The 143,634-nt window shown below is 41.5% G+C and overlaps 6 protein-coding genes and 1 long non-coding RNA gene across 20 annotated transcripts; 3 read left to right on the top strand and 4 right to left on the bottom strand.

Moving 5' to 3' along the window:
* The first annotated feature begins 3,606 nt into the window (after window positions 1-3,606).
* On the top strand, window positions 3,607-21,883 carry gja5a (gap junction protein, alpha 5a). Of its 5 annotated transcripts, XM_080902692.1 has the most exons (4): window positions 3,607-3,687; window positions 12,826-12,887; window positions 13,366-13,575; window positions 19,543-21,883. In XM_080902692.1, the coding sequence occupies exon 4, from the start codon at window positions 19,643-19,645 to the stop codon at window positions 20,792-20,794; it is 1,152 nt and encodes a 383-aa protein (XP_080758818.1). In that variant the 5' UTR covers window positions 3,607-3,687; window positions 12,826-12,887; window positions 13,366-13,575; window positions 19,543-19,642; the 3' UTR covers window positions 20,795-21,883. The 5 variants fall into 5 exon arrangements, with proteins under 5 accessions (XP_080758818.1, XP_080758817.1, XP_080758821.1 ...); XM_080902691.1 differs by having other exon boundaries at window positions 12,826-13,575; XM_080902695.1 differs by lacking the exon at window positions 3,607-3,687 and having other exon boundaries at window positions 10,945-13,575; window positions 19,603-21,883.
* A 2,081-nt stretch (window positions 21,884-23,964) lies between these two features.
* On the top strand, window positions 23,965-29,842 carry acp6 (acid phosphatase 6, lysophosphatidic). 6 transcript variants are annotated; one of them, XM_080902686.1, is made up of 12 exons: window positions 23,965-24,045; window positions 24,469-24,538; window positions 24,944-25,169; window positions 25,257-25,385; window positions 25,940-26,070; window positions 26,249-26,328; window positions 26,433-26,520; window positions 26,693-26,825; window positions 27,258-27,358; window positions 27,435-27,563; window positions 27,640-27,805; window positions 27,904-29,842. In XM_080902686.1, exons 3-12 carry the CDS (start codon window positions 24,951-24,953, stop codon window positions 28,036-28,038), a joined length of 1,311 nt encoding a protein of 436 aa, XP_080758812.1. In that variant the 5' UTR covers window positions 23,965-24,045; window positions 24,469-24,538; window positions 24,944-24,950; the 3' UTR covers window positions 28,039-29,842. The 6 variants fall into 6 exon arrangements, with proteins under 6 accessions (XP_080758812.1, XP_080758810.1, XP_080758811.1 ...); XM_080902684.1 differs by having other exon boundaries at window positions 23,968-24,045; window positions 24,469-24,529; XM_080902685.1 differs by having other exon boundaries at window positions 23,970-24,045; window positions 24,469-24,529; window positions 27,471-27,563.
* A 406-nt stretch (window positions 29,843-30,248) lies between these two features.
* Window positions 30,249-58,816, bottom strand: bcl9 (BCL9 transcription coactivator). Of its 3 annotated transcripts, none has more exons than XM_080902585.1 (10): window positions 58,631-58,816; window positions 56,532-56,698; window positions 40,250-40,706; window positions 37,302-37,606; window positions 37,014-37,121; window positions 36,684-36,870; window positions 35,972-36,068; window positions 33,679-35,842; window positions 32,898-33,170; window positions 30,249-32,789 (listed from the first exon to the last, which is right to left on the bottom strand). In XM_080902585.1, exons 3-10 carry the CDS (start codon window positions 40,534-40,536, stop codon window positions 31,747-31,749), a joined length of 4,464 nt encoding a protein of 1,487 aa, XP_080758711.1. In that variant the 5' UTR covers window positions 40,537-40,706; window positions 56,532-56,698; window positions 58,631-58,816; the 3' UTR covers window positions 30,249-31,746. The 3 variants fall into 3 exon arrangements, with proteins under 3 accessions (XP_080758711.1, XP_080758712.1, XP_080758713.1); XM_080902586.1 differs by lacking the exon at window positions 58,631-58,816 and adding an exon at window positions 58,249-58,584; XM_080902587.1 differs by lacking the exon at window positions 58,631-58,816 and adding an exon at window positions 57,594-57,726.
* Window positions 58,817-79,054: 20,238 nt separating this feature from the next.
* LOC308410126 (uncharacterized protein) lies at window positions 79,055-90,907 on the bottom strand. The gene is made up of 7 exons (XM_080903266.1): window positions 89,579-90,907; window positions 89,123-89,190; window positions 88,598-88,826; window positions 82,524-84,511; window positions 82,100-82,318; window positions 80,335-80,475; window positions 79,055-80,092 (listed from the first exon to the last, which is right to left on the bottom strand). Exons 1-6 carry the CDS (start codon window positions 89,922-89,924, stop codon window positions 80,371-80,373), a joined length of 2,955 nt encoding a protein of 984 aa, XP_080759392.1. The 5' UTR covers window positions 89,925-90,907; the 3' UTR covers window positions 79,055-80,092; window positions 80,335-80,370.
* Window positions 90,908-95,749: 4,842 nt separating this feature from the next.
* On the bottom strand, window positions 95,750-109,139 carry chaf1b (chromatin assembly factor 1, subunit B). The gene is made up of 14 exons (XM_080902584.1): window positions 109,065-109,139; window positions 108,548-108,703; window positions 106,432-106,564; window positions 106,159-106,279; window positions 105,886-105,989; window positions 105,703-105,799; window positions 103,954-104,038; window positions 103,536-103,629; window positions 103,369-103,438; window positions 103,180-103,271; window positions 102,924-103,083; window positions 101,145-101,681; window positions 98,615-98,703; window positions 95,750-96,530 (listed from the first exon to the last, which is right to left on the bottom strand). Exons 2-14 carry the CDS (start codon window positions 108,671-108,673, stop codon window positions 96,436-96,438), a joined length of 1,803 nt encoding a protein of 600 aa, XP_080758710.1. The 5' UTR covers window positions 108,674-108,703; window positions 109,065-109,139; the 3' UTR covers window positions 95,750-96,435.
* Window positions 109,140-113,144: 4,005 nt separating this feature from the next.
* LOC308410586 lies at window positions 113,145-116,485 on the top strand. Of its 3 annotated transcripts, none has more exons than XR_013974204.1 (3): window positions 113,145-113,391; window positions 114,959-115,114; window positions 115,533-116,484. It is a non-coding gene; the product is annotated as an uncharacterized lncRNA (long non-coding RNA). The 3 variants fall into 3 exon arrangements; XR_013974202.1 differs by having other exon boundaries at window positions 113,356-113,482; window positions 115,533-116,485; XR_013974203.1 differs by lacking the exon at window positions 113,145-113,391 and adding an exon at window positions 114,192-114,282 and having other exon boundaries at window positions 115,533-116,485.
* A 7,386-nt stretch (window positions 116,486-123,871) lies between these two features.
* Window positions 123,872-143,256, bottom strand: morc3a (MORC family CW-type zinc finger 3a). Its single transcript, XM_080902263.1, has 18 exons — window positions 143,201-143,256; window positions 136,546-136,618; window positions 135,958-136,090; window positions 134,693-134,919; window positions 133,478-133,634; window positions 132,696-132,843; window positions 130,693-130,827; window positions 130,480-130,599; window positions 130,283-130,380; window positions 130,060-130,167; window positions 129,841-129,969; window positions 129,303-129,377; window positions 129,159-129,198; window positions 127,869-127,980; window positions 127,692-127,788; window positions 126,514-127,606; window positions 125,502-125,692; window positions 123,872-125,395 (listed from the first exon to the last, which is right to left on the bottom strand). The coding sequence occupies exons 1-18, from the start codon at window positions 143,237-143,239 to the stop codon at window positions 125,245-125,247; spliced, it is 3,126 nt and encodes a 1,041-aa protein (XP_080758389.1). The 5' UTR covers window positions 143,240-143,256; the 3' UTR covers window positions 123,872-125,244.
* Between the last annotated feature and the right edge of the window lie 378 nt (window positions 143,257-143,634).

The raw sequence follows: 143,634 nt of genomic DNA, 5'->3' as shown, positions 1-143,634 counted from the left end.
AGGCCCTACATGTGTCGCATTTGGTCGCGAGCCACAGCATTGTGTGTTTCAGGGCTGAGTTCTTGCGCCCAGCTGGAAATGAGTTCTACCATTGTGTTTTGGGAAGTCATATTTGTTGAATTTGGACCAACCCTCTGACCTTCATGTGTTCAGTTGGTCACACGGGCATTAGTCTCATGGGACAGGGTCATTTAGAGCCTGGAAGTGCATAACCAGGCCCGCAGAACACACTTTACTACAGGAAATGGCAGACAAAAAAACTCATATGCATTAAATTCTGTTTGCTGAGAAAGTAAAATGTGTCATGACAAAGCCAGTAGTAGTGCTGACAAATTAAAGTTTGTTCACTGGTAAATATTTTTTACCGGTTATTGTGTGACATTTTGTTGGAAAAGAGAGCAGTGTGTTTAAACGGTGAGAAGATTGGACTGTTTGGACTAACTACCTGCATTTGTGTTTAAGGCTTCCCCTTCCGTGTCCTGTTAAGACTAGCAAACACCATCCTCCTGTGTCTGGTTGTTCAGTGGGCCACCGATATCAGATCCCAACTTGTTTGCAGTCTGATAATAGTGTTTTAATTTCTGAGTGTTTTTTGGCAAAGTTTGATAAACTCTCACCAACTTCATCTGGCATTTTCAGCAGTCTGCTACAGTCTTTTTGTAAGAAAGGGATTTTGTGACTGCTTTCTACTCATTCGGTAATTCAGCATAGCATCTGTCAATGTCTTTATGACGATATGAGGACTGAAAAATTGAAAACACAGTTGAAATAAGAAGTTGTCATTCATATAGCTTTAAAAATGTGGAAGACATGGCTAAAGAGATAAAAACGGGAACCCAGAATGACTTCTGACTGCTATAAATGAAGTAGCATGGTGGCTGCGGTGTAGGAGGTGGTTAGGTGGATTACTTCCTGGTCAAGCTTTACATGATTGAACAGGAGCAACCACAGCTGTATCCTAAATGCCTCAATACATGCGAATTAAATGTTTTATACAAACTGGCAGGGATTTCAACCGCATCATTCACCTCCAAAGACCCAGAATGAACAAGAGTTCATTCAGTAGATAAATTAACTGTGAGATCAGAAGATTCCAGCTTGAATAAGTCATTCTTAAACTGTTGACACTTTCCCTGAGCTTGAGTCAGAGGATATTAGATGTAAAAGTCACAGACAACCTGGGAACTGCAACTGCAACTGGGGGGGGGGGGGGGGGGGTTTACAGATTTTCAGGCTTTCAGCCCTGCATGAGGAAATGAGCCATCCTGAGAGCTTGACTGAGTCCGCCCCTAGAAGAGAGAGTGACAGAGAGAGACTGGGTGAGATACAAGGCATGAATTGTTCTCACCATTGAATAAAGAAGGGGCAGCTTCCGCTCTAGCAACACCAGGCACTATGGAAGCGGAGAATCGGTGCGCATACAATGGAGATGGGGTAAGGAGAGGGGAGGGCAGACAGGAGGTGTGAATGGAGGAAGGATGTAAGTCCTGTGCCCGACTAGATGTAAGAACCTGGATGAGAAAGATGCATTTTAGGACGACCACTCAGGAGAAAACTCCTTGACTTTTGTGCACATATCACTTGTTGCACTGACTTTCTCACAACCTGAATACAACCTTTCCAGAATGATGCATTCCTTGGGACATGTATTAATATATTATTCATATACATTAATTCTATTGCTCTGGGACACAGAGCCACTGTGGGTCAGGTGTGTAGAGACTTGAGTAAATATGATTATTTTTATAAAATAAACAAGCTGACATCTTCTGACCTTTGTGAAACTTTATTGGCTTTTTAAAAAAAAACAGCTTGAGAACAAGTGCACGAGAGAGATTTAAGTGTCTGGCCGAGTGTAACAATTATGTTATTACAATTAGTGTGGCCGATCCTTAAAATATTATCTCATATTCTCTCATATTGTTTTGATGAAAATCAAAGATTACCAAGTAGCAAAAATACTGACAGCCATTACAAAAAGGACATAAAGTCTCTCATAGGGTTGTAGACGAAAGAGCCAGGTGCTCAAAATAAATAAAGTACCCAGTACCAGCAAGGTGGCCTTAAAGTGGTTAACAATAGTTCTTGTGCATTTAGTAATACAAAGAAACATGTGTAGATAACTGTTTATGTATCTTTATGTTTATGTATCTGAGCCAGCTTAATTGTTCTTTACGTAGAAGATGAGTCTGCTGTGATCATAAAGAAATGGTCATGGTCAGCAACAATACTGTGGTATTTAAACGATGCTAAGTTGGTAGTAAGTGCCAGGAAAATCATTGATACAAAGTAGGTAAGGTACTTTGCTTAGCATCTTGGAGCAACTGTGACCACATAATTTCCTCTGGGATTAATATAAATTACTCTGATTCTGACTGATAAGGACTGATTCATGCTTTCATGTCGCTTTTTTTTTTTTATTCTGACCCAACCATTGAAACATTGCAGGAGAAATTGACACTCATCAGACCAGGCAATCCATTTCCAATATCTAAGATAAATTGTGATGACTCCATGGAAACTATAGCTTCAGTTTCCTGGTCTTAGCTGACCGGATTGACATCCGTGGTCTTCTGCTGTGGATCCAAGGTTCACTTCTTCATACCTTAGTTGCAATGAGTGTTTATATTTCAGGTATACCGTTGTCTTCCTAACAGCTCAAAGCAGCCTGACTGTTCTTCTCTGAACTCTGGAATCAACAGGGCAATTTTTCCCAAAGAACTGCTGCTCAGTGAATATTTTCTCTTTTTTCAAACCAGTCTCTGTAAACCCTAGAGATGTCTGTGCAGGAAAATCAGCAGCAAATCAGCAGTTTCTGAAATACTCAGACCTGGCTGTCTGGCACCAAAAAACCATGCAACGTTCAAGGTCACCTAACTCACCTTTCTTCCATGTTCATACGTTTTAAATGTTTCCATATGTTTTCTGGTAACTTTGCCTGACTGCTGAGGGTTATTGGTTTCAACAGCCACATGTGCTGAGAGTCAGCAGAACGAAAAGGAAAAAAATGCTGTCATCTGTGAAACCAAAACAATACCATGAAAGGTGTTAAAAGATGATATAATACTTGGGAGAATTCCGATTCAGAGTGTTAATATGAGCAACGCCTTTCATTGAGAGATCATTTATACTTATATTGATTACAACATGTTTAAGATTTAAAAGCCATTTTTAGCGTTTGATATAAAAAAAAAAATATCACCCTGTGCAGCTAAGCACACTTGCCTCTGCCTGGGAATCAACAAGGTGTTTTGAAACCTGCAAGGAAACAAAACAAAAGGAGGATGAAAGCTATGATTTTTTGAGAAAGTGCCAAAAGGGTGACTAAGGTTCTGAGAAATGCAGAGTAAGAATGAACCTGTGGGCATGCATATCACTCAGGGCAGGAAGAGCAGTCTCAAGGACTGGACGTGACTTTATAAGAGAGTAACACCCTCTGTCTCTCTATCAGGGAAATCCAGGCCAGACCCAGGATGACTTCATGCTCAGATCCTCTCAGTGAGCCAACCACCCAACACAATGTTATCTGCAGATAGAACTGGACACGCGGTCAGCCATCTACTGGCAGCCACCACCGAGGTGTTCTCACATATGCTACACTGGCAATGATTTATAACTTGATCGTGTTTCTTCGAATGCATCTGGGACACTTTAAGAATGAGCAGGAAGCCATAAAACATAGCCACGGTAAAGTGTCTAAGACAGAAAATACACAACAACAATTCATGAACATACTTAAATTGTTAAATCAGCTGTAAAAGTGCCTCTTGCTTGTTATTTATTTGATTTAAAATAGTTCCACTCAGGGGTCCATCAGGCAGAAAGAAGCAGTCCTAAACTGCTTTTTTGTTGCCCTTGCCTGGTGGCTGCATGTTGCACTTCTGCTGGATCTGACCAACAAAGCTGTTCTTTCATTCACTGTTTGTTTTTAGGGTTATATAGGAGGCATACTTAAACACACCCCGTGTCTGTCTTCAGCCATCATACAAACTGAAAACATATGGGCTAAATTTGTTCACACACACACACATGCATACACACAGTACCCATCTGTCCTCATGTCTCAGTTAGTTAGTCGTCTTGGGTGAGGGGTCACACAGATATCCCTCTTCCTGCATTTGTTAGGCTCCTTCTCCACGGCTGCACACTGGGATGCTGTAATTCTACCTTGGTGGCGAAAATATGGCATTAAGTCCATGTTTCCTTCGGCTCTTTCCATATCTTGATAACCTTGTTCTTAGGAGGGTGGAGAAGGAACTGACAAGGCCCTCTGCATGGATTTTGTTTGCTTTCATTTCGACATTCAAACATTCAATAATCTTATAAAAGCTTTTGGAATAGAAACACTGATAGCTGACTTTACAGTATGCCTCACTGACGTTTATTTGAGGCCCCTGGGTATTTTTCACTCCATGTAAATATGTTAATATTTGATACAGATGCAGAAAATAATGGCTTTTCTTTAAAATACAGTGGGCTACAGGTCCATTTACTCTCCAGCCTTGTTTTAAAAAGAAAGTGTGCCGCTTGTTTTGACAGCGTGTATTCAAACTGTGCTTATTTTGCCATATGTGGCTGTACAAACCAGTAATTTACCCCCCAGCATCAGCAGCAGAATGTACAGCTGCTAGAGAACATATGGAAAGATTTAGCAGCTAAACCCTGAGCTCTCAGGAGACAGTAGAGATTGAAACAAAATGTCAGACCTACATTTTAACAATCTTTAGTGTTCTTTAATGTTAATAGAAGTTAATCAAATAAGTATTTTAACTTAATAACTAAATATAATATAAATCACACTCTTGTTTGCTAACCTGTTCACCGTATTAACTTGAAAGGGTATAACACAGTCACTGACCACATGGCTACTTATATCTCTTTAACCGCTCAGGAACACAAATATCTAATCAGTTAATGAGTGTATTTAGGTGTGTAGGCATGGTCAACATGCCCTGAAGTTCAAATCGAGCATCAGAATAGGGAAGAAAAGTGATTTAAGTCATTGGTACCAACAACATTTCACGGTTGTTGCTCTGAGTATTTCAAAAACTGCTGAGCTAATGAGAATTTCCTACACAGCCATCTCTAAGGTTTACAGAAAATAGCCCAAAAAAGAGAAAATATCCAGTGAGCAGTAGTTCTCTGGGTAAAAATGCTTAATTCATGACACAGACTCACCAAAACGGAACAACAAAAGACTGGAAAATGTAGAATCGAAGGACTAATCTAATTTCAGCTCATCTCTTGCTAAAGGGTGTTACCACAGCAGGTTGCTTTGCATGTTTGATTTAGCGGTTTTACACCAGAGGACCTTGCTGGCACAACCTAAAATGGAGCTTGTGTCTCCAGCTGAAGTCAAACAGCTGTATGCATCTAAATAATTTAGAGTCAGCTAATAATATTACAGTGTGAAGTTTAAATTCAAACTATTTGTTATTTAATTTATGTGATTTATTTAATCCTCCAAATTTCAAATGTAAAGTGAGGCCTTTGAAAACAACCGTTATCATGTAGTGTTGTTTCTCTGTGGCATGTCACAGATCATGAGCCAAAAAAGGTTTACAGCCCACATCCCACATTCTCTCATTACACCATTGAAAGGATCGCAACTGAACTGTACATAGTAGTCCGTGCCAAAGCCATTGGTATTACTCAACATACTCAGATAGTTCACTTCCTTTATGACTCCTCTACCTGTGCTACTGTTATTATGTGGCTTGACAGTAACACAGGTAAAAATTTAAAACAATTTGTAGCAAAAGCAAAACAAGAAATAAAGACAGAGCGAGTCTTCAGAAGTGTGTTTATGTTTGTAAGTTTGTTGCGCCCCATATGAGAATGTCACAAAATCAGGAGAAAATTCTAATTTCCCAGCGTTGTTCATTTACTTCTTGTATCAACAATGACGGCTTTGTCGTATTAATTATGTGATGCTGCCTCAGATGCACACATTCAGTGTTGCCATAAAAACACAGACTGTGATCAGTGCAACTGTGAACAGAAATAACAGTGGAACGAGGGGGTCCTGGTCCCTTTTCCACCGTTAGGCAATCATTGTAAATGTAATAAAACCATGTTAAAGAGAAGTCCTCACTGTGGTACACATGATGAGGCTGTGAATATGAATATCCAGCCTTTTTGCCATCTGTGCCACAATAAGGATCAAAGTGTTGTTGGTAAGAATAGAGCTGATCTCACTTTGTGGAGACTTATGTGACGTCTAAAATACAACGACTGTGGGCCTCTTGCAATTTCGACCTTGTTGGTTCAAAGCTTTGTCGGCCTATAATGTGCAGACAGCACGGCTAATCACTTAGTGCCTCAACCACATGCTCTGCACGGCTTGTCAACGGAGCGACAGTATTTTAATAATAACCAATAGTTCTCAGTAAAAACGCCAATGAGAAAAGGGTGTGGTCTGTGTTTCCATTGGTCTTGAAACATACTGCCTTGAAAAACTGTGTCACTATCACACTAATAAGGTCTTCTTTTTACTTTACAACAGCTTACGATTGGAAACTCATGGCTTGAGTAACTGTTAAGTCACTTATAAATGAAATATCAATACAGTATCATTGTCATTCGTAGTGTTTTCTCTGTTTTTTTATCTCTCCTTGAGTAGTGTTTTTAAGATAGTGATCATTCTCGCTGGATTTGTGTGTTTTTTATCTGATGTGACATTCCACTGCTATCTTCACATCACCTGGGAACCTGAGTTTCATCTACTATCAGGCTCCTGATGTATATCTAGCTACCACTACTTCATGCCATTCGCATCAATGCTTGACTTCAGTCAAGATTTTGCCCCTTTTTATTCCCTGTAATAATATGAAGCAAGTTTAACATACACAGGATATCTTTCTGCTTTTTGCCGTCACTTATGCTAACATGAGGCTGAGCGATCGTACAATACTTGTTATCTTGACAAGCTAAACTGGAAATTATCATTGTAGGTACAGTCACATGAAAGGGGTGGCGCTAGCAGCGTCTGGTCTCATTTTGCAAGGAAGATAAAGCCATAACATCAGGAAAATATGAAGAGGTTAAACATATAGCCTAATGCATAGCTGATATGAAGATACCAGCCGGGTACTATAGCAATGTAGTCTATATTACCATTATATATACCATCATGCTCCAAGGAAGGCAATCTCTTTCATAAAGGCTGGAGAGAAACCCCAGGTGCACCCACATTTAAACAACCGGCCTCCTCAACACAGCCTCTGATTGGCAGCTACAGGCTGACCTGGGTAAACAACTTAAGTTCCCACAGCACATTGCAAAAACATCCCTCCGGCCAGATATGATCATTATTTCTGAGGCCTCAAAAGAGCTGATCATGCTGGAACTCACAGTGCCCTGGGAAGAGCGGATTGAGGAGGCCAATGAAAGGAAACGTGGAAAGTACCAGGAACTAGTGCAGGAGTGCAGGGGAAGGCGCTGGAAGACTTTCTGTGAGCCCATAGAAGTGGGTTGTAGGGGCCTTGCGGGACGATCACTCTGCAAAGTCCTAGGCCGACTGGGTGTGGCTGGGGCAGCCAAACAGAGGGTCATCCAGGCTGTGAGCGAAGCGGCAGAGATAGCCACTTGGTGGTTGTGGATTAAGAGGGCTGATCCGTGGGTAGCTACTGGTACGCAAGTCGGGGCCTGATCACCCCGGCTGGGTCACCTGGGTGAGGGTGTATGATGTTGTGAGACCCGAAACACCTGATGACCCCAGGATACATCACTGAAGATGCGTACCAGTGCATCCAGGAGATGTGTCTTGTATAATATTGGTGCAGTATTTGAAACACTTTATGAATATTTGAAGACTGGAAAGGGCACACTGTATTAACAAAGTTTAGCCTATTTGAAGGTTGAAAGTGTCCTGACTATATCAGTTAACAGGGTTTCAATGCCCTGACATTTAGACACAGAACAATCAGATGGATTAACAATTAATATTGTTAATCCATTAAATTAATGTTTAGAGGGGTGTAAGACAGTCATAGTTTATTTCACCTGCAGGCCCAGTGAGTTTAAACCATCTAAGAATATACTAAAGATTAAATGTAAAAGCAAAATTCAACCACATACTTAGATTTTGTGCAGATTTGATGTAAGGTCTACTAGAGGTGTAGCATTTTAGGATCATTCATTATGGCATTTTTGCTGTTAACAAAGAAAAAAGAAATAAATCGAGAAATAAAGTCAAGTATCTATATTGATGCTCATCAGGGAAAAACATAGACATGTGCAGACATCCAAAGGATCAGGAATGGTGACTCAGCTGATTGGTAAGTAGGCGGTGACTTCGTACCTGTTAAGGTCAGAGGTCAAATTTATTTATAAAGCACACTTCCAGAAAGATGATGCTTCACAAAGTGCTTAACAATATAAAAATGCCATTAAAAAGAAACAATATATAAACAATAATAACAATATAAAACAATGATAGGATAATAAAAGAATTTAAAAAATAACTAAGACTATTAAATAAGACCAAAATGCTTGGGTCATAGTGTGTTAAAAGCCAGGACATAAAAATATGTCTTCAGAAGTGATTTAAATTGATCAAGTGTTTGTGCACTTGGTCAGGTCTGAGACCTGCCACAGAGAAGGCTCTATCACCACGAGATGTGAGATTAGTCCGTGGGATGGATAGCATTAATTTTGAGCTACACCTCATGACTTTTCCTAGAGCATAAACAGAAAGGAGCTCAGACAGGTAAGAAGAGGCTCAGGCGTGAAGTGACTTAAAAACAAAAAGTAAAAGTTTAAATTGGATCCTGTAGTAGACAGGCAGCCAGTGTAGGGAGGCTAAAGCTGGAGATATATGATCTCTCCGTTTGGTACCAATGTTAATATGTATTCTGGGAAATCTTCTGCAGACTTAAGGTGTCTGTAGCAACAGGTTACCATGGTGATAAACCCTGATAAGATTTGTTATTCTGAAAACCCACCATTTCCTTAAGCCTGAACTTAGCTGGATAACCCCACTATTCACTGTAGATCACTGTGCTCCCTCAACTACAACTAAAATGAAGTATTGTGTTTTTGTAATGAAAATGTTAAATACGCATATTGCAAATAAGTTATAGTAACAAGTCTAGTAACAACTAAACCCGTGTTAATTACTTGGTTTATAGTGGCAGGATCTGCACCAATCACCAGGATTGAGGAGGACACTGATTCTGGAGCACATGGGACTACGCGAGCTAGACCTTGGGAAATTGGCCACCGTATATATGTCTCTTTGTAACTCAAGAAAGATTATCATTAGCTCATGGGGTTATCTCTAAAGCATGATCTTAGTTAAAACCTGCCAAAAAATTCACTTTGAGCGTATTTTATGTTTTTGTTTTGTTTGTTTTTTTTAATTTAAGACCCAAAATATGTGTAGTGGTTAAGAAAAAACATCTGGAAATATCATAGCTAAATATGCTTATTGGTAGTCAGTGGCATGACTGTGTATTTCAAAAAAATTATCATTGAGCCTCTGTGATCTTCTGGCCCCGTCGGCTGTAAAACCAGACACACTTCTGTGCTGGAAATCCTGACATAACCTTAGGAACATGTTTCACTATTATACTCATAAATAAATAAATACATAAATGAATTAACAACATTACTAAAAACCGCCACTTTCACTGGATGGACTGAGGCAAAGTTGTAAACTGCCCTGTGGGTTGATCATCTGAAATTTTGAATTGTTTCTGGAAGTGACATTCTGGGCCAACACTTGTCTGGGCTTAAGAAAAGAGGGACCCATCCGTTGGTTATGAACTCACAGCTAGAGTCTGTGGTGATATAGGCGTACATACAAGCGCATATAATTATTTTAATTACATTAAACAACCTTGACTTTCCGTGTTGAGAATTTCCTACTGTGGATTACAAATTCCCGTTAGTGGGTGCACATAAGGCTGTGATGACCATTCAGAAGTACATGTCCATCAAGCATGGCTTCCCTTGGACTTGGGTGAGGCAGGGCTGAAATGTGCAGGGGTCAGACTCTCAGGCTATTGGGGAGGGTTATGTTAATGCATCCTGGCAGTGTGGGATTTTTCCATCAAACACTCAAGTACAAATTCTGCATACTACGCTCACTCATAGAAATTCATATAATGCAATCCTCTCCCACTCTTGAGCTCACTGTCACACATACACACATGTTCAGACCTCATCCTGGCACTACTGAGAAGCTCTAAGCGACAAGATTACTTGAAGTCATGGACAGCACTTCTTTGTTACAAATCTCTTCGTGCTGTTATTGGATGTGAATGCTGTTCCGCTTCTAAATCCATCCTGATGTTCAACACAATGGGACCATCAGAGCACATCCTTTAAACTGTGGAAAGCTTCGTAATTAGGAATTAGCAACAACTTTTCCATCCCTTCAAAAAATGGAGTGAAGCTGACTGAAGCCTTTAAGGGGTGTTAGATACTCCATGGGCTTTTGACGAAGGAAATGAAGGGAAAAAAGAGTAAATTATTTAATTAATGACCAGCAACCTTTGAAAAATGAAGAAGGAAAGAAGAAATATTCAGAAACATTACACCCAGACACATTTCTTTAAATTAAGCTTGCATGCAAAGAGTGGGAAAGAACAGACTTATATAAAACTAATGTAAAACATATATATGGCCATACTGTATGTATATGGGTGGGGGTACAGCAGAGGTCATACCTCCTCGGGCCAGAAGTTAATGAGTTTGTTACAAGATCCTTCTTACTTGGTGCTCCTGCTATTTATACTTAAAAAATTTTCCAGTTCCACAGTCAAAGGCACAGTTGTTAAAGAGGAGAATTTAACCATTCATATGACAATTTAGGCCATGAAATTGGCAAGGATAAGAGGCCCAAATCAGTAATTAAGAAGTTATGGGAGTCTTTGAATAGAATAACAAGGTCGATGGAAACTCTTCTGTAAAAGAAAAGTTTGACTTTATGGTAAATAATCCTATTTGCTTTCTTGTCAAGAGCCTAAGTATTAAATGTGAAGGTGCAGTTGACAACCTTTTGACAAATCCTGAAGAGTTAAGAAGGAAAGTCAGGTCACATGGGCCGACAAGTTAAAGAAAAGATAACACAAAAGGTGACATATACAATTTCAGAGATAAAATCAACAATCAAATCACATCAGATCAGAATTATATACAAATTATCTGAGCACTTAGAGGTCCTACTTCTCTTAAACAACATGGCACATGGTGGCACAGTGGTTAGCACTGTTGCCTTACAGCAAGAAGGTCCTGAGTTCGGTTCATCAGCCCGGGGCCTTTTGATGTGGAGTTTGCTTGTTCTCCTTGTGTTTGTGTGGGCTCCTTCCAGGTACTCCTGCTCCCTCCCACAGTTCAATCGCATGCATTTAGTAGGGATAGGTTAATTGGTAACTCTAAATTGCCCATAGGTGCAAATGGTTGTCTGTGTCTATGTGTTAGCCCTGCAACAGACTGGCAACCTGTCCAGGGTGTACCCTAAGAGAGCTGGGATAGGCTCCTGAGACCCTGAAAAGGGTCTTTTGTGCCACATAATCAAATGGATAAATACCCATGTTTATTCTGAATGTGTAAAAAGTAGATACAGTTGCAGACGTTTGATGGGAATACTTTACTGTGGTCTGTGAATAGACATTTTTATTAAGGGTTTTTCTTTGTCCCAGAATCTTGAGACAATTAGACAGAGCATTAAAACCATTTCAAAAAAGGAAGACTGGACTACAATGCTTAAAAAAAAAAAGGTCTGTAAGTTTGTAAGTTAAATCTGCTTTTCTTTCCAGAACCTGGTGTTGTTTAGGAAAAAAAAACAATTTGTACATAATAGTAAACAAAATTTTAGCTTAGTTTTATTGGACACTCATCAGCGCTGAAGACCTCGAGGCCTCAGTATCGCTAAAAAAGACAGTTAGGCAGTGTAATCTGGTGCAAGCCAAATCTTCATTGTTGATATCTGACTTAGAATAATTTCATTTGTAGGCTTTGAAGTATCCTCTTAATTAAATTACCAGTAGAAACTAAAAGTCACAACATTTTTGGTACAGTAGTTGTACCTCTTATAGCTTGAGTTAAAGCTCCGCTCTTCAATATGCTGCATAATCTTTGTGAGAGACTATTATCAAGTAAACGACGACAACTTGATTCAACATAACAAACCCCACAAAAAATTACCTTTAAAACTCTGTATGTAGACCTATTGTAAATTTAACATTAAAATCTTCTCATCAATAACCAAGTTCAGGTAAACCTTGTAAATTGTCCCCAGCAGCTCCTCTCTGTTCCCAGCAAATAACCTCTCGTCTGATTACAGGACCTGTTTAATCTTCATTCCTCCCTGTTGTGGTTATAGGCGTGGGTACGAGGCAGGTTATTTCCTGGCCAGGTGCAGTAACTTCCTGGAAGCCAAGCTAACCAGTCTGGTGTTGCTGTTACATTTTCTATGACGCTAACACTGCATAATGGGTATAGTTCCACATAAAGTACATGTATTTTCCTAAATGACCTAGTATTATTTTTAAAATGAAATGTGAAGTGGTGGGAAACCTGAATGTTTCTGAAAGACGTTAAGGACATGCGAGAAGGGAAGTTATCTGCCTGTGTGTTTTTGCTCTCAATGCTTCATTATAACCGTTGGAATGGCCTCCAGCAAGGAGGAATTAAACCTGAAAGATTCCTGTTATATAATAGAACATGTGTCTGCAGGCAGAGGCCAGTACAGGGGGTCCTCGGCTGACACTCACATTACATTCAGCAAACAGGGAAACAAGGGAAGAGGAGGATGAGCTATTTTGGTTTTGTTTGTGACTCTTTGTTGCAATCCCAAACTTCACCAACTGGTTGCAGGTCTGCGTGACTTTTGAGGAGGGATGAAGGGAAACCTTGAGACGAACAAGTGAACAAAGCAGGTACGGTGTTTTGACCAAAATCTTGATTCTCCTGTGTTTACTGGTTTCCTGAAAACACAACTTAGAGTAAAGTTGTTGGTCGTTGAATTAAAGCTAATCCCATTTTCACTAGATAATTTGGATTTACCTCACCTCATTACAGTTTACATCTCACACTGTGGGAATTTCACCCTGAACACAGAAAACTCAGCAGTAAACCCAAGAGTCGCATGGTAAATAACTGTCTTGAAGTTTACTCTGACAGGAATTGCCATTGATCCCAGACAAACAATTCAACTTCCCCTTCCAGAGAACGCTTCCCAGCAAAAAATAGAGCACCAGGGATGTAAGAATTAAGGGGGAGTGTGGAGAGGAAGAGGAGGAGATGGAGGAGGAGGAAGCGAGAGAGAGAGAGGGAAAGAGAAGGGAGGTCCATGGGGGAAACACTCTCTCGTGATGCCCTGTTTTTTCTTCTCGTGCCCCCTGTGTGGACAAACAGCTCGTGGTGGGAAGACACGACGCTCAGATGCCGGCGTCAAGAGTCATCTTCTGCTGATGTCCACAAGAAGGTGGTCCTACAATCGCGCTGTGGTCATCTACATCTACACCTGCCATCTGTCCGCTAACTTAAGGAAGACTTAGTTCCTCTGAGGGACCATCTCTGCTTGATTGAAAGCAGCTTCTCGAATATCGGCACTAAAGCAGAACGGTGGGTAAGCATAGAAGCCTCTAATAATACTCAATGACATTTCAGTGAAATGATGCAGACCGTCTGGTAAAAAGCTGCGAGCATCTTACTAAAGCAGTCTTTAAGGGAGTGATGATATCTTGAAGAGAGGTACGATGGAGTGAGAGGCCTGGTCTGTGTTAAACCCCCTGTCCTCCCCGGCAGGTACAGCTGTCAACTCTTTTCGTCTCGCTCTTCTTCCCTCGTGGCTTTCATATAAGACAAATATACTCAAACAAAGCACAGTACTGGAGGTAACCTAAAGCACAGAGCCACCAGCAATGCATACCTACTCAATGAAGACTTTAAGAAATCGTCATCCCTGTGCCGTGATAATTCTACTTTAATGCTAGCACAATTTACCCTTACAGTTTCTGTTCTTCTACAGAGAAGTGATAAAAATCAAATTAATGAGTTGCCTGTAGATACCAGTTACTCTTCTGAGTGTTCATAGAGAAATACAGGCGAAAAAAAACAAAAAACTAAAGGACTCTTTTGTTCAAGCAGGCTTGAACAACGGTGGAAGACATTTAAATTCTTTAGTAACAGTGCTACGGAGCACAACTGCTCTATTATAAGCAAGTCTTTCATAATCAAAGAGGCCTCTTAAATACACGGGCGGTATTTAATGTCGTAATGATACAGTTTGGGGCGTTTTTTTCTCCTTTACTTACTATTTAGGGATTTGTTTCAAAGATGAACTGTACATTTCTTTTTAACTTACTCCCCAAAAAGTGCCGTTTTTATGTAGGAAATAAGAACTTTTAGGACTTCATATTTCAAAATAACAGATTTATAACTTCATGTGATGCTCAGTAAAAAAAAAAAAAAAAATCTTACTCTGTGATTTCAGCAGGATATTCAACCTAAATCTGTATCAGTGTTCCTCTGTTTGACATTCAAGCACCAACAGCTGATACATTCACACTTAAAAGTAGCCATTAGCATGTCTTAGTGTGAATCGAGACTCCCTCTGCCATCATAAAAAAAGAGATTTGTTTAAATACCTGCCAGTAAAAGATAAAAGATTACCAGCTCGCTAATCTGAAAGCAGTGCCCTATGCCACGGCTGAATGGTATGTGTATTACTGAGTATATAGACTGTCTTCAAATAAGTAAACACCGAAATAAAAATAGATAAAACTGCTTTTCATGATCAGGAGGTTGTTAGGAGGTTGTTTTGCTCCCTGAAACACCTTGCAGCTTTCTGGCCTGAAGGTTCCAGCGTAATGCCATATGCAGCACAACAATAGATCATAACAGGGCTGTGGGTCTGTGTACAGTAGTGGGTAGATGAAGAGCCAGACAGCCATGTAAGGTAGCAGACAGCACATCGGCCTGCTGGCTTCTGCTGGTGTGACTGATATATGGGAGCCCAGACCCGTGCGGGTCTGTAAGAAGTGGCAACAGGTGACTCACATGAGAGCGAAGAATTCTCGCTCTCGTGCCAAATCAGATCCACTTTGTAGGTCACCCTACACCAATCTAACACCAGCCAGCGTGCCACTATAGCTAAACTTAAACACGCTCATCCTCGATTGTAATCCTGGCATTTCAGGAACAAGTCCCTAACCCAAACAGCTGCTGCAGGACTGGGACTGACTCTGGAGACGTGCTAAAGTTCAAGCATTAGAAAAATAAATACGTGTGTGCATTGTAACTGGGAAAAATAGTACAAGAGAGTAAAAATAACCAAGTGTGAGTGACTTCAACTTGTATATCCTTATCCACTATGCTATTGATATCTAACTGAAATAAGCTCAGAAAACTTGTATGTACTGTTTTTAACACATGGCGGTTCTGTAGTAAAGCTATACTGAGGCTGTCTCATTGAGAGGAACACAACACAACACAACCAAGGTCATAGAGTAAAATAGTGACAAGAGTAAAAAAAAAACTTCAGATAATAAAGTTTTATTGTATGCTATACCTGGTTAGAGGATGTGATAGAGATGAATATCACTACAATATATCATAATTTTTAGATTTAAAATTGAATTAAAAGCATAACAACCCAACTCTGGTTCATGTAAAAACAATTAGGTGCTTAAAACACAATGTGCACCATTAGTGTCTTGCTGTTTATTTAACTTTTTCCTGCAGAAATCTATGCAGCGTTATGGATTGTTTTGTTTTTTCCCAGCACTGATCACATTTCTGACACTAAAAAACCATCTTAGCGCATGCAGCTCATTACAGAGGCTTTATAAATGCATCAGGCCTTATAGCTGCCGATTAAATATCTTCAAATAACGCACATGACCATTTTCTTCCCTAGTTTGGCTATTCAGTTAACAGGGTTTTGTATGCTGGTAACTCCAAAATACAATTAGGCCAAATTTGTCCTTCCGTAGGAAAGAAATGACTTTTCCTGATCTCTTCAGCAAATCCTTTCAGACACGAATAACACGATTGTTCTTAATGCACAACATACGTTTTCCTCCACTGATGGTAGTCTAAACAATGCCCCATCAGAGGGAAGCGAGCCAGGAAAGTGTATAACTCACCACCTTACTGTCTGTGTGCTTGTGATGACAGCGCAGATCAACCAGTGTATCCTGATCCCCTGAGAGCATCCGGAGTCTGTCAAACACGGCTTAGTGCTGAAAGGTGCACATCACTGAAGGAAAGTTTAAATCAACCCTGCCCCCTGTTGTTACCGGGCTGTGGATACACTGCAGGCTGAGGGGGAGTTGGAAAAAGAGTGTGTAGTTTATAAAGCTCATCAGTAAAATATCATCAAAAGGATTTTATTGTCTAAGATTTAGAAACCACAACTGAGGGAATGTGCCTATGTCTCTTTTGTGTTATGACACAAGGTGACTCTGGTGGGCATAAATTTATAGCAATACAAACATAGCTTCGTGTTCCTGTAAGATTTCCCTAGCCTCGGGCCTTGCCACCAGCCTCACTGGTTCTTAAACAAGCTCCACCGCCCTCTGGCACCGCAAGAGGGAGAGAAAACACACAACAATTTTCCTGTTGGTCTACAGTGAGTCACAGCAGCAGCCATCACCTCTCAGTGAAGTAGCTGCTGCTTTTCTCTTAACTTGTCCCAGCTGCCTGACTGATGTTCTGACTGGAAATTACAATAAGGCTGCACACTGTGAGCCCGGTTTGAGTTGACCTTGCAGTGCTGAAACATCATCGTTTTTCCTTCAGTTCGTAGAAAGCTAAGCTTATTGTTTGGTTCATCACAGGATCCCTCCACCACATAAACATTCCTTCTGTGAAGCTCTCTCAGTGCAAACACAGGCACTTCGATCAGCGTCAAAGGAAATAAGTCAGGGATACGTAATGTTGCATTTACGCACTTTGCTATTTTGAATACAACCTAACTAGATTCTCCATTACTCCTCCATTACAATACCACTGAGATTATAAACAGACCTGACAGCTGTGATGGTGCACAGGCAAAGCGCACTGTTCAGAAAAGGGCACAGTGGATCACAGTAAATCCCTGCAGCACAGGTGTGATCGACAACCAGTAGCAGTAAAAGGCACTTTGACAGAAACGGTTCATAGGAGCAGCTCGTCTCTGACCTCCACCCCTTTCACCTTCTGCTCATTTCAATGTCTTGCTCCTGCTGTCCACAGGAAATCATATTGTTTGAGATTGCTTCCTCTGAGAGCAGGAAGAGGTATTCGAGGGAAGGAGACTGTAGCCAAGAAAACAGCCTCACACCACTTGTTCTGAATTCTGCTTTGCCTTCCTTTCTCATCGCTGTGTATGTACACCATGTGCCCAGACTGACGGACTATAAGTCCTTTCTAAAAGAGGCAGTTTACGCAATCAAATCCTGCTTACAAGATATCAGCATCTAAATGGTGCACAGCTTTAGAACCACGGGGGGAACTTTGGCAGCCTTGAAACTAATATTGCATTAAATTAAGAAACTGTGTGAGAGTCTGAATACCACTGTACCATTGTACAAATAGATTAGGGAACAATCAGTCTTCACCTAATCTCCCTTTAAAAAGCAAAACTCATTAAAAACGTGTATCCTCTTAAAGAACATCATTTTACAAAATGACTTGTTCTGGATCTCTTCTATGCTCACGGCTCGAATCTGGGATTCATTTAGAAAATGACACATGCAAACCAGCAAGAGATTGTCACATAGTTTGTCATAGCCCAGGGGGAAATGCATTGTTACCCAGGTTTGCACAGGTTTGTTGTCAGTATCAGCTGATAAGAGCGTGGCTGTTTTAATGTGCGGTCTCCTGGCATTGTGCTGGCTGGATTCTCAGTCACTTCCTCAACTCTGCGGCTGTTTGCGATTTACTTCCAGTAAAGATCGTGAGCTTTTTATCCGTTTAAGGCTCTGGGCCAGCTGCTGTCCAGTTATCCAAGGTGTCAGATGTATGCTGGAAAAATAGCACAGCGCAGTTTTCCTGTGCTGCGCATTGGCTTGTCAGCCTTGGGCTGTGGATGGAGGTTAAAAGTTTCTTTTCCAAAATGTTGTCATACTGGTGTTTTGTTTTCTACCACTCTGTGCTGTAGAGATACGGAGCACAATGCCCTGATTTTCCATCTTATTGCCATATATATACTTCATAGAGACACAGAGGGAGGGGGCGAGACAGATGGTCATGGTCATTTAGACCATATCTCGCTGTCACACATAACCAGAGTCAGTGTTAGCCAGTCGATTCAAAACCTTGCACTGTGGACCAAACAGCTATTTGCTATGGAAACAGCTGCTCGAGGATTTCCTTCAGGAAGAGATGAGAGGTGGTAAGAAATCATATTAACATCCCCTGTGGCTTTTGTAGCTCTCTTTCTCTCTCTCTCTCTTTAGACTTGTGCTTGGTTAACTTTTAGTTTTATGTTCTGGCGTTTTATTGTGAAGCACTTTATCTTGAAAGGTGCTGTATAAATAAAATCTTGCTTACTTACTTTGCTTGTAGGGATTATACTGTATATAATTTCCTTCCATGAAAGTATATTTGGCTTTTGGCTCCTTTAGAGTAATGTCTACATGTTCTGCTACACCACCAAACAGAGCATTAACTTCAAATGCGTGACGCGTTGGAAAAACCTGTTGACCTGTGACCTTCAACCCTTTTTTCTTTCTGAGGTGTTTTAACCGGCTTTTATTTCTTAATTGCGTAGTAAAAGCTAAAAGTAGCTACATGCATATTCAGCCCATAAATGTTAGAAGTCACCACTTGATCCAGTTTGACAGGTTTTCTTAACCCCTCCATGATGGCGGTCATCTGTGTCACCCATAAAGCTGTCTAGTAAACCGCCTTATAGGGTCATTCTCAGCTGAGACTTCCCAGCCTGTCACTGCCATGTTTGGATCTTACCCAGACTCTCAATAATGCTTAAGTCAAGAGATTAGTTTGAAAAAAAAAAAAAGAGAGAGAAGAAGCAGTCTGACTGACACCTCCAGATAGATGGAGACTGGAATCTGAAGGAGGGTTTCATCACAGCAAAGGAGAACAGTGGCCATCTAAGCCATTGCACTGAAATTGTGAGTGGTGTGCCGCGGGGGGAAATGGGAAATGTCCAGTTCAGGCCAGGTCACAGCACTGAAAAAGGGCAAAGTCTTTCTGTGCTGACTCACCCCTTTGATGGAGGTGTGTTTCGCTTTCTGTAATTTAATCTGTTTTAATAATTTGGAACAGGACAAGAGGGAATGTAAACACACATAATCTAATGTTTAATAATAATATTATTATTTTCTTTTACATGGCTACCAAATTTCTTCTCCTCCGTCTGTCTCTCAGGGGAAAAAATGGCTGTTCTCATGTGACAGTATCCAGCCCTAAAGCGATTCACAGGCAGAGAGGCTATTTTTGTGCCACACAATGCCACTCATACACCAGGTCATTCCCATCAGCGGGAATGCAGATGACCTACAGCTGTCACTGATTGTCTGCTTGTATTTCTCTTTTCCCCTTTTCCCCCTCCTCTTCCACTCTATTCATCCTCCACCTCAGAAACTCCCCCTTTCCCCCTCCGGTGCACCCTCTTTTCACCTTCCCCGTTGTTCCTACCAGCTCTTTGTGCTTCAGGTGTGCGCCCAGGCCGTGAGTAGTGATGGGGGACTGGACCCTCCTGGGGAATTTCCTAGAGGAAGTCCAGGAACACTCCACTTCGGTCGGAAAGATTTGGCTCACCATCCTCTTCATCTTTCGTATCCTGGTGCTGGGCACGGCGGCAGAGTCCTCGTGGGGGGACGAGCAGAGCGATTTCCTCTGTGACACCCAGCAACCAGGTTGCACCAATGTGTGCTACGACAGGGCCTTCCCCATCGCACACATCCGCTACTGGGTGCTGCAGATTGTCTTTGTCTCTACGCCCTCCCTCATCTATATGGGCCACGCCATGCACACAGTGCGCAGGGAGGAGAAGCGGCGAAAGAGGGAGCAGGAGGAGAGAGAGGCGAGAGGTGAAGAGGGAGGAGACCTGGAGGGGGAGAAGGAGTACCTCCAGCAGAAGGAGAGCGGAAAGGAGGTGGTTGCTGACGGGAGTGGCAGAGTTCGCCTAAAAGGGGCGCTGCTGCGGACCTACGTCCTGAGCATTTTAATCCGTACAATGATGGAGGTGACTTTCATTGTGGTGCAGTATCTTATCTATGGGGTGTTCCTCGATGCGTTGTACCTATGCAAGGAATTGCCCTGTCCCAATCCGGTTAACTGCTACATGTCACGGCCCACGGAGAAGAATGTCTTCATCGTCTTCATGCTGGTGGTGGCCGGCGTTTCTCTGCTGCTCTCTGTGTTGGAGCTCTACCATCTCGGCTGGAAGAGCATCAAGAGGTGCATACACAAAAAGATGATGCAAAAGAGCAAGCAGAGAGCTGTGACGGTAGCGGTGTCTGCAGCCTTGGAGTCCAACACCTCACCACAACCCTCAGTCTCCTGCACCCCACCTCCTGACTTCAACCAGTGCCTGACAGCCCCCGCCTCCATAAACCGCATGACCTCCATGGCCTCTCATCCCTTCAACACCAGAATGGCGCTGCAGCAGAACTCAGCCAATCTGGCAACTGAGCGACATCGTAGCTGCGACAACCTGGAGGATGATGAAGACTTCCTCAGGATGAGATACAACCAGGTACCAACAGGCCTGCCCAATAACTGCTCGCCATTGCCTCTGCTACACTCAGTGTACTTGAAGGACAAACGGCGCCTGAGCAAGACCAGCGGGACCAGCAGCAGGGCTCGCCAAGATGACCTGGCAGTATAAATTCACAAAGTGTGGTGGATGAGGAAGAGAGGAAGAAGGGCTGGACCTTCGGAAGAAATGTGTGTCTGGGAGATAGATCTCTGTGATGGAGGCATGAGCTGAGGCTAACTATGAACTGTAGCACCAAGGCCTGACACTTGAGCACATGTGATGAGTGGATAATGTGAACTTGACTTGTGTGAGCTTTGTGTCCTAGAGCTCTAAAGAAAAACTGCAAAACAAGCTGTAAAGGAGAATAATGAGAACAGAGTAACAGGTTTGACACCTGACTATTGCACATTAGGAGTAGAGAGTCCTTTCATTTTAAACCAGTTAACTACAGATTAGCTGATTTTTGTCACACACAAATGCAAAAAAAAAAGAAAAAAAGATTTGCAATAAATAGACAAGATCGCAGTATGGTAGAAACTGTGAAGCTCTTCGATAAAGTGCCTTATCAAGCATCAGAAATATCTATTTCCTTATGACATTGTTTTTGTAATTATTTAAAAGCCGTGGTAGAGACTGTCATTTGAACCACTTGTTGACCTGATTGCACTATACCTGCAGGCAAACATAAAAACCTAACTCGGAAATAATAGCACTGCAATCTCAAAGCCTGTCAGTGAAGTCAGTCCTATACTAGTCAGAAGTCTTCTGTGCACAGAAATGAGAGAATGTAGCCTTTTACAGGATTTTCTTTTTGAAGGTCCCTCAAAGAAAAAGCAAGCGGTCCTGCTTGGATGTTGTTATGAATGGATTCAGCCACTAGGTGGCAACAATGCACTAGCGTTTCCCCCTTTCTCTCCCGGAGCCATTGTGTTAAAAGTGTGTTCCTAAGAAGTGTGTGAGTCGGTTGGTGTCTTTGAATGTATTGTTCTTGTAGCACAGTAACTGTACGGGTAGTTCATAACCATGTTGTGAATATACGTCTTTACAAGTGGAAGATGATTTTTTAAAAATATATACATGTATATGTACATAAACATAGCATAATATTTGAAGAACTGTCCATCCTGCTGTACATCCACTGCAGTCTTTGGTTATTTCACACACACATTTATGCAATAACTGTCATCGCAAACCCACAACAAATAAATAAATCATCAGCTGTACAATCTGCTCTGTTGTTCTCAGCGTGTGATTTATTCAGTGCCGTACAACACTTGCCTTTGATTTGTCTGTCGTATGAACATAGAAAGACTTTAGTATATGTAAATATGCACACACTAAACTGTTAGAATTGCACAAGATGAACATTTAGAACAACTACCATTTAAATAACGTGCTCAATGCAGAAATGCTGAAATCAAGACAAAGTGATGCAATTTCCAGATCCGAACAAAGATGAAGAGTCTCCAGCATTTCTGAATCACTGTACCATTGCTGCAGCGACTTTCTGTTTGCCGTCCTCACAAAGGACCTGCAGGAGACAGATTGTGGAAGATGAGCAATGTTTACACAAACAGAGACTGTCTCGCCATTTCTGCCAGGATGCTGAGGTCTGGTATCCAGCTTAATCTGCCACATGCTGAAGCTGAAGTGGAAAATCCTTGTTGCTTTTGTATTATTTTTATTTCTGTGGAACCTCAGAGCTTTCTGAGATTGAGCTTCACAGAGATATTTGTGTATTCTGAGTTAGACCAGGATGGTGATAGCACATTTGCTGCTTAATAAAATGTTTTCCTGTCTTCTTTTCTAAAGGATTCATTTTTAAAAAATAGTTTGAAAATTGTGCAAGAACCAGAATCAGCTTAAAAGGATATAAATGGTCATACATTAAAGAAAGACAAACACGAGACTAAGCATCAAACTAAAATTAATACAAATGTAAAACCTACAAGGAAGTTTATAAGTTACTCTACAGTGAAAACTATTAAGTGTTATATATCTTTTCCAATTGGTGTCCTTTTAAGACCTCTTTCCAAACAAGAGTAAGCTCAAGGAGATTTTGCTTTACTTGAGTTATGATTCAGTAATGATTAAGAGGACTCTGGCAACATGGAAGATGAAGGTCCCTTCAGTGTGACTGGAATTCGTGAGCAAGTCATGCGTTAGGTATCTCTACGTGAATGCGTGACTCACATCTTTTTTTTTAAAAAAGTTAATTCCTGAAAAAAAGTCTTCTTTTTAAAGATCTTATATAAATATAAATGGGGCATGTTTCTTGTTTTTTTTTTCTGCAGCTCTGCTTAAGACTTTTGGAAATTTAATTTAATAGATTTACATGCTGTAGTTAGAAGGAAAAACTGGGGGGAAATTCAGACAAGTATTAATATCTTTTACTAAAATAAAAACAGCTAAACTTGTTGATATAACACACATAGAATAAGTACGTTTGTGCCATAAGACGGCTGAGATCCAGATCAGGGTCAGCCCTCTTCTTTACATTTTCCTTAAGGACCTGAACATTCTTATAATTTTTTCTAAATAGTCTTAAGCAACAAAACTCCAGGCTTTTTTCATTAATTTTCCTGCAACTGACCAAGAAAAAACTCCAGCAAAGCCCTGCCGCAGGACCTGAAGTATGCATCTGGCCCTTTTTTATTCATCTACTGTTCACTGTAGCTTCATCAAAAATGCTCTCAGTGAAAGGGTGACTGTCAAGAAGCTGCTTTTAAGGAAGGGAAACAGAGAGAAGGTGCTGAGGTACGCCAAATTACGCAAGAAGTAGACTGAAAACCTTGTCTCGGGAAGTTCAGGCTGTGCTTTAGAACAAAGGTGGTCATAGCAAATATTGACTTTCAAGCTTGTCTGAACTCCACAAACTCTGTTTTACCGTAATGTACTGCATATCCATTTTTATCTCAAGTTATAATTTTTAAAAAGAATTGTCTTGGGTTGCTCAAGACTTTTGCACAGTAGTGTACATTTGCAATTAAAGATTACAACAACAACAAAAGCCCAGAAAATCCTCGCTTTTGGATAAACAAATTGTCCAAATTCGAATATATTTGATCTATAACTTTATAAAATAGATTAAAGTAACAAATCCTCTTAGTTCGAAATGCAGATACAGTTTCTTCCTGTAGAGGGGAGTAGCGTACTTTGGTGGTGTTCTCCCCTTCAAGTCTCCAAACAAAAACAGAAGAGCGGCAGTACTCCGAGGGGATGTCGGGAAATGTAGTTTAATCTTCACCTCTCTCTCATTTTCTTCTATTCTGAAGCATTATTTGCCGGCCTACAGTTACCGACATGACTTGCGCCTCTGTACTGGTGGAAACTTAGTTGCTGAATGACTGAAGAGAATTTTGTCATCTCCCGGACGCCGTGTATGTTTTAATCGAGGGTAACACTTTATTCTGTATCTGTAGGTAATGCCGTGGCTGTGTGGTAGCAGTGATCTTCCTTGGTGATACTGGCATCGAGGCTGACAGCAGGGACTTTACCCTCTGCTGCACCTCGCTAGTTTAGAGTTCACCTCGGTTAGCTCTGTTTTCGTAACGTGTTTCACTGAGTTCCTGTTGCCTAACCTGTGCCCTGTGCTGTTGAAATGCTAATAATCTGAGTTTTATAGCAGAAGTAGATAGTGTTACAAAAAAATAAATATTTAATGAGGAAAACGTCACATCCTGGGGAGCTCATTGCACCAGTGTTGCACCATCAGAAACCGTCATCTTTTTTTTTAACGTTGATTCTCTACACTCACGCTTCTGTCTGTAGTAACAACTTCCGCTTTACTCAATGTGTTACAGTTGGCCACACCATCATCATCTCTGACATCCCTGACCGTGACAGGAGGTCTAACTGTGCCAGGTAACACAGGTTAGTGAAAAGAGCAGAAGCAGCTGTTAGACTGATTTTAATGGCCTAACAAAGGCTTTTTAAATGTGAGGCTTTTGCTGCTTTTCTTGTCTTGTTTATTTGAAATCCTTTGAGTTTTCACAGTTTTGTATTGAAAGACTGATGAGGATTTGTGACTGCTGATTAACTGATGTTGTTCAAACAGAATGTCCAAATAATTTAGTTTAAAAGAGTTTTAAATGGATGTTTGTATGTTTTCATAGTCTCTTAAAACCATGCACTTGGAAGCTTTAATAGTTTTTAGATCAAATTCAAACTTTCTAATCGATCTCTTATGTAAGGGACACAGACTGTTTCGATCCTGTGCATATGCTTTATCTCACTCTCAGTGGCTCTGTGGTGACAGCTGGTGTCTTTTGTTCACAGCACAGCCATGAAGGGACTTTGGGGCGGAGCGGCTGCGTTAGGGTCGGTGTCCGTGGCGTTTGGCTCGATGCTGTGGTCACAGCAGAAGACTAAACCGGAAAAGGCTGCTACGGGTTCCAACCTTGCTGACACGAACGCTGATTCCCCTTACGAGCTAAAGCTGGTCCAGATCTTGTTCCGGCACGGCGCCCGAACGCCCCTAAAGTCAATACCTGATATTATGGAGGTAAAACTGTCTTCCGTTAAGAGCATGTTTTGTAGAAAATGATGTTTCACACATGAAAAAAACTGCAAATTCTTTTTTTCAACAAAGGCCCAGTGGGTGCCAATGCTTTTGGAGCCACCGCCGCACACCAGCATCGACTATGTAGTGACAGATCTTCAGGGTGGCCCCAGGCCCCCGGCTCCTATAGAAGACAGCTATCGGAAAAACATACTTAGTGTGAGTCATTGTCTTTTTTGTTTTTTTAAATAGGTGTGATGTGGCTGCTGGCTGTCATCTGGCTTAGTTGACTTTGACTCTCACTATGAAAATGATGGAATAAACCTAATAATGCTGCTTTGCTTTTAGTGGTATGACAAAGTTAATGTCTGAACACATTTCTTCTGGGCTTTCCATAGACCTTATGTGTGTAGCACACTTGTTACTCTCCTCAATTCATGTAGTTTTTCTCCATCTAGTGGCTTAAAGGTGCCACTACAGACATCACTGGCCTGAGCTCACTCACTCGCCGCTGAACTGTACGTAGAGCTTCCTATTGACATATCGTGTCCGGTCACAGTGTCCGTGGAGCTGTTACTTTCCTGTGCTGAGAGCTGCTTTGCTAAAGAGGTTTAACTTCACTGGATTTAGCTTAGAAAACTAAATCCCCCAATATGGACTCCGGCCATTCTTGTACCACATCCAGCCCGGATTCCTGCATGTGATCACAGGTGTGTGTCTGCCCGGCCACATCTGTGGGTATATAACCTGATCCTGTTTGTTGTGTTTGGCAGGGTGGCACATTCCCTGGTCAGCTGACCACACTGGGCATGCAGCAGCTGTATGAGTTGGGCAAAAGACTAAGGGGGAGATACATTGAAGAAAGCGATTTCCTTACCTCCACATTTAACCCAGCTGAGGTCTAGTAAGTGGTCCAAATCATAATGAGGAGCAAGGAGAAAAAAAAAACCCTCATATCTGTGCTCTGACATTTTGATAGATTGGGTTTATGAGTGCAAGTACAAAGGATATGAGTTTAAATGCTTTTACTATTTTAGAACTGGGTGCCTTCCATGACCTATTTTTTTCCTCCTTATTTCTAGCGTGCGCTCCACTAATATTGTGAGGACCATTGAGTCTGCCAAGTGCCTGGTTGCAGGGCTCTTCCAGCAAAAACAAAAAGGTAGAGCGGAGATGTGCAGTATGTTACTTATCCCATTTTTCTGTCTCATCTCATCTGTTTATTTAATTTTTCATTTATTTTGCAATTTCCTGTTCTACTTGCAGCAATTGTGCCTATTTTAACATCGGAGGCCGAATCTGAAATCCTGTATCCTAACTATCACGGATGCAAGATGCTTAAAATCCTTTGCGGGTATGAAGAGAGTGTGTTTTCCTAGCAATAGAGTCCCATCAAGCCTAAACCATCCTACTGGAGCCTTGAAATAATGTGCTGTGGAAACATTATGAGCAGAGTTGAGGCGCCTGTGACAGGTTGTCACGGTGTATCTGTGTTTTGTGGCTGACACCGCGTGTGTTCTTTGCAGCCACCGCTGGGCAGAGTCGACCACTCTGCCAGACATCGCGGCAGACCTGCAGAGCATCCAGAGTGAGCTGGGGATTGCTGCTCACCAGAAAGTTGACTTCATCCTCATTAGGGATGACATGGTTGCCAGAGAGGTGACACTGCCACATTGTGATTTATGTGACTTTTTGCCAGCTCTTGCCACAAGCTATCAGAATTACATAGGATTTACTGTAAAGACGTGGCCAGGAAGCCGCAACCTCGCAAGCTGCTCCTTATGTAAGATGAAACTCAGCATCAGAGTTCATTAATCTTCTTGAGATCCAGCCTGATATTAACCCAGATATTAAGATTGACAGCATGTGTCCATGTGTCACAATAGAGGGTGAAATCACATTTAATGAGTAGGAAGCCGCAGTTTTTCTGGAGGGTTCTCACTAGTCAAAGTCAGCGGTGGTGTCGATGTCTATCTGTTGTCATTTAATTCTCACAGACAAATGAAATCAATGCATTTAGCTTCATGCTATTTAAACAGAAATTATACGGAGTTATTTGAAGACTTGCGACTTGTTCCTTTGCATTAACAGACACACGGCCTGCCCTGCCCTCAAGTGCTCGACACCTGGAGGGATAAAGTGGAGCAAAGAGCCGTGGATATGATGTGCCATATCTTCGAGCCCAGCAAGAGGTCAGATTAACCAAAGTCACCAGTCCCAGGGGCTTATCTAAAAGGCCAGATTGAGATTTACCACTTGTGCATTCAGCTTCACAGGCTGCCTTTCTCTTGCTGTCTGTGGCAGAGAGAGCTTGCAGCTGTCTGTGGGACCTCTCCTGCACATGTTGGTGGACAACATCGAGGAGAAACTACAGGGCACCTCATCAGAGCCAAGCAGGTTGGACGCGCATTATTTCACACATAACTGTGGTTGGTCTTCAAATGCTTCACTCTTGAAATGCTCTCTCGAACAGGAAGGTGTTTTTGTACTCCGCACATGACACCACTCTGATTCCTTGTCTCTTGGCTTTGGGGATTTTTGACATGAGATGGCCACCGTATGCCGCTGATCTCACTGTGGAGCTGCACCAGAACCGGAAAACTAATGAGGCCTTTGTTAAAGTGTCATATGTAGGCGAGGTAGGAGCTGAGAATGTGTCGCAGGATGAGCAAAAACAAAAAAAAAATTGCATTTTTTTTTTCTTTCTATAACCTCAAGTTACTTTTTCTTTCTGCAGGATCAACTCATTGGGGGTTGTAGTGCAGTCTACTGCCCCTTGGAGGAGTTCAAACGGGTCCTCTCCACGTACTCGCTGAGCCCTGAAGACTACCACTCGCACTGCAACAGAACCGTAGGCCCGACCGAACCCTGAACCTTGAGCAAGCCTTCGCATCGGCACACCGCTGACAGCCAGCACGCATCATGCCTTTTTAACATCCTCAGTCCTCTCTCCATCCAGCCGGCATCAGTCATTATCATCTCACTGTCAGAGCACGCTGGAGTACAGCCACTTTTGTAGAGCTTTCGGGTTACACCGCTTGCTTTCAGGAGTCAACATCATCTTGTTACCATGGCAATCGCATTAAAGGTGCTATAAATGACATTTTGAAGCACTGAATGGTGCACTAGAGCACTGGCATCTTAAGACCAAAGCAATCACCCCCCCACCCCCTTTCTCTCTGCAATTCATTTACAAACAGAAAGGTTGTGCACACGTGAGCCAACAAAAAGCATCCAGCCCCGACCATCACTCTATGCAAACACAGTAAAAGCCATTAAATGGCTGTGATATGCTGCATGCCCACCCACCATCAGCGGCACTTTTCCCATATTTTTTGTCCTGCATTCAGATTGGATGTGTGTTTTAAAAAAAAAAAAAAAAAACACAGATTTTGTTTGACATCTTAGATGGACTAACAATTGATGGGGTGCTTTTATTGCGCTTGGTAATGTCATAAACTGTAGTAACATTACCTTGACTTCCCCTGCCTCTTCTGTTTGTGCTCTTTGTGGGGGTGGGGCACCATGTGAATACTCTGAACTGCATTCTGTCTCTTTATAAATGCAGGGAGGACAAACATTTTCAAAGGGAGGGACTCATACACTAACGCACAGTGGCTACAAAAACAAAGAACAAAGACACTCATTTTACAACACGCAGGAGGCTTGCAGCTTCGTCCTCTGCTAAGATCATCATCACTCCACTACATCTGTATGAATAGCTTTTTGCTGCTATATGAAAAACCCGATATATAGAACCTTTAAAATTAAGTTAAACGATTAGTTCAATAACAGCTGAGTGCAAAGTGGAAGAGTGTGATAGATGCTTTATATTTGAATGCAAGTTAAGCTTACTGATTAAGGCTGAAGTTATTTTATACTTTCTAATTGTTAACCCCACAATTAGCTTCGTTTTTAAGAATAAACTGGTAACTCACCTGAACAGGAGTAAGGTTTACATTTGTTTGGGATTCTTTATGGTTGCAAGCATTTGCTGCACTGGGAAAATATAAAGCATATGTGAATGCTGCAAAGAAAATCATGTTTTTTGCAACTAGGGGACATCTCAGTCAGTAAAATGTGGTTTGTGTTTTTAATTAACTTAGAAATGAGGCCTTTATGGCACATTGGAATGTATTACATCAGGCTTTAGTCTAGCATTGATATTTATTCATAGGATAAATTTGTTGTTTTTCCTCTTTTTGGGGTGGTGTTTGTTAACATCTCCAACAGCATTCTCAACCTTTCCTTTACACTTTTAAACAACTACTGCAGTTATGCATCACACTGATATATGGACAGGTTTGTATTATGTGGCCTGTGTCTGATTGCTGATTAAATTATTCCATCAAACCAGTTGCGCTCCCAACTGTATTCATCATATACGGTTCGATCATTCTTCAGGGAAGTATAGTTTAATGTACTGGATCAAGTGTTTAGAAAGGTGTGGAGTAGAGACTGTGTTAGAACACTTATTCTGCTACATGTTTTGAATGCAACATTTTGCCTCCTTGTGAGACCACAGTGCAATGCATGCTTGAATCACACGGACCCAAGCGTTGCGCTGTTCCAGAAACACACGTTGTACCTCATCTGTGGGAGGTTCCCATGACCTGCCACTCAAAATGTAAAGATTTATTTTGGTTTGGTGTGACATGAATACAGATTTTAATCAATATGGAGTCTTTTTTTTTCTTCTCCCCCCTGTAAGCTCACATCTTGCGAGAGGCTCTGAACTATTCCCACAGGCCAAATGAAACTTTTAAAATACAGGTTAGAAAAACCTCAAGGCCTCTTCTGAAGCTAATGGAGAAGCATTTGAACGCATCAACAAGCTTGAATCTATTTTAGAAGTGTGGTGTCCTCTGAAAATAGTCTCACTTAGTACCTCCTGATAAAATGTCAGCATATCAACGCTGCTCCTTAATATGACTTGCACTTCTTGTAGCAGAATGTTGGTAAGCTGGTATGAGTATGTACAAGACAAAGACGCGTAACTAGTCCTTGTAAGTGAAATAGTAAAGACTCCTCTGTGGAAACATACACACGTGTGCACACACACACACACTCCATAGACATGTATATAACAAAAGAATATCTTTTATTTGTAGTCCATCACCACAGCCCTGGTAGGCTATTCTGCACCAAAGCCAATGGAGAAACACATGACAAGCTTATACAATAGAGAAAAGAGAAGAAGTCAACTGGATGGTAAGCAGTACGTGTTTACATTTCTGTGTCTCACTCCGGACACCACACCTGCCTTACTAAAAAAAAAAAAAATTTATTTTATCTGTTTAAATTTTTTATACCAGATCTACCTAGCTCTAGTTCTATAATACCTGGCATACCTGCTGCGGCGTACAGCCACTCCTGTCCTATTCTGCTGACCATCGGGAGATTATTGCTGTGGGAATGATCATTACCCAGAGTCAACAAGAGAGTCAAAACAAAACAGGAACACAACAGGAACAAGAAGAACACAGCACATCTGGGTATTAGCAATAGTATTCACGCTGGCGAGCGTAGGAAGTCCTGAAAGTTTTGGAGCACAGAGTCAAATGTCATCTACAACTTGAAATGGACTGGAGATTATCATGGTGCTGCAAAGCTGCCAGGATCATCACACTTAAAATGTGTTTGCTCTCAATGGTAAAAATAGAGAAAGAAGACGCTTTCTGCAGATGGTCCATGTTTGTGCTTTTTTAATAATACTATTATCTTAATGAGGTCATAGTTTGGTTTGTTATACACTGGAGTTACAAAGAAAATTAAAATAGACTAAAATTTGAATAGCCCACCAATGGTAAACAGTACAGTATTTTTAGGGGGACGTTCCTCCCCCAATGAAAGCTTGGTAAGAGGAGTTGAGAGGTCACTGATAGAATGCCTATACATACAGACACATACATACATACCACACAAACGCACATTCAGTCAAGCACGCCAACGCACTCTCACGTATATACTGTACAGATACAGTCAAAACAATGGAGCGAGAGACAAGATGGATTTCCACTAAAGTCTTCACAAAGCACAAATTCTTCTTTCCTTTCTCTTGTTCCATACCACTTTCGCGACAAATTTGTTTTTTTGTTTTGTTTTTTTAATTTCAAAAAAGTAGACATATACTGTAGCATCTCCACGCTGACTTTTAGTTAGGTTTGATTCCTCTTTGATGTCGAAGTCATCTTTACAGTCAGATAATCAAAAAAAACCAAAAACAAACAAACAAAAAAAAAAACAACCCAAAAACCCCCCCACATGAACAGTTTTGCAAAACTGTGTGACCACAACAATCCCATACATTCTGAAGTTCATGAGTCAAAATTAAATGTTCTTGTGGCAAAAAGTACTCCAATGCGGCCCTATCACAGTCTCCGCCGGAATAGTTCACACAGGACATTACCAGGTGACTGGTTATCTCCACTCTGCTCATTTTCTGGGTACGCCATCTCGTTCATATTTTACCTCCTTTACTCGAGTCCATCAGTTTAATGAATACTCTCCAGAGTCCGATATCATTACTCCTTCCTTGTGTATTGTCCAAGAACATTCTAGATACAATGTTTCTGTTGGATTAGAACATTCCAGGGCCCGGACTGAAGCCCATGTCCATGTCACGAGGCCTCATCTGAGCCCCCATCATCATTGTCTGCTGCGGGGGGCCGCCCATGCCCTGCAGTGACATCATCATGTTAGGTGAGCCTCCAGGACCTGGGTGGGCCATTTGTCTCCCCTGGATCATCCCTCCTGGGCCCCCAGGGGACATCATCCGGTGCTGAGGGCCCATCATGCCTTGGCTCATGAATCCCGGTGGCCGCATTGAATTGTGGCCAGGGTTGCCCATTGGCATGTCTTGAGGGCCCATTCCCCCAGGACCAGGTCCCCCTGACATTCCCCCCATCCCCTGCATTGGCATCCCCATCCTTGGTGGGCCGTCGCCCATCATGCTCTGCATGGGAAAGCCAGAAGGGTGTGGCGGTTTCCCCCCGGGGTTGTCTCCTCCACCTCGAGGGTAGTAAGACAGAGTCTGACTGGGCTTCTCTGAAGGGATTATCCTGGACAGGTCAAACTCGGGAATACCAGAAGCTCCCGGCCGCATTACCTCATGAAGGTCTGCGTCACTGAATCCACCTTGCATGTTATTGAACTCTGGCCCACCAGGGGTATTGGGTTTGCACATAACCCCATCAGCCCCTCCCCCATGAGACATATTCCCCATCCGTCCTCCCATAGGTCCTCCCTCTCCCTGGAAACCCATAGGATGGCCAGGGAAGCCTTGGGGACCGGGACCATTGTGCGGAGAGAAAGGGCCTTGCTGGGAAGGTGACTGGGTTAGGGGGTATCCCTGGCCCCGGTGAGGGTAACCCATGCGTCCCTGTGGCATCATTTGAGGGTTGGCCATTCCAGGGTCTTGAGGATTTGGTGGTATCATCATACCATGAGGCATCATGCCTGGGCCCATATTTGGGGCATTGGGAGAGGGCATCTGTGGGGGCATGCCATGTGAGAGAGGCTGGGATCCCATTGGATTCATACCTAGAGGGCTGAGGGCAGGCATAGGTCCAGCATTTCCAGGTCCCATCATACGTGGATTGCCTTGGTGATTCATTGCCATACCTATAAGTCAAAAAGAAATTATTATATACAGAGTATAGCGACTGGTAAAGTAGCTCAAGTTCAGAGAACTGAAATTAAATATTATACAGAAGATATTTCACGTCTTACCATTATTGTTCCCTGACGGCAGGTTAGGGGAGCGAGCTGGCGGTGAGTCATCATCAGAGCTGGCAACAGTCTTTATGGCATCGTGGTAAAGTGGGGTGGAGCTGGGCATTGCAAACTTGGACATGCGTGACATCATGATGGAGAGCGGGTTCTGGGATAGTGTTGGTTCAGGAGGTATGGTGTAAGGGCTACCAGACGGGACATTGCCTGGGAGAGACATGGAGCCAGATGGAGCCCCTGATGAAGGAGGGGCTGAGGGAGGGCCGTTACCACCTAGACGACAACATATGAAGAAACAGAGGACATGACAAAGAAATAATAAAATACAACAGTCGATTTTTTTTGCTTCTTGTGGATTGTTTCACATTAAACTACCACAAGTGACATTCCTTGCAATTTGTGTGCAAATTAAGACTTAGTAAGATAATGTGGCTACTATATTATGTGGCCAGAAGAGGGAGCCACTGGACCATAACCCACCCAACCCCACCCCACAGATGTGTTAATCTGAAAGATCTGATGAACATGGAAGATAGACACATCAGATCCATATCATTTTCAGTTTTTAGGTTGATTCTGTTTCAACAAGTTGAGTCAAATATCTGAAATGTGATCACTGAGACAATAACTGTAACTAAAATTCAACCCAATAATCATTTAAAAAATAAAATCCCAATATTAACTGAATACAACTTCTCTTTTTTCATTGTTTTTATTTAGGAATTTTCTTTTTACAAGAAAAGGGTACAGATAACAACAGAAAAGGAAAAACAATGCATACCTTGCTCCATACTTGGCATCATATTTGGTGAGGTGATACTGAGCGGAGGCTTGCCACCCTGAGGGGGCACTCCAGGACTCTGCATGGGTGGTTTTGGTGAGGAAGCCCATCCTGGAGATGGGTTAGGGAGAGAAGGAGATCTCATATGAACAGGAGAAGCACCTGCTGATCCCATCATGGAGTGAGGAGACTTCATTGGTGCTGAAGTTGGAGGTGCTGGGGGGGCAGCAGGGCCTGTGGAACCGGTGAGCATGCCAGCCAGTTGGGACGGTGTTTGAGGGGACTTAAGATTAGCCGAGGGAGAGCCCATCATGGGGGACTGCACTTGCCTCAGAGGAGGAGACTTAAGTGGATTAACACTGGGAGAGTTCCCACCTCCTGCTTGGACATTCAGATCTGCTGGCTTGCGGCCCCTCTGGCCTTGTGCAGGACCCCCAGCAGAGGGAATATGATTAATACGGCCATTGCCTCCAGTTGGTGTAGATCTGTGCTCTGGACCAAATGCTTGGTCTGCATGTGGACCCCTCATTCCTCCAGCACCCCCAGGGAAGGATCTCCCAGGCCCCATAGGAAAGTCTCCTGGCTGCGTCTGCTCAGGGAATGACCGACCCTGCATGGGCCTGCCTTGTGGACCCATATTTTCCATTGGCCCTCCACCCCCTCTCATTCTCATCATCTCATCAGGGCTCATATTCATGGGGGGATCTCGTAGTTTTGAAGGATGCATATGAGGTCCTGGCCCCGGGCCAGGCCCCATGCCGAACTCAGGTCCCATTTCTCGGCCCCCTATTCCTGGCAGTCTAGAGGAAGGACTCATGGGACCATCGCTGGGCATTCTGGGAAACATACCCATGCCATTACCTGGTTCCATTCCACTTCTTTGGTGTCCCATCATCCTCTGCATGTCCATCATCATCCCAGGAGGAAGACCCTTCTCTCCACCCATTCCTTGGTGAAACATTGCCTCTTGGACTGACTGAGGGTTTGGGAAACGCTCACCACGAGCTCCTGGACCAGCAAACATTGGCCCAGGTCCTCCAGGGAAACGCGCTTCTCCTATACGGGGAGGCAACTCATCAGGCCATCCCATTCCAGGCCTCGGGGGGCCCTCCATCTCGGGATTCATCATACCAGAGAAGCCAGGCATCCTCTGCATATGTGGGGGCATACCCCTGGGGCCAGGACCCATGCTCATGCGCTCTGGATAGTGATCCGGTGGCCCACCGGGTCCTCCCCACATTTCTCCTGGGCCCATCTGATAAGGAGGGGGGGGCCCTCGCATCATGCCACGTGGACCATGGGGGTGCATCATCATATCAGGACCAATTGGCCGGTGTTGCATTTCTTGTTTCTTCCTCTTCTCTTCGTAAAATTCCTGCTGTAGCTTCAGCCACGCCACCTGTTCTGGGGTCATCTGCTCTCCATCTCCACATCCACCTGGGCCTCCCATGTGTGGACCCATTTCATCCTGTGGAAATGGGGGCATGTCCCTGGGACCATGGGGTGGGCCAAAAGGTGGACCTTGTGGACGAGGTCCTACTGGTCCACCTGGTGGGCCTAAACTCTGAGACTGCGCTATCATAGCCTGTAAGGGGCCCTGCTCAGACCTCCGGGGTGGCGCATCAGGACCCCCATCATGGGGTCCACCATGAGATTGTTGAGCTCCAGCTGGCGGGGCATCACGGTCATCAGGGAAAAGCATGCGCTGAATATCTCGCAAGGTCTGCAGAGAGCGCTGCCGATGTTCTATCTGTTCTTGTGACAGACCCTCTGTGTTCACCTCCATGTTCAACAGCTCCTGGGTTAGCTGCTGGTGTTGCTGCTGCTGTTGGGGTGTCAGACCTGTTCCACCAGTTCCTCCACCCTGTCCACTTTCACCTGATGTTGGGGGATTGAGGCCAGCCTCTGGTTGGGTTGCAGGGACCTGGTCAACTGGGGCTGTAGTGTTACTGGGGCTGCTGCTGGGAATATTTTTGGATTCCATGCCTGTAGAGGATGAGCCTTCCTGCGGAAGAACACCAGATTGGCTCCCTTGATTTGAAGGCTGTGGTGGGGCTGGCTCTGACGTGCCAGGTAAGGACGGGTTGGATCCAGGCTGGTGGCTCTGATCTTGGGTGTGGGACGGAGGCTGCTGGGGAGGATTGGAGTCGTTTGCTGCATTGTTCTTTAACACAGAGAAAGAGAAACGGGATTGAGATGTAGCAGTGTCAACATAATCATGTTCATATATATATAAAATTTCATATGCCATGTATATATGTTAGTATTTATTTACTATGAAATGAGTATTTACCAAGAGGAGGTGAGCTATGTCCCTGTTGTTGGAGATGTTTGTAATGTGGAAGACAATGATGTTTTCTATACGGCCACTAATAACCTCTTCAGCTGCCCTGAGGACAAGGAGGCAGACGGTTAGATATCAGTCATCAGACACAATAGTGAGTGTGAGTGTGTGAGACAGTGAGCCACATGACTGAGTCTTAGATGCGACCATGAAGGTAATGCCAAGGTCAGCAGACTAAGAAAAGTATTACACGTGCACACCTTCTATTGGGCATCCACATATTTGATCTCCAACTCCCAAAAGAGAGTGGTAATCTAAGCAAAGCATGTACTCCCACTGAAAAACACATGTGCTTGTGCAGATACACACAAAATATTTAGGCTATAATTGAAAAAGCTGGGTGAAGGACAGGCGAGGAAGCCAAGTGCCTTAGTCCCACATATACAAACAGCTTTAACAGTCACTGATGACAGAAGCACAAAGATACACTCAATGAAAATATCACTGTTAGCAATTCTATTTTAATCGTGTTGCTGCAGATGTAGGTTTTTATTATGTAAAAGAAAAAATGTTTTACTTTCTATAAACTCATTAATATTTAAAACTTGGCTAGATAAACCAACTGTGAACACCAACAATTAAACAGGAATATTCTATTTCTAAGCCAAAAAATATATGACAAATACGAAGTAATAGAAAAGGTAACTTCTGGCTTCCTTACTTGTTAGCTATCCCTGTGCTGAAGACATAAACAAATTTTGAGCCTTGTTTCTGGCCACTAGCAGGCTCTGTTGTGGAGACTTGGCCTCCCAGTGTATTGTGGGAGGGCGTTGAGGAGCGACTGAGTCCGGCATTGGAGGTAGAATGTGTGACAGTGTCCTGGGGATTCACATCGCTGGAGTTTGAGTCTGCAGGGAGAGAACAGGGTATCACCCACGACTTTAAGCACAGATTTATGGGAAATGTAGTTCTACTGAAAACCGCTGTCAAGTCAAGTTGATTAATGGAGGGAATATTATATATGCTTGAATGCACATGTTAACACACTTACTGAAGAATCCTCTGTTATCTTCGTCACTTTCTCCCCCAGAGTACCAGTCAGCTCCACTGTACGGCGCCCTCCTCTCCGTAACACATATCCTCTTCGCCCTGCTACTATCTGTACACACACACACAAAGCCATCAGTGGCCTTAGGTTTATCAGTGTGACTGGCAATGAGGGACTGCAAAGTACATCTTTCAAGATGTCCAATTTGTATTCTCTTGGCAGAGTGTGTAGTATTAGCAAACAACACAGCAGATGATTTGATAATACTGTACTGGCTATGGTGATTCTTACCTGTTTCCTCACTGGTAGGCGTACCACTCTCTGGTTGTTCGGATGACTCTGCAGAGTTGTTCATGCTCCTTTTGGATTTCACCTTGGAGCTTGGGCCGGAGCTTAGGCTCTGGCCGTTTTTAAGCCCCACTCCACCTGCAACATTTTGAGCCCCTTTGGTCTTGGGGTCACAGGGTGAGGGCTGTGATTGGCTGCCCGTACTCCCTGGTTTGCCCTGATTGGGCATTTTAGAGTCACTCTGGGCGGCAGTGGAGGGAGACACGACAGGAGGTGATCGTACCATGGCCTCCGTCTTAGGTTTAGGGCTGAAAAACAATGAATAGATAAGGATACATTTACGCCATGAACTAAAACAGCTACTTTGCCTTGAAATCTGTGAAAAACATCAGATATTTTGGATACAACAAAAGGCCAGGGGCATTTTAGCAGGCTTATCTAATAATCATTTTCTGGAATCAAGAATGAACCAGGTAAATCACAGATAAATGCGGAGGCACCTTGCCATCCATAGGGTCTTTAATCCCACGACACCTAGTCATAACATGTGCCTTTTTCCCCTCCGATATGGTACCCAAGAGGGGTGGCAGAGAGAAAACCAAAGGAAAATGTGAACTTTGTGTTCTTTTAGTCCTCCCCCCCCCCCAAAAAAAAAAAAAAAAACAAAACAACTTGCAACTGCTAAACACAGCATCAGTTTGACAACCAACAGTTGGCATAGATGCCTGTGAACGCAAGATTAAGTTACCGGTATGGGGAATTCAGTGCACACAGATCTCATCTGCAAAGAGACAGGGCACCTACAAATGACTGCTGCTAACCGGCTCTGAGAGCAGTTCAGTTCAGGCAAGCAGGAAACATCCAACTGGCAGAGAACTTCCATACCACACCCTAATATCTTTCTTTCTTCCTCATATACACACACACACACACACACACACACATACAAGTAGCATAACATATGCCAACATGTCCAAAAGGTTCAGCCACAGCTCTGCACACTGTACGTATGTAGAGAGACACACAGCCAGCAGAACAAGAAGGCAAAGCCATAAGTTTGGCAGTCCGTGCAGTCATTTCCAGAGGCTCCAGAACCATGAGTCAGCAGGGAAAACTTCCAAGCCCAGTGTACTCCCTGACCCTGGAAGAGCTCTGGATCACGCATCAAAACCTTAAACTAATAATTCACAAAAAATGATTTTACATTAGCATTACACCTGACCAACACCTAATTTCCACACCATACAGGTAAAGCAAATTGTTCAGGTTTGTACCACCTTCTTGACCTTGCCAACATGCAACTCTTATAGATTTATCAGGTATCGTGTAGACATACTTGCTTACAAGCCTCACTTCAAAATACCGCTACAATTAAAGACATCAAGAGAGTAAGTTCAATTCAGTAAAGAGAAATGAAAATACCAGAGTAGTAATAACCTTAAAAAGCATAAGGATAACATGTTAGCTTTATTTTATTTATTGTTTTTATTTTATTTTACTTTTTTGTTTTTTAATTTTAGATGTGCAAGTGAGATGACTTTATAAACGGCCGAGCCTTCCTCTTTAAGAAGAAAGCCCTGTAGGTAACGTGTGTGCCTCAGGGTCCTTGCAGGGACTGAGTGACTCCGTCTGTCGAGTGTGTAGGAAAAAGTAACATTACAATCATTAAGCCACAGCCACTGGTGAAGCGCAAGCAGACAGAGGTAATTAAGTTAAAGTAATCAGCCAAAAGAGTCTAGATAGGGCCTAGTTTCTGTGTTAACAGCTATCCAAACGCATTTTCTGCCTGCTGCTACAGAAAAGTAAATGATGTCCATGCAAAAAGATTACTTAAGAGTAATTTCTAACTATGGCTAGCTTTTCTAGCCAAACTAGAGAAGAGACACCATTTTAAACTAGGTCTTCCTACCAGGTTTAGGAGCTGGAATAGAAAAAGAAATAACTGTCCTGTCTCCCTGTGCTCCCGTTTTTCTCTTCACTTTGCCTTCATTCCCTCAAATAGTCGTGGCAGACAGTTGTGCCTCGTGTAGCCTGGTTCTACCAAAGGTTTCTTCCTGTTCAAAAGGAGTTTTTCTTTCCCACTGTCACAACATGCTTGCTCATACCGGATCATCTAATCGTTGGAGTTTTCTGAGTACTGTAGGGTCTTTAAATAAACCAGAAGTGAACTGAAATTGAACTGAACTCTGTGCCCACATGCATCAATTAGGAAAAGAGCTGCCCCATTCTTGATGGCTATAAGGGTTTAAACGACATGCTGATTGTAAGCAGCGTAAACAGATCTGACAGCAGGAATATGTTTATTTCTTACATTCAAATACTAGAACAACAGCTCTCTAGAAAGTACAGTACATATGAGCAAAAAGGCCGCCTTAATGTGGCCTTGGTCTTGCTGATTTTTAAAGTTAATATTTCTTATTTCAACTAAATCTAAGCTGGAAAAACAGGCAGAGCTTTTCAATTTGCCCCTTGTTCTTAACTGTTGTTAAAGACCTTGGCTTTTTTTCTTCTTCTTTTTTTCCAATTACGTAAAAAAAAAAAAAAAGAATTGCCGTGGACAGATGTTTCCTCAGTAAAGTTTGATTACATGTTATTGAAGCTAAATAACAAGCTTAAGTGGTTTAGTCATCATTAATAGTCCACCAAACTGTCTAGGAAGGTTGTCTTAACAAAAAAAAAAGGAGAAAAAAAAAAAAAAAAGGGTAGTAGTTTTTCAAACAACCCTTTAAAAAGTTTTATTTCCATGTACTTCCAAAGATTTTCATGCAGTTAAAAATGCTTTGCTGTCCATCATAAACAGTCTGGATTAAACATTATTTTAATCCATAGCTTTAATATATAGCCAGTATAACCTAGATTTCAGTTACACCCACAAAATAGCTGATCATTATTAGAAAGGAAGTATCGCAGGGCAATATCCACAGGTTGTCACATTGTATGAATCCACTCACCTTTGTGTGTTGGTGGACGGGGAGTTCTTTAGCCTATTGGAGTTCATTGATGGAGCTCCCAAGACTACAGAACAGGGTGGAGTGATGAGCTGGTGAGGACTGCCTGTGTGTGTGAGCGGCGCTTTTGCACGCACGTTCCTGGAGCCAGGAACAGGATTCCCAATGTTCGACAGGTTTCCCCGACCGTCCTTGGCCTCTTCTCTCTCTTTCTTTCCTCGTTCCCTCTTGCTGAAATGTGTCGCTGCTGTACCTGCCGCCGCTGGCCTCTCCTCTTGGACCTCCAACATTCTCTCTACGTCCTTGTCTGTGTGGGTGTGCGTGTATGTGTGTAAGTGTATGTGTGTGTGTGGGAAAAGTGTGGAAAAAAATAACAATAGTCCAGAAGGCTTCTCTTGTTCTTGTTCAGTGTGTATTTATGAAATTCCCCCAAGGGGGCTTTCAACGGCCCTTGGGCACACTGTTGAGAGAAAAGAAGGAGAAAAAGGACTGTTAACAAAACTGGAAAAGGTAGACGCCGTCTCAAGAGAGTTCAAAGTGACACTCTACCCAAAGTCTTCTTATTATCAATCTTTGTTATTTCCCCCCCTCTTTTAAAGTTGCTTTGGGCAAAACAGGGCTTAATAAAGTAATTCTGACATTATTCAGTAAGAAAATCGTAGGTCAAATTCATTACCTGACGACTTACACAGACTTCAGTCATTGTTAATTGTAACCTCAGCATGTTTGTTTTTCCCCCAGTGTCTGAAATGTCTGCTTATAGTGCATTTTTTTTTTCGCCCTCAACACACTCAGTGCTTCACACACAGACTTTATATGGGCAGGCCGCCCAGGTATGTTAAGACCCGCCCAAATACATTTAGAGACTGGCTTTAGCTTTATTCCATATCCATCTGAGAGAATGATGCCATCCGCAACGAATGGACAATACCCTTTGCTTTCATTTTTAAAATTCAGACACTGCTAACCCGCTTGCCAGCAGATCAACAGCCTGGTCTCTACTATGACAGCTTTCAACATCATTCAGCTGCTTTCCAAGATTATCGCATCCTGCAAATGGACACATTACATGCGCCGTCTTATACTTAATTTATGGTAGAGACGTTGTGTCTGTTTGCATAGGTATTTGTCTGCAGAGAGGCTCTCCGTAGGCAACCAACTCCAACGTCAAAAGTCCTCAAAAAAAAAAACAACAACAACAACAAAAGCACATAGCTCGACGTGGATGAGTGTATGCATAACCTGAACCCTGACGGCTTGAAGAGTGGGCCACAAACAGGAGCAGCATGAGAAGCTGCAGTGGACGCTTTTCTTTATTTTGAACACTTGGTTTCACTTAAGCAATTTGCAAGTTATAAACCTGCTTTTGTCCACAAGTGATGGACCAACAATAGCACAAGCAAGTAAAAGTAGCCTACAGATCAGTTGTTTGTGGCGTCGCCCCCTAGTGACAGTAAACAGCTACAACATGTATACAGCCATCCACAAAGCTGTCTGTCTGCAATACCACCGCAGAGGCGCCTTGGAGCCCTTAGACTGCAGCTGGTAATGATAATCTTCTTCAACTCTACAGATCTGCTGTGTCCTCAAGGTCTACCGACTGGGGGAGAACCGGTTCATGCGTCTGTATCGAGTGCTTCAGAGCAGACAAAGTCTACCACATCCAGCTGCAGTCCAAAACGGTGAAGGATAAGAGACTCATTACAGAGACGGCGGATTATAATGCTCCGGTAATAATCACCAAGTACTTCACAATTGTATTTGCAGGAAAAAGTTACAAAATAAATAATCTAATAATTTGTTTAAGAAATTGTGCATACACTGTCTTTGGAAGCTCATGGGTGTTCCTACAAACACCCCTCACAAATACAGTCTAAATCTGTAGTGAACTCTGGAAGTACGTACATAATTTCAATCCTCATTGTTCAACATGTGTTAGTTAAAACAACTGACCAATTTAAACAGCTGACAGAACAAAGACTGTAAAAAAAACAGCAGACACAAAACATCAGTCTTCCCCTCCACTAACTCTATAGTTTGATTCAATTTATACATCATCAATATGCAAGATCAATCATCTCAAGGTGCTTGATAATATAAATGCTCCACTATAAGCTGATATGGAGTCTGGTTCAATAGTAACTGATAAAAACTAAGTCACAGCCCAAACGCTGCCACCACTGCTTAGTTTGTCCACCAGAGAGCACCAATATTTATCTGGAAAAAAGAAATCTGTTGATTTACATATAATGATTTTACAATTTAAAAAAAAAAAAAAACACCAGTTAGGTTAGTCATTGATACTTTCTTTATCTTTGGCACATGTGGTAGAGCTGTCGAGCTGGTACTGTGACTCACACCAATCACTGTCTTTTGTGTGTGTTGGTGAGTGAGAGCGAGAACTGCACGAGAATCCTGTTCAAGAGAGCAGCCCAGTCAGTGAGATTACATTGTCATCCTGAAAATATTTAGGAGCTCTTCCAAAACACTCAGCATTGTAACTGGCTCCAGAGTCCCCCTGGGGAGAGGGAGGTGGAATGGTGTTTGGGGGTTGTGTCGCCCCCTTTTCTACTTGTATGGGGGGATGGTGGCAGCACTGGGAAGCAGACAAATACACCGACTCCTGCTACAGCAGCAACACTCATCTCTCACTGGTCACAGAAGAAGAAGTGATTTACAGCAGTCAGGAGCACAGATTACTGCACACAGGCAGACGCTGGCTTCTCAACAGAAACAGAGGCGGCTTGTAGAACCAAATTAAACTGACTAGATTAACCTTTAAATGTAAAAAAAATACTGTAGTGGAGACACTTCAGAGAAATGCTAGGCTCATTATTAAAAATGTAACGAAAGGCAACTTCTTTTACGCATTTTATATTGAAGCACGTGTAATTCTGCAGCTGTGATATACAGCATAAATCAGAAACAAGAGCTTCTGTTAACGCGACAGTCCCCATATAAAAGTTCAGTTAAACTTTGTGTCTGAATAATTACACACTACCAGCTGAACAGGCACGCAGAAAACAGGTTCTGCTGTTAACGTCTTGTTTCTATAATTGGAGCTTGTGCTAGAGCGGAGTCTAACGATGACACTATATCAGATGCTATCGGCTACTGTGTACCGGCCACAAAAACATGCTCAGGGTTCCCCTTCACTTTAACAATGTAAACTGAATTTAACGTCTGTCTCCAAGAGAAATCTAATTGGATGAACCTTCCTGCTCCTAAAAAATTTAAATGTACACTACAAAACCTAATGAGATATTAATAAAGGCTACTCCTAAAGTGGCATCTGATTGTGATTGTTGGTGTTTTTAAACAGGTAAAATGTTTAGGACACCAGTAACAACTAGGACTTTTAGAGGGTGTACCATTTCATTTGTACATTAAAAAGAGCAATGAACGTCAGAAAAAAAAAAAAGCTGACTGACATTTAAAAACACCATTTACTTTGCACAAACTGGGCATGATTGCCAGCTAGGGAAATTTAGGCTCCTCTATTCCCTCTTCACAAGGTGCTGAGGGATGTATACTAAACTCTTTTCAACCATCACAAGCACTTTGCTTAAAGCTCAGTGAACCCTTTAGGAGAAGGTGTCCAGCGCAAGTTAAAAATGTTCGGACCTGGTGGGATCAGGCAGTAGTTGGCCTTGACTGACTCCTTCACTATGGAGCAATACAAAAGGAGGAGAGCCTTGAGAGAAGAGCAAGAAAAAATAAAATAAAATAAAATCACTTAAAATATATATATTTCGTTTGCATTAGTAGATATAGTTTATAATATATCAAAGAACCAGTCTTCTACTTCATTCAACTCCAACTTGCATGTAAAGCCTGGAGGGGCTTCATCTAAATCTAGACCCCAATAACAAGCATATGCGTGTGATGCAAGTCTGTGCGCGTACATGGAAGCAAACAGCAGGAACTGTCAATCATCTGTTCTTTCCAATCGCACGCTAACAAGACACTAATTGGAAAGCTTGCTGACATGATTGTCATAAGGAATACACGGACACACACACACACACACACACATCAGGTGTGTACGTTCCAGCATGTCTCACACACACACATTTAAACAAGAAAGCATCATAGAGGTAATCACAGAGAATTCACTTCCTCCACCTCCAGTAAAGATGCTGAACTGTCTATCACGGCAAACACGAGGAGATGCAGTTCATGCAAGTTAATGGGAAAACAGCATAATGACGCTCCAAAAATGAGCTTTTTGCCTGTGATATAAATATGAAGGGGGCCGAAAATAGTTCAATTCAATTAGATTTGGGCTTTCCGATGCGGGTGGCACTGGAGGACTATTTTATTTTCATGCTTATGTAACAGTCATTGTATGCTGCCTGCTTAGAGAGTAGACCCTTCCAATCTACGTCACCCAAATTCCTCTGAAGGGGAGTGGGAGGCTTTATAGCAATGCAGTATCTACTGGTATACTCCGCTGGTAAGGTGTGGGATCAGCGAGAAGAAAAGAACTATGTTGCTGTCAACATAGTCCACTGGCTGAAAATTTTAAACACAACAAAGATTTATTTTAAAAAAAGAAAAAAAACAACACACACACACACACGCCATCCCTCTTCCCTCATCTCAGCCCTGCTGGTGGCTGTAAAAGGGCCTGCTGATGTTTCAGCCTTATTTATGCAAATCCCATTTTGCAGTTCAGTCACAATGGAGTATTGCTCCCTCTTTCTCACTCTAGCTTCCCTACCCACTCTCCGTCTGTTCACCCTCCATCTCAAGAATTGCTTTTGCCCATTATTTGTTTAGGGGAAATATCAAAAAGCATTATTTCCACCTCTTCTCACAGTTTTCTGTAAGAATATACAAAACACATGGCCATCAGCAACCAACTGTACAATCTGAAAAAGCAGCAGTCAACTCAGAGCAGGAAAAATAAAACAAAATTAAAAAAAACAACGCTCTACATCTCATCACAACAGCTTATACACACACACTTCAATTTAGTGAAATGGTCACATGAATAAAAGCTTATATGCAACAAAATGATTTTTTTTTTAATCTGACAGAGTGGTGAAATAAGGATGTGCCTTATGCCCTTTTCTAATGAAAACACATTTTAAACCTTCCAAATGTTCAAACGATGTTTGATTTCTTCCCTTTGGAGTTAAATATGTAGTGAAAATCTGGATAACTTTGGTAAATGGTAAATGGCTTGTATTTGTATAGCGCTTTACTTAGTCCCTATGGACCCCAAAGCGTTTTACACTACATTCAGTCATTCACCCATTCACACACTGGTGATGGCAAGCTACATTATAGCCACAGCTGCCCTGGGGCGCACTGACAGAAGCGAGGCTGCCGGACACTGGCACCACCGGGCCATCTGACCACCACCAGTAGGCAACGGGTGAAGTGTCTTGCCCAAGGACACAACGACCAAGACTGTCAGAGCTGGGGCTCGAACCGACAACCTTCCGATTACAAGACGAGCTGGCAACTCTTGAGCCACGATCGCCCCTTTGTCAAAGTAAGCCACAGGTGGTGATTACAGGATAGCAGCACTGAATTTCTGTACTTTTACAAAATCTCTCTGAGTCAGTCCTTTAACTTTGTCAGTGTACTGTGTGTGTATAATGGGAACAAAGCATAACACAGTGGTGTCTGTGTCAGATACTGCTACTGTGTGTTTATCAACATGGGCTTGAAATGTTAGACTGGACTATAAAATTTATGATGGCTGCTCTCACTGACTATATTACTTTTTGCTTTAGTTATTTTTTTATGGTTTTCCAATCTACATGCGCTGTACTATACCTTAAATTGCATCTTAGCTTCTTGAAGGACAGGTAAATCTTCTATATCTGTTTGCTCTATTTGTGATATGAATTGAGTTTAATAATAATAATAATGTGTAAGTGTTAGTCCCCATAGGGAAATAGTTCCTCTGCATTTAACCCATTCACCCAGTGAAGCAGTGGGCAGCCACCAATGCAGCGCCCAGGGAGCAGTGTGTAGGGACGGTACCTTGCTCAGGGGTACCTCAGGGTAGCCGTTCAGTGGAGTTGAACCCCCGACCTTCCGATCATGGGGTCACCACTCTACCTACTGAGCTATTCCTGCCCCTACATACTGCCACTACATACTCTAAGCATGAGTATGTAGTGAGTAGTAAGACAGCAGGGCCACAAAGTAAGAATAGTGGCTGTAATGTCACTTAAACAGAAATACTGAGTTACAGCAAGCAAAACTTGCCAATCTGTTGAACTCAAGGACAATGAGTTTTATTATTTATACATTAAACTTGTCATTTGCAATTCTACTTCATTATGAAGCTGCCACCGCTAAAATACTAGCATTTTAGTTTATGTAAAGTTTAATGCAAATCTAAAATGATGACGATGATGTTGATATGCAGCTTTAGCTCAGGTAATAAACAGCACAACCTGCACAAACATTACAGCTACTTTCTGTCTTGAAGAAGTGAGACAAAAAAAAAAAAACAGTAAGAAAAAAAATGAAAGTAAGATAAAGATATCTGTTGGACATTAACAATACCACAGTGTAGGAAACACCTGCATGCTCACCTGTTCAGGTGACTTCCTGAAAGGACTCTGCCAGCATGCCACACCCTGCGTTGTGCTCATTATTTACACTTAGCGAACACAGAATGCAAAGAATCCTGAATGTCACTAAAGATAGAGCTGTGACGCCACTAGACTAACATTTGACATTATGCATGCACTGTGAGAGGCTCAAGGACGCACGCACAAGTATGACCAGGCTTCCTTTCAACTGAAATCAAGTTGTTACAAGAAACTTAAAGTCTTCTGTATTTTCCAAATTGTTGACTGCTCCCAGAGTCCAATATTTACACACCTCCATCTTTCTCCTTTTTTCCTCAGCTCCCTCCATTACTTCCAATATTAGCTTTCCTACTGGTCCTGCATAACAGCTTTCCCAATTCAAACCATCCACAACACATTCTCCTCTGGTCTGCAGACCAGGCCCACCATCCCCTGGGAGGCGACATGTGTGTAATGTCACACTGTGTCATATCATATCGTGGTGACAGAAGCCTCACCGTATCCATCACAGTGATGGAAGTGGCAACGAAAACAGGAGGATGGGAAAGGGGTGTGATACGGTAGTCATTACACAAGCCATTGTCTTCACAGAGAGTGCGGGTGGGTGTCTGTCTCCCAGTCGAGTGCAAGTAGGCAAACACACACACACGCTGACTCACTAGTGGCACATCTGCTGGCGTAGCCTGGGAATGGTGCCATGTGTAGTGGCCAGCTCCGGCAGCAGGACTGGCACTCAGCACTCTGGCCTGCTCTGATCTCCGTCTCACACACTTCACCCCGCACTTCCATCTCTTTCCATCTGCCCTCTGTCTCTGCATCCCTGGCTAAGTGACTGTGCCTTGCTCACACAAAACAAACACACACACACCTTTGTGCTCAATACGAGACAAAGACAACGGGATAACTGGCAAGAACGTGCCTGTACTTCTATGACAAGAAGTGCAAATTAAGGGGGTTGCTAGTATCAAAACCTGACAGTAAGATTTTTAAAAGGTATCATGGTAAAAAGAATCCGACAATATTTCTCACTTATAAAATACAGCACATCTTGGACTTTATAGATGAAACATCAAAGACTGCACAACTTTTGGATCCCAGATAAGACTTGGAACAATAAATCACACTGAAAACATTTATACAAGAATAAAACTGGTTGTAAAACCCTTCGATGTCCATTTGGATCAAACCAATCAGGTCAAACTGTAGCTGAGATTTCTACTGAAGTATACTCTGTTAGCAGGAGAAAGCAGAAAGACGACCAGAGCTGGAAGTGAGCTTGTGAACATCGATGCCTGTGGGTCCAGTTCTTAACCATTATACCTAGAAGCTGGTCACCCTTCTATTAATTCTACTTCATGACTAGCACATCTTAGCATAGTAAGCCATACTAACTCATGACATACCATAATATGAGAGACCTTATTCTGGACCTAAGGAGTTTAATTCTGGGTTGGATGTCTGAATGATTACGTTCACCAATCTGTCCATTTTTTAAGAAGGTCGTAGCCTTGCAGTCAACCCATGCAGTCACAAGGACGACATGCAAACTCCACAATTAAAATGTACATGTATCCCAGTAGATTTGCTTTCAGCTGTGACATCAAAATACATTGTGTTACACTGCAGAGTACAAAGTGATTGAGGCAAAAGAAAACTCCAGCAAAGAAAAGAGGGAAGAAAAAAAATTTAACTGCCTCTCTTTAAGTCTGCTTGTTAGCTGATGGTGCATCATCCTGCCAATTAACTGCTGGTGGTCTCTCTTTGGGTCTGTTAAGGTCAACTGCATTTCAGATCTAGTCCAATTATCTTAAGGTCCATTTAAGACTGCGTATGAATTTTTTCAGATCCCCTCTGGATCCCTTTAGGATCAAAATTTTAAACCCATGAAGACCTCCAGTAGAACTGCTAATTAATGCAAGAGCACTCCTGGAATCAGCAGTCACTGCAGCAAATATGAGCAGTAAACAGTAAGACACATACGCATTTTTCCTCTCTAAATAATGATTTCTCTCATTTCTATCTCAGATATGAATTAACACAGGAACAGCACTCAGTTAGGACAAACTCTGCTGCCCTCTGTGCAGACCCCTTCTTTCCTCCCTTCCCCTGCTCTCTGGTCCGTGACTCCCCTTCCTTCATCCGCACAGTCGCTCCCACACTCGGGCCACATTCCAACCTTGCTCATGCTGGGAGGACGTCTCCCTGTGACTACAAGTATTGTGGGAAATCCCAACGGCCAGGCCTTTCAGCAGCCATGTAGACCACTGAGGTAAAGAGGAAAAGAAATTTGCGTTCCTCACCGGTCAACAAGCTTTTCTTGCAAGCACCTTGTTATTAGTTAAAACGTTTCATTAATCAAACTGCATCAAAATTTTTAAAAGAATATTAAGCAGGAAAGATGACAACACACTATGCAAAACTTCAAGACGTGCTTACGCAAAATATTTTCCATACATTCTTTTCTGTATTTTACAAACCACAGCGCCCACAAGAAACAGGCTTTGCAACCTTTCAAACCACGTAACAAAGCTCAGGCATCTTTACTGACCTGGTATTTCCTAAAGAGAGAAACTACACACAAGCACACGCGCACACACACAAAGAGTATATAATAGATGTTCTATCTTCGTTCTTTTATCGTACAACAAAATTAGCACTCTGGAGAGAATATGAGACAGATTGTGTCCCTGAATTACCCCAGTTTACACTGGTGTGTCATACCCATGGAATTTTAAACACACTGGCTAAGACCTGCCTAATTAAATATACAGTCACAGAGCAATATACACGCACATAACTATACTGGTGCACAGACAAATACCAACATGAGGCAGTACTTAGCTGTCCTAATAATGTCAGAGATCCACTGAGAACTCTGCTTCAAGTTTATGGCATGTGCTGTTCCCATGAGTCAGAGCATGCTCGTGTGCATTTCTGTCTGAGCTTCCTTTAGGTCCCTGCATATAACCATGGAATCGCAGCAATAAGTGATATGTAAAGCCATGCAAAAGCCACGCCCCTGGTGAACTAACTTAAAATGAAATCTTCACATTAATGGTGATGCTTCTTAATCCTGATATCAGATGCATGCTGAGCATCCTGCCTGGTTTCTTTTTATGCGATTTATTCACCAATAACCATTTAAGGCGATGTTTTTTAACTGCCAACATAACTCAAGAAAATACATTTTCAGAATGAAGCTTAGAGTTGTTTTGTTCCTCACATTCATGATCTAAAACTGATTAAGAAACAACACATTCAAGTCCTTTGCTCACAACCACAAGCAGGTGGCTCGAATTACTCGACAGCGGGTTAAAAAAAAAAAAATCAAATACAGATGCACTAAAAGAAGTGCATCTTCAGTAAAGGGCCCTAATACATGTCAAATCATCATCTGTATTGGAAGGTCTCTTGAGATTCCCATCTGAAGCGATGAGCTTATAATACAATAAAACCAGTGTGTGTAATTTGTGCCACATCCAAGACACATGACATTTGTAATTATAGGCAGCAACGTGTGAAAAATCCCCTTTGTCTGCCTCCTATAACAAAGCGCTTACAGTTGCGGTCTAAATATAAAAATAAAAGATTACCTTTAAGTTAGCTGATTTAGATAATTAAGGCGCTAACATCTGATTTTGTCTGCTTGGAAACTACTGTTTATATGCAACAAAACAAAAGCTAATTTTTGCTACTGGTTATAAATGATCTGATTACAATATAAACAGTGGTGACTCCAAATTGAAATTACTCCATTGTGAATAGTCCATGAATCATCTATCTAAAGATCTTGGTCCATTCTAGTTAAAATCAAAGTCTGACTCTTAGTGGGTTAAGATGGTACGATATGCATCTTCTTGTGCCCAATTACGGCCCAATCTAGGTGACACAGGATGAAAATAGGCAGTTGATTTTTCTCACATAATACATACATTTAAAAAAAAAAAAAAAAAAAAAAAAAAAAAAAAAAAAAAAAAAAAAAACTAGCATGTTGACATTTTTCTGGGTGTTTCGTGGCACTTCTGTCTTTCCTGTGTGGTTCATCAATATCAGTACAGAGCGCTGTGCCAGCTGTTGAGTTTTCTCAAAAGTTCAGCTGTGAACAACTGCAGGCATGGCAAAGAAGATGAAGAATGATTTTACCACTTTAGTTTAGGTGGAACTGTGAAATGACCACTAGTCAACCAGTATCATACTGCTTCAACTGCCACAGTGTGTTTGGATTCTTTTCACAGAAAGCATAAAGTATCAGGAAAGACTGCAAGCATGATTGGCTGGGTAGCACCATGTAGTCTGCCATGTTCCTCAGTCACGAAAAGGCAGGATATCATAACTCTATATTCATCTAAACTGACACAGTGACCATTGTGTGGTCTGAACCCTTGTTTATATGCATCACTGTTACCCTCACCCCAAGTGGTGGGACGCGGTACCTACTCAGCTCGACTCATTTTCTACTACAACTGTGTATCACCTAAATGTGCGTGGGGTTGTTTTAGCAACACATCCAAATGTCCTGTGATGTCCTTTGTATGTGGCACAAACAATACAACAATGAACGACGTCGAGCCGATAGCATACCCGCTCAGTCTAGGGCTTTTACTCGGGCCGTGATTTTTGTGCCGCTACTTTCCTCGATGCTGGATTTCAAAAATGACAGTTTTAATTTTTGGGAAGGAGTCACTCTCATGACACCACTGACTGACCAATCGGTGGCACACAGTCTGCTGACATTACATTTTCCGATCAACTCAGCTCACTTGGAACCCCAGCCAAGCAAGTACTAAAAGAGTACATGGTACCAGGTGCTATCACTAACAGAAAACCCGAAAAAACGAGTCAATTCGATTCAAATGCAGCCGTGTAAGTACTAGCAGAAGAGGGCTATTTCTTGCACCTCTTAATTTCTGTAACCTAATATACACACAGCCAGGTTATACACAAGTGTACAGCCGTGACAGCCCTTACTGACATTTCAATTATATAAATAAAGGAGCTCAGAGATTCCCAGATTATACAGAGGAAGATTCTCGAGTAGCTTGAAAAGATAAGACTTCCTGGAGGGGAAAACTGTGATTTATTTGCTTGATTCTTCTGGATTCTTCTCCTCTTATACCTGCGCTAATGCAGGGGGCTTTATTCTGAGCAAGCTTTTCAAATGCAGTGACCATAAGACTCAAGTCCAGTATAAACTACAATTTTTCCATCTTCTTAACCAAATGAGGCTGGTAGGGGGGCTGGAGCCTCTCCCAGCTGTCATATGGCGAGAAGCAGGTTACACCCTGGACAAATCGCCAGTTAATCACAAGGCTAACAAAGAGAGAGAAACAGACAAACATTTTCACTAATCTTCACTCAAACAGCCAATTTAGAGTCACCAGTTAACCTTACATGTGCGTGTTTGGACTTTGGAAGGAAGTTGGAGAGCCCAGGAAAAGCCTACACAAGCACAGGGAGAACATGCGAACTCCAAACCGCCCAGATGCCCGATGGGTTTGAACCCAGGACCTTCCTGGTATGAAGCAGCACAGCTACTGTCATTATATTAATGCTGCTATCCTGTATATATTGTACATACTATTGTTTGAGTACTTACGATTGTTTTTTTTGTACTTTTTATATTTTACATTTATATTTATTATTGAAACTTGCACCAAGGGAGTGGCACTCCAATTTCGTTGTACTCTGTACAATGACAATAAAGGCTATTCTATTCTATTCTAACCCCTGCACAACTCTGTGATTTTTCACTATAAATTATCTATTGACGTTACTGTTAGAAAACAGTCAAAACTAAGCATTAATGAAAAAGCATCATTCTTCAACTGAGAAGCTTACACTTTGGTAGAGTTGGTATTTTTGCTTAAAAATGGACTTAAATTAATGTTTGCTTTACATCAATATATCAACTTAGTTGCAAAACAATTTCCTGGCAAGCATTATGTAGATTAATCACTTCAGCCATATAAACAACATTTAACTCTATGAAGCTCTGTTTATTTCTCACAAACTAATTTAAAACAGTGCATTTTTTTTTTACAAAGCGCTGAAACTATCACTTATCAGAAGCTCAACTAAAGAGAATAAAGGGCTGGAGCACCAGAATCTTCCTCATATTTACAGTGATCGCTTAGTCAAAGAATACTTACCGATGAAGAGTTACCACAGCAGATGAATAAATTGAGATTTCAAATTAAAACTGAGCTCCCTGAATTGTGTTAAAGTTTAAACAAACACTGTTGGGCATCTTATCGGATCACCAAAGATAAAGAAATGAAACAATAAAAAACTCCCAGTTAGTCAACTTCATCACGATACAATGCTTTCTTCTTGTGGCCACCTTGTTATTCGTTAAAGCCATTTTTCACTCATGAAAACGCTGGACGTTATCCAGCGTTTTTACAGTGGGGATGTTGTCCAAAGTTGCACTTTCACAGATGTGGCACACAACAGGTTGTAGTCAGAGTCAAACGTCTCTCACTTCTTGAAATACTTTAAGTGTTTTTGATGAGAACGCCGCCTGAATGAAACATGCAGAAAGCAGGACACAGGATGACCACCTGCTAGCTGTGAATTTACCACACCGTTATCTCACAATCAAGACATCACTCTGACTTTGTACTGGGCCAGCTGGCAGATTACAGACTAAGTAATGTCGGCCCCACTGTGAGTAAGTGTGTGAAATCAGTCCTGGTCATATGGTAAGCTAGGCTAACCCAAAAAAAAGTGTCAGCCTTGTAGCAGGAAAGGCCCTCTGCTTGGTGGCTCACAGTTGAGGTAAATGCAGTTCACAGAGCTCCCCCCCACAACCACCACCACCCAGGTTCCACCTGAAAGCAGCTCTGTTTGCGAGCGCCCTTTCCCTCGTTGTAGAAGAAGCAGCCTGTCTGTGCCATAACTGTCAATCACAGCGAAAAAAACATGAAAGCAGATTGATTGGTACGTTCTGACTCAGCCAGACACGTCCCCGAGGATCTTGTATGGGCAACAATCCCACCACACATCCACACGAGTCCGTGACCTCCTACACTAAAACGATGTGAAACTGCAGCTATTAGAGAAACACATTTATACATTCAGCTGCAGCTGGTAGGAAAGCGGAAAAGACTTATTACTACGGGCTCCATGTTGTGAATTTACATATTTAGGCCTTAACCGTACCCCTTATATTTTATTATTATAGTAATTAATCTTAATATTTCTTATGATGGACCAACTGTGATCAACAGGACGCACACAACCGATGCGCTCGCTTTTGTACAACAGTTTGTAGCAGATTGAGAATTCAGAGATTTTGCAAATTTGAAGTGTGTAATTTTATCCACTGAAAGCACTGATGTCCATGTTTCTACAACAGGATAAAAGTTTTGTATTGTTTTAATACCATCACGTTATTATCCATCCATCAATCTATCTGTGTATCTTCACTCTGTTATTGTCTTCCATTTTATCCCATTTCACCTCCTATTGTTACTGGTTCTAGAAGCCGTGTAACCCAATTTGCAGCAGGAAGATCATCATTTTCCACTTTCTCTCTCTAAATGCCAATTCCGCTGCCTAAACTTCATCACCGATTTCATCAACTGGCTCAATCCGATACAAGCGAACGTTTTTTCCCCCCCAAATAGCACCTTCTGAACCCACTGATTGCGACTAATTGTTGATTTTAATTACACTGACTCTCGTAGAAGAACTGTGTTCACAATTTCATGCCGAGGATGAGAAACATTGTTGCTAGAGATTAAAAAAAGTTGCTGTAGGCATAGATACCTATCAAATGCATTAAGTCCATATTTATATCTACTGAAAGAGAGAGAGAGAAAATATATCAACTGTCCATTATAATTGCCAGAGGAGTGAACGGGCAATATCAGCAGCAAAATACAAATCAATAGCCAAAGAAGTCAAAAGTTTCTTTTAACCTTCATCCGCTTACACCTACTCTCAGAAACATCCTGCAGCGGCAAGCTTATTTTAGTGGTTTTGAGCAATCCTCTACAATCTGAGGAGTTAAAAATTGCTTTCTACATCCATTGAACTAAATAAAAATATATTCTATGAGTTCATAATTTTAGCCTATTATACCATCATATTTCTACAGTTCTGGTGGGAACGATGAATATAACTACGCACCACAGTACTTGACAATCCTGTTTTATAGGAGTTTGGTGATTTTGAAGTGTTTCAATTCCCTTTAAGGGCCACACTGCAGTATATCAAGTACTTAGATTACAGGTCTCTTGCATTGTAGTAATAATTTAACACTGCTAGACTTAAAAAAAAAAAAAAAAGATACACAAAATCTTACAATGCTAAGTTAAGGGCAGAATAATGTTAGTAATACAAGTTAAACGTCAAACTTTATTTTCCCTTCTCCTTGTGGACATCCTACAACCATGAGAGCCATTCATGAAATTAACTGAATTTCTTAATGAACTGTGAATGAATGTCTTTAATGAACTGATCTTTCATTAGTGCAAATAAAAAAAAAGGTCCTACAGAGATGAAATAAACCTTTAAAGCAGTAGAAAAACACACTGAGTCGGGTAGTCTAATCCACTATACGACAAGGGAGGGGACCCCCCCCTCCCCCTTTACCCGCCACACAGTCACAGAGACAAACTGCCTCTCCAACACATCCCTCCACGTCATACACAACACAAGGCTTGCGAGTTTTAATTAGAAAACCCACGAAGCAAACAAATGCACAGAAACATGAGAGTCCAATACTCAGAGGCAAAAATAAATCCTTTGCCGCTTTACATCAATATCCATTTCCCCGCGTCCTTCACCTCGCTGTGGTTTTTGGTTAACACACTTCAGATTAGATAGCAGATAAATAAACAGTGCACACAGCGTTCTCAGGAAGAGCGCCCTGACCGTGTTGTGTCCTCAACATGTGCAGATCAGAGAGCGAGACCAAACACTGCGCTGATAGTCCAATGCACTGCGGCGGTGAGGTCCTTTTCCTCAAGCCGCTACCCCCTGAGCGTCAACAGCAGTCAAACAGGCTGCCTGCTCCGCAATTCAAGGCTCCATCATCAGAAAGCAGGCACCTCCAAAGATAAATGTCAAGAGATAGTGACCGGCGTTGCAAAGTGCCCGCGCCTGACTTGTTATGGTTACATCACAGCAGCGTTAAGCTATCAGTTTATGGCACCAGTGAGTTTTTGACAGCAATTATAGCGTGGAAAAAGCAGAGCTGAAAAACATGCGCCTCGTGCTTCTAGCTCTTCTTATTCCAACATATAATGAACACAAAGGCCTTACGGCTACAGATTGTCCAAAATCACCCCTTTGTTTTAGCTTTTTCAGCAACTCCTGTATAACAGAGTCCATGTCATCTACCAGACAGTAAGCAGAAAAATGTAGATTTCAGACACTTTCAAGCATGTGTGATTTTCCATTATTTCTGACAAGCATCGGGCCACTATCTACATTTTAACACAATGAGGATTTTTTTTTAAGGACAATTCAGAAACTTAAAACAAACTGTTCACTGTAAATACAGTTAGCCATATCGTAAACAGGGAGTGACTTCAGACACTGGCTTTATAATCCTGCCATTACTTGTTTTACTTACTCCTAAGCAATGAAAACAACGAGGAAGCCCATTTACAAGCATTCTGTCACCCTAGAGAGGACAAGGGGAGTGTGTGTGTATAAGAAACTGTGTGATAAAGTGTGTAATAAAAGAAGAGAGAGCCAGAGTTGAGTTGGGTTACCTCAGAAGCCCCCCTGCCCTTTCAGCAGGGCCTCATATGGAGAACCAGGCCTTCAGGTCCCCTGGGCACTGATGTCTGCTCTCCACTCGACTTCTCCCAGTCAGCCACAGAGGCTGTGCAGGAACCTGGCCACCTCACGACAACCTACAGCCACAAGTCATTCACACCTGGAACAGAGGGAAGGGACTTTGCTCAACGGGCAAAACACAAACAAGCAAACGGCAAGAAAAAGCACTCAGTAGCCAGTGTTCACAAGTCCAACATGTAGCAAACACATAAAAAGTGCAAAGCTGAGGTCATTAGGGGCTACAGTGACAGTGTAGGCTCGCATTTTTTAACCCAGACACGTATTTATTCTTCAGTTATCGACCTGTGTGCACATAAGGGATTAGGAGAGCGTCTGTGATACTCTTTTAAGAGCTTCCTCACTTCTGTGCACCAAAAATGCACAGTGGAAAGACAAAAATGCATTTTTTTTTGTAAATCCTTAACTACACAAAGTCCCAATGAAAAGAAGCAGTGATTCTACAAAAAACAAAAAGATGCATGTGAAACAGCTTCAAGACTATGCAATGATGCACATTAATGGCAGACAGCAGTGTTGCCTAGCAATTGAAGAGACCCAGCAAGGTCTGCAGTTCAGTTTCAGCAACTGGTATGTATGCTCCAAAACTGTCCTCAGACTCTGAACCTCCCCCTCCTCACTGCTAACTCAGAGGAACTAACAGCATCTGATCTGAGAAAGGACTGCTACAAAGTGCAAAAGCTGCAGACTTCTCTTGAGGAAAAAGGGGGAAAAAAAAACAAAACAAAGAAAAAACAAGGGAAAAACATTGCATTTAGCAACCTGACGAATGCTTTCAAAATGTTCAGTGAGGCAAAAGAAATCACTTGGTAAGGGAGAACAATATAAGACTTTATTCATCAGCAGTAAATTCCCAGGTGGTGACTGTGTTTTTACTCTGCTTTTATTTCCACACTGTCGGACCTGTGGATTTTTTTTTATCCTCCCTGAAGTTAAACAAGATTAGTAAAATGTAAAAGAGTGATCACATTCGTTACCATGTCTAACTCTTTGTTTTCTTTTTCCAAAGGTAGCACAGCACAATGCCACAAGTTACCCACGAACAGGCCTACTCGAGGAAGTCGTCCTTAAAATATACACAAAGCTACACAAACCTAAAACTGCTAAATAAACGTAAAAGCACGCAGCAACTACAGGGATTAGACTCCCCCCTGAAATCTCAGCGCCTCACTGGACAACTCTTGGCGGACAAAGTAATTCCATGGCGCTTGAAACTCCAGGAACTTTTTTTTCTTTTTCCTAAAAGAAGTTGTTCCTGTTTCGCCAGAGAACTGGGGGGGAAGGGAGGACTTCAGCACTCGCATTCATGGAGCCTCGGCCAGCGCAAACAAAGTCTTCCCCGAAGAGGGAGGCAGTGGACGGCGGCTGAGAGCGAGAACAACGACGTCGCCCACAAGCACACAAAAACCCACGCATATATTCATCCCACGGCTTCGTTTGTTAATGAAAGTACTCAGGCCCGCCTTGGACAAACGTTCATTTTCAAGTTCTGCCCGCTCCGTTAACAATGTAACAATTAAATCGCTCGGCAGATGATAGGGCTGGCCGACACAATCAGCAGACGAGGCCTATAATCTCGTTTCGGATTTATAAATCATACCAAACACGTTTAAAATGAAGAAAATACAATACCAACGGTGTGGAGCTCCCGAAGAATACAAAACATGCATGCTGCATTGTATCCTTTTTTCATTTTCACGAAGCACGGGCGGTCCTCCAGTATAATGGGGTAAAAACCAATATTTCTCCGCGGGTTTTACACCATGCCGAAAACATCGTGAATAATCCGCTTTTGTTGCGCTGGAAAAATCGGCATTTACGGTTCAAAGGGTGCTCACTGTCTGCCAGGCCAGACGCTACGTGGGTTTTGCTAGCCAGCCTTCGGGGACAGAGGCAGAGAAGAACGGATACCAAGTGAGATGTCCCCGGGAGGAGGACCCGCGTGTGCCCGTTGCCAGGAGGCGAGCCGTGGTAGCGATACTTTCCAGCTAGATGTGAAAAGGGGAACACTCACCTGGAATGCTAGCTTAATTTCCCCTTTTTCCTGAGCGACGAATTTACACCGCACAATTATCAAATCACAACATTTTCACGGTAACATTACAAAATAGGAATATGTCTTCCCCCCCCATTCGCCGGAGCTTTCCAGTGGTCCTACTCCATTACATCCCAGTCAAGATTTCCTGTCGTCGCTTCCCACCACCCCCCTGTTACTGCGAGATGGTTTAGTCGAATTCTAAGTAGCAATTCTAGGTCAGGTCTGTGTGCCAGTGAGAATGTTACTGTCGGACAGCCGAGAGAGACCACTGTCCATCTCCATGTGATATGGCAAACACTATAGAAGACATCTGAAAATAGAGAAGAAGGAAAAACACACTAAACTGTTTACGTGGGATTGTTTTGCCGAGTAAACTATAAAAGTAGTTACCTCGAACTTCCCTATATGAAAGAGCGTAGGCGTAGTTACGGAAGAGGATTAGGGCCACTGGAAAAAAATAAACGGGCACGTCTTTTTTTTTCTTTTCCACAATCCTGAGAAAAAAGTCAGAATTCTGACTTTAATCCCGCAAATCTGAGAAAAAAAAAGTCTGAATTCTGATTCTGAGATTAAAATCAGAATTCGGAGGGGAAAAAAGTCGGAGTTCTGGAAAACACAAAAAAAGACGTGCCCGCTTTTTCCCCAGTGGCCCTAATTCTCTTCCATGCGCGGTAGATAAGCATCAAACTTTTGAAACTTTTTCACAGCACATTCTTTCTGTTTTCGTTTTATTCAAAGTTGATACACCCCTCCTACAAAAGACACATGGTGTCAGCAGCTGAAACGGTTAATCGAATCTATATAAAATCAATCAGCAGCTATTTTGTCTAGACATCTTTTGGGGGGGGGGAGTGCAAGTTAACAAGAGCTTGTTGCTTCTGTCCTATGTGAACAGAAAAACTTAAGGCTTTAGGAATTTCGTAGCTTTGTGTTTCTGTCTCTGATATGCTTGAGGAGGATTGTCAAACATAAGGCCCGGGGGCCAGAATCGGCCGGGAAAGACTGCAATTTAGTCCAGTGGATGATTTTGGAAATTGTGGGGGAGGGCATGCGTTTTAGACTCTTAACTGTATTTTAATAGGTTTTACAGCTTTTGGTAATGATAAAGACTTTCCCCATCACCATTCATATTACACCAAAGTAATAAAGTAATTATTATGCAAATAAATGACCGAAACAGTTTTGCTTTTTCACTAGCTACTAAGTAAATTTGAGGTTTTTACAGTGGGCCCATAGTTAAAAAGAGAGCGAGAGAGAAGGGGGAGAGAGAAAGTCTGATGATTAACAAAACCTTTTCACTTTATAATTACAGAACCGTCTGGGCAATGAGCTGCCAGGACTATTTCTACAATTTTACATATTTATTTCTTATCATTTAAGCCCAAAGAGTTGTGCTAACAGATCTTTTTGTTTACCACAGCAGCACTTCTTTATCATATAAGAAAAACTGAGACATACTGTTAAAATTTCACCATTTTTCTAATTATATTACAATATCTGAGAGATCAAAGTGGACTGTAAGTGGAGCCAATTTCCCCAGACATCACTAGTCTAGATCATCTATTTACCTTGATGAAGTTTAGTATTACATTTGTTAAAAAATAAAAATAAAAAATCTTGTTTTATGAATGGGTGCATTTATATTAAACAGCTGTATTTATATTAAAAGGAGAAACTCAGGGTTTTTTTTTTTTAAATCAACATAGTGAAGCCTTTTAGTTCACAAATACCAACAACATGGATCTTAAACTTCCAATTATGCATGCATCTTTTCTTTGACTGCATCCTGTTGGGGAAATGTATTTGAACATCCATACAATTTGCAGCAGAAGCTTTCTTTCATAACATTTAATCCCTAAACCCAAGCTAAAGTTGATAAACATCTAGGTTTATGTCATCATATAGAAGAGGACATATAATATCTTTTAATACCACAGTGTTAAACTCGGTGGTTTTAGAAAACTAATGGTCCAGCACTCCATTAGAGGCACTTGTCACATGGTTGGATAGTTTCACAGACCTTCCCCATCTATACCTTTCCAGCGCTGAAACATTTGGTGGGGGCAGTGTCTGATCATTTTTGTAAGTTTCCTAAAATGTGAAAGTTAGCAGGGTTTCAGTTTCATGTAAAGATACACCCATCCTGCCCTATTAACACACGCACATGAACATCCTGGTTCATGTGTGGATATACACATATACATACACATATACCTGTATAATTGTGCAGTATTAGTTTCAGGTTTACAGCGCTGTGCAAAAGTTTTGTATTGCCCCTCATTTATAGAGCTTTTACCCACCAAGGAGCCAGATTTTCTTGTAATTTTCAAATGTGGTCTTGAGCAATAGTTCTCCAGGCTTTCTAGAGGTCTTTTTTTTTGGGACATTGGCTTTCCTTCCGCACCCATTTTTAGAACCCAAATTGTATCTTTAGGCACTTTGTTTTAAGCCTGTTGCATAAAACAAGTACATACATTTGTACATAATTTGTTCCCATTTCTTTAGCACAAAATAGGCATATTATTTTTGGCATCAAGAAGGTGATTCCCAGAGAGTTATTAGTTGAAAACTTGGCATATATCAGCATGGCATTCAGTGTGTCCTTAAAAAATCTGAGTAAACTGGAAAAATGGAAGACGACAGAAGAAGCAGCAGACATAGAAAATAATATCCAAGAAAAATTACAGCAGATGAACAGTATCTGAAAGTCATGTCCTTAAGAAACAGGAAAAATCCAGTACTGTCTCAGGACCTGAAAGATGCAGTCCCAGCCGAAGGGTGGCTGTTGAGAAGCCATTCTTAAGGAAAAGGATCAAGTATGCCAAATTACACAAGAACTGGACTGAAAACCAGTAGCATCAGGTCCTATGGAGTGATGACTCCAAATCTGAAAAATGTGTTTCTAATTGGGTTTCCTTACAGAAGAGGCCAGAAGAGATACAAGAAGTTGGTTACTGTATATGTATATAGTGCATATATCTATTTACCAAAAGGCTTTGTGGGGGTGTTGATTTGTAAGTCTTAAAACACCTTTAATTTCTTTGTAGTCAATATTTAAAGTCACTATTTAGTTTGACAGCATTTAATCTTCAACACATAATCATTGTCAGTGTTTTTCTCTCCCGGTATGATTTTACTGCATTGACAGTATGCTTGGGATCATTGTCATGCTGAAAAATGAAGCCCCGGCCAATTAGTCTGTCCAGATGATATTGGGCGGTGGATCAAAATTTGATGGTGCTTTTTGATGGTAATTCCATTAATGCTGACAAATCCCCAACACCACTGGCTGAAATATCAGTGTTGTTGGGGATCCTTGTTTTACAGATGACTGTAGACACTTTCTCCTTATCTCCTCTGTACATGATGACGATGACTTGAGCCAAAAGTTAAAAATTTGGATTCATCACTCTATAAGACCTGTTGCTACAGTGTTTTACTCCAATTCTCGTGTAATTTGCTGTACCACAAGCTTTTCTACCTCGAGACTTTTGCACAATGCTGTATGTAGAGATATTTGTCATATTTTGCCCATTACATTAAAATTATTTGAAGATTTTTACCACTGATGGTGCACTTCTGCAAATTTAGTATTTACTAAAAAAAAGACTAATCTAATCACTGTTCTTTTCTCAAACATATTACTACGTTTATCTCTTAACCTGGGGTTGTTCACTAGTTCTCATGATAAGCTAATGGCATTAAAAATAGAGAGATGCTACTTGATAGATAAAATTATGTTGAGCTAAAGTGTACACACACACACACAAAAGCTCTCACACACACACATACACATTCATCATAGAGTGACTATCACAAGCCTCAGAGGAAGAGTGAAACATTAAGGACAAGCGATGTGAGAGTGGTCCTTCTCAATATTTAATCAAGATACATTTCAAATCTAACCCAGATGTATAATCAAGACAACTGGGGATTGAATGAATTGGTGTTTAAGTGCACACATTATTAGCTAGCCTTATGGTGTGTGTGGTTGTGTGCGCAGCCACGTGCGTGTGCATTTGGTTTTCTCTCTTTGCTCAAACTGATTTAGATTCTCAAAGTGAAGATGTTCTTGCAAAGTGGAAGCTTTCCTCTTCAAAAGATGTTTTATGGGTGAGGGCTCAGTTTCTTGTGCATGACGGTATAAGCGTATCGTGTACATGTTAGAAGTGGGCGTGTACTCTGCTTTTAAAAATAAGTGGCATGTCACTAAATTTGAGTTGACACCAGGGACTCCTTTGCTCAAAAGCCTCAAAATATCAAAATACCGGGATAGCAGCTCACTGTAACAGCAGACTTGCTGTCAGTGTTGGGGAGTAACGGAATACATGTACTGGCCTTACATATTTAAAATACAAAATATGAGTAACTGTATTTCATTAGAGCAACTGTTTAAATAGGTCATAATTAAATAAAGTTACTCAGTTGAAATAAATGGATTACACAGCAGTCATTTCCTGTTTCATATGTTAGGCTATCCCCCGCACTAATTTTGATAATTAAACGCATTGCCGGAAACCCAAACAAAACATGCAATAAGAGGCTGTAAATGTAAGCATCCTGTTAATGTTGGTGTACAGTAAATATATTGTCTATTCAGGGAGATTTGGGCTTAACAGCCAATTGGTAGAGAAAAAGAAACAAGAAGTTGCAGGATGTGATTGCTACCTTCATGCAGTTGTAAAAAGCTTGACAATGCATTAAGTAATCCAAAGTATTCAGAATATGTTGCTCACATTGAGTAACTTAACGGAATATGTTACAAACTACATTTTGGGGCATGTATTCTTTTTAAAAGTAACCTTCCCAACACTGAACTTACAGTGCTCAAAAAGATGTTTTGTGCACCATAACTAACCATTTTTTCTGTTGTTTACATTTTAAAAATGTAGAAAATCAGAATTTCCGAAAGCTCAAGCTGAAGCCTCAAAACCCAACAAAAATCAATCGCAGACAAGAGGAGAGAACATCAAATCCTTCCATTTTTGAAAACAGTTCATATGGACTATATCTTTGTGTGTATAAGAAGTAGTTGTTTGGTTTCTACGTTGGCTCTTTCTTTACTTCTTTCCCTGTAGGTACCATATGCCTCTCCACATTAAGCAAACATGGATGTGGAGTGCCAGCTAGATGGAAGCCTTTTACGGCTCTGAATACTGTGCAGAAACATTCTGTAAGAGGGACACAAAAATCACGGGATGAGAGCTGCATATTTGTGACTTTTGACAAGCAAGCCATGGCTACGTCGGACATGTTCATGCATGCTAGCACAGATCAGTGACACACCACAAAGCTGTGTCTCTTCCTGTCTCTCTGTCTCTCTCTCTCACACACAGACACACACACACATAAACACACACCTACACTGCCTCTCTCTGTGGTTCTGTGTGTGACTGTGTAAGCATGTGGGTGTGCAAGTGTGTATGATAAACCCCACTGGTGGAGTAACAGTAGACTGGCAGTATTCCCAGAATGGGTTGCATTAGACATGCACACTAGCAAAGCTCTTCAGGTCGATGTTCTGGCCCTCCAACACTGCAACTCTCTGGCATGACTAACCCAGACTGCTTTGGAAGCGGGAGAAGAAAATCCAGATCTCGTCCTGTGCTACCTTAATAGAAGAGGGGAAAAACTGAATCGCATTTATTCCACTGTGTGTGCACGGCTATCTGCCTGCATGCACAGGCGTGCATGCATCATCTGTGTGTGTTTAAGCAGGACACCAACATTGACTGTTCACTTATCATATTACCATCTGCATTATTTAAAGCTTCGATAAACGCTCTTATGCTGGGGAGACACACAGACAGAAAGGATGAAGTAGTCGGTCAGAGGTGCATTACACTTAATGGATGAAGACAGTAACTGTGACAAATTAACACAAAGAACATTAACAAATCTGTAAAATGGATCGACAGAGAGCAGTGGTTGTGGGAAGAACGGGAGGTTGGGGAATGGCTTTGCCTATCCGCGGGGCTCCTGTGTTGGCTGACAGCAGGAGAAACTGGTTGCATTTGGGTTGGTTCATTAACAGGTTTGGCTGTGAGGCCAAGGAAACTAAGGACTGGATGGCTTATCAAAATACTGAGACAGTGAGCTCACTCACACAGCAGTGAGGTCACTTACCAGAGTGTGGCAGCCTGACCAATCATCAGTCAGCCTATTATCGTGGTATGCAGTGTTGCTATGAGTAACAGAGACAAGCACTGCCTTAGGGATCCCTAATGATGGCTGATGTGCTGAGATGCTACCACTTGGTCTGTTCTCTTTTCCTCACTTCTGCCACCTGTCCATCTCCTCTCCACACACTCTTGCATTTCTCTCTGCTCTTTTCCCGCTTGAACTTGAGGACAGAATTTTTTTTCGAGTCGAACTTTCCATATTTCAGCTCGTTTTCTCCCTTCTGCCCTGCTGTCTGTCCCCCTCCTCCCTGTGTTTACTGTCCCCTGCAGCAGTGTTTTCCAACTCTTCCCCATGGCAGGTTAGTGTAAACAAGCTGGAGGACCGAAACAATGTTAATTAACTGATCATTAACGAGTCGAGGCAGACCCCGGAGATGTAAGCAGTTGCCCACCCACCTGCATCTCACCATTTCACTAACTGGACTGTTAATGACTAATCAGAGGCGAGAGCGATTACATCGCCTCCTAACGAGAAAGATTTATGATTGCGCGAGTCTATTATGCTTACATGGCGGAGGCCTTTACTGTGACGACAAGGAAACAAACTCAGACTGTGCTGCAAGATCAGATCTTATACTTATGTAAAGTGCCGATTTCAAATCCCACATTTCAAATCTTTCAGGTGCTTGTTGTAAATACTTTGCTGACAGTTAGGTTCAGAAGCTGGGGGCTGGATCCAAATGGTGGCTGGATAAATCACTGCTGGGTGGAATTCAAAATATCACTGAGGGCTGGAGCTCATTTACAGTGATGTTGGTTAGAAGTTTAAAATGTCCTAAAGGGTAGAAACAAGTAGTGATCCAAAGGAAACCAGTTAAAGTTAAGCTAAGGTTAAACCCAGTATAGTTAATCAAGAAAGCAAGATTAAGACATGCTAGGCAATTCCACTCAAATATACACAAACAAGACGTAAAAGATTTCAGATGACGACTTAAATGTACCAAAAGTTACTAAAGATGCTGATCAAGTTCCAACGTTATAACCATGTTGATTTTGTAAGAAGTTCAGTGGAAACATATTTCATCTGTTTTCCTTGCACTTGTTTGTAGTAACTAAAGCATTATTAAGTGTAGGAAGGCAGGGCAGGTTTGGTTTAGCACAAAAGAGCAAAGTGACTGGAACCCTGAGACAAACACTGTTGTTAACATATAAAAGAAACTGGGAGTGCCTTTGATGCTTGAAGCTAACCACAGGTGTGACATTAAAAAAAATTTAGTGCTTCATTGACTCAGGGAATGCCGCCTGTGAACACAATCCAGGCAGGAACTGTCTTTGTCAGGACAAAGTAATTGTGTAATTGGAAAAGTAATTTGTTTTTGTGACATGGGACAACAAGAAAAGAGGTTACAAGCCAAGAAGTTCGCAAATACTGCGTAACAGTGCGTTGCATAATCAAATCATGTGTTAATCTGAACTTGAGATTCTCTCTTACAGGTTGAATTCATAAATAGTCTTAGATAAATACCACACCCTCAAAAGGTTGGAACACCACAAGTGTAGGTAAAATGTAAATAAAAAACAGAATTGGGTCATTTGAAAATCTCACAACATATCAGATGTTAAAACTAAGACAGTTTATTTTTTTATGAAAAATATTAGCTCATTTTGAATTTGATGACAGCAACGCATCTCACAAAAGTTGGGATGGGGAAGACAAACGGAAAACTAAACAGTAACACCCTTTTAGGTATAAAAAGGACAGTTTCTCAGAAGTAAAGACTGGCAGGGGTACACCAGTTAAGTACTGCCTCTACAAAGAGGCATATTGTGGAACAATATCTGAATGTTGTTACTGTAAGTAAAACTGTGAAGACTTTGAATATTTCATCATCTACGGTATGCGATACATCACAAGATTACAAGAATTTGGAGGAATCCCTGTGCACAAGCGCCAGGGTGCATAATCTATACTGTGTGCTGGTGATTTTCAGGCCCTTGAGTGGCACTGCATTCAAAACAGTAATGATTCTGTGATAGAAATCACTGCTTAGGCTCATTATCATGTCTGGAATCCCCTGTCTGTGAACATCATACAAAGAAGAAGCTGTATATAAATTCAGATTCAGAAACGCCACGTTCTTCTTTCGGCAAAATCTAATTTTCAAAGTGAAAGTTGAAAGTCTCTTTTGGAAAACATGGGCACAGAATTCTCTAGACTAAACAGAAGAGGGACAATTGAGCTTGTTTTTAGTGCTCAGTTCAAAAGCCTGCATATCCTGATGGTATGGTGGGGTATTGGTACCTATCCAATGTGTACCTATGCACATTTGGAAAGGCACCATTAGTCCTGAAAGATACATACAGGTTTTAGAGTAACACATGCTCCCATCCATGTGACATGGGAGGAAGGCCTTGCATATTTCAGCTCAGTGCTCACAGTTTTACAGACTTTGGATGCTGCACGTTGGTAAACATGGCCGTGTCCCAACTTCTCTGTGACATGATGCTGCCATCAAAGTTCAAATATTAAACTTGCCTTCTTCTTTTTTTCTTACTTCAAAAGGTAAATGGTTTCTAAGTCTAAACATTTGATACGTTTTCTTAGTCCTATTGTGAATAAAACTTAGTTCTGGGTTTTACATATGTTATATGTAAGCATGTACTTTGATATGTTTGTATCTATTTTGTATCTTAAAAAAAGAGGGGACATAAAATCAAATCAATTATGAACACCGTTTTTTTTTTTTTTCTTAATTGGCTACGTAAATGTACTTAGTTATTTAATAGCACGGCTCAGGTCACAAGGGGGGATGGAGGGGTGGCAGATATGGATGGCATTAGTTGTGAATGCGTGCACCAGCTTCCAAACGCCACCCAAACAGACAAACGCCCTGACTCACTGAGCATATTCTCTTTCTCCCTCCTATCTTTGTGTATGAATGCTTACTGAGAGGAAACGATAGATGCAGACATTCCACAACCCATATTCCCCCTCACTCTATCTTGTTGCCATGGGAACCGAAGCAGACGGGAGACAGGTTCATATCGGCCTCCCTCAGGTCTCCAGTCACAGTCTCCTTCTCTCTCTCTCTCTCTCTCTCTCTCTCTCTCTCTTTCTCTCTCCATGTGCTGTCAGAGCCGGCTGCTCCTGTGTGGGCCACTGATACTCGCTGATTAAAGGAAGTTATAATTTGATTTTCTCAGCAGGCGTCGTTTAATAGAGCAGTTTAACTAAAGCTGTGCCATCCCCAGGGCTTATAAAGGAGAGGGAGAGAAAGAAAGAGGGAGATACATATATATAAAGAGAGCAAGGGGGTGAGAGGGGGAGAGAGAGACAGAGAGAGTCATGCTAATCCCAAACACTGAGCAATCACCCCACCACTACACTCTCCCACTCATTCTCTCATTCTAATTCTGTTTGCCTATTTTGCCGTCTGTCTCCCTCTCTCTCCCTCAGTGCCTCTCTGTCTTCCTCTCTCTGTTTCTCTTGCTCTTCCTCTGCCTATTAATCTGTGCTTCCCTCTCCTCTCCTCTCTTCTCCTCTCCCTCCCTCATTCCTTCCTCCCTCCCTTTAGCGAATCAAACATGGGAGGGCTGGCTTCTCTATGTACAGGCTGCCTGTATTACTGGCCCATTGTGATAATAGCGTTTAATTATCCTCTCAGCTAAAATCAGCCCCATCACTCTGCTTCTCTTTCCTTACCCCCGCTTTCCTTCCCACCCCTCCACCCCCTTTCTTCACCACAACCACCCGTCTGTGGTGTGTCTAATACTCGCCCCCCCCTACTACCACCCCCCACCCCTTCTGTGCATCTCTCTCTACCCTGCCGCCACCACCGCTCCCCCGCCCTGTTCTCCAGCTATTTCAGACCCATTTAGCGGGATAAGCATCTTGAGACAGACAGAGGGGTTTTTGCTCTCTTTCAGAGAGAAGCGAGGAGAGGATATGGAGACTGGCATCTTGGTGCCCGCCTCAGAATACCAAACAGGGGCCCGGGCATCTTAATATGCAGTGTGGGACAGAGGCTGAGATCAAAGAGAGGCACAGACAGACAGAGAGATGGGTTGGGGGTAGGTGGGTGGTGGGGGATTCAGAGAGAGGAGGAGAGGGGCAGAGAGAGAGAGAGAGCGAGAGAGAGGTGAGAAAGGGAGGGAGTGAGTCCTCTCATTTCTCCTCATCTTAGCATCCTTTCCTTCACATCATCATTTCTGCTCTGCTCTCCTGCGTCACTCCCCTGACCCTAAGAAAAATCGACAGCTTAATTACCACAGTGTGCAAATCTGCGTGCGTGCCCATGCACTGATGTGTTTTTGTTCTGATGCGAGGATGCTGGGGAGCGTATGTGTACAAATCTTTCTCTGGATTCACTTTCACACATGCACACATTTATATATATATACATATGTGTGTGTGTGTGTGTGTGTGTGTGTGTGTGTGTGTGTGTGTGTGTGTGTGTGTGTGTGTTTGTTTGTATACGGTGGGGGGTTGGATGGCAGGTCTACCTCTGCCACCTACCCAGCCTCTCTATCTCCTCAGTCAATTAAGATCGTGAGTAGCTGTCCCTGAAGCGGTGTAGACAGGCTAAATGAAAAGGCAGTGGATGTGAAATATGAATCATTAGAATACTGCAAGGACAGGCTTGGTGGCGGGGGGGGGATACCGTAAGGGAAAAGGGGAGGGTGGGAGGGTCTGGTGGAGAGATAAGGAGAAAAGGGAATGGAAAAGAAAGGGAGAGGAAGAATGAGAGAGCAGATAATAAAAGATTAACGTCACGCCTCTCAGAGTGGTGGAATTTCAAAACCCTCCAGATCAAATTATTTATCCCTGTCTATAAAGGCAGAGGAAGAAATGGGGGGAGAAAGATCGGGGGGGTAAAAAAAAAAGGAGGGGAACTGGTAGAGAGGAACAGAAGGGAAAAAAGAAGTGAGGAGAGGGAAGTGGAGTAGAATGGAAGAATGGCGCAAAGACCTCTCTCACCCTCTTTGATGATGGAGCTGACAGGGAAACAAATGCTCCGTGTATGTGTGTGTTTGTGTATTGGTTCTAAGACAGAAAAGAAAAGAGGGAGAGACAGAAAGAGAGAAAGAGAGAGAAAGTGCAGGCAGATGTCTGCATTCACTCTGTGGGAGGCTCAAGGCTGTTTGCCGAGGACAGAGAGACAAGAGAGTGAAAGAGAGGAAAAAAGAAAGGAAGATGGAGAGAGACAGAGAGGGTAGGATTAAATGAAACCTGTTTCCTTTTGATTCTTCACTAATTTGCGGCGAGATGAAGAGCACGGAGAACAAACCACCTACGCAGCACAGTGCCACACCAAAACTCACACACAGACACGCACACACGCAAACGCACATCCCTCGCCTAATTCTCAATGGAGTTCAGTCTGACACACAAACGCGCACAGTTACATTCATCTGTAATTCACCGCCTCGCGCCATTCTAACCAACGACATTGACATTTCTCTGCACGGACCGTGTAACCCCTGCTTGACTCCGTTTCTCCTCTATTTTTAATTTTCCACTCATCCCTCTGCTCTCAACTGCATTTTCCACTATCTATTTTTTTCTATTTCCTGAAGTGAAACTATTATAGCTCCGAGAATACCAGCAGACCGTGTTGCTCAGATACACATTGACTAAACACTCGGGCGCGCACACGTGCACGCGCAGGCGCAAAGTCCTTCCTCATTAGCCCTGATTCCCCCTGAGTGACATCTTTAACAAAAGGATGCAGCCTCTGCCGCCATGGCAACAGCCTCCTCCATCTCTATGCGGTGCTTCGGTCTGTTTACATGATGGGATCTCGCTCTTTTCTTTCCTCTCACTCCATCTCTCTATTTCTTTTCTATCTATCTGTCAGCCTCCTGCACTTTTTCACTCCTTTCCCTCTCTTTCTCCCCCCCTGCTTCCCACTCTATTTGTTTCTCTCTTGTTTTGCCTCCCCTCACCATTTCTCCTTCCTCGCATCTCCAGCTCCCCTCTTCTTCTCTCACTTGTCTTGCCTGCTGCCTTGCCGTTCTCTTTACCAGTTTCTGCTCCCCCCCCCCCAACACACACATACACCCGCCACCCACTCCTCTCCCCAAACCCTTAAGGACATTCAGTAGAGACCACCTGCTTGCCAATCAGAAAGTGATATGTGGGTCTATGAGAGAGTGAGAGTAGGGGGGAAAAGAGAAAAAGAAAGAAAAGAGAGTGACATAGATGAGTGTGTGGATGTGATTAAGTGTGTGTGTGTGTGTGTGTGTGTGTGTGTGTGTGTGTGTGTGTGTGTGTGTGTGTGTGTGTGTGTGTGTGTGTGTGTGTGTGTGTGTGTGTGTGTGTGTGTGTGTGTGTGTGTGTGTGTGTGTGTGTGTGAAACAGAGTGTGAGGGGGCTTCCAGGAGACTCTGATATCTAGGCCATGGGAGTCCAAGGCAGCCAGTGTGTCTGGTGTCACAGCAAATCAACTGTCAGCTGTACACCACCTGCCCACCCACACATGCGCGCATGCACACACACACATATACATCCAAAGTCTGAGGAGACTAAGAATAGAACACCCAGAGAGTGTTGCCACTTTTTCCTCCCCTCCTCTCTCTCTCTGCTCTCCTCCTGCCACCATCAGAGGTGTTTTGCAAGTGGCCTCCAACACGATAGGAATCTTTTCTGTCTTACACCTTCTCCCCAGAGCTCAGACCGGCCCTTCTCTCCCACGGTGAAACGAATCACTTCCACTGCTTTCACTTCCTCTCGTTGTCTGTAGGTACACGGTAGCCGTTAAGATCTCCTTTTTAAAAAAATTAATAGAATAAGAAAAAACAGGCAGACAGACGTCATGCACGGCCCACTAGTATCTTCTGCTTTCATAGACCGAGAAGGAGGGAGGGGGAAAGTGGTGAAAACACAGGAGAGATGCTTCTGAGGCGGGATTCGATCCGAGGCCAGCGGGGGTGAATGCGGTTTCACAGGCCTCGACCGCTAAAGCTTCTCCTGGGAGGATTTCCGGGGGCCCATATCCACGTTAATGTGCGCAACCTGCAGATATTAGGATAGATGGAGCGCAGTTGTCTCTGCTGCCTTTTAGCATACTGTTTGCATATCAGCACAAGGAGTGGCTAGGACCTCTGTACCAATGAAGAACACGCAATACATAAAACGGTGTTTGTGTGTAGGCACGTATACAGAGAGAAGTGTGGGTGCTTGCTTAAATGTGGTGTGAGTGTGTTTATGTTGAGTGTGTGTATATGTGTGTGGTATGCTGCTCTCAGTCTGGTCCCTCTGTTTCTCTGCTGTCTGTGGCCTCCTCTTCCCCATGAATACTAATGTGCTTCAAACCCCAGAGATCAACCCTCCTCCCTTTCCCTTCGCTCCCTCCCTCTATCCCTCCCTCCTCTCCCAGTCTCCCTCCCTCCCTCTCTCCATCCCTGCCTTCCTTGGCCACAGTCTTCATTCATTTCTCCACCCCCTTTACCTTTCAACTTTCCCTCTCTTTCATCTATCCTTTTACCCCCCATCTTTTACTCCTCCATAAATGCCCTTACCTGCTTCCTCTTTCCCTGCCTTATTTCCTCATCCCTCCCCTTCTATCCCCCCACCCTTTATATTTACATCTCACACCTTCTTCTTTTCATCATTTCCTCTCCTCAAATCCAAGTGTTTTCTGTCCCCCTTTTTGCCACATATTCACATGGCAAAGTGCTTCTTCTTTTAACATCGCCACCTTCCTTCTCTTACTTTTTTCTCCCCCCACCCCCCTCGTCTCTGCTCCTCTTCTCCTTTCCTGTTCCCTCCTTTCAACACACCTACTTTCGTGCCTTAGTTTCCTCACCCTCATCTTTCCTCCCGACCTCTCCTTCTCTTTCTTTTTCTCTCCTTTTCCCCTCAACCCATGCTTCCTTCTGCCTTGTCCCCTCCTTTACAGTACACCTCCTCAAGAGGACATGTAAATGAGGTCAGCACAGCCGAGTGTATTCATCACATCACTCAGGTGTTTGCGTGGGTGTTTTGCTGGTGCATACGTGCACAAATTAAACATGTAAGCCACTGATTTTGTGTGTGTGTGTGTTCATTAAGAATTGCATGCGCTCCCATCTAAATAAAAAAATTCCTGTCTTAAGCTGCAGTGAACCAAGTGCTCCAATTACATAAACGCCTTCACCCCAATACATTTTGACATCATGAAAATTATTCACGGCCTAATTCATTTAAAATTGCATCCAGTTTCTTGGCCTCTTCCTTTTTTTTCCCTTTTTTTAAACCATGGGCCCTGGAAACAGATGATGAGTGGGGGTGAAGGGATGAGAGGAGCTTTCAGTTCCTTGTGTAACACGGAGGACACAGCTCTGTAGCTTTCTGCTGCTGACTGGACGTTGCCAAACTTTACTGCTTTTCTACACACACACACACACACACACACACACACACACACACACACACACACACACACACACACACACACACACACACACACACACAGAGAGAGATAGAAAGAAGGAGTATGGAAGCAAAAGTGGTGTGCCTACCAACAGCAGACCATGCAATCAGGAGAATGTGAGAAAGCCCAGGAGCAAGGAAAAGTGGGAGAAGAGATAAGGAGGAAAGTACGGGAAGAAAGCAGAGAAAGCCGTTCAAATTTTTTGGGTTCATCATTAAGACTGGAGTCAGTTCCCGGTTTTAGGATAGCCCATTCCTGTTTTGGTCAGCAAATAGCAGAAACGTGTGTGCTTGTGTGTATTCTTCTTCTTCTTTTTGTATGTGTGTGTGTTTGTTTGTTCAGCAGCGGCAGTGGGAATAATGAAGCCAGAGATGAGGAATCCTGCAGGAATTCGTCTCAGTCTGCATTCCTCCTGATGGGAAGCTGAGAGAGCAGTCAGCAGCAGAAAGCAACAGGCTACTGGAGGTTGACCCCCAGTGCATGCACATACACACGCCAACATAATCTTAAGACAATAACATCCTCTACTGGGGAGAAAACACATAACACACTGAAAGAGGCACAGGGACAATTGTGCATGCACAAACCCACCCACAGACGATGTTCGAAACACACAAAAACATAAACAGCACAAACAGGATTCAAGCAGATTGTTAGTAAACAGATTAAACTGGAGAAGCTATCCACGGTGACACACACACACACACACACACACACACACACACACACACACACACACACACACACACACATATGCAACCGCACATAATGTCGGTGTGCCTATATGAACACACACACACAAATCACATTGCATGACCACTTCAGGTTTCATCATCTTTTCCTTTTTTTTTTTTTTCTTTCTTTCTCTTGAGAGCCGGCGATGGGGGGAGCATTCCCTCTCTTTTGTTGCTGCTGGGGAGAGAGAGCACATATCCATACAGAACGCTCTCTCTCCAGCCCCATTCACACCCACACAACTCCCTCCCTCCTTTCTCCAAGCACACGCACATACACACACACACACACACACACATCCAAAAAGATACAACATCAAAGAGCCGACACTGCCGAAGGATTACTTCAGCCACACACTGGCTCCTCAATCCGGGTCTGTTCCTCTGTCCCCCCCCTCCAGCCTGCCAGCACTTGGTACAGTCCAAGCATTCCATGCCAAGTAGCTTTCACACATGGAGGGGAAGCTTGTCTCAAGCAATTGCTGACAAGCTACAAACAAGACAGCCTCCCTTTTCCCCCTCTCTCCTTCGCCTTTTTTTCCTCCCCCCTCTCTCGCGCCCCAACAACTCACGTCTGCTTCGCGCCCCAACCATCCTTACTCCTCACCCCTCTTGCCCTCTCGGTCCCCCCTCCTTTTCTTTCCCCCCCTCTCCTCCTCTAGCTTCTTCTCTTTCCCTCTCTTTCTCTCCCACCTACCCACCTCACTCCCCCCTCTCTCTCTGAGAATGTGGGGGCCCCACTAGCATAAATTGTCAGCTGTTCCTGGGCGTACTCTCCATGGCTCCCTAAACTCACATAAGCCCGCATATGCAGTCGGCGGTGAAGCAAGGGTAACCTAAGTAAGCTCTGTTGGTTATGAGTCTGAAAAAGTACACCCAAGCCCCCGAATAATGCTGCAGTGTGAGGCCACTCAGGAGTTTTATACTATAATAAGCTGCACCGGGAACCGAGGCTAATGGAAGTGCGGGGTCAACGTACTTTTATTCAGCGTCTTTGCTTAATTAACTCCCAAATGCAAAGTGTTGAGTCTCACTCAAAACCACAATTTTTAACCTTATTTGCAGTTTTCGCGGGAATCGCTGTAATGCTCTCCTATTGTGTGTGTGTGTGTGTGTGTGAATAATTAGTTATTGGAAAATTAAGGTAATTGCTATATTTATGAAGTCTTTTCACGAAATAATTACACCGTGCTTATTTTCCCTCTACACTGGGCGATGTCTGAAGGTTTTCAGAGCTCTGCTGGAACCATTTTGCATTGTAGTCTTATTGTTACTGAGCATGCATTGTTATCCACTAGTGTAGGCTGCCATCTAGTGTCGGGTTTGGGTACTGTTTTTTAATGAAGCGCCCAAGTTTCTACTTAAAAAATATTATTATTATTATTTCCCATGGCATTTATGTGAAATATTCCAGCAAATATCCTGTTGATTCACGCAAATGTGTTTTGTGAGTAAAAGACAAGTCTAAAACGTGATGCTTATGCAGAGTGCTTTGTCTGGTTTGATCAGTTGTAATTATTACAGTGAAAATTTCTCTTTCCCCCCTTACATCGTGTCAGCTGCAGGGCAGTTCAAGTTTCAGTGGTTTGCTCAGGAACACCTGTGCAAATGCTTCAAAATGTGCCCTCTGCTGTACTCAAGCTAGGTTGGGAATTGAGAAATGTGAAAAACAATCAGCCTTAATATTTAGGAGAAGGAAGCCCGTAGTGGCAGAGAAGTACAGTGGGGCAAAAAAGTATTTAGTCAGCCACCGATTGTGCAAGTTCCCCCACTTAAAATGATGACAGAGGTCAGTAATTTGCACCAGAGGTACACTTCAACTGTGAGAGACAGAATGTGAAAAAAAAATCCATGAATCCACATGGTAGGATTTGTAAAGAATTTATTCGTAAATCAGGGTGGAAAATAAGTATTTGGTCACATCAAACAAGGAAGATCTCTGGCTCTCACAGACCTGTAACGTCTTCTGTAAGACGCTTTTCTGTCCCCCACTCGTTACCTGTATGAATGGCACCTGTTTGAACTCATCATCTGTATAAAAGACACCTGTCCACAGCCTCAAACAGTCAGACTCCAAACTCCGCCATGGCCAAGACCAAAGAGCTTTCGAAGGACACCAGGAAAAGTATTGTAGACCTGCACCAGACTGGGAAGAGTGAATCTACAATAGGCAAGCAGCTTGGTGTGAAAAAATCAACTGTGGGAGCAATCATCAGAAAATGGAAGACATACAAGACCACTGATAATCTCCCTCGATCTGGGGCTCCACGCAAGATCTCATCCCGTGGGGTCAAAATGATCATGAGAACGGTGAGCAAAGATCCCAGAACCACACGGGGGGACCTGGTGAATGACCTGCAGAGAGCTGGGACCAAAGTAACAAAGGTCACCATCAGTAACACACTACAACGGCAGGGAATCAAATCCCGCAGTGCCAGACGTGTTCCGCTGCTGAAGCCAGTGCATGTCCAGGCCCGTCTGAAGTTTGCCAGAGAGCACATGGATGATACAGCAGAGGATTGGGAGAATGTCATGTGGTCAGATGAAACCAAAGTAGAACTTTTTGGTATAAACTCAACTCGTCGTGTTTGGAGGAAGAAGAATACTGAGTTGCATCCCAAGAACACCATACCTACTGTGAAGCATGGGGGTGGAAACATCATGCTATGGGGCTGTTTTTCTGCCAAGGGGACAGGACGACTGATCCGTGTTAAGGACAGAATGAATGGGGCCATGTATCGTGAGATTTTGAGCCAAAACCTCCTTCCATCAGTGAGAACTTTGAAGATGAAACGAGGCTGGGTCTTCCAACATGACAATGATCCAAAACACACCGCCCGGGCAACAAAGGAGTGGCTCCGTAAGAAGCATTTGAAAGTCCTGGAGTGGCCTACCCAGTCTCCAGACCTCAACCCCATAGAAAATCTGTGGCGGGAGTTGAAAGTCTGTGTTGCTCGGCGACAGCCCCAAAACATCACTGCTCTCGAGAAGATCTGCATGGAGGAATGGGCCAAAATACCAGCTACTGTGTGTGCAAACCTGGTAAAGACCTATAGTAAACGTTTGACCTCTGTTATTGCCAACAAAGGTTATGTTACAAAGTATTGAGTTGTATTTTTGTTATTGACCAAATACTTATTTTCCACCCTGATTTACGAATAAATTCTTTACAAATCCTACCATGTGGATTCATGGATTTTTTTTTTTTCACATTCTGTTTCTCACAGTTGAAGTGTACCTCTGGTGCAAATTACTGACCTCTGTCATCATTTTAGGTGGGGGAACTTGCACAATCGGTGGCTGACTAAATACTTTTTTGCCCCACTGTATGTGAGGGTGGTGCAGGACATGTATGAGGACAGCAAGACAGCAGTGAAGTGATAGATGGGTTCAAGGTGGAGTTGGAATTAGACCATGGATCGGCTCTAAGCTTTTTCTTGTTTGCGGGATGCTGAGTTGTAATGTTCAGATTTACATCATGGATGAGCGGGACTGCTCGGTTTGAGCAATTTGGAGACAAAGTTAGAGAGACAGGGCTTTGGTATGGTAAACATGCTGGACAAAAGGATCCTGAATATGGAGGTGCCAGGCAGGAGGAAAAGAGGAAAGCCACAGAGAAGATTGTGGTTGTAACCATGTCTGTAGACTGTGTTTCAAATGGATGTTGCTAATGAGAATATTCAAATTCTAACAGCTTTACACATTTTCTTGTTTTAGCAGCATAGATGATCTACGTTGGAGCTTGGTGGAGTACAAGCATGTGTGAATCCGCATCTACAAGAGCCTAAACTGGCAGACCAACATAGGAGGTTGTATGCCAAAAAAAGACGGACAAGTTCGGAGATTATTCAGTGTACTTTATGTACGCTGCTGGGGGAGAAGCATCCGAACTGGTGATAGCAGTAGACTGTGTGAAATGATTAGGAAGGCTGGGTCTATAACTGGGCCCAGCTTGGGCACGTTTGAAACTGTGGTGGAGAGGTCACTGAGCAAACTGTTATCCATCCATCCATCTATAATGAATGGCCACCCTCTGCAACATTACGCACAAGAACATCATTTCAGCTGCTTTAACAAATCAATTTTTCAAAATTTCTTTTGAAAAATTTCCAGAGGAAAAAAATCCTATAGAGTCAAATTACTTATAATTTGCAGTATAGTAGTGGAAAAGTACAGACTAATGTAATATATATCACATAATCAAGATCAGTTATCGATGCATATATGCATTCTGAAAACTGTGCAATGTCAGATCTTCTGATTGAAACACTGAGGAGGATCAAAATAACATTTTTTAAAACCCAAATAATTATGAAAATTTTAAGAGAGAGACAGGAAAGCTGGGCCTGGATTTTTCCCCTTTTTAAAAAGTGACACCTACTGTTACACATGGAGACTTATTTATAGCCAAGTCAAAATTTAAAATGAGTGACTCAAACTTCTAAGTGGAACTTTTGTACTTAAATTGAAATGTGGACTTCTGGAGAGTAATCTTTTATCTTTCTCGGTGGTGGAAACAATCCATCCATCCATCCACCTTCATCCGCTTTGTCCGGGGCCGGGTCGCGGGGGCAGCAGCCTAAGCAGCTGCCGGGTGGAAACAAGCTTCCTTAATTATAATTACCAAATATTTACCAAAAGGACTGAAACTAAAATGACAAATTCCAATTAGTACCTTGTAGTTTGAGTGCCTCTGCCAACCAGTTAGGTTGCAGGTTAGATGAAGCTCTGTCCAGAGTCATATGCAGTGAAGAAATATAACCGGTGAGCATAAAAAGTAATAAATTCATTATACAACTAATGTGAAATATGGTCACAATCTCTCCTTGTTTTTGAGTTATTGTGGAACAATGGCAAATGAAATTCCCTCGAGAGATATGAGGAACTATGTCCCTTATGCAAAAATACAGACAAGCACAAAGCTACACCATTTTCTAGATGCTAACTAAATCTTCAACAAAAAAAGTCCCCTTGAATTTTAAGGTCAAGTTTCCTGCTTAGATTTTGGCATGAAACTGTACCAGGTATACAGTTTTGAATCTTTTGTCACCATTTGCACTTACAAAAGCGTATTATATCAGATATATATATATATACTTAAATTGGAATAAAAGGATACAAAAGGCAAAAATTTATTCAGTCTTTACAGATAGCGAGACAGCTCATTTATTTCTAAAATCAATCTGTGAAACATAGACATCTCTGTATGTGCACACATTGCATTTACTCAGTAGAATTTGAAGTAGAACAAGATGAGCATCTTAGCTTGGATTTAAGTGGAGGAAACAATCAATAAAACATCTGTAATGACAGTTGTGTTGATTACTAGTTCAGAAATTCACATTAAAAACGAGACACTTTCCCTTTTCTTTTTTCTTTTTTTTAAAGTGGCAGCCTTAGAAAAGATGAAGGGACGGGTGTGTGTGTGGGGTGGGGGGGGGTGGGGGAGGAGACTACAAATGGCCTGGAAATACACATGCAGCGGTTTCACCACACCCAGCACCCCCCACCCTCGGGTCAAACCACAGGCTCCGGGACTAGGTGAAGATTAGCAGATCAATACAAAAGGAGGGAAAGACTAGTGAAGTCATTTAAAAGTTTTCACACCAAAAGACAAAAGACCCACTGAAACACCTCAAGGAAAGGCTCACTCCTAAATCCCACCTCCACCTTCAAGTATTCCCTTCAGCACTTGCACCACTTCAAGTATTCCCGCTCTGAACTCCAAACCATCGATTTCAGTACTACTTCTTAGGTTTACAACATAAGCTATGATATAAGTGCACTCCAAATGTAATCTATACATAGAAAAATAAAGATGACATTAAGTAGAAGTAATAGTTATAACAATCACTTTATATTTCAATATTGTACACAAAAGTGATGTTAAATCACTTTATAACGTGGCATCACATTCCCCGCCCCCTGAGTGTAATGTTCAAGTTTAAACTTCTGTATGTACGGAAAAGCAAACAGGAACAGCAACCTTGGTTTGGTTATTTAAATAACATTAGCAATCATTGGCAACGGCAATGATTAGAAGCTCGAGTAATTATGCCTTTCCACAGGCCGTTGTGCTTGTGTGTGGTGGATGCATTATGTACACGCTGCAGATCGATCATGTGACTCTGGCCTGTTCCCTGGCGTTGAGACACAGACAGCCATCATCCTGGAAAATAAACACGAGTGTTAAGAAACAGACGAGACACTGAAGAAAAATCAATGCAGGTATTGAGCAGATGATCATACTGAACTGTAAGGATATTGATAGCCCCCCCCTCCGCGAGCAGTGTGAAGAGCAAAGGACAACTAAACATTCATCTTCCCCACTCATCAATCACATCAGGCAGCACTATGAAAGATGACTGACTGATGTGTAGCTCAGTTTTCTAAGGCGTCGCTTCCACTCACCTTAGTCTCAGTGCATGAGCAGGTCCTCCAGCTTCCTCATGAACCAGCAGCAATGCAACTCCGGCATTTATACAACTTGGGGTCATGGGTGCGGATGTGATTCCGTACATTCCTTAGTCGAAAGAACGTCTTACTGCAGAGCTGCAGCAGAGGGGAACAGAAAGTGTTAATAACAAAGAAATAACTGGAAAAGAGCTGCGATGCTGCAATTTAACAAAACTCCCAAGTGCCTCAATGCCACCCAAAAAGCAGGAAAGACTTTGTTAGACAAGAACTACACCTATGGCAACTGAGTCATTGTGGCCACTGCCTTTTTGATACGTTTATGTGCGCATTGCTGGTGACTAGATAACACTTCCACCAAATTTGAGAAAGAAATAGCTCTGAGCTACAAAAAGAATGATCCAACTTCAAAGTGCCTTTATTCCGCAGCCGTTCACTGGTAACAATCGAAACATGCGCTGTTATAAAGAGGAGAATTGTAAGTTTCACGTGTTTGTAGGATTACAGCAGCGGCTACAGTTTCTCCAGACATGCTTTCAGAAGTATGGGATGAGTTAGACTCGCCTCAACTTGACTCAGTTTCAATTACAATCAAGTACCATCGTTAAATCAACCCAGTCAAAAGTCCTGTGATGTCATTTGTACGCAACACGAACACCACAACAAAAGAGGACTTCGAGGCAATGGTATAGCTGCTGCTCGGTCTGTGGGTTTTTGTCAGACTCTGGGACCACAGTGTTGTTCTTTGAGCAGCTCTCTCCCTCGTTGCTGTGTTTGAAAAATGGTGGTTTTGATTTTTGCAAAGAGATGCTATCATGACTCATTGAGTAACGGCACTGGCCAGCCATGGCATGCTCTCTGTTGATGTCACATTTTGGATAGCCTCGAATCACTTGGAACCCCTGAGGAGTATGTACTAAAAAAAAAAAAAAAAAAAAAAAAAAAAAAAAGGGAAGGTACTGTGACCCAATGGAAAACCCTGAAAGCTGTGTTGAGCTGTGCCGAACAGACCTGAGTAGGTACTAGTGTAAAGGCCTAACTGAGCACTTGTGAACATGTCCATTACTTTGATTCTTTTTGACTCACCTTATAGTTCAAGAAAACGCTGTTCAAACCAAAAACTGTAGAAAACTGTTGACCAACCATTTAATTTCTCATCATGGGCATATTTGGTGCTAAAATTACTGTCAGCCTATATAAAGTCATCCATTTTTCTTTTCGTTTGCAATTAAAACTAAAATGAGGTCAAGTAAACTAATATGAAGCCCTGTTTCATCCAGACAGAATGGTTTCATGTTTGTTGTAAGGTTTTTAAGAACAACACTTCTGGTCTCTCAAACTTCGCTACATCTTCTGACCAAAGTCGCCACCAGTGCAAGTTTAAAAATAAAGGCTGTGCTTGGCCTATTAGAAAGAAAGCTAGAAGTAACAGACCTTGTGTTTTTGTCTAAATGCCACATGAAAAAGTATCACCTCAATGCTTTCTAACACCCTGAGCAGAGCAGCAGGAGAAAAAGATCTTAGACACAAGGTAGTACTGTCCCAAAGATGCAGTGAAAGGTCACTAAAGCCCCTTTTCTGTTAGTACCACCTCGGATCGACTTGGCATGGTTCGCCACGGTTTTCGGTGTTTTCCCATTGGGTTATAGTACCCGGTACTTTTTCTTTTAGTATCTGCTCATCTGCGGTTCTAAGTGAGCCGAGCAGGTACTAAAACATGATGTTGTCAGAAAAACTAATATTTGAATTCCTTGGTGCTTACCAGACATGGCCAGTGCTTGCCCTCGATGTGCCTAAGGCGATGCATAATTAGGGCATCACAATCCTTGTAGGAGGCTGAGCACTGCAGACAGGCGTGGGCTGCTTTGGGAACTTTAGGGGCCTGACTACGAGGCCCTCTGAGCTGCTTTAGTCGTGCCCGACGTACAGCATCCAGCATGGCACAGCTCCTACTGCTCAGAGCAAGGAGCTTACCTTGTTGCTAGAGAAAAATAAAATAAAATTATTAGTTAATGAGTTTTATTCACATTTTTAGATAGAAATGATTAAATGCTTTTAAAAGATTAGGCGCCACAGGCGATGCATCAAACAAAGACTGTACAGTTATAAAATTAGATATAAAAGCAAGCATGAGATCATAATCGTCACTATAGTTTGCTACTTAGTATTTTTTTTTTTTTTTTTACCTTTGGCATGGTCCCTGCAGGTTTTGACCTAGCACACCTGGCTAGAGGTAAAGTGTTTCGAGGGTTGGGCCTGGGTCTACGGCCCTTAACTTGGGTCACTTTCCTCTCCTCTCTCTCCCTCTTCACCACCGGCAGGATGGGTGGCCCTCTGGCTCTCAGAGTCCTGTGGGGTAACTCTTCTGCTTCAAATTTCTCTCCAACTTGTGACACAGAGCGTGTTAAGCAGATATCAACACTCTCCTCCTCTTTCTTCAGTCCGGACATGGGCCCCCCTGCTGGCCGGCAGAAGCTAAACAGAAAGCCAGAGTCCAGTAACTTGATGGGGGGCTTGCTCTGGCGTTTACCCAGGTCTGGTGAGGGAGGATCAGGGAAAGCTCCAACTGGCACAGGTTCTGCTGGTTCCTCTTTGATGACTTTATAAAGAGGGTGGTCGTAGATGGACGGTGGAGGTGCTTGCTCTGAAAACTGGAGCCCATCAGGTTTATTTTCCTTCACTTTTGGTCTAGTGTCCATGGTCCCTCTTAGCCCCTGGCTTCCCACCTTTCTTCCCTCTTCTCTGGCATTACACCTCACCTTCTTCGCCTCCTTCGTGGAGCCCCGTCTGAGTTTAGCCTTTGCTGCAGGACGGCTGCTGTTGTATCGCAGTGTTCTGACTGTCTCAACAGTGACCTTATTTCTAGCCTGTATCTTCTGTGAAGGTAAAGATTTGTGGGGTGTGTGGCCGCAGTAATTGTTTGATGAAAATCGGAGACCTGAGAGAGCGTATTCAGCTGGTTCTGATTTGATCCTGACTTTGTTTCTGACTAGCTTTTTATTCGAGCCACGTCGCAGAGGCTGCTGAGAATGAAGGTGGGAACCGTCACCCTTCCTTACGGATTGTCTCAGTTGCCTCCCCCCAAAGGCAACCCTGGATATAGGCTGGAACATGTCAGGTAACACCCCTTTACTTCGCATGCTCCTGTCACTGGGAGGAACACGCTTCCGAGTGGTTTTTGGCCTCTTAGCTGTAATCTTCTCTGTGCTAGCTGCTGCAGCAGGTTTGGTCTTCGCAGGCTTATGGAGGAGGTGAGTGTTAACAGGGTTGCAGAGGGGAAACGCCAGAGTCACATCCCCATATGATAGTCCTGGGGACGGTGAACGGGGTTTCCGGCGCTTGGTGAGTGAATAGTTGTTGGCCTTCAGCTTTCTTAGTCGCTTCTTTTGTCTCCAGCCAATAAGATCTTCTGGTCTGGGGAGGAGAGAAGTCCTTTGTAACCCCAGAACATTCATCAACTTGTACTTTTCCTGTGCTCTGGCATAATCCTCTTCATCCTCGCCAACCTCCTCAACTTCCTGCTTAACCCTCACAGGGCTGCACACCATGCCAGGTCTCAATCTAGAAGAGCAGGAAAGCTGGGAGATGGGATGAGATTTTTTGTTTTTTTGAGAGGTCTCCGACATTGGCAGCAATCTCTGAACCTGCTTGGCAGCTCCAGGAGTGGAGCGGAGCAGACGGGTGTTCGATGGGGATACGGGTGAGTAACTCTGTGACTGTGGGGTAGATGTGGAATTTCGAGGTGTGGAGGCCTTTTTTGAAGAGGGCGATTTAAAGTCCATGAGCTTCATCCTGTGTGAGGGACTTAGAGGGTGGCCGTTTTGGGATTTTGGCATTCTGCGTAAATTGCGGCTGGGACTTCCTTCAAAAGACTCGTCTGATGCATCCAGTGTTAGACTGAAGGCAGCGTTCACATTGTTCTCTAATCCCAAAACCCTTTTCCTTTTGCTTTCCCTCTGGTGGTGATGACGCTCACGGCACGAACCAGCATAGGCTGAGTTTGGATGAAGTTGCTGTTCCTGCTCTTTAATGAGGGCAGAGCAGGCTTCCACTGCAAGCCACATGCCCAGGTGGCGGGCCATGGCAATGACTTCAGGTAGATCCTCACGGCGAACACACAGAGTGGAGGAATAGGAGAAATCCAGCAGAGAGAGAAGGCTGTCCTCACTGAAACCTGGGGGGTTAAAAGGAGCCTTTAATTAGATCACTGGTCAATCAGAGGGTGAGAAGAGGGAGATGAAAGCAATTTGGTGTAAACAGAAGATCAGAGGGAGAGCACTCCAAGAGGGAGCAAAGTGTAAACATGACAGTTGAAACAAGACGACAAATTAACAACTCCTTTAATCATGGACACTTCTGCTCTCATGTAAGAACACACATCAAAGATAAGTAAACGATAACACAGACAACAGCCAAATCCCATTTTAAGGACCAGATTCTCTAAGGCTACGTCCACACGTACACGGGTATTTTTGAAAACGGAGATTTTCCGTTTTAGTTTTAAAAAAAATAATCCTGTCCACACGTAAATGCAGAATGAAGGAAAACGCTGCTAGGAACATGCCAAAGCAACAGGTGGTGATATATTCCTAACCGTGTAGAAATGTTGGCCAATCAGAAGTCTAGAAACCTCGGCGGGAAAAAGTAAACAAAGCTGGGGCATAGAAGCAGAACCGCGTGGTATGTGTGGAGGGACAGTAACTGTGTGTGTATATGTAAGCATTTAAACACTGCAGAGAGTACAATTAACAGTATTGTAGAAATTCATTTCACCGAAACAATAACGTGGCGCACAGTGTGACGTCAAAAAATGCGCACACCTTTGACGCTGCGTTTTCTCCGTTTTTCTCGTCCACACGTAAATGCAAAAACGGAGTTTTCAAAATATCCACCCTGGCCGGAGTTTTTAAAAATCTCTGTTTTCAGTGACCGAAAACGCCGTTTACGTGTGGACGAAAGGTGGAAACGCATAGAAAAATCTGCGTTTTCAAAAATACCCGGGTACGTGTGGACGTAGCCTAAGTCTGAATTTTTAGAGTGATTACGTCTTTACAAAATGCCAAATGTCATCACAAAGACCTCTGAATCAGCTGGATGATATGATTACATCTTAAGTTTCCTTCACACTATTGTTTGAGCAATGATAAGACGTTAATTTTCTTACCTAATGTCAGGAGTTCGCATTATTTGCATTCAGTCTCTTAATAAATGTGTATTCATTAAAATCTGTGTAATAAATCACTCAGAATTATAAATGACTCTACTGTTTGTTCTAACCTGGAATTATTGTCAACAGGGCAATAAAGGGACAATGTTGACTGCAGTTTATTAAGTTTATTACTGACTGGAGCTGCAACATTGTATTTAGCATTTGCTTGAAAGACAGTCAGTGTTCTGATTACTAAATAATGACTGGCGAGCAAAAGTCTGCTGGTACAATCTTCTCAAATGGGTGCATTAATTTTCATGAAAATGAATAAAAAAATCTTTTAGATTTTGGACAATAAGTCATGTAAAAAAAGAGGAAAAATGAACAATGGGAAAGTTGTCTAGAGCACACAAATTATAATGGACATTTTTTAGCATTATCTGATGTTTTAAAGGGAAAAAGAAACATTTAATTTAGTAATGTGGAGATTTATGGATGATGGAAATAAGGGTTGGGCTATCCTAAAATTGAAACAAAATATACAGTCTGCAGCTCGACCATATCACAAGCTAGAAGTATTTACGCCATTTCTTAATGCCAGCATTCAAAAGTGAGGCAAAAATCTGGGAGATGTGACGAGTTCAGACAAACACGCACTTTTCTGAGAGCCTTTCTTGGAAATCATTCATTGTGCTGCAGTCAAAACGGTCTCAGATTGGTAGTTATCCTGTTCATTTATTTAATAGTTAAGTCCAAACCCTAATTATACTTAGTGCTCCATAAACCTGATCATTTGCTGCACGAAGGAGGAGTGAAAGTGCCACAAATTTGTTTTTGGATGCAGCTCCTGTTATGTAACTGCCAATACTCTCAAGCCCCTTCATGCTCACAGTTCTCCCTTTCAAGTATTACTGGGGACAGTTTCAGCAACCATCATTTTGAAATAAGTGGTATAATGGCTAAAACTTAACACTCAAAGGGAACAAGTCTGTTTTCTCTTTTATCTCCAAGCCATCCTTAACAAAAGTACCTTGTTACTTATGCTCACATGAATAGCTTTGAAACACGAGTTTAAGTTTTGTCTCTTAATGGTGGAACAACATTCAGGAATCTCTTAAATTAGACAAATATTTTATCACAGTTGATCTTATACAAGCATGTAGCTTTTGAATTTTTGTATATGTTTATATTAGAGATGGCACGATACCACTTTTTTTATGTCCGATACCGATATCATAAATTTGGATATCGGCCAATACCAATATGAATCCGATATAGTGTGTTTTTTAATAAATAAAACTGTTTTTTTAATATTTTGCTGCATTTTGTATAAGTTCAAACTCAAGTTTAAAAAAAATAAAACACTAAAGCTATTCTCTTATACCTGTATGCAAAACATACACTGCACCCAAAATATTTCATAGTTCAGCAAAACTGATCAATCTAATAAACTTAAACCTAGTCTATCCTCCCAATTCTGGTATTTTAAAGAGTAAGCAACCTAACTAACAGGGTTCCAAACTCCCAGCAAAAAAAAAAAAAAAAAAAAATAGGGAACCACCCCTCACCTTATGATGCTTAATCAACGTAATCAACTTTAATTTGATGCAGTGTGAAAAAAAATGCACAGAAATAAATTATTTTTCAAGAATAATTAAATAGATTCAACATCTTTCTTCAACAGAACTGCAGACTGCACAGATGGTACCTTCCCAAAAGAAAAAGTACTATAGCTTACTAGGGTATATTAGACTTAATAGTTACTATATACAGTAATGGACTTCTATACATTTTACATCAGATTAAAACTTTGGGCGTAAGATTCAGATAATTATTTATTAAAAGCTAGACATTTTAAATGAGAATAAGAAAGAAAAGTATGTCTTTGTGCCCCCTTTTCCCCGTTCATGCCCTATCGGCCCCATTGGCTAAACTTTGCTAGATCCGCCCCTGCACAGTTACCAGCTGTCAGCTATGTAGAAAAAGATCCTGGTTTAGAAAGTAATATTAAATAAATTCTAACAACAGCTTATCAAGCTTAAATGTGCTGCTGTTGTTCAGCTGCTGGTTTCCTCTTTCTGGCGCGAAGTTAACGATAAACAAACAAGAGAGACAGACTCGCGACAGAAAAGCCGATCAGCTGATCATTAATCAGTTTCATCATTGAAGTAGCAGCAAGAAGAGGCAGTCGCTCCATATATCGGTTGTTAAGCTTAACACTGGAATGCTTTACAAACACTCAGAGATGAACTTACACACTTGCTTTACTTCTCTCGGGGATAACTTTCTCGGAGATGAAATGCCGGTTTGGACGCGAGGCTACAAATACTCAACCAGACCGCCGACAGGTCTTGCACGCCACAGCCGCTCTATCACGTGACGCATTTTGCTCCGATGTGCTAAGATTATGAGCCGAGTTACGCCATGACCCAAGTTTTGTGAGGTGCTTTTTTGATATTTAATGGATCGGATTACCTTTTTTAATTCTCTCCGATATCGGATCCAGTAATTTAGGTCAGTATCGGATCGATACCTTATATCGGATCGGTCCATCTCTAGTTTATATATAGTAAAATTTTTTCTTTTTTTTTTTTTTAAACAGTAGTGGACTTTATCTATCCAAAAGGGGCAAGGCAGAGGTTGTTTCAAAAAGTGCTTTTCTATGTAAAGAGAATAGATTAAACATATATAATACACATATAATGTGTACTGTACGCTCACCCCCAACCAGTCAAGGCCCTCTCTAACCTAGTTCCGCAAGAGCGATCTTGTTAAAAGGGAGTCTTTCCTTTCCACTGTCGCCAAGTGCTTGCTCATAGAACGTCATCCGATTTTTTCTCTGTGTGACTGTAGGGTTTTTACCTTAAAGTATACAATGCCTTGAGGCGACTGCTGTTGTGATCTGGTGCTATATTAATTAAATTGAACTAAACAATTTTTCAGGCATTTAGACCAGAAATATTCACACTGAAGTTTTGACACCTGTGGGGGCAGAGTGACTGATGTGAGGAGAAGGATCAGGCTCGGTAAGGTATTTTGGTCTGCCTTCAACCACCTACCCAAAAAAACAGCTCAAGTAGAGAGATGTGGCACCCAGGTGTCCACTCTTACCTGTGAGATCTATGTCTGCCTTCATGCTCGAGTCCATTTCCGTGAAGATCTCCTGAAAGTGATCACTGACGGCTGCCAGGACGGCTCTGTGCGCTAAGAAGGAACGCCCGCTCGTCCGCAGGGTAATGTCACAGAACAGGCCTGCCTCACGCTGACTCCTCAGCTTGCTCAGCATGTCGGAGCTGTGTGACACTACTGTCTTTGTGACACATCCTCTGCCACCCGGCTCCTACGAGGCACAGACAAAAACGAAAAAGACAGATCGAAATACTTTATTATGGGAGTATGCTGTGTGTGTGTGTGTGTGTGTGTGTGTGTGTGTGTGTGTGTGTGTGTGTAAGCACTTCCAGGAGACAAGCGTGAGAGTAAGTGGGAATGAGTTAGAAGGTGTGAATTAAAATGTGTGAGATGCCGAAAAAGAAGGCCGTCTCCATAAAAATGAAGAGGCGCTTAAAGTTTGATGAGAAGAAACAAGGCTCCGGGATAGCGTTTGCTGTCAGTTCATCAACTCCAGTGTACACTCACCTCCGATTTCTTGTTGTGCTGACACTCTGGACAGCTGAGGACAAAGTCTCTGATCTCAAAGTACATCCCTGTGAAGAAAGCAGTTGTTCAAACATCAGAACATGAGGTAACAAAAGACAGGAAAGATTTTGGGCTGGATCGGGCTAATCGTTTTAAAGGTGTCACAACTGTCTCGACACTTGGTAATGCCTCACCAAAAAGAACAGCAAGGGGTGTGATTAACACCTATTGTTCATGTCTGAATAAGTCTCACAACCTTTGACTGATTCAACCACTTGTGCATATGCGAGTCTGTTTCAAGTATCCCTACACTTACAATTGGAATGCTTAAATCTCTGCTAGTGTATAGATAACATCATTAGTAGGCAGTTATAAGATTAATATGCATTTGTAGCAGTCTACACATGACTCGCATGCTTTACCAAGACACTTAGAAGACAAAAGTGATGTTCATACCTTCCCACCAGTAGTTTTCAGCCACACATTTGTACGTCTCTTCCAGTGAGAGGTGGCGTTGGCCCGGTCGCCTTATGTGGAAAGTGGAGATTGCCTCATGTCTTCGGTCCTCATTCAAAACCTCCCGGTAGTTGATGAAGCCCCTTTCCAGTTTCTTTCGATACAGCAGCCCGTCTATCACCTCAAAGTTGGGGGACCACCGTGCGGTGGACCCACGCCCACTCGAGCACCCCGCTGACTCCTTCTGCCGGGATTGCTTTCTATCTCCATCCGACCAGGGCTTGGACGGGCAACACGTCTCTGCGTTTTCGTATTGGGCGTTGGTGTGAGAACAGTCACAAGCCATTTTTTCTTTAAAAAAAATGAGGATTTATTTTCCAATAAAAAGATACAACTTTGTAGTCTCAGAAGGACTACCCCCACCACCACCTTTCTGGATCGCCCTCTTACGAAACTTTACCCAACGACCTGAAACGAAGTCCACGTGGATGAGGCGATAAAGGACGACAGAGGCACGAAAACACGCAGTTGAAAAGTCTGACACAATGTAGTGCACCACACAGAGTAAATTCTCAATAACTAGCGCCTCTCATTGTGGCTTGAAAAGCAGAAGAAAAGTCAGACGGGAATCAGCCGCATTTCCCTGCCCCTGCTTTGTATCCTTGCTGTCAATGAGAGCATCACTTCTCTCTATCCAAACATCCCTAATATGCAATAGTTACACTTCCTCCTTGGGACACGTTTGGTCAAATTTCTTAGCAATTTCTCGGTTTCGACTGTCGGGCAACCAGGTTCTTTTTTAATATCCCTCCAAATGTTGATAATAACCCAGGAGAGTATCGCGCCAACAACGCCAAGCCAAGTGATGTAAAGTCACCACAACGACCGCGTAAACAGGCTTCACCGTCAACCCCTCGCCGGCAGTCCGTCTTCCATCTGTCTCAGAGGTCGGGAGTGGCCTCCGGGGGTGGATGACGGCGGGCAGCCTCACCTCTGGCGTTAACTTGTGATTTCTTTTCGCCAACTCGAGTCGGAAGCAACATGATGACGCAGCTATCAGCTCAGCATCGCGACTTAGACGACCTAAAAGCGAGGCTGGTCGCCCCGACCAGCTCGAAAATGTTGCAATAATCACCGCCGGACCCCTTCAAAAGCGAGCCAACAAGCTCCAGTCAGACACCCGACATAGTTCACCCCCCTTCAGCCGCCACAACGCCGCTCTAGTAGTCAAATAGTCCAATTTTTCAAACTCGTAACCTTCTGTTTGTTGCTAATCAGCAGACTAACCGAGCGAAGGGCTCCCCGCCTTCACACAAAGGCTATTAGCAGAAGCTTTAAAGAGCTTCGCCCGAGCCAATTGCGATTGGCTGCTGCGGCTGTCACTCAAACAGCCAGTTTTCTTCCATTTGCAGTAAGCTAGGTTGTTCGCTCACGATTCCAGTGTACCAGTATTTGCTTCACTTGCTGCAAACACAAGTGAAACACGATATAGCCAGTGTGTCGTATCCATTAACGGAATACACACTGTTTCATGTGGCGACTGTTCAATATTTCCCTCCCCAGAATAAGTTACAGCTACAACAGATTTACTCACATTTCAAAACGTTAGCCACATTTCATCACCTCAGTGTCTGTTACAAATATTGTATCCGCATATTAATTTTGTAAACGTTTGGGTTACATTTCCAGACTTTAATAACATTTAAAAATTAAATAACAATAAAATACATCAACCAGGCCCATGTCCAAAACATGTTTATTACTAAATTTTGATGACAACATCAACAATGACAAGGGCAACAGAAAAAGGCGGCTATTTCCTTAAAAATGTAAATCATAATCATGGAAAGGTGATGAAATAATGTAGATTTTAGGAGAAAAAAAAACAACATCAACTTTTTTCATAAGGCAAAAACTGATGATTAATTCTTTCTTTTTTTAAAAAAAAATAAGGCTGGATTACACTTCTGAAAAGATGTCCACATGCCCTTACCAGATGAATTTACAGTTGGGTCCATAAATTGTTGTGGCAAGTTTTAGTGAACTAGTTTCATCCCTGTACAGTTTGTGCAGACTTACAATTTTAATTCAGCTGGGTTTACAATCAGAATCAGAATCAGAATACTTTATTGATCCCTGGGGGGAAATTATTTTTTTGTTACAGTGCTCCATTATAAACCAACATAAACCAACACTAACAAGACAGACAATACGCTAACTAAGAATAGTACAATATATATATATATATATATATATATATATATATATATATATATATATATATATATATATATATATATATATATATATATATATATATATATATATATATATATATATAAGTCACTCATTAATAAATAGCTGGAAAAGAAAAATGTGTAGTTGTAGCAGTAACCAGTGTGTTAAGTGGATGCGTTGTACAGGGAGATGGCCACAGGCAGGAAAGATTTCCTGTGTCGTTCAGTGGTGCTTTTCGGTAATCTCAGTCTCTCACTGAACGAGCTCCTGTGACTGACCAGCATGTCATGGAGTGGGTGGGAGGTGTTATCCAACATTGTCTTTATCTTGGACAGCATCCGCCTCTCCGACACCACCTTGAGGGAGTCCAGCTCCATCCCCACAACATTACTGGCCTTACGGATTAGTTTATTGAGTCTGTTGGCATCTGCTACCCTCAGCCTGCTCCCCAAGCATGCAACAGCATAGAGGATCGCACTGGCCACAACAGACTCATAGAAAATCCTCAGCATTTTCTGGCAGATGTTGAAGGACCTCAGCCGCCTCAAAAAATAGAGACGACTCTGGCCCTTCCTGTAAAGTGCTGTGGTGTTTTTAGCCCAGTCCAGTTTATTGTCAATGTGTACTCCAAGGTATTTATAGTCCTCCACAATGTCAACACTGACCCCCTGGATTGAAACAGGGGTCAAGTGTTTCCTGGTCTTCCTGAAGTCCACTATCAAGGATTATATCAAGGATTTTGCATTAAATGTTTAGGAATTTTTATACACGTTTTTATGTTTATTTTCAGAGGCCCAAATGGACAAAATAGTAAAGCTTTAAATATAATGATTGTTTTTAATACTTGGATGAAAATAATTTGGAATCACCCTTATGAAGTCTAGAATCATCACCGAATGGTATAAGTTTCTTTTCGTCAGATGCTCTGCCTTCAGTTTAGTCTACAGTACCGGTAACTAGAAATCATGCTCAGATGATTGGTTTGGTCATTGAACAATATGTCCTTTCTTTTACTTTGCGTTGGGTCTTTATCCATTAGCACTGTGAAGCATTTTTCAGTCAGTTTTGCAAAACATGGCTGAATCTGAGCACAGAGTACAGCCCAGTACACTTCAGAATTCACCCTGGCACTTCTATCAGCAGTGACATAATGAGTAAGAACTGCTGACCTGGTTCCACTGACCACTATACACACCCATACCATAGCACTTTCTCACCACGCTCCATACATTTCTCTTCTCGTCAATCTGGTACAGTCTAATCTTGCTGACATCTGTCTAAAGATTTTTTTCCAGCACTCTTTTATATGTTTCTGACAAAGTCTAAACCTAAACTCTCTGTATTTCCATTCATGAAGGCGTCTCTTGATTGTCGACCTTGACAGTGGTATGCCTGAATCCTTGAGAGTCTTCTCGACTTGATTAGATGTTGTGAAAAAATTTTTCCATTCCAGCGAACACATTTTTTTCATTCCACACTTTAGTTCTCTTCTGTGTATTCCAGGACATTTGGTGCTGCTAAGTTAGCCAGTACATTCCTCCTGTTGATTTGGCCACCCCTAAAGGTTTTGCTGTCTCTCCGATAGGTTTATTTTGTTTGTTTAGCCTAATGATGGCCTCCCTCATATGCACTGACATTCCTTTGGGCCTCATGATTAGAATTACAGAGAAAAAAATCAACTTCAGATATTAAATCTTCATTTGGCATGAAATTAATGACGGAACAGCAAGTGTTCAACTACTTTTCAGCCTCTGAAAATGGGAGACTGTGTATAAAAACGACTTTATGAAAACCTCTTGAATTTAAGCTAAGCTGTAAAGTCTGTCATGTCTACTTCTACTCTGGCGAGACGTCTTTGTCCACAGCACATGACTCCACAAAGACATGTCTTTGCTTATATTTTGACAATTTGTAGTTTTGCACTGAGGTTTTACAGACAGAAAATGTTTATTCCAATCATTCAGGTAAAATTTGTACAATATCCGATTATAGAGCCATGCACTGTGAAAACCAGCAGTTGCAAAAATGACCTGCAGATTCCAGTGTTACATTTTGGCTCTTGACATGTTTTGCAGTCTGCTGCTGGGCGGATCTTTCCAAGGTTTGGGTCCCACTTGGCAGTAGTTAGAATTTAAGCCACTTGTTGATGATTTTCTTTACAATGTGCTGCTATTAGCATTACAGGTGAATCTTTAACAAGTACACACAAATTCCACGTTGTCACATACTGTACTCTTTTGTCATTACTCTTTTTGATAAAGACAATCAACCTATTACTGTTACTTTCAATATGGTTGTCAACTTTGGTAAAAAGGCATATTTTTTAAAAACAAAAATAACTAGACTTATTTATAAATTATCTTGGTGTTAAATTCTGAATGTTTGATTGTTTCGATCATGACCTTAAAAGTCAGAAATTACTATGAAGCTTTTTTTATAATGCATATACACTTTTAAAAAAGCTGTCAACATGAGTGCAACATGTCTTGGGTGTTTTAGCCAAATCTCCTGGATGAACTGACCCTCTTTTCTTACCCACTTCTCACGGATCAAAGAAGCTTGATGTTCATGCTGGTTCGGGATTTAAAATGATGCCTACTATTCAGAAGACCGGCGGTTGAGTCCTTAACTATTTTTCCAATCTGTGTTTCTACAAGTGTCTTTGGGCAAGATCCTTAATGCTTAATTGCCCCAGATGTGTTCATGAAAATAAGTCTATTCATGACTAAACTGGGTGAAGAGAGAACATGGAGAAGATGTTAAGTTGACTGGATGGAAAAGCTACACTGACAAAGGATGTTGTGAAGGACGACATGTGACAGGGGGATGCTAAAGACAGGGTGAGACGGAGGGAGATGATCCGCTGTGGCGACCCCTAAGGGAGCAAGAATAAGGAGGACGTCACATTACTGCTGGGAAACTCAGCTTGTGGTTCGGTGTTGGCTAACTAGCTTGTTATTTAGATTAGTTACGTATAAGCTTATACATTAATCAGATTCTTGGCAGGATGGTGGTGCAGTGTTAGCACAGTTCTTCAAGAAAAGTTTGAACCTTCTCATCCAAAGTTCAAAGACATGCGTGTCAGGTTAATTGGTAATTCTGAAGCATTTGTAGGTGTGCATATAAATCAGTGAGTGTCTCTGTGTGGTAGCTTTTCCAGCTACTACCCTGCCTCCCCTAGGCTAATGGTTAAAAAATGGATGGATGGGTGGATGGTTAGACAGCTGAACGAATTGACAGGGTATTCCGGCATTGGATAACTGAGCCAAGGATAAAGGGATTCATGCATGTAAGTAAAAAACATTGAGACACAGGACCACAGGAGCAACATGTCTTCTCACTATGAGATATATGATTCACAAAATATGGCTAACTTCAAAGACCTTTCGTTATTCATATACTGTCATAATAAATATGTCAATGCGCTTATCTGGTGTTTTACATTAGAAATGAAGACAAAAACAGTAAAGTTGGAAACTGACTTCCCTGCTACCAAAAACATAAAACTCCAGAGTAAAACCTCTGAAAATGAACCAGTGGTTCTGCAGTAAAACTGCTTCCTAAAAGGGAAACAATGCCTATAATAGAACATCTGGAATTTTCCAAGTGTGCAATGGGATTTTTTGAATGGATGGCACTAGAGAGACAAACACAAATTTTGGTGCTTCCGTCTACTTTTCAAAGATTGTTGCACTGAAGTACAGCATCATTAATTAATTTAATAGAGCTTGAAGATGATGGTGGGTGAATTTGTAAAGACTGTTGCTTTAGGGTAATGAATGAAGAATTGTTTTTATAACTCAAAAGGTTTATTACTGACAGCACTGATAATGCACAATTTAGACCATGGCAATTTATATCAGTAAACTGACATGTTAACATGAAGGGCACAATAGAAATAACAAATATGGTTAAAATGTTATTAGCAATGCAAAGAAAGGGAGATTAACGTTACAATTTGTTTTTAAAATGTAACTGCCCGCCTTCAAATCACTTTGACCTCACTTCTGTCAGGTAATTAATTACTATTAGGTAAATATTCTTTTTAATTATTTATTATTTAGATACCATGTGATAAACCACCAGAACTTGCACTTTATATCAAACATCTTTTATTAGACAATAAGAAAATGCAAATGCTTAACAACAGAAGTCACCCTATTCAACCAAAGTCTTCAGCATGCTATATAAACTCAAAGCTCACACAAAGTCAAAACCCTTCAAGTGCTTGTTATTGTCTTCTACAGGTTTTCAGTACAGTTTTCTCTTCACAATCATGTTCTGGAGAAGTGAAACAACTTGACTCAAGCTTTTAAATTTCACACAACACAAATATAATACAATTAACTCATTACTTGTTTATCGTATGATACAAAACACCTTTAAAAAAAGAATAAAGGACATAAACTGCAATACAGTCTGCTTTATAACTGAGTACATAAAGTGAAATGTAAAGCTCCAGTCGCTAAGCTCAATATGACACAAAGGCAATGCTATTGCACACAACACTGTGAATTCATGTGGAGCCTCAGTGCTCTTTTGCTGATGCGTCTTCAACTTCCATTCTGCTTTATATACTCTAGTCTTATTTTACAGCACCACACTTTTCTCAGTTTATACTACTCCTTGGTGACGCTGGTCTTTTCTTGGGTGGTCTTGGGTCGTTTAGATTCTGGAGGCTGGCACACTGGATCAGTGGGAGGAGAAGGACGATCTGGTGAAATAAAAAGAAGGTTACACGTCATAGCCTGTTTCTGTGTGATCTTCTGCTGCGTGTACAGTCATGCGATAAGCAACATTTCCCCAGTCCTGTGAAAAAATGTAAGCCCACCTTTACTGTTTGCATAGCAATTAAGAGGCTAAGTAGTAGCCAGGTAATTCCAATCAAATGTACCAAATCATTTTTCAGCAAGTGTGAGCACAAGTTCTAGCAGTTTGCTGGTCTGGAGGATTCAGATATGTGTTAACGCAATGTCACAATCTTCCTCGTGCCGCAGCAAATTCAACTCAAGGTCAGATTGTGCAATGCTCAACAGCTACGTCTCAGACTCATGACAATGCAATTAAAAAAGACTGATTTGGAATGAAACAATGAAAACGAGCCTCTTCTCTCTAAAAAGAACATGATACCTAAAGTTTGATTTGACAATAATGGAGATGTTTGGTGAAAACACAGCATATCAGCGTAAACACCTTTTGCAAACTGTGAACCACAGTGTTCGAGGGGTAATGATTTGGGCTTCTTTGGCACCCCCATGCAGGGCTCGCAAAATCGCTAGCCCGACGTCCCGGGGCTATATGATGGCAGGGCTAGCGATTTTGCGAGCCCTGCCATGATCTGCTACTAGAAAGCAGGACTTCGGCATTAATTCTGGGTTTTCTGCACTGCATGATGTTTTGGGGGGTTTTGTACATTAAACACCATCAGGGCTGAAGGTGCAAGAATAAACAAAAATACGCTGAGAAATAATCTGAACATTAATTAATGAAATACTCAATTATGAGCTCATCAGATTCTCCCATATCTTAATGATAGAGCTGTGAAATTTAAATAACTGTTTAGGGCTCTATAGCACATCATGGTCACCATGGAAACGCGAACCCCATTTGCGACTAAAAACAGACCTGCAATACAAATGCATTTAGGATCGGCGTGTGAATAAAAAGTTTGACATTAAGCACACGCACACTGATACCACAACAGCAGCAGAGATGATGATGATGGCCCAGTTTAATGTGGAGCTAGAGTCTGTTTACACACCGCAAAGAGCAAAGAGGTGGAGCTTCCTTTGAATACTTATTATTGCTCGTTAATAAAAGAAACGCTTCAGTGGAAGATCTATGTCATAATTTACACCTTCCACGCCAATCAAATGGTGTCGACCTAACGTGTAGGCACATTTCTTGGGAGGTTACCTGGAAGGTTACAGTGCAGAGTTAAGTACATTCTGTGTCATGCATATAACCTTTTCATATCTTTCGAAAATTATAGTTCGTTGTAAAAGCAGCCATTTAGCTGACAGCAAAATAATCAGTGTGACTGATCATAACAGCATCAAATGTGAGGCCTTGTGTCTCACATCTAAAGCTTGGCTAAAAGGCTTCGTGCAAAAGGACAAAGATCCTAAGCACAGCTCAAAGGTCCAGTCAGTCGTAACTAACTGCATGACTTTAAGAGAGATATGCATAAATAAATTCCTGAAAACTTCAGTGAACCGAAGCAACATTATAAAGAAGAATGGGCTAAAATGTATCAAACAGACCAAAAGTTTAGCACTGAAGAATTAATATAGCCCTTTCAGGTTTGCTTACTTTGATGTTCACTCCCAAACAAAGTGGCTCACCTAATCAAACTATGCTGCTGGCTTGTTTGCAACCTGTCTGACTGCTTTTGTTTCCTGCTTCTTTGAATGCATCTGTAGCTGTGTCATAGTCAGAGATGTCAGTAAACAATTTAAGCTACAAAAAGACTCAAGGTGAAATAGATCTTCAAAAATATATATATGTTCTAAGCTCTAGTACAAATCCATAACTTGCTACAAGCTTGCTATAAGAGCGTGTACATAAAGAGGTAATCCAACTCAAATATGGTACTGTAATAAAGGCACAATAACATACACTGATTTAAACATAGGATAAGACAAGTTGTTGCTACTATCACTCAGTCTAGGGAGGGCCACAACAATCCCTGGGCTCTTGCCACCTAATAATTGTAAGCATCTCACTCGACTCTCCATTATAAAAGTTGATTATCGTGGAAAGTTCAGCATTAAAAAAGACGGCGAAAACCTTACTAACCGTGTTTGGCCTTTTCCGTGGAGGAGAGAGGGCTGAAAAGTGAGCCAACAGCTGGAGACCGGGGTGCAAGGGGAGTCAAAGATACTCTCCTGCAAACAAAGAGAAAAAAGTAGCAATGCTGAAAAGACCTCAAAGCAACACAACGTGTATTTATCGTCTTTTGTTTTGTTGTTGCCCAACAGTGAAAATTAGTCAAACGTTCCAAGTTACAGATGTGAAAAAGGGGGTACGCAAAAGCATGCACAGGCCTGCTATTGTCTGCCAGCAGTCTGACAGAGTGATTATTATTTTGTAGTCAGTGGGGGGTCCAACGAATCCCTCATACCAGACAGGGCTTTGTTCACACTGCAGGTGCTGGGCACATATTAACCGACAAAAACCTCACACGGCAAATAGAGCTATTTATATTTCTCTTAACTTATTCAAAAGAAGGCATATTATACACTATAAAGAGCACAGTGTTTTCTTACTTTTCACACTCTGAAAACTCAAACTGCATTCAAGGGGGCTAGGAGGGTAGATGTAGTCAATACGAGTCCGGTCAAAGATTTGAATAGATTATATATTTCCATAAATTAGCATACGCTGTAGTTTAGGGCAAACTGCACTCTTCACACGCGTCACGCTGCATCTAAAAAGAAGCTTTAATACTCACAGTGAAGCTTTAAGGCTGCTGCTGCACAAACAACACTTATTATCTCTACATTACATGCTTAATGAATAATTCCACTGTGTTTCTAGATCACTCGAGTGGGTTTCAGCAAGTTTCCCTTTCCTGTAAAATATATTTGAATAATATTCAAAATTGGAGACGCTCATCCTCATAACAGATTTTTAGACACAACTCCTAATAAACTGTGGAACATGGATTTGAAAGACGCTTTTGTTTAAAACTTTACTGTCAAAAAAAAAAAAAAAAAAAACATCCACAAATTATATGTACAAGCATATAAGTTCTTTCTTTAAGGAGGTGTTTTTTGATTTCCTTTTTTCCCCACATACACTTGTGGGACACTTCATTAGGTACACATTGCTAGGACCAACTTGTGCTTTCAGAAAAGGCCTGATACGTGATAGAAGTCACACAGCTGCTGCAGATTTATCAATCATCCGTTCCACCACATACCAAAGGTGCTCAGATTAAACTAAGATCTGTGGACTCTGAAGGCCATTTGAGTAAACTCATGTCAAGTTCAAGAAATTAGTTTGAAAGGATGTGAGCTTTGTGACATGGTGCGTTGTCCTGCTGAAAGCAGCCAATTAGAAGTCACTGTGGTCACAACAGAATGGGCATGGTTAGCATCAGTACTAACCAGGTAGGCTGCAGCATATAAACAATGCTCAGTTGCTCTTAAGGGCCCAAATATGCCAAGAATACAGGCCTCCACATGATTACACCACAAACACCACCTTGAACCAATGATAAAAGACAGGAATGATCGGTGCTTCCATGTTGTTTACAGCAAACAATCCATCCAAATGACTCAAGGCAATGTTTTACCAAACTTCCATTGCTGAATTTTGATCAGCCTGTGTGACCTGTAGCCTCAGTTTCCTGTTCTTAGCAGACAGCAGTGGCACCTGGTGTGGTTTTCTGCTACTGTAGCCCATCCACGTAAGATTCAAGGTGTTGTGTATTCAGAGATGCTTGTCTTGATACCTTGTTTGCACAGAGCTTCTATTTGAGTTACTGTTGCCTTCCATTCAACTTGAAGTAAGCTGGTCATTCTCCACTGATCTCTGACATCAACAACGCAAATTTCACCCAGTTGTTGTGCAGGAAAATCTCAACAGATCAGCAGTTTCTGAAATACTCAAACCAGCCCATTTGGCACAACGACGCCATGTTAAAAACCACTTGAATCCTCTTTCCTCCCCATTCTTATGCTTGGTTTGAGCTTTAGCTGTCACTCTCTTGACTGTGTCTACATGTATAAAAGCAGCAGTTATAAAGTGTCTGTTTATACAAGTACCAATATGTACAAGGCTTCCTGAGAGCCTCAGGGAATACACTGTTGTAAACTCTGTTTCAGACTGTTTTTTTCTACTTTTGAAACTGTATGATGTCATAGATAACCTTAATCCGGTAAAATCAGGCACACGGTTCTGTTTTCACAAAAACTTCTGTTTGTAAGAGGCAGACAGAGGAAAGGTGTCTAAGGACAAACGAGCTAAAACAGCTTGTTTCAGACAAATATGGCTTATTGTGAACTGTGAATAATAATGAAAACCTATTGTCAAAGAGACCAAGTGGAGCTAGAAATGAGTACAATACTTTCCCTTTAAGCAATTAATTTTTTTAAATAAAATAACTATTAAACTTTTATGTTTTTGAAAGTTGAGGGTGTGAAGCACTTTCTTTTTTTAAAGACTGAATGAAACAGCTTTGAATTTCTATTGGCAGCTACACGAGAAAACAACTTGCATACAAAAGAAATAAAAACATACCCGTACTAAGTACACCATTATTTACCCGTTTTACTTTCTGCCACCCTGACAGAATCCCAAAGACAGCTGCTCTAATATTTACCTTGGAGTGGGCCCTTTTGATGTGGCAGCACTCTTAGGTGTTGCGGGCCCAGGAGTATTGGCACTGTTGAGGACTTTTGGTGTGGATGGAGAGAGGGGGGTTACGCGTGGTTGGGGAGTGGAAGGGGCGCTTGTGCTCCCAGATTTTGAGGACTGAGGTGCTGCAGAGGCCGTGGCTTTAGGAGTAGTGGGCTTTCCCCATCCCTCAAGGGTGTTGAGGGTGATCCTGCGGGGCTGAGGTTTGGAGTTGGCACGAGGGGTGCTCTTCTTCTCCTCTGGGGAGGTTAGAGAGGGGGCGTCTTTGCCCTGGTTAGCTTGGGATGTGGCAGGTGGGGCTGGGGGTGACGGCTGGGATATAGGAGATGAGCCTTTGGCCAATGATGCCTTCTTGCCTTTTTTCTCAACACCACTGCTTGGGACAAAGACCTCCAGGGTGGGCGGCTCTTTCAGTGGAGTGCCCAGCTCCCCAGGAGAGAATGACAGGAAGGAGCAGTAACCGTCTGTGGAGGACACAGCCAGGAAGGAACCATCACGGGACCTGCAAGTGATAAACTCTGCTTAATGGTAAAACATTTACAGTTTACCATCCACCTCTCTACTTCATGGGCATAAATCCACACATAAAATATCATTATCAGACTAAGGAATGCTCACAAAGTTACAAGTTTTCAGGTTATTAAATGTAAGACTGACTGTAAGAAATTATTATTATAAGTTCGATCATGTCTTTAGCAACAAATTAACTGATAACTTCATGTTATTTAGAGCTTATGCTGGACTCTAAGTGCAGGCTAAACTGGGTAGTTTGCAGTATTGTGCTGCAGTGGATGAACTGTTTGGTCACTGATAATTTAGCCCATAGATAGCAGCAGAGATGCAGCAAAGGTGGTGGGAGAAGTATAACTTTAAGGAGAAAAATCTTTCAAAATCTTGTTTGTCCATCACATTTGACTAGATATTGATGCACTGAATGTTTTTTTCTTTACTCAACTTTCACTCATCAACACGTACTGTATAAAACTCTGGCTCCTGTTTCTTCCTGTTAAAAGAGTTTTTCCTTCCTACTGTACCTTACAATATAAAGCATCTTCAGGCAAATAACTGAATAACAGGAGTTATTTGAGCCAGTCATGTTCTTTAGTAACACTCGCCAAATTCCACCTTTATGCTAGCTATATTCTGGCTGAGCAATACATGGCTTATGTATCTGATTGAAGCCTGTCGACAAAGCAAGCACATCTACTGGAGCTCATAAGACAAATTAGGCGCATTTCATTTTAAGGCAAATGTTTCACATGGCATTGCTACTCTTTAACCCCTATCTATATTGGCTTCCAAGAGGTGAAAGCTTTCCCTTTATCACGGTGACAAATAAAGGTCTTTTATTCCAATTGCTGCAGCCATCATATAAAAGATGAATTTGGCCTATTACTAGCTGTTCCCTGCTTCTGTCTTCCTCTCTTTTGCTGATTTCTGTGGTTTTGATGGCAATGCCATGAAGTTTTGTACTTTATAACCTCAAAGTGTGTGTTCTGTGAGTACAGATTATCTGCTTTTATGTATTGCTGTGTTGTTTTGTATTTTTAAGACAAAATATTCCTTTAAGAAAATCAGGCTTCACTCAAAACAAGTGAATAATATACAGATTTGGCTGTTTTTAACAAATAAGTAAATACATATTACTTTTTTGTGTGCACATTATCATATCTTCCTGTCATCTTTTGCTTTTGAAAAGTTAAATATAGATACCTGTGCTAAAACGGCTAAAAAGAAAGTTTACCATGTGAGATCACTGAGTGTGTGGTAGTGGATGTTGGACACAAGGCCAAATGGAAGTTTCTGCTGCGTGTCATACAACAGGATTGAATCCTCAGAGGCCACGGCAAACACCATACGGTACGGCAGCTGGAATACGTTGGGAAGAGCCTGGACAGTACCGTCTGCAGGGAAGAAATGGGAATGGGAGTGACACGAAGAACACAACACAAGAAAAGAAAACTAGTCCGAAATAATCAGTCTTGCTTGAATGTCCTTGCCTTCTCCTTTTTTTGTCCTCAGTTCAAAGTAGACAGGGCAGCAGCGCACAGCCAGTGTAGCCTTAGATGGGCACGGCAAGTGAGCAACAGGCCTATAAAACACACAGAAAGATATTTATATACACAGATTATTAAACTTTAACAGACTCTGAATAGGGTGTAAATACAATAACAGTCCACAAAAGATACCTCTTTAGACCCTTCCTGGAAAAGATGTAGGTGGTATTCATGATGTTTTCTCCTATCTCCACGCATCCAGCTGAGGTTTCAAAGAAGCAGACAACAGCGAGGCGAAATTAGAAAAAAAGTGTTGCACTGTTAGAACACAAGATTTCAAAAGCATGCTTTGTGTTTACCGGGAGCAAGCAGGAATGACCCGTCTGGTGTGAATGAGAGACGGCGAAAGAAAGACCTCATGCTGTCATCATGGAACATCCTGTACTGCTTCACCTGAAAAGGCAACAGTTCTAACTCGCTCTGGACAGTTTGGTAGAGCATTTAATTTCTTATATTTGATTTTATAAACTTGTTAAAGAGCAGGTTAAGGAATAAGAATAACACAAGCAGGAAAAACCTCAAAACACCTTTTGCAAAGTTAAGAGAGGTATTGTGGCTCATGCAACTATCAGCTTGGATGAAACACAGATTTCTCAGAATTTCAGATTTATGAGAGACCAGACTGGTGCTAATAAAAATGATTGGAAAGAAGTAACTGAGACATTAGAACCACCTTTAAGACATTGAAGAGAGTTTGTAAAAAGAAGCACGACTGACCTCTCCTTCTGCAAGCGGCCCAGAGCTCATTTTACTGATACTGAAGGCCTTCTTCTTGGTGTGAGTGCTGTACACACGAAGCACCCTGAATGGGAGGAGAAACAAAAATATTCCGAGCATCAGCGTGCTGACACATCAATGCCAGTGCCTACACGACATCAAATACAATCATTTAATAAGGAACAATACTGCACTCATTGCCCACTTTGTTAGTTACACCTGTTCAGTTGTTTGGTAATGCAAAGATCTAACCAGCCAATCACATGACAGCAACTCAGTGCATTTAGGCAAGCAGACGTTGTCAAGTCAACCTGCTGAAGTGAAAACTGAGCTTCATAATAGGGAATAAAGGTGATTTAAGGGACTGATAGGAAGGCAAAAGAAACTTAAATAACCACTTATTACACCTAAGGTAAGCAGAAGAGCATCTCTGAATCCCTCAACCACTGAAGCAGATGGGCTCCAGCAGCAGCAGAACACACAGTGTCACTTCACTCTGCTAAGAACTGGAAACTGAGGCTAAAATCCTCACAGGCTCACCAAAAGTGGACAATAGAAGACTGGGAAAAATGTTGTGTGGTCTGATGAGTATCAATTTGTGCTGCAAATGACAGGGTCAGACTTTGGTGTAAACAACATGAAAGCATGGATCCAACCTGCCTTGCATCAATAGCTCAGGCTGATAGAGGTGTTAAGGTGTGGGGGATATTTTCTTGGCACACTTTGGGCTCGTTAGTACCAGCTGAACATCGTTTAAATGCTATAGCCTACCTGACTATTGTTGCTGACCATGTCCACGGCTTTATGGGCACAGTGTACCCAACAGGATAACGTGTCATGTCACAAAGCTCAAGTAATCTAAAACTGGTTTTCTGATGAAGTCACTGAGTTCACTGTAGTCAAACAGCCTCCACAGTCACCATATCCCAATCTAATAGAGCGCCATTACAATGTAGAGGAAAAGAAGATTCACATAAATGCTATGCAGCCGACAAATCTGCAGCAACTGTGTGCTCACATCATGTCAATAGCTGAGGAATGTTTTAGGCACCTTCTTGAATCTAAGGCTACATCCACACGTACACGGGTATTTTTGAAAACGCAGATTTTTCTATGCGTTTCCACCTTTCGTCCACACGTAAACGGCGTTTTCGGTCACTGAAAACAGAGATTTTTAAAAACTCCGGCCAGGGTGGATATTTTGAAAACTCCGTTTTTGCATTTACCTGTGGACTAGAAAAACGGAGAAAACGCAGCGTCAAAGGTGTGCGCATTTTTTGACGTCACACTGTGCGCCACGTTATTGTTTCGGTGAAATGAATTTCTACAATACTGTTAATTCTACTCTCTGCAGTGTTTAAATGCTTACATATACACACACAGTTACTGTCCCTCCACACATACGACTCGGTTCTGCTTCTATGCCCCAGCTTTGTTTACTTTTTCCCGCCGAGGCTTCTAGACTTCTGATTGGCCAACATTTCTGCACGGTTAGGAATCTAGCGCCACCTGCTGCTTTGGCATGTTCATAGCAGCGTTTTCCTTCATTTCTGCGTTTACGTATGGACGGGATTTTTTTTTAAAACTAAAACGGAAAATCTCAGTTTTCAAAAATACCCGTGTACGTGTGGACGTAGCCTAAGTGATGTAGAATTAAAGCAGTTCTGGTGTTAAAAGAGGATCCACCAGGTGACTTAGTAATGTGTCCCTAATAAAGTCGCCAGTGAGTATAATCCATGTTTGAATCACCTATCACAGCTGAGAGTGGCAATATATTGTCCTTGGGGATCCCAGGTAACCCCCTGCACGTAGCTCTTGTGGTCATTCAAGATAGAAAGCTTCTGTCCTAAAAACACAAACAACAAAATAGACAGAAAGTCAAAAATAACACCAGATAAAAGCATCACAGATAAAATGTATGCACCCACAAACCTTTATTGATGTCCCACATGATAGCTGTGTTATCAACAGATCCAGACACCATGAAGTTTCCATCACGTGTCCAGCAGATGTCATACACATCCTCTATGTGCCCTCTGGAAAGAAATCAGATAGCAAACTCCTTTCTATAACCACATCTCATGGGCATTATAGTTATAAAAGCTTCAACAACCAGAGTGCCACACAAAGTAATTAAACACCATTTATGACTGAGTCTCACTTTGTTGACCTTAGCAAACATTAGCACTTGCTGTTCTAGCGTACCTAAGCGTTTTGACCACAGTCCAGCTCTCCTTGTTTAGCTGAGCATCCTCATCCTCCTGAAACACAGAGGCCTGCTCGAGCTCCTTGGAGTCGTTGAGCTTCCACAGCAGAATTATTGCATCTACATCAAAACGTTAAAATGCCTCTATTATTGTTTCTTAAAAAAACATGTTTCGTTTTGAGAACAAAAACAACAGTTGCTTTTAAATAGAAACACGCATGTTTGCAATGGAGAAAAGGCTGAGAAGCGTCTGTCTACTACGTGGAACATACCATCTCCTCCTGAAGCAAGCAGCTCTCCGTTGGGGCTAAAGCGCACTACGTTGACAGCTTTTGTATGTCTAGCCAGATTAGACAGAAACTCTACCACCGCCTTCCCGTCTGGACCAGCATCCACCCGCCACAGCTGCAAAAACATCATTAGGAAAAGAGATCATTAAAAATTCTCGGTAAATTGTCCGTGCAACATACAGCTCTTCACAAACAATACTCCGTCCACAGATTAATTTTAGTAGGATAAAGGTTACAAAAAAGGGTAAATGTATTAAAAATCTTAATACTTAAATAACTGCTATTAGGTGGATCATCCCTTTAAGGATGTCACATGCCTTGATAATTTAAAACCTTGCTGTACGCAAACATGAAAACATCGCATTGCTTGATGGTGCATCATGACTTAGAGACTGTCACCAGTGTCTGAGAAGGAAAAAACAAAAACAGGACTACTTTTGACTGCTCTGTTAGTCACAAGGGGCCACCACAGTGAGTAGTTCTCCTTATCTGATTTGGCAAAGAGTGTTATACAGGATGCCTTTCCTGATGCAACCCTCCCAGGGATTTGTGCCTCCTCCAGATCTCAGACTAAGGATCTTTGACTTGTTGTGTTAACCAGTATCCTATGGGCCTTAAGAGAGGCATTCTCTAAGGGCTAAAGCGGGCCTGAAAAAGTCTCTGTAAACAAAAGGTCAATAATCACCCTGACAAATGCACAGTGAAACACTTGCTTAAATGTACAGTTGTGGCCAGATTTCTACATACACTCTGGTCCTTCAAAATCCAAGAAACTCTGTGAAGATCTAAGAAGGAGAATTGTAGATGTAGATTGTAGGATTCTGCCTGAGAAAGATGCCCCTGCTCCAAAACTGACACCTTTAAGTTTGACTGAAATGCCCACGTGAACGAGGGCCTTCTGGAGAAGAATTATGGTGAGGTAATGGTGAGGTTTTCACACCCAAGAACACTGTACTAACTTTAAGCACGGTTGTGGCAGCATCATGCTCCAGGGCTGTTTTGTAAGTGGTACTGGTAGATTGCACAAAGTGGATGATGTAGTAAAAGATTCTTATTCTGTTTCCTGTTTTCCTCATTCTCCCTCACATGACCGCAATTTACCTCGTTTCCACTCTTGACTTTCTCAACACTGATTGGTTCTTGATTTTCTTTGTGCCTTAAATAAACTCACCTGGCATACATTGTATAAGGACTGCACTCCCTTTCACTCACTCTTTTCACTCCCACATAGGGCGGCGGCTGAGGTCAGTTTGATTTGTTCTTCTGAGTTTAAACATTTATGTTCAAGTTAATGATTTAAAGTCCAACCTTGTTTTCTCTTTTAGAGTTTAGTAGTCCATGTGTGTCTTCCTTTAAGTTAAAGTGAAATAATCCAGTACATAAGGAAAATCAATGGTTAGGCTGTTTTCTTTGCATTCTGACCAGATTAAACCCATGGTGATAAACTTTACCTTACCTTTGAACCTCCTACCTAACAGATGGAATCTTATAGGAGAATTACCACCAAATTATTCAACTTCACCTCAAATCAGCAGTAAAACAGGTGTTCCAACAGAAGAATGATACCAAACACACATCCATAACTGGTTTTAGAAAGGATAAAGCAAGCAAGCATTAAATTTTAAATTCATACTTGTGTACTAGATTCTTATTTTTCTTAAGTCATTAAAGATGTACGCTGTACAATCATTTCACCCCGGAAAAAGAAAAGTCAGAAGGAATCACTAAAAGCCCAAAATGACCATGACATTCATGATGAGTATATGGAAGATTATAATTACAACTGTACTCTGTCTACCTGCACTGGGACTGTTCAGAAAGTTAACAAAAAAAATTTTCTCCATATTATCTCTGTTTCTGTGTCCTTATTCTTAAGCTAAGTGTTTTTATGACCAATTAATGAAGAAAAAAACAACTGATGGGTACAAATACCTGCGTCTTCTACATCCGTGAGACTCGCTTCTTCCTGCTGCATTTATAGACTAAATCACTGTTTTTTTTTCTTCTTTATTTCACATTTTATTTAATTAAAAACAAAATAAAAATCGTCGACCTCTTACGGAGTTAACCTGATGTTCTGACCGCTGTCTCCACTCACCCTGACTGTGGTGTCCACTCCAGCTGTGGCCAGTCGATGAATGCGTCCATCTGAGCTGTGCTGAAAGTCCAGACTGTACACTGGCTCCTTGTTGTGCCATGCTATCTCACACGTTACCACCTTCATTTCTTTTCAATTTTTATATTCGGCACCGACCTCAAGGGATAAAAACACGGTAAATTCACCACCTAGATCGTTTTCAATCAACTCATATGAACGCATTAGTTAGCAAAACGTACAACAATGGACTCTGAAATACGGATTAGAGAAAACAGTTTGATAAAGCCGCTCATTTGGCTGCACTAACATATAGAGCACAGCTGGCTAACACGTTAGCAGTTAAACTGGCAGGTTAGCTGGACTGGTTTACGGCTAAACACAGTGGACATCATTCCCATTCATGAACATTTGTGTTAAGTTACTGTTAGCTAAGGAGCGTGCCCGTTATAAATGCAGACGAATTACAAATGCTTATTAATCTGAACGAAGATAACTGGAAGTACATGACAGTATTTACCTTCTCTGTTGTCCTGCTCAGTCAGAATTGGTAAATTCCCGCGTTCCAGACTCTCAAAACTTCCGGTCTGCCGTGATTGGACAAAAACACGGAAAGGGCGGGGACAATTGATAGTCTTGACTTTTTGTTTTTTTCCTGACGTAATCCGCAAAGATCTTTGGCCATCCCCTCATTTCTTCATATATTTACTATGTAATAAACACCAGACATGGCGACTTAGTGAAGCGTGCAAACATACGTTGATATACAGAATAAAAAAAAAATTTAAAAAAAGGGGGGGGGGGGGGGTGGAGACTAATCAATTACTGATAGTATAGCATTGTGTGTTTTTCCTACTCAGGTATGTTTTTACTGAATTGACCGTGAATTTGGGACCATTGCCATCATGAAAGTGGATGAAAATCTAATGGTAGTCGTCTCTGTTCATAATTCCATCAGTATTGATGTTGTCAATCTCCAGTACCACTTACCGAAATGTAGCCCTAAACTATGACAGTCTCCACAGTGTTTTACAGGTAATTTTAAACACTCAGTGTTTTTAAGCCTCGCCTTTTGTTTTTACCTTCACTTGGCCAGTTTCCTAAAATGGTTTAGGCACACAAAGCACAGCATGCTGAAATATGACAAGTTCTCTAGTTCATAAAAATACTATGTTCTAGTACTCTGTTCTAGGATGCCCTCTGGACCCAGTGGAGTGAGTGACAGGAGAATGGCGGCTAAGCTGTCATCCCTGTTGGACAACATCTCCCACCCCATGCAAGAGACTCTGACAGCACTGAGCAGCTCCTTCAGTGGGAGACTGCGGCACCCACGGTGTGGGACGGAGAGATTTCGCAGGTCTTTCCTCCCCACTGCTGTCAGACTCCACAACAAAGACTTTTGCAGCTGATCAAACCCTCACACGTGCAATAAGACTGCTATATGTGCAATTCTTGTACAATTCTTCTTCTGACGAAGTTGTACTTTTGTATTTTCTTACTCAGTTGTATATAGCATTTGTATTTCTATTTTATTCTATTGTATATATTATTCTATTCTATTGTATTGTATATAGTATTTTATTTTATTTTATTGCATTCCAGTGTTTTCTAATTTCTTCTACATAACTTTTCACTTTTGCTGTAACAAAACAAATTTCCCACCTGTGGGACTAATAAAGGTCATCTTATCTTATCTTATGCTATGGCTGTCAAACTGTTAAGAAATGGGAAGAGATGCTTTTGTGACAGGGTGCTGGTAATAAACTGCCTGAAGATAAAATCTAAAATTGTTTCTTTGCTAAGTTTTCCATTATCTGTAGACACAACACTGGTTGAATTTGGTAAAAAAAAAAAAAATTGGTCCATTTTTTTTATTATCTTTGAATGATTCAAAGGTCTGTAAGTGGACAGGGTCTAAGGCAGTTTGGTTATGAAAACAATGTCTGTGCGTGATGTCTGTTTATGGCTTAAGGCCTCCACTGAATTGTTTACTGTGCTTCACACAGCCTGATAAGGAGCAGTGGTACAGAGTGAAAATGATGAATTAACGGTGTGAGCCTTATTTCGGAGCGCCACATTGTTGTGAGTGAGATTTAATTGAAGGAGGAACACAATGAAAAAAAGAAAAAAAGGGGCCAGCCCTTGGATTTACGTAAGCATCTCGCGTGTATTTAACACAATTGCCTCAGGCTTTAAAGATCTGTACGAAATTCTGGTTTCCAGTGTGAGAGAAAAAGCCATGCAGTTATTAGAGCTAGGTTAATTGATGATTCTAAATTATCCATGAATGTAAGGGTAAACGGCTGTTTGTTTCTATCTGATAGACTGGTCGGCTGTCCGGGGTGTACCCTGCCGGGGAACCTATCACTTCAGGGTTATTTCCCGGCCCTGCTGTCACCAGGATAAAGATAGGGGGATGGTAGTTGTTGTAGACCCATTAAATTTTTATGGTAACCAGGATCTAGACTTTGTTGAACTGTATGCAATGTGAAGATAACATGTAGTATTTAAGTGACCAAGTAGTATTTGGATAAAAGTTATTTCATTTCATTTTATTTATTTATTTCACACTTGGTACAACAGATCAAACAAACCAACCACACTTTCTATTAGTGATGGCCCGCTTGAAGCTGACGCTCCGGAGCGTGTGTCGAAAAAAACAACACACTGGTTCAGAAGCACTGTGTCGAGGCTTGCGTCGTTTGGCAAAAGTCACGTGACCAGTGACGTCCGAAGCTTCATTACGCACGTAACTGCTTCGGTACCTGATTCAAACAGATATAAGGAAGTGAATCATCCACGGGATTCGTGGAGTGTGTTGATGGTGACAGATAGCGACGAGGTGATCATTCCACTGACAGATATGGAGCCAGCGAGGAAGAGAGGACGTTCTGGCGTGTGGGAATATTTTGAGTTGATTTTGCTCAATTCATTTTATCTGCCGAAGTGAAAAACTTGAAATGTCCAAAATCATGTTTTCATAATGTAAATATCATTACAGCATATGACTTCAGGAACACTTCCATGTGAATTAAAGCTAATGAAGACTACAAAAATGTATTTGACACTATACGTACATTACATTGCTACACAGTTTAGAAAATCATTTTGTTTATTGTTTTTAGGTGATAGTCTGCAGGACCCAGGAATACCTGCATATCTACCAACTTGCAGTGTAGTTCCTGCACTCCACAGCCTCTTCTGTTCCATGCAAGTGGATTTTCTCCAGGGCAGGAGAAACTATTTCTAAGAAAAGAAACAGACTCAGCCAGCGCACAGTAACACTAATCCTCTTTTTAAATGTAAATAACAAAAGGGCTACCTTACATTGATCATGTTTTTACTTTGCAAGTTCTTGATTAGGGGTGGGTTTTGATTATCGCTTTTCTGATTACAATCCATGCTAAATTGAATAAAGTGATATTGATTCATTAAAATCCCGTGTCGATTTGTAAATTAACGTTATTATGCCTGAAACGCCAGCATCTCAGGTTAAACCTCACAACATGTCGTCAAACACCATGCAGCTAAAACAGTAACTGGGAGCAGGTTTACGGATTCTGCATACAAACGTGAACACAGAGCGCGGACCCGACGCGTCAGAGTCAGATTTTGATGTGTCGTCGGGTCCGCGCTGTGTTTGCCTCTTTTTTTCCCCGCTGGCTTCTGCAGCTGCAGGTTTCATAACTCTCTGTTTACATCTCTAATTAAGTCTCACATGTGTCAGCTTTCTTTTAATAGATACGAAATTATGGATATATACTGTTAAATGATCAGACTTGTAATATTTCTGACTGAGGCAAAACTTTCCAGATTCCAATCAAATTGAATCGGATCCTGTATCGAATCAAAATGATTCTACAAATCAGTGACGATGCAGCCGTACTCAGCTTCCTAAGCATTTTCCCTTTCCAGTTCACAATCAATCCCACCCCTAGGTCAAAAATATGTATAGGACAATTGGCCTCATCTAATATTTTGTATGAACCTGTCCAGCTGTCCAGTGATTAAACGACAAAGTAGATGGAGGCAGGACTTCACAGCAGGGGCATACTCCATAATGTGCTGTGCATTATCATATGTATATTATATATATTGCTCACTTATTGTATTTACCAACATCAAGGAGTTATGAGCAAAGAAAGGCCACCATAGTGCATGTTTAAATAGGGAAAGTTTATTGATCAAAATGTATTACGCAAATACGCATTACATTTTTTTCAGCCCCCCAATCGAGAAAACAAAACCAATTACATGTTCAAAGCAACGGAACGGTGGCCCAATATCAGAGAGAACTCCACTCTTGAGTGAGCAGTGATAATTGAGCAGTCCGTTTTATTTTGCAGATTCAAGCTGCTCTTCAAAATTTTCACCACCAGATGTCACCGGAGAGGACTGTGTTGAAAAGCTTCGAGTAATGAACCGTTTTTCAATACAAGCTTCAGTGCTTCGGAAAGCTTCATTTGGCCATCACTACTTTCTATCAATAAAGCACTACAACCATGTGTGAAAAGGAGCAGGAAGAAGAAAATATTCTTATTAAACCCTGCCCCCTATCTACACTGAAAAAAATGCAATAGGGTGGTTGTTGAATCTGCATAGAATTACTTCATATATCCAGCATGACTAATTTAAATTTCACATCTAAACATATTTTTGTCTTTTAATTTTCACATATTCTTTAAGAATATTCATTCTTTTAGAACAAATCATGTTGAAAAGAAACAAGTTAGTCGTGTTTTATCCTCAAGCTCCGCCCCCTGGAAAGGAAAAATCGGCTGCACTGTCCGCCATTTTTGTCTCTCGCTTTGGAAAATCTACTACCATCTGGAGTTTTACACTTGAAGGTAAATAGGATTTTAAAGCTAACACACCAGTGAGAAAGAGTGTAGACCCTTTATATATGTGGACTTTTACTGGGGTGTTGTCATTTTACAGGTATGTGGGCTGTTTATCGAAAACCATGAAAGGCCAATGTTAGCTAGCTCCAGTTAGCTAATGGTAACCGAAATTATGCGATAAGCAAATTAGTAATTAACATATATAATGTGAGTTAATATTGTTTGTATATTCTTTCAGTCTAAATTACCAGACTATTACAAACTTGCATCGGTGTCTGTAGTAAGTGGTGGTACCAGCAGTGTCTTAACCATTAAACAAGCTAATGTAGGGCTGGGATATGACTAGTTTGTTGAAACATGTCTGCTGCCAATGTGACTGCTCACACACGGTAACATTACCAGCACATAGCCACAGCCGCTAAAAACATGCTGAAAGGTCAATCTAGCTTCTGTAGTCAGCAGCTGGAAGACTCAACACAGACCCAAGATTCAGTGTAACGGTTATCTAAATGTTGTGTGTCCTGTTTGTAAGCCCAGAAAAAGAAATTAAATAAAATGACGACCTTGAGCTTCAAGCTAATGTAAGCGTAATGCTATAGCATAAAGCAACTAATGCAATGATGACGTTGTTAAATTAGTAAAAATACAGTAAATATGTCCAACATGAATCAGTTATATTTTTGGTCTAAACATAATTAAGTCTCACGCCTTTCACTTGTTTTAGAAGGATGTTCAGTCTTTTAAAACCAGTCATATCAAAATAACAGAAAATAGTTACGTTTTCTGTTGAAACTCCACCCCCCAGGGCGTGTTCTGCGAGGGAAAATTCACTGTGGCGGTCCGCCATTTTTTGTCGTTGCTTCGTTTACGTTTGGTGCTGAGCTTTACTTTGTCGAGGTAAACTGAAAACTACATGTTTGAGAGGAAACGAAGAGAACATCCATTATATGGGGAAGTTTTTCTCATGAATTGCTGTTGAGCAACATAATGGAAAAAACAAGTCATTCCTTAAGTTAACTAACGATAATGCTAGCTTAAGCTGCAGGACAATATTATGTGCATTAGCTTTTTTTCAGTGTGTGCCCAGTCACATCCGCTTGTTTTTTCTCAGTGAATACAGACTAACAAACTCGTGTCCATTTAGTTTAGTTTTAGTTAAACAGTTAAATAAGCTAGTTTGCCATGGGGTGGGCTCTGTGGGGGGGGGGGGGGGGGGGGGGGGGTGAAGATTTGCATATGTTATCTCACATTCTGTAAGGTAAATTTTCTGGAAAGGTCAAATTAACTAATTTAACTAAGTATTAATGAAAGACCTTGATGTGTATATGACAATAATAGATGTAGTTTCTGGGTCATTTGGCAGAACTGCAAAATGGCCAGAAGGAGGCAACTGCTGTGGTTGCAAACAGGCTTTGGGTGGTATGGAAGTAAGAGCAACTATGGAACTGCTCAGCAACATGGGACCCATAGCTAATAAATAGTAATATGACAAAAAATAACAACTTTGTGTGGATGTAACCTTGTGAGATTTGAGATTTTGACAGCATTTTTATGTGACAACTTCTCTTTTTAGATAAATGCAGAGTTTAAGCGCATTACCACCATGCCACTGCAGTCCAGATTACTCTCGCATATAGATGTGCTATCTGACAAACTCATAAAGGTCTTCAAAAGGCGAGGAGGACAAATAGGAAGAAGACTGCAGAACATTCTGGAGCCCACGGCCCAGGTAAGAAAAAAATAATTTGTGTATACACTCTAGGGAAAATAATAATTTTAACAAAATGCTGCTTGTCACTCTATGCCAGGAGTATGTTGAAAATCACCTGGGATTTTCACAATTTACCATGGGTGCGTTTTTTTTTCTTCTTTTACCTGCATTAGAACTATGTGTGGAGTTCATAGTTGAACACCTCTCTATGCTCTGACAGTATTCTGCTTCTTTGCATGGAGATTTCACTTCATGCATTACCTTTTTAAGCATTCTGAGGACTCAAATCACATGCTGTAATGAATCCATTTTTGTTCACCTAATGTGTTAATGTTAACATTTTTTGGAATAGTGACACAGATTGAAATAAGATTTGGTATAATGTTCTTTGACCAGTGTTCTGTTTAATTAAATTTTGGAATTCTGCATTTTCTAGGCCACAGATGAAGCCATTATCCAACGATCTAATAAGGAAACAACCATGGGAATTTACATCATAAAGTCAAGAGATGCCAATGGCAGCCCTGAGGACATCGGGATAGTCCTTGAAGGCCAGAGAGTCTGGCAGGATTTGGATAACTATACCCTAGCAGCTGCAATGCTGTTTGGACTAATGTACACTTTGAACCTCACCTACCCACTGGAAAAGTATACCTTCGAGGTATTATAGAAACTGGTTATGGAGCTCAAAAGGAACAGCCTTTCAAAGAAGGCCCAGGTTCTCAGGACCAGACTGTACGATTGAACAGTTTTCCAGTTATGATGTGGGAACAACATGTTTACCTCTTCGAATATATACCATCCTTTCTTTTAAGCCAGCACTGGTAAAGTTGCAGTACATAGTGAAACTTATTTTTCTGGCACTTTTCAACTTGGGGCCTTTATTACTGCAGTTTTCACTTTTCAAGCCATGGCTCTTTTAAAAAAAATTTCAAACTTTGAATGTCCATTTTTCTCAATGGAAATGGTGCCTTGCACCAATTTCACCAATTTGCAATTTTGTTCCCAAGGTGCACCACTACAAACAGATTGCATCGTCTAGTATTAGTGATTGTGATGTTTAGTGATAGAAGCAAGCCAATACTAATCAGTTTAGGTCTCTTGGTTTTGTGCCTGTGGGTTATAATGTTATTTTAAGTCTCTTCTTTGTGTTATTTTAATAATTACACCCCTGTTGCCATATTACCTTATGGCTCTTACATTTAAAAAACTATTTTTTACATAAGCGCGATGTCATAAGGCCCCACAATGTTGAATTCAGGTTCCAGCAGATAACTTTGAGGTATGTTGTGGAATGTTTTTCAAGAGATGCATTGTACAAATATGACCCATGAATTGAAAGTCCATTGTTACAACTGTGTAGTATTTTCAAAAATACAGGTCATTGTTCAAAAATGTTTTGCTTATTTCTTTGATTGAGAGAAAGTGTACAGTACATACAGTAAGATCAGCCTTAATTTAGTTTTATTTATTGAACACTCAATTATATATTAGATTATATATTATATATTAGAAATTTGTTATAAAATAAAATAAGCTTACCATAAAATTGTCTTGTCAATATAACACATAGTAGTCCAATACAATTAACACAAAAAGTTCATGTCTGATAAACAAGTGGTTTCTATAAATATTTGACCGGAATGAAAAACATAACAACAACATAAAAAAGTCATGTTCGTGTTACCAGAAAAATGTGTGCAGGTATAACATAAAAAACTAAGGTTAACCAAACATAACTTAATTTCATGCAACCGATTACAATGATTTTTTTTATGTTTATCCCACTGATTATTTTTTTCAGTATACATTCCAACTTATATTACAAGTGGGCACCAAAAATCAGGGAACAAACTAACATTAACATTTATCTCCAGTCCTAACCCAAACCAAACAACAAATTTACAATCAGAATATACCACTCCACATAGTAACAAGGAGAAAAATAAAATTAAAATAAATAAAACAAAAAATTATAATGGATCCATTTTCAATGAACTCCAATTTCATTCGCATTCTTCATATTGAGTTATCATTTTAAGCATGTAACACTTTTTAAAACAATGTAAACTTATACAATTCTTTAAATTATAATGAAGAGGATAAAAGTTATTGAATAGTGTTGAAATAAACTGACAGAATTGAAGGATTAAAATATTCCAACAGCTCAACTTACTCCATCTGAACATGTTTCAATCGTGTTTTATGAACACAAAATGCACAGGTTTACTAAACATGAAAAGGTGTTGATTTAACTCAGTTGTTTAAGTTTCTGCCAAAGCAAAACATTTGTGTGCAACCAGTGTCCACTATTGAATCAAGTAAATCCAACATGTTTTTTCAGTGCAAAAAGGAGTTACAGTACCTGTATTCCTACACAATATTGTCCCGGGAGCGAGAAAAACTTTCTGGTGAAGTTTTGGTTGATTTTTGGGTTTTGCTTGACACTAGCTTTATTTTATCAGTGAGGTTTGGATTGTTTTCTTTCTCTAAGAGAGAGGAAGATGGTTTTATGCTTGGACATGTTTGCAATGGGCCCCAGTATTTGTTATTATATGAGTATTTTATTGGTTACGTTTGTTTTTGCTTTTGTTACAGTGCACTGAAATAAGAACATCTGAGAGGTGTGATCCACCGGTGGTGATATTTTGGTATTTTGTGAGTTCCTGATTTAACAAATCAGCTCTTTAATCCAGGCCTGAGAGATTGAACTTTAAAGCGCTATAAAATATTCTTACTGGAAACAGTCGCAACGTATTTTTCTCCATGATTGTAATGGGCTCTGGAGAAATTCACTTATATGGGACATTGATCACATGAGAAGTCCTGAGCCTAAAAGGATTGCAGCGAGTCAATCCAGTCCAAAAAACAAGGAACTGTTTTCCTTTAAAATGATGACGTCATCTTGCTGGTGATGGAGGCTCGAATAGGTTGCGCGTGAGACTCCATTATCAGCAATACCTGGTATGAATGTGTGTGGATGTATGCATGTGACTGGCCTGTGATGGACTGACGACTAAAAGTTTTAACTGACTTGATACTGAGAAAAAAACGGTACTGACTTTAGGATTAGTAAATGTCCACAAACAATTCACCCAGCCTGTAAAAGAAGGGTGGATGTTTTGTCTTGCTTTGTTTTGTTTTTACAGGAACAGAAGGATGACAGAGACTAAAGGAGGAGGCTGTAGCTTCACATGAGTGTGAACTGCAGACTTAACCCTTTGGTTGCTAATTTTGAGTTACTGATGTTTGCATTAAGAAAAGTGTGTTTTAGTAGCTGTGTTTCGATTAATGTATCACAGTATATTGTTGGGAAGGTTAAATGCTAAAGTGAAGAAAAGCTTTGATTTCACTCATGACTGAACATGTTATTATTAACCATAGCGGGCCACTGTAAAAAGTCAATTAACTGTTATAGAGGGGGGGAAAAAAAGCCAAAAAACTCTATTAATATCTATGGATAACAGGGAAATGGTAGGCTTGTCACATTCAAAATGGAGATATGTAATAATAAACACTGGTCCCCGTTTTTTAGGTGCTTTCTTGAAATAGTCAGCAATTTAAAAGTAGGATAGAACCGACAGGGGCGTGTGATAGGAGGTGGTGCTGCACAAGAACAAGACCAAAATAAAGAAAAATTATTGTGTTTAGCTTTGATAAATTCAAATTAAAATGTACCATTACACTCAGAGGATCAATATGAAATCAAATATATGCTAATTTTGTATGAAGTACATGACTGATAACTGTTCTGTCCTGAGCTTTTGTTTTTACAGCACCCACTTGACCACACCAACAGTTTCTCGCCACCAAAAGGGAATACTTGCAAAGAATAGGGAGGAATATCATCAACACTGGGAAAGGTAAGCCCCGAAGGGGTGATGACACCATAAATTTCACTTTCATTTTTCAAACATGAAAAATTCTTCAAACATTTAGAGACAGAGTGGATAAACATAATGTCGCAAACCACATAAGGATGGAGAGTTGGAATCGATAAGATGGTGAAATAACACGCAGTAAAATGTTGATCATGTTGATTATGTTTATTCCAGTGTGCAGAGCAAGGTTATTATCATTAACGAAAACTAACGAAATAACGAAAACTAGAAGTGAAAAAACATTTTCGTTAACGAAAAAAAAAAAAAAAAAGGAAAACTAACTAAAACTGTAATGAGTGTTCACAAAACTAACTAAAATTAACTGAATTTATATCAAAATGTGTTTAGTTTTCATTGATGTGTGCGTGTCCTACAATAGTCAAGGGTGAAAATGAAGTTTAGTTTCCAGATTTTTTCTTGCCGTCTCATTATGCCAGCAGGTGGCAGCACGTTAGTCGAGTCGTCTGTGTTGCTGCTCCGTCCACGCGCAGAATCATGTCAGGAAAAGTCGGGAGAAAGCGCCAGAGTCCAATTTGGGATTACTTTGAATATGACTGTGTTTTGGATAAAGCAAGTGTCTTGTAGTGGAAAGAGACAAATTATGAGGGACATTTATAAAGGGAAAAAATCCCACAAACCTTAAAGTGCACTTGAAAAGGTCACACAAGAAGGCTAACCCAGCTTACCTTGAAAAGGTAAGGGAGCACACTCAACCCTCATCCCCAGAAACAGAAGCTAACTCCATGCAAGGCAGCGTGATGCATCCCGAGACAACAGGACGGGGACATCTACATAACTGTGTGAGTCAATTGCCTTCAAAAAGTTTATCAATTGACTTGAACCAAAATTACGAAAACCTGGTGCTGCAAGAGTTAATAGTCTCAATACCCAAGGATAAGCAGAAGAGCATGACTGATGATGAAACTGAGATTTTGTTACACTTAATTTTTGCAAACACAACTAAAAATATAACTGAAACTAATCGGAACTAAACTGAAACTAAGGATTTTCAACAAAAAAAAAAAAGAAACTAAACTAAACTAGCCAACAATTGATAAAAACTAATTAAAACTGATATAAATTCGAAAATCTGAAGTCGAAACTAAATAAAAATAAAAACTAATGAAAATTGCAAAACTGTTAAAAGCCTGTTCCAGACTAAGATGGCGTTGGACATCTTCAGGGCGGAAAAGGGTTGGTGTGACCAAGGTGTGGTTTGGCTTGTTGTGTGTATATTTCAAGATGATATGGCTCTGGATGGACCAGTTACCAGGGCATGGAAGGAGGACGGACTCATTAAATAAGGAGAAGGAATTTTCTGGGATTGGAGATCCTCTGGGTGAGTGGTTGACTAAAAGCATGCATAAAATAAAAGCTATTTTTCATTATTGATTGGTAATAGATTGATAATTGGCCACATTTACAGCTGTATTGACTTGTTGTGGACTTCATGTTTAAGCACTCTAATTAACAGATTGGAAATAGTGACATTAAAGGACAAGTATGCAGCGCCACTCTGTCAGATGCCAGTGACGGTGGGGCTCAGTGATGAATCAGGTGAGCTGGATTCATGGCTGAATCAAAACAAAGCTTCCCCTGCTGTGGTCAGTAAGGGAAAGACAGGGGGAAATATAATTTAAAAGAGGCATTTATAAACGTCTATGTGTGAAGTTTATTAACGGGATAAAAGGGGGTGTTTTACTATTATTTCAGCATCAGCATTATCGTTACATCAGAATCATATAACAAGCATTGCGTTAAACATTGCTTGAAGCTATTGACATTACATTAACATTTGTATTACAGTGATTGTTATAACCTCAGGTTAATCTTCTATTTACAGGTGTCAGGATAATCATATGATCTTTCATTGCAGGTGTAACCATGATCATCTTTATACATATTGCAGTTTGTTGCTCATTATAGAGTTGTGCTCAAGTTAATAAGGGTTAAAAGCTACAGTCAGCGCGATGTTTGGCTGATCTATGGACTGGAGTGACTTCGAGCATAGAAGGCCGCACGCGCTTACATAACACCGATGTCATGCTTTTCTTTGTGATCTTTTATTCAGTTATATCTTTTGCTAAGTTTTAAGTAGTGGCAGTTGATTAAACAACATTCATTTAATTTTACATACCTGATTCAGAGCATTACACACAGATCAACTTAACAATCTGCAAAACCTTGTAGCTGCAATGTTGTGTCTCCATAAGGGACAGTTGGCTCCAGGAGATAAGTGGGAGTCAGTGCCTGTCCTCGAGAAGGAGAGAATGTTCCTTTGCTGTGTCAACAAGTTCATATTCCAGTGAAGTTCATATTAATACAGGTTTTGTTTCATGGCAATTCTGCGGACGCAGGCTCTGGGCGGAGCCAGGAGTTGAACAGATCTAACATGACAATTAAATTGACTTCATTCCCTGGCACCGGATGACAGGACTGGAGCAACGACACTGGATAGGAGAAGGTCTCATGCTTTCTAAGATATGAGGTCACTAACCTTTTTTTTAAATTTTCTAGCTCCGTTGATTTGACACATGGGAATGTGTCAAACAAGGGGGGAAGTTGAGTTTTAACATCAAACAAGGGTTATATGAACATTTTTATGACTTCATTTGTGTTTTAATAACTTAGGTATAGTAAAGCTTAAGCTAATAGTGACCCAAAAGGTTTCTGGACTTTTTTAGAGAATCAGTGAGAAGCATAAATCATTATTTCCATGTTTAAGCGTTAATCATTGGAATGAACTGAATAGCGTTTAGAAGATAAAATGCCTGTGTTCATGAGAAGCTGAGTACCACACTGGAGAGGAAACCGTGGGACCGTAGGCAGAAGGAAACACATGATTTTTGTGAAAACGGGGGGCAGATGTTAGAATTAAAAATGGCTAATTTGTTTTTGATGTCTTTTGTTAAAATGAGGGGTTTTAATAATTTTCAGACACACCTTGCAAATGTGCTTATACAGTAATGAGTTGGCACTCGGTCTTTTGAAGGTCATAAGCTTCGTTCGGCGTGATGGTCCGGACTGATAAAGTGTAGGAAATGCCTTGAGTGCAGAGGGCTAAATGCAAACACGCTTACACACACATAGGATATGATTGGAATGAGTCCCTGGGACATTCTGAATATTCTAAACCAGGGGTGCCCAATCCCGGTCCTCGAGAGCTACCGTCCTGCAGCTTTTAGATGCATCCTTGTTCCCACACACCCGAATCAATTGAATGGCTTGTTATCAGGCCTTTGCCAAACACGATGGCATGCTGAAGAGGTAATCAAACCATTTGATTCAGCTGTGTTGGAGTAGGGATGCATCTAAAAGCTGCAGGATAGTAGCTCTCGAGGACTGGGATTGGGCAGCCCTGTTCTAAACCAATTCTGAATCGCCAGAAGATCAGTAGATAACAACATTAGATTATTAGAGCTAGGAAGAGAGGTGTTTTGGTTTTCTGTCTCTTACAGAGGAAGGAACAGACACCAGACGAGGTCACAGATATACGAGGATCCCTCGCAGCAGAGACAGACACGGTGACTGCCGAGACACCAACTGGGTTCAAGTGTCATGGCATTTTGGGCTCCGATTAGTCACCTCAAAGGATGGATCCCATAAACACAGCAATAACCATGAAGGGGTTGGCGGAAATCCAGGAACACCAGACCAGCGAGGTTCAAGAGGCTCTTGGTCAAAAGGGGGACACGTTCCTGTTCCTTTTTCTGGGGGATACACAGGACACACAGGACCCGAGGATACACAGATCGTTGTTTGAAATCGGGGCAGAATAATCCCCTGATCTGTGCAACGACTGAAGGGTTGTCTAACCCCTGAGGTTGAAGAAAGAAGAGCAGAGGATCACCCAACTGGAAGACACTGGTAGCTGCAGCAATAAAATAAAGGTTAAAAGCTCCTCAGACAGAGGTTCTAGTCTGAGTACGTCTGAAGGGTATAAGGTAGCACCAAAATAAAGCTGTGGGAGAACTGGGGAGTGTCATCTGTACCTGCTACTGTTGGAATCATAGTTTTTCTTGCATCTGAACTGCGCAAACACAGAGGTCATCTCACATATGGTTCGCCCAACAGGGGGACAAAGGACCTCAGGAGTGAGAAGAAATGAACCCGGTCACACTGGATTACAGGGTGTAGGTGAGCTCTTTATTCTAAAGAGCTCAACAGGGGGACTGTGGGATTATAATATTATTTTATGCCATGTTAGACCCCTAATTAAAGATTGTGAATTATTATGTAGTTTTAGTTTGCATTATTCTCCTGAATTAGAAGAAGCTGATAACTATTGCATTTGTTAAATTGATTCGCATTACATTAGACTGCTGATTTATTGTGAATGAATGATATTGTTTTATGATGCATTATACTGCTGAGTTATAAGAAATACTGTTCGCAGAAAGTCATCGCCTTATTTGTCTGATTAGAAGAGAACAGAACATACTGGAGTTTTCTGCCCCATCTCAGCAGGAGCAGATAAACAGGGAGCCAAGGTCGTAGCTTAGGCACTGTGTGAGAGAAAGCATGTGAATGTTTAGGCTTTTATGAATAGGTGGAGGCACCAGAGGCTATAAGAGTTTGAGCAATGCTCCACCATTTTGAGATCTGATGCTGTCTGCGTACGGTGTCCATCTCCCACGCGTGTGATCATTAAAATCATCGTTTGACTCAACCCGGCCGGACCAGTGTTGTTATTTTGGTTTTTCCTCTTGTATCCATCCCCAATATTTGAATCCGTAACAGTGGCTTAATAAAAATTAATTTGTAAATAGTGAGATACAAGTACTAGAAAAACAGACAATGTTCAAAGAAAAAGGGCAGTAATGATATCAGATTTTCACATCATTAATTATCATAGTAAAAATCACGATGACAATGTCAAAAACAGCAATTAGACCATTATTTAAAATTATTTATTAAAAAATAGGTAGAACAAACTTTTATTACTGTGGTTGTTATTGACAGAATATTTAATTTTTAAATATCAGAGTTAGCAGCAGTGCACTGCAACTGTGAAACATTTAAGTCAAGTTAACTTAAAGAAAATAAAACCGCTAACAGTTTTGCAATGAGGATTTTAGTTAAATCCCGAGGATTAAAGTTGAAAATCGAGGACATTTTAGAAAAAAACCCCATTGTTTCCAAGCCTGTGATATGCAGGTTAAAGTACAACATGTAAAACCGTGTGGTTGATGCTTTTCTTTTTTTTCTGTAAAATGTCGTGGAAAATGGAAATGCGACTCCCACGCTGGTTATTTCATCACCTGAGAGTCGCTTCAAAAAATATTTTGAAATACAAAACAGATGTTTTTAAAACAAAATGATCCAGTTTAATTCATCAGTATATTCAGACCTGGAAGTTCATGCTGCGGCCACTGGTCAGACTGAGCTCTTTACCAAAGTGAAACTTGAATTATTGCCCAAAAGTGAAATGTAAAACCAGGGTGCCTAAGGTTAATGCCTTAATTGCCACCTACGCTGCCAAAACATTTGAGTTTGAAACAATCAACCAAAACTGAAGACCTTGCTCCTTGTGCCCCACATCACACACCTCATTATTATAATGAAACCGCTTGCAGCGATGACAAACTTCTGTGGCAGACTTGTGTTGTGATTTTGAGAAGACTACCAAAGTCTTATAGAGCTTATGACATAAGGACCTGATGCCTTTGCAGGTTGTTTTGACAAACTCATTTTTATTTTGCTCCTACACAGCCACACACACACACATATATACACCTGTATGGCTGTGCGCTTTCCTCTCCTCTCCAAACCTCCCACCCCTCTTTTGGGACCGGACAGTTACTTAAATAGGGAAGTCATGGTTACCGTAATGGACCTGAGCCGTGCCGGCCACCCCTCCCCTGCAGCTAAGCCACAAACCACACCTCGCCGCAGAGCAGTAATCAACAAATATAAATAGGCAATATAAAAATATATTTGGTAAGACATGATAATACAAAATGTGCAACCTATTATTTAAAACAAAAACAAGAGAAAAATCAAACACAAAAGTATTAATAGCTGGCAAGACTACTGACAAACTGCTACTTCCTTGATTTTCTTGAGAAACTTGGGAGCAATTAATATCTACAGCTGTTCGTTTCTGTTTCATAAAAACCCCAAAAAGCTAGTTAAAGTAACCTAAAAATAAAAATCCGTAAGCATCTGTAACATACCTTAAATTAAGTTAATATCCCACTCACGGGTCTCCTTATGAAACATTTACAGGCGGAGCGCTAGTTAAATCCAGGATGTGACGACTTTTGTTTAATCATTTGTTGTGTCAGAATTGTTATTAGTGAGAAACTGGTCTAGGATCTCATCAATTACATTACACTCGAAATTCACTTGTGCCAGGTCCAGCGCAGGCACGTGGGAGAGAAGAAGGCGCCCGACGTTCTGCCGAAGCTCTACCAAACTAAGGGGAAACAGAAAGGAGAAAAACAGTGAGGCTGCTTTCATAAATTGCTTTATCAAAGAGGGCTACATCAAAACCACGAGGAGTGATCTCCCAGCAGTCCAACCTTCTGGATGCATCTGAGTTTGAATGTGTGCCAGAAACAGCTGCCCCTCCTTCCTCCTCTGGATGTGTCTGAATTGAAGATTCACTGGTTGTTGGAAGACTTTGTGCTTTTTCCCTTTGGTGCTCTAAGCTTAACTGGAGCTCTTCACACTGGGCTGCCAGGTTTGCCTTGTGCTCCTCCACAAGGTCCAGCTGGTGGTGCAGAGGGAGAGGGTAGGTACGAAGGTCAATATCAATCAAACGAAAGGAGAAATATATTTAAAAAGTGCATAACAGTGGGCAATTTGGGATATTTTCCCTTATACAGTTGGATTGACAAGTAGATGTAAGGTATACCTCATAGCATGTGCTTTTATCAGAACACATGACAACATCGGCCAGCTGCTGCCAGATGTTAAATAAATAAATAGATAAATAAATATAAGGATTAACAAGAAGCACTCAGTAAGTGCAAACCTCCCCCAGGGCAGCGCTGAGGAGTATTTACTTTTACATACTGTTCCCTAAACAGCATGTTGCCAATACAAACATTAGCAGTAAGAATCATAGTTGTAACAGCTCTGTATACCATCATTTAGAATTAGAATTAGAATTAAACTTTATTGTCATTGCACATGCACAGGTACAGGGCAACGAAATGCAGTTTGCATCCATCCAGAAGTGCTTTAGTGATATAGATATATTACAATATATATTAGCAATAGTATAGATATGTAAGTATATTACAGAAATGGGTCTATTATGGTATGTTATAATGACCTTCAGATCAATCTATTTGACCTCTATACAGGTCAAATTTGACATGACCATTTCCAACTTTGTGTTTACAGACGGAGTGACATGCACGTTCCTACGTCAGCGCTACCAGAAGCATAAGCTAGGCAGAGGCAAAAAGCTTGTTTAGTTCAGTGCGTTTAAGACTCAAATTATTTCAACTGAATGTGAGAAAAGCTTTTTGTCATCACTTTTACTATTTTCTTTAAACAAAGACAGCCCTACACAGTGTCACTGACCCGTGAGCGCAGCTCTTCTGTCTCCTTCGTTCTTTGATCCAGTTTCCGGACTAGAGCGTCAACTTGCAGTGCGATCTCATCATCGTTTTCCACATTTTTGTCAGCACTCAGATTGGCCTTGGTATCAGATGCTGCTATTAAAGCCTCCTTCTCTTTAATCAGTTCACTGACTTTCTGTTTGGCCTTCTCGAACAGACTTTTGTAGTCCGTCTGCCATCCTGTTTCTTCTGTCTGGCTGGCTTGGTGACAACACTCCTTCTTTACGCTGACCGGTGCCATCTCCTTCAGTTTTTTCTCCAGGTCTTTCACTTGTGAGGTAAGTTTCTGGACCTGTTCTTTTAAAGAGTCTCTCTCCTGAGCGGTCTCCTGCATGAGCTCAAGCAGCTGGTCTTGTTGTTGCTGTACCTCAGAGATATTGGGGTAGGTAAGTGGACTATATTCGTTGTCACCGATATTTGAACAGGAAGGTCTAGGACTTCCTTCCCTTTCTAGATCATGGTTCACACCATTCTGCAAGGTCTTCTGTCCCTGATGTTCACTCTGACTGTCTCCACTGCTCTCCTGCTTAAATTTTCTTTGCTGAACGTTGCAGTTATCCATATTTGAGGTCTGTTCTTTACCACCCTTATTAATATCATCTTGCTTTTGGTCCTCGCCTTCTTGCTTCACAATAGGTGCTTCTGTCTGGGTAGTGGCGCTTGACAGCTGTGGAAGGGGCGCTGGGGAGGAACTGGTTTCCACAGCTGCAGACCCTGCAGAGCTTGCTCCTGCAGCATTTGTGTCTGAGGGGACATCCACAGCAGCATCATCGCTACACTCCAACAGCATGCTGACATTATTGTCACTTTGCTCTTCCTCTTTCTTCACTTTATTTAAATCGTAGAGGTTCTGTTTTGGCTTGGGGGTGCTAGCAGTCTCCAAGATGACAATTTCATCGTCGGTATCATCAGTATTACTATCGACATTCACAGAAGGAGAGCTCAGTGGGGTCACATCTACTGATGGGGCTGTTTCCGAGGTGCTCCTGTGGAAGCCATTTATCCGAGATCTTTTTGGTGTGTTCTGTGGAGTAACAGGCAGTTTCCTTTTTACTCTGCAGAGCACAAAAAACAGAGTTAACGCCCAATGTTACTGTCCCAAAACACATATTTAAGCTGCCAAACAACACAAAACCATACCTCAGGGTTGACAATGCGCCTGCTGACAATGCGCCTGCTGACAATGAGCATACACTAGTAATAACTGGAAAACCATCATTACGAGAAGGGCTGTAGGCTAAAGAGAAAGAATACAAATACATTTTAATTTCTCAAAGTGTTTTTCCCCACTCACACTCAAAGAGAAAAATTTCTCACCAGCTGAAGAAATGGTGGAAGACGTCAGCGGTGAGGATTCAGGCCTTGTAGCGCCCTCTTGTAATGAACAGCTCCTCAAAGTAGTGGGAGTGGAAGGGGATTGGTGGACAATCTGTCAATAAAAAAAAGACTGAACATTAATCATCATATTAGACTAAACTGAATCTAAATTTAGCACAAAAAGTAAAGAATCTTGTATTTGGCTGATTATTTTTTTGTGTAACAATTTTTCTTGGCAATAAATCTTACACCGTTCCCTTAAATGGTACCATTTAAGCCCAAGTTGATCCCACAACTGTTCAGTCGGTTTGAGGTCAGGAATGGTTCGGTGCGAGACTGCGGAGATATGGGATTGCTACTGGTTTTATCTCGTCATCTCTCTGCACTGATGAGCCATTTTTTCCAGTGAGGGAGATGCCGCCTCATACTAACCACACTGCCTCCACCTCCAAAAGTTCTTACCCAATCAGTGCTGCAATCAACATATCGTTCTCTGCATCTTCTCCACACTTTCACATGTTCAAGTTCCAGTGCACATGGGCACAAAAAGGCCTGATGGTGAACCACAGTCTTCTTGGCAGGCTTGTTGGCAGCCCAGTGAGACTGGAGATTGGCTATGTGCACTCTGCCTGGGTAGAAAGCTGTCGGCCATATCAGCTTGCAAACCGTGACTTTAAATCTGTAGAAGCCTGTCTAGAGTTCCTGAGGAAAAGTGGAGTTCTTGTGGTGTTATCTTCTTGGGATGCCTACTTCGTGGCTTACCTGTGAAATCCCCCATTATATGGAAACCGGCCCTCAATTTGGAAGAGGTGCTAGGTTTAGTTTTTTGCAGAACACCAGCTTGAAGCTGCCCTATAACACTGGCCTAGATAATAATAATAATAATAATAACAACAATAATATGATACTACTACTACTACTACTAATAATAGTAATAATGATAGACCAAACAAATATATAATTAGAGTTTGTGCTAAGTTTAGATTTGTTTAGTCTAATATGATGATTCTATCAATAGCACATTGCTGCTGGCCTCCAAAGTGATAAATGGGAAACACTGTTTGATGCAGCCGCCGTTCCAGGTCTCCCTGCCGCTCTCCGAGAGCCTCATTTTGTTTGGCAAGTTTAGACAGAGGCAACTGTTCTTCATGGGTTCAATACTCCACAAATGCGCACAGGATCACAAATAATTAAAATGACAAAATCCCTCAAAGTCATAGTAAGGCACTGCAGGTGCCCTTGCAGCAGAAAAAAAAGAAAAACGATTTACAGAAAATGACGCATCCTTACCATCTGTCTTTCCTTTTCCTGTTTCTTTTCCTCTCTCTCCCTGTAACAAATAAATCACACAGGTCACCTCTTTTATGATCAGTTAAGATTTTCGTTTAGATTTCTGTATAAATATTAATTTAAACTTCTGTCACTGTGACTCACTGCTGTTTGTAGGTCTTGCGATACGAAGGCTGATCATCATCAGAGTCTTCTTTTTCCTCGGCTACCTGGCAGCTCCTGTAAGTGCAATTGAGAACTGAAGTGAAAAGACTGGTAACCAGTGCTAGTCCCCCTCCCATAAGTAGATAAAGATTTTCTTTCCTGATTCATCTGTGTGTGTTTGTCCATTCAGAAAAACCAGTGTCACCATATAAGGAGGTAGTGACATAACCATGTAATAATTACCAGCAAATTTAGGTTCCTCAAACACTGGAATAAAATGGGGGTCGACTTTTTATTTGCCCTTTGCCATGGTATTTGCCGTGGCCATACTGGTATCAAAGCACCATTGATGAAGGCTTTATTTCTACTATTCACTTATATGTTTAACTCTGAGTAAACACACTCAGAGTTGATGGAAATAACTCTGATCAGGCCTTGTTGGAATCAAAACCGATGGTTAGTTTTGGTAATGGACTCAGAGATTGTTGAACCTGCTTTCTGGAACAGAATCATGGTAAACTGCCAAAAATCCAATTACCTGAACTGAGGATCAGGGTTCATTTGGCAGAACCATTTCTCTGGCAGCTTGTTGATGTCAATGCCATCAGGAAGTTTACGCCACTGCAGACAGCTATCACACTGCGCCCAGTTTTGATCTGGTCGCTTCCTAAAGACAAACCGGCATGGTTAAACACATATGCAAACACAAATTTGAATGAATGAAAACCTGATGCCAGTCGCTGCGAAGTGTACTAACTTGATATCTTCTGGTAGTATGGTGCTATTTGGATTTTCTTTCGTCTTTCTGTAGCGTATCTCTTTCCAGTACTCCTCCAATTTAATCCCCAAATTATTCATGGTTTTCCTGTGCCAAGAAAGTTTGCATCAGACAGACATCAGACTGTGCCTCACCCACCCAAACCTCATTATGACCTCAATCGAGCCTTCGAGGTGATAAATGTAATCAGGAATGCTATTACCTGTACTTGTCATTCTCCATAAAACTCTGTTTGTTGTGAGTGGGATCCAAAAAGTTACATTCTATGACCCCAATGACTCCAACACCGTTGTTGTTGGCCTGTAGGAAGCAACATTTTAGCAAATGATAACATCTACATCATTCTACATGTTAAAACACGTGATTAAAGAAAAACTCACTTAAACAGCAGAAACTGACCTTAAGCTGACAGCCGACACGTTCGTAAGCTTTAATGAGCCGGTTCTTGTGATACATCATTATGCCACACTGGTCTTTGCTTTTGGTGTTATACCCAAAAGTAATAGGAATTCTTTGGGTCTAGCATACAATTTAAGGAAAACGCAAAAAAACAGCAGAATAAACATATCACCAAAATTATACAGTTGTAGAAAAGCTGTGTAAAAAGGATACCGGTACTAGGAAAGTAGGCTTATAGTGATCCTTTCTGATCCAGGCCAGGCTCTTGGCGATGAGCTGAGATTTCACCTTTTGACCCCGAACTATGATCTGCATTCGAGGCTTCAGGTACAGAATGCTGGAAAATGCCTACACCCACCCACAGATGTCATTTTACTTATACAATCAGAAGAATCGTGAAAAAGAAAACAGGGTGGAGCTCATAAATTGGGGGAAATCTCTAAAAACCATGATTAAGAGTGACTATTTTACAGACCTCCTTAATGCAATATCTGCCTGTAATTTTTCAGCTTATAAAGTGTTTTCCTTATATATATATATATATATATATGAGAGAGAGAGAGAGAGAGAGAGGGATCCATGCATTCATAGATTTTTAAAAAATCTTTTTATCTTTTATAATCACCTTTAAAGTGTTTGTGCCAATAACATCATGTACAGTAAAACAGGCATGGAGAACAGCACTGACTGGGAGAGGCTTTGAACAGATGACATACTCAGTTCAATTCAACATATAATACTTTAAGAATGCACAAGCATCTACCTATCATCTGTGATATAATTATGTAGAATTATAACGTATTGTTCATAAACAGGCAGCCTAACATTCATGAAACATTATTATATTAAAACACTCAAATTTGTCTCAGTGCCACACAGGCCTCAATGTGAGCTTGAAGCCAATTATAATTTTTAAGTTGTTTAATGTGTAGGTGCTCACAATAAACAGATTTTTAATGAAAGGCCCGGGACTTCGGTAGCATAAAAAAGTGGCTATTCTTTGTGCCCATGAGGATCAGTCACTCTTTTTACCATTATTTAGTAAAAGTTAGGTATCAGACTAACGCTTAAAGCTTTCACTTGAGTGAAGTAACTCACATTACTGCTACTGCTAAGTAATGTTAGCCAATTTTACAGCATATTTCATAAATCACTATGCCATAACTAACTACTGGGGCGATCGTGGCTCAGGAGTTGGCAGTTCGCCTTGTAATCGGAAGGTTGCTGGTTCGAGCCCCGGCTCTGACAGTCTTGTGTCATTGGGCAAGACACTTCACCCGTTACCTACTGGTGGTGGTCAGAGGGCCTGGTGGCACCAGTGTCCGGCAGCCTCGCCTCTGTCAGTGTGCCCCAGGGCGGCTGTGGCTACAATGTAGCTTGCCAGCACCAGTGTGTGAATGACTGAATGTAGTGTGAAGCGCTTTGGGGTCCATAGGAACTAAGTAAAGCGCAGTGCATTTCAGTCATTTCTTCAGCAAGGTTGATAGCTGGCAAAATAATAATAAAAGTTTCCAAAATTAGCATATTTTATTTACACATACTCAAAAATGATTTACTAGGACTCACCTGTCATGTGACTCAGTGTCATTTTCCATCAAACACTTATTTTATTTCTCTATCTGATAAGAAAACTATTCGGTCAGATAGTTATTTGTGGTGAATGAAATACAGTTTCAAGCACGTTTAAGCATCACATCTGAAATTCAAGCGCTTTTCAAACCTTGAAAAGACTATATTCAAGTATTTTCACCTGTACGAACCCTGCCTGAAGCATAACCCATCCTCTCTGAAACATGGTGGAGTTATGTCATGGGCATGTATGGCTGCCAGTGAAAACGAGCCACTACTGTTTACTGGTGAAGTGACTGCTGATAGAAGTACCAGGATGAACTGTGGAAGTATGCAAGGCTATACTCTCTGCTTCAAAAATATATTAATCTGAGCCTGGGGACTCAGATGGGGGACTGTATACAAATGGCTGCAATTCTTTAACAGTTAATGCAAAGCTTTTGTTTAATCCCACAAATCCCTCTGCTGTTTAATTTTACTGTGTAGGTGCACAGAGGTAAACTTACAAAAATTGTGTCACTGTCAAAAAAAAGCTGAACCTGTGGATCTAACCAGAAGTTGTAATTATGTTGAGGACAAAGAGGCTTTCTCTTTTAGCACCAAGTGCTAATGGTTTATTTCAGGGCATGCGCATTTATGCTGCTTACCCGAAGCGAGTACATGCTCTCAGGGATGTGTGACGTGATCTTGTCTGGACGCTGATTAGTGTCATTCTCTGCACTGTAAACCTCAGATGGAATTCGGATGTCGTACCGATCCTTCTCAAAATCAAACTCTGTTGTTCCAGTAGATGTCCTGACAAAAAAACAAAACAAGACACAGTTTATGTTATTGGTTATTAGTGCAAAAGACAGTTAGAATATAAGTGCAGAGAGGGAGGACTTTGTCATGCAATATTTCTTAGAACTATGTTTACAAAAAGTTAGAACCCTCTGGAAAATGTGAAACAAATTGAAAGGAAGGATTGCAAAAGACTAAATACTGAGTTGGGAAGGCATTTACCTCGCTCTAAAAAGCAGTGTGAATAAGTGGTTAACAGTTTAGGTATAGAGAAAAACCAATTAACTGAGTCATTAGGGCGTGCATGTTTTGAACTACTATTGGTATGAAAATCAGAAGAATTTTCTTTTTGGAAATCATGGATGCATCATCCTTGAGGTAAATGTAATGGTATGGAGTGCATTTCAACAAATGGTGTGCAGTTGACATCCAGTTAATTTGCCCTCTTTGTCGTGCAAAGAAAGCTTCCAGATCTGTAAACTATCATCTTTTTATCAGGCAAACAAGAAAGATGGTGATTTGATTCTTGTAGGAATGATGATAGTAATGATCCAGTAATGAGAGGCTTTAACTAGCAGGCTTTAATTGCAACAGCATAGCCTCTGAAATCACATATGACCCTTTATTCCTGTGTGGACCACAGACAGACCTGCGGAGGTTCCAGATGATGATCCGTGTGCCAGTTTTCGACGTGGATCCCGGCAAACTAATTGCATGAATCTCTGAGAGTAGCTCTTCTTGTGTGCTGAAAGGGGAATACTGCAGAATGGCCTGTAGACTGGATTTCTGGTCCTCTCTTACACAGAGTAAAGGAGAAGTTAAGGACGGAAAACAAAGGAAAAAGGGAAGTATGACTTATGACAAAAGATGACAAAAAAAATACCCTTCTCAATGACATTTACAGCTACAAACCTAGCACATCTCACATGCTAGGTTTGTAGCTCAGTTCAGATTTTCTCCTACTCCATTCTTCAAATAAATCAAATCCTACTTGATAACATTTAGCCCGACTCCACTCATACAATCATGTGAAGAAGAAGGTTTGTTCATGATGAGGTGCTCCTAATCGAATGAATTTGATTAAATGATGATTGACATGTTTGAACACTTCTAAAAAAGCAGAAGATTTGGCCCGTTTGAAGATTTCAGGTAACTTCACACAGTATCAGAACTATACAGAAAACAATTACTTTGTGTTATTGCTGCTAAAGATGTTTCTGCAACACATTTCTCCCTCTGAAAACGCTACGTCCAGAACAGAATCAACCTTTTGGGATCTACTTACCTGGATGACTGAGCGTGCATCAAGACACGTGTTTCTACAAGCTACTGAATTATGCATAAAGTGCTGGTGCACGGTGCCAGGCATCACAGTTCTGATTATTTCTCCTGAATTCTTTTCTATCAGACACTACCGGACCTCTGCTTTAATAGTCTGACTCTTGGGAACAATTCACAGTGCACAACCCTTTAAACATGGAGATAAAAACTCCAACAACAATAGTCCTGGTCAAGTCTTTGCTTTTCTACAGACCTCACTTGTAAACCAGTAGAACAGGACAACCACAGATCTAAATAAAATAAATACAACAGCAAGACTGGAAGCACTTCAGAGGTGTAAGAAAAGATGAAATCAGAGTTATAAAATTTTTGTTTTAGCAAAGTTGCAGGACTTTGTTATCACACCTTTTATCTAGTCTCTAATTTTGATTTATTTATGTTTTTTTTTAAAGGAATCTCTTTTTTCTCCCTTTTTTCTCTCTGAGATCTCTGGATTGCTCCTGTTCTTTTTCAGCTGACTTAATTTGATCCTGGAGTAATGAATACATAGTTGATGTATAATATTTCATTAGATAAAGGATATAGTTCTTGGAGTCGCTCTCTTCAAAGGAAACAATAGGTACAATTATTTGATCTGCACCAATCTTTTCCAGGTAAGTCTGGGAGAGCATCCCCACGCATAAGCTCCTCTTCGACTTGGAGAAGACAATAGCATCTTTGCCAAGACGCATGGAGCCAGACTTGAAGCCATTGCCATAGATTCCAATTGGATCTTTACCGTTCAGGGGCATCTTGTCACTGTATCCGAAGCTGAAGGAGAGAAAATGCAAATTTTTTTTTACCAGTTTTGCAAACCATAATTCTCCCTCTGAAGGGAAGCAGTATGCAATCAGTTCCATTTGTCTGACTGTCTGTTAGCAGTCTAGCATCCACAGTTTTCAAGATATCATGTTTAACTTTTGTCTGATGGCAGGTACCAAAAGCATCTCTAGGTGATTTAATTTTTGATTTAATTTAATATGGTCATGATCAAGGTCAAGGTCACACCAAATGTGGAAATCAGTTCAAATGCTATCTTACGCACAATTTATCATGGCTTCAATCTTCACAACAACATACTAGGCCTCGGAAGACATGAGCACCTAGGTTGGCTAAGCATTTGACCTTAACCTTCATTGTTAGCACCAAATTTGTAATGCGCCTTAACATTGGTTGCCAACCAAGAAGAAGAAGAAGCTGTGAGCCAGGAGGGAGGAGGTAGGTGAGTGAGTGAGTGATTCGTTCGCTCTATGATTCAGCACAGGAGGGAGGGGGTGAGTAGCTCAAATGTGCTGTTAGCATGTTAGCAGAGCGAAGCTACTGTGAACCGAGGAGCTATTTTCTTGATGTGAGCTTCTACTCAGGGTTTTTCCTTCCAGTTCAGAGCAGAATTTTTTTTTGTTAAGATACTGGATGTTGTGTTTTTCTCCACAATTTTAATTATAAGCTAGATACATTGCTGCTAACAGCAACAGGGATGAGTCAGTGAGTCAGTTGAGCTTGTGAATCATGATTCATGAGTCAGTAAAGTGATTCTCGAGTATTGAACGATTCGTTCATGATTCGCGCGTCACTACAAGAGACCATATCCAGTAACACATGATATGAAAAGGCATGGTGAGAGCTGTACAATACACTTTTAATTTCTTCAATACGACACCCAATGATGGCACAATGACACCATAAAATTCTGCAAACCACACACTCCATGAATTTATGTTAAAATCTCAAGGTTTTACAAAGATTTCAATCTTCTGAAATCTGACTTTCCACAAGTTTCAAAAAATGACACCGTAGTTGCATCTGTACCTGAGCATCTTATGCATTGTTTTATTGTCCAGCCCATTTCCATTATCCATGAAGCTGAGGCATTCTTCTCCTTTGACCACAGTTTTATCAATCCAGAACTGTTTGGCACTGACGTCTGGGTCGTAGGCATTGTCTGTCAAAAACAGTTTTAGGGAGCATTTAAAATCCAAATATGAACGCCAGAATTACAGTGTAGATGAGCAGCAGGGAGAGACTACTTTTTTTAACAGAGGACCTATTTTTCTGCTACATACAGTGTACATATTAAACAGACTCATAAAGTTAGATTCGTGCAGAAATATAGTGAAGAGATATATATATATATATATATATATATATATATATATATCTTCACTATATATATATATATATATCTTCACTATATATATATATATCTTCACTATTATATTACATATTATTGTTATTTATTGTATTTTTTTTTAACATGAAACAAGACATACAGTTCAATCAAGTAAATATTTGACTTTGTTATATAATCATCTGTCTGTGTCGTTACAGCTGTTGTTCTCAGAATTGGAAGTGAAATAGAAACCAACCTCGAAATACAATGAGATCACAGTGACTCACCAATCAGTTCAGCTATAGCGCTGAAGGGCCAGGTGTGGCTGGTGGAGTTGCTGTGCAGAAACTTGGGCGAAAGCTACAAGTGAAACAAATTCAATTTCACAAATTAGTTGCATTTTATATCACATCCACCACAACAAAGGGGCTTTACTGACTTTATTTATTTTTACTGCATGGAAAATATGCTCCATGTTTAAAACAAAGGTTTGATGTAATTTTGAAACCAAAACCTGGTCAGTTCAGCGCTGCACTGGTCAATTTAGTGAAAATACATGCAAATCTTTGCAGAAGAGATCAGACTTGTAATAGGGAAGAACAGTAAGGGGAAGGGTTTCCCACATGTAGCAACAGCACAGGAAATCCAGATAAAAATGTTTGTGTAAATTCTTATTAACACAAAAACTGAATCAGCTAATCACATGGCAGTAATTCAGCATGGTCAAAACAACCTGCTGAAGTTCAAACCAAACATCAGAATGAGAAAAAAAGGTGAGTGAAGGATTTGCTCTGTAAGCAAACTGGTGCGGGTGAAGGAAGAGTGGTAGACAGTCTCTGATGTGCTGAGACCGTATCTGCTCCAAAAACTTCATGACTACAGACGTGAGGGCTACAGGTCTGTAGTCATTGAGATCGGAATGATAGTGGAGACCTTCAGATTGGTGGGAATGGTGGCATGAGTCAGGGAGAGGTTGAGCACCCTTCTAAAGAAGGTGTTGAGGTCCTCTGCGAGTTTGAGGCTGCTGTCGGCAGTTGGGGGCTCTGGCCTTTCTAGTTGGTGAGAGATTGGGATGCCGCTCCACACCTGGCTGGGGGTTGTTATCAGTGAGGAAGCCCTCGATCCTCTTCTTATAAGCCTCCTTTGCCTGTTTAATACCCATCCTCTGGTTGGCACTGGCAGGTTGCACAAGGAAATGACCCTCAGCACGAAGGTTAAGTGACGAGTTCTGATCAGAGCCTGGATTTTACTTGTCATCCAAGGTTTTCAGTTAAGTTTTTGTCACTGTCACATTTTCTACACGGCAGTTAATGTAGAAAAGGACAGAGTGATTGAAGGTCTCCAGATCCTGCTGTTTAAAAATGGACCAGTTTGTCAGATTAAAACAGTCCTGTAGCTGGAGGAGAGCATCACCTGGCCATATGTTACTAACCACACGAACTTTGAAGCAGATGGGCTGAAGACCACACTGGGTGGCACTCCCCTCAGCTAAGAACATGCAAACTGAGGCTCCAGTTTGCTCAAATTAACCCAACAGCAGAATGGAAAAATGTTGCTTGTTCTAATGAGTCTCTGCTTGCTGGTGTAATGGTCAGGTCAGAAAACAACATGCCTTGTATCAAAAGTTCAGGGTGGTGGTAACAGTGTAATGGTGTGTGGGAAACTACCAACTGAGAACCGTTTAAACCTTACAACATAACTGAATACTGTTGCTGGCCATGTTCATCCCCTCATGACTACAGTGTACCCATTGTCTGATAGCTGCTTCTGGCAGGATAACGTAACATATCACAAAGCTCAGATCATCTCAAACTGGTTTCTTGAACATGGCAATGAGTTCACTGTGCATCTTTGCATATTGTTTTTAATGTGTTACATTTGTTTACCTTATTGCTTGGTATTGTCATTTTTTTCTCCACCACTGCAGAGCTTCAGCCAAGACTACAGATGACAATGTCTGGTATAACAGATCTATATCGTAACTGTTCAACACTTAGAAAGCTGATATTTATTTGGTCATAAACAGAATCAATTCAAGTAGGTGGAAATTATGCAAAGAAACTGTCTAAGGAGCTTGGAAAGAAAAGCGCCTGGACTTCTTTAAGTTGCTTGAAGACATTTCACCTGTCATCTGAGAAGCTTCTTCAGTTCTAGAGTCAAATGTTGGAGAGCTCCAGATTTAAGCCCTATGGGAGTGTCCCCCCAAGAGGGACACCGGACCCCTTAATGATCTACCTAATCACATGAGCCAAGGCGTGAAAATGGGTTTAACTAAAAATCAGCCCACATCAGCTCATTGTGAAATTTACCCCCACCCTATCATGTGATTTCTTGAGGTTGGATGTATATGGCAGACAGTTGGTTTCATAAACCACTGCCTCTGTTCAAAGATGGTCGCTCACAGTTGACATAGATGGCTTCTTTCACTCCTCTTTCAAACCATCTGTCTTCTCTGTCCAAAATGTGAACATTGGTGTCCTCGAAGGAGTGACCTTTGTCCTTTAGATGCAGAAGGACAGCCAAGTCTTGTCCTGTCTAGGTGGCTCTTCTATGTTGTGCCATGCTTTTATGAAGTGACTGTTCGGTCTGTCCAATGTAGAGGTCTGAGCATTCCCCCCTACACTGTACAGCCTATACTACGTTGTTAAGTTTGTGTTTAGTTCTGTCTTTGGGATGAACCAGTTTCTGTCTGAATGTGTGGACACACACTCTGACTGAAATGACTCTGACCTGGATGACTGAGAACCTTCACAGACATATGCAAAGAAGCTCCGCAGTCAAACAAAGGTGACCTAAACAACTTTAATCCCTTGTTTTGCTTTCACAAGTGTGATAACACGAGGGACACACTTACTACTAGGGCTGCCACGATTAGTCGTCTAGTCACGATTACGTCGACTATCAAAATCGTCGACAACTAATTTAATAGTCGACGCGTCATTTGAAGCTTTGTAAGATCCCAAAAGACGCAGGAATAAGTAGTAGGATTTAAGAGTGTAATAACGGACTGAAACAGAAGATGGCAGCACTGCATGTACAAGGATGCCAGCTGCCGTTAAACCCTGAAGAAGAAGCTGTGTCCCAGAATTCATAGCGCAGCCCAATTTAGTTTCCAACAATGGCGGCAGCTAGTTAGTAGAGCAGGGCGATATGGCCAAAAATATTTATCACGATATATATTTGAAAATTTGCGATAACGATATAACTGACGATATAATTGATGCGAGACAAAATACAACTCCACAACATTACTAGCGCAAAAAGACAACCTTCCATTTATTTTCACTTAAACAAGAAGCTGGTTTTTATGTACATTAAAGCTTTATAAAAATGTAACAGTGCAAATGCAAATTCCTTGCTGAAAGTTTAACCAAAAGGCATTTCCAGTAGAAATGGGCTGACATATCCTGAGCATAACCATGTATAATATCCACTGAAGTTAAAAAGAGGTGCTTTGCAACATTAAACTGCAGTGTGCAGTACGTATTTTTCGGACCATAAGGTGCACGGGATTATAAGGCACATTAAGCGAAACAAAGCAGTCAGATAAATCAAACTTTATTAAACTCATTCTTCTTGCTTCCTCCACTTCTGTACCATTGATTCATTAATGTTGAATTCTCTGGCAGCTGCTCTATTCCCATGTTGTTGCAGTACATTAATGACTAACCTCGTATTGTGGATGGATTATCTCAGTTGTTCTCCTGACTGAAGTTTGGTCCGTTTACAGTATCCTGCCATGCGATTGCATTTGTCTCTAACTATCAGGAACCTTAACGTTAACTTTTATAAGTGGAAAAGTGTTAGTGTTCGTCCTCCAGCTTCACTGTTTATGTTATGCTAACATAGCTGTGTCGCTAGCGATCACGTAGCACATCATTATATACCAGCTAGCCCAACTTCAGTAACCCTACAAACGTCACTGCTGTTTAGTTTCCTGTCTTCATTTATGTTGGAAGTGATAGCAGAGCTGTACGTTTGAATTTTTTCAGAAATCTCTCAGTCAGAACGTGCTATATCATGCTTAGGTAACTAGCAAAACTAGCGAGCTAACTTCCACTAGCTTCCTGCTAACTTCTAACTCCGTTAAATGTAATAAATTTTGTTTTCATGGATGCCTGGAAGTTAAACTTCATAGTTACACCTGGTAAAGCAGCAATGCTGATCGTTTTATTAAAGATGAAAGAATTTAAACAGTTTTTAACTCTCAGTGATGCTGCAGTGTTTGTTTGACCAGAAGCATACAGAGTTTAGGACCCAGATTACTCCCAGATTTAAGAGCATCTTAGTCCGACAAATACGACAATAACAACGGCTGCTTGCATGTTCTGCAAAAAAAAAGTGCTTTGTCGTGTATCTGACGGACAAACACCAAACCAGTTCCACATGACTGAAGTTGCACAATTTTTACAAACCAATTCTGGTTCATCTGTTTCACTCAACAATCGGCCATGTGCGTATGAAAACAAAGGCACTGCGCATGCGCGTTTTCCTCCCATTCTATCGCGATATTTCATTTTCCTATCGTTGCCTAACATTATACCGGTATTACCATGAACGGTATAATATGGCCCAGCTCTACTAGTTAGTTTTAATATTACTCTTATTATTCTTTCTGGGTCACAAAATAAATGTTTAACATATGTTCAGGCAAGAATGTAACTGTGTAAACCTCAAATATCTGCTCAGTTTATCAAGACATCACATATTTGCAAAAGCGCTCCGACGTTTTCGGAGATGTCTGTTACCCACCAGCTCGATAGCTAGCCAGGGTTCAAGCCTCACTAGAGCCCGTGAGAACACCGGACTCCCGTCAAATCGTTTTCAAACCCACCACCGTCTTTCGCTACTCAGGTTAAACATGATATATAAGTCACTTAGATAACTTAAAAGTGTTATTGTTTGGCTTTTTTCAGTGTTTTATTTGTTCCGGAGTAAATCGGTTTAGCTGAGATTAAAGTTAAAGTTTTCACACAGCTGAATAAATGTCAAGCAGACAACTGATTATCAGAAGTGTGAGATGCTCGAGAATATACTCCGGTGTCCCGTTGTATTTTATATAGCAAGGAGCAGACGGCTGAGTTTAATAAAGTCCACCGAAACAACCTGCAAATTTCATTTAAATTCAATAAACTTTAATATTTTTAGTTAGCACCTTAAACACTTCAAGCTGTAAGCTAATGATATAAAAGCAGATGCGTGCTGGTGCAATAAGCTGTACGTTTTACGTCCAATGGATGCATGATCTGATTAGTCGACTAATCGCAAAAATAATCGGTGACTAGTCGACTATCAAAATAATCGTTTGTGGCAGGCCTACTTACTACAGAGTAATAAACAAACAGGGGAAGACTTTAAGAGGGTGAATAGAGGGAAAATGTCTGTGAAGGTTCTCAGTCATCCAGGTCATCGTAGTCAAAGGAGCTTGCAAAGAAAAGCGTCTGGACTTCTTTAAGTTGCTTGAAGACGTTTCACCTCTCATCCGAGAAGCTTCTTCAGTTCTAAGGTCAAATGGTGGAGAGTCCCAGATATAAACCTAGTGGGAGTATCCCCCCACAGAGGGACAAAAGGACCCCCTGATGATCCTCTAATCGCCTGAGCCAAGGTGTGAAACTGGGTGTGGGTCCCAATCAGCCAGAGTTTCGGGTGAGTTCATTGTGAAACCTGGCCCCACCTTATCATGCGAATTCCTGAGGTCAGATGGCCCAGGATGCGAGTGGGCGTTAAGGCGTCTGGGAAGGGATCTCAAAACTGGATTATAGATGGCAGAGAGTTGGTGTCGTAAACCCCCACCTCTGTTCAAAGATGGTCGCTCACAGTGGACATAGATGGCTTCTTTCACTCCTCTTTCAAACCATCTGTCCTCTCTGTCCAAAATGTGAACATTGGCATCCTCGAAAGAGTGTCCTTTATCCTTAAGATGCAGATGAACTCCTGTGGAGGTGGCTCTTCTGTGTTGTGCCATGCGCTTGTGAAGTGGCTGTTTGGTCTCTCCAATGTAGAGGTCTGAGCATTCCTCGCTGCACTGTACAGCATACACCACATTGTTAAGTTGGTGTATGCTGTACAGTGCATGGTGGTGGTTTACGACACCAACTCTCTGCCATCTATAATCCAGTTTTGAGATCCCTTCCCAGACGCCTTAACGCCCACTCACATCCTGGGCCATCTGACCTCAGGAATTCGCATGATAAGGTGGGGCCAGGTTTCACAATGAACTCACCCGAAACTCTGGCTGATTGGGACCCACACCCAGTTTCACACCTTGGCTCAGGCGATTAGAGGATCATCAGGGGGTCCTTTTGTCCCTCTGTGGGGGGATACTCCCACTAGGTTTATATCTGGGGCTCTCCACCATTTGACCTTAGAACTGAAGAAGCTTCTCGGATGAGAGGTGAAACGTCTTCAAGCAACTTAAAGAAGTCCAGACGCTTTTCTTTGCAAGCTCCTTTGAATAGAGGGAAAACATTATACAAGTGCATTAAATCTTATGCAAAAGCCATTTAACCTCCTACCAAATATAGATATAGAGAATACACTGGTCCTGGCTCTGTGTCGACCTGGAACAAGACGAGACAGGCCATTGTAACCAGTATGTTAGTGGGCTGTAAAACCAGCCGTGAGTCAGGAAAACGAAACTTATCCACTAGCCTGAATTCACAGCGCAACCGGACCTAATTTCTGAGTAATCAATACTGCTGTTAACGATGACAGTACTCTTTGGCAGTTGTAAATATAAACTGACTGGTAACTACATGGGAGTCCCACAGACCTCGGTACCAACAGCCAATACAGCTTTGACCACAGCGGGTGTGCTGTATGGACTGAATTAACCTCACTGAACCCAGACGCAGATTCTTACTGTTGTTTCAATTGTTCACACATTTAGTCCACCAATAAATAGGACAAAACTCCCCAAACAAATAAGTAAACTCCTCTCACCGTGCTTAACGGAACACCATGGTCCATCTGCGTCGCCATCTTTCTCTGTAGACCGATTGCTGTGGGCGGGGTTAGGTCCAAGCATCCGGTCGGCCAAAACACTCGAGTTACACAAAAATTAAACAGAGAACTTTTAAGTTAATTAAAATCGCCCTTGCTTATGTTTTATGTTAATATCAATATCCATACCTCATATGTAAGGATTTATTTGTGCATTGCACGCTGTCTGGAACACTTCCGGCTTGACGTTCCAAAATAAAAGCGTGCCGACAGTGACGTACCTTGAAATTAATTTTAGTGTTACGGAATGTGATACACGTGCCAGTGTTGTTGTGCCAGTGCAAGTGATGAAAAGTGCAAGTGAGAAAAAGGGGATTATTCGTATTTAAACTGGGGGATGTGGCCAACAGGGTGGCAGAGATTTTAACAAATAT

This window comes from Rhamphochromis sp. 'chilingali', assembly GCF_963969265.1.
Source record: "Rhamphochromis sp. 'chilingali' genome assembly, chromosome: 14".
NCBI lineage: Eukaryota > Metazoa > Chordata > Actinopteri > Cichliformes > Cichlidae > Rhamphochromis > Rhamphochromis sp. 'chilingali'.
This window is presented reverse-complemented; position numbering and strand designations above follow the sequence as displayed.

Coding starts and splice junctions, on each gene's coding strand:
- LOC308410126 (XM_080903266.1), bottom strand. CDS start 89,924: ATGGCTTGTGACTGTTCTCACACCAACGCCCAATACGAAAACGCAGAG. Junction 88,827..89,122: donor AGCACAACAAGAAATCGGAG/GTGAGTGTACAC, acceptor TGTGCCTCGTAG/GAGCCGGGTGGCAGAGGATG. Junction 80,476..82,099: donor GCAAGCACTGGCCATGTCTG/GTAAGCACCAAG, acceptor CCTCTGCTGCAG/CTCTGCAGTAAGACGTTCTT.
- morc3a (XM_080902263.1), bottom strand. CDS start 143,239: ATGGCGACGCAGATGGACCATGGTGTTCCGTTAAGCACG. Junction 136,091..136,545: donor CGCTATAGCTGAACTGATTG/GTGAGTCACTGT, acceptor TGTTTTTGACAG/ACAATGCCTACGACCCAGAC. Junction 132,844..133,477: donor ATCATCTGGAACCTCCGCAG/GTCTGTCTGTGG, acceptor TTTTTTTGTCAG/GACATCTACTGGAACAACAG.
- bcl9 (XM_080902585.1), bottom strand. CDS start 40,536: ATGTTGGAGGTCCAAGAGGAGAGGCCAGCGGCGGCAGGTACAGCAGCG. Junction 35,843..35,971: donor ACATAGCTCACCTCCTCTTG/GTAAATACTCAT, acceptor TCTGTGTTAAAG/AACAATGCAGCAAACGACTC. Junction 33,171..33,678: donor GATGCCAAGTATGGAGCAAG/GTATGCATTGTT, acceptor GTTGTCGTCTAG/GTGGTAACGGCCCTCCCTCA.
- acp6 (XM_080902684.1), top strand. CDS start 24,009: ATGACTGAAGAGAATTTTGTCATCTCCCGGACGCCGT. Junction 24,046..24,468: donor TGTCATCTCCCGGACGCCGT/GTATGTTTTAAT, acceptor AATGTGTTACAG/TTGGCCACACCATCATCATC. Junction 24,530..24,943: donor AGGAGGTCTAACTGTGCCAG/GTAACACAGGTT, acceptor TTTTGTTCACAG/CACAGCCATGAAGGGACTTT.
- chaf1b (XM_080902584.1), bottom strand. CDS start 108,673: ATGAAGGTGGTAACGTGTGAGATAGCATGGCACAACAAGGAGCCAGTG. Junction 103,084..103,179: donor GAGGACAAAAAAAGGAGAAG/GCAAGGACATTC, acceptor TCTTCCCTGCAG/ACGGTACTGTCCAGGCTCTT. Junction 98,704..101,144: donor TCAAAAGGGCCCACTCCAAG/GTAAATATTAGA, acceptor CTTTGTTTGCAG/GAGAGTATCTTTGACTCCCC.
- gja5a (XM_080902692.1), top strand. CDS start 19,643: ATGGGGGACTGGACCCTCCTGGGGAATTTCCTAGAGGAAGTCCAGGAA.